At 34.5% G+C, this 144,179-nt stretch overlaps 4 protein-coding genes across 5 annotated transcripts in view; 3 read left to right on the top strand and 1 right to left on the bottom strand.

Moving 5' to 3' along the window:
* The window catches only part of LOC123544621 (basal body-orientation factor 1-like), a 15,678-nt gene extending 15,366 nt beyond the window's left edge, over nt 1–312 (top strand). Inside the window, exon 11 of the mRNA XM_045330693.2 lies at nt 1–312. This exon is cut by the window's left edge and continues 891 nt beyond it. The gene's annotated coding sequence lies outside the window, so the exon portion shown is untranslated.
* A 5,835-nt stretch (nt 313–6,147) lies between these two features.
* LOC123544630 (uncharacterized) lies at nt 6,148–10,602 on the top strand. Its single transcript, XM_045330699.2, has 4 exons — nt 6,148–6,420; nt 8,354–8,463; nt 8,880–8,936; nt 9,638–10,602. The coding sequence occupies exons 1-4, from the start codon at nt 6,333–6,335 to the stop codon at nt 9,725–9,727; spliced, it is 345 nt and encodes a 114-aa protein (XP_045186634.2). The 5' UTR covers nt 6,148–6,332; the 3' UTR covers nt 9,728–10,602.
* Nucleotides 10,603–63,274: 52,672 nt separating this feature from the next.
* LOC123545751 (cytoglobin-1-like) lies at nt 63,275–118,809 on the bottom strand. Of its 2 annotated transcripts, none has more exons than XM_045332058.2 (3): nt 117,964–118,809; nt 69,160–69,385; nt 63,275–64,110 (listed from the first exon to the last, which is right to left on the bottom strand). In XM_045332058.2, the coding sequence occupies exons 1-3, from the start codon at nt 118,152–118,154 to the stop codon at nt 63,979–63,981; spliced, it is 549 nt and encodes a 182-aa protein (XP_045187993.1). In that variant the 5' UTR covers nt 118,155–118,809; the 3' UTR covers nt 63,275–63,978. The 2 variants fall into 2 exon arrangements, with proteins under 2 accessions (XP_045187993.1, XP_045187995.1); XM_045332060.2 differs by lacking the exon at nt 117,964–118,809 and adding an exon at nt 95,007–95,446.
* Nucleotides 118,810–127,409: 8,600 nt separating this feature from the next.
* On the top strand, nt 127,410–128,162 carry LOC128547856 (antho-RFamide neuropeptides type 2-like). Its single transcript, XM_053521581.1, has one exon. It carries the CDS (start codon nt 127,410–127,412, stop codon nt 128,160–128,162), a length of 753 nt encoding a protein of 250 aa, XP_053377556.1.
* Nucleotides 128,163–144,179: the final 16,017 nt, after the last annotated feature.

The following is a 144,179-nucleotide window of genomic DNA, read 5'->3' as shown; positions in this document are numbered from 1 at the left end:
TGCACACATTAAAACGTAATTGTTCATTCTTACTTGATATCAATCAAGCTCTGAAAACCTAATACATGACTTGTATTCCCATTTTGGCAAAATGTTCAAACACCAATGAAATAGATCTATTACATACACACACACACTTACATCATACTTTTATGTTGGTGAAGTGTTACATGGTTTTATTACAAAATAAAATATTGACGTATCACATGCAGGTATCAGAAAATTTCTTGTATTGTGTGAAACACTGACATTGTTCATTTTTTACTACAACTTTAATATGTTTATCTGTTTTCAAATAAAATGTTAAATATTTTTTCTAGTTTGTTATGTTATTATAAAAGTTTTAGGTTTATTTTTTATTAGGTTTAACGTTGCACCAACACAAAAATAGACCATATGGCGACTTTCCAGCTTTGATGCTGGAAGACCCCAGGTTCCCCTCTGTGCATTATTTCATCACGGGCATGCACAAATTCGATAGAACCACTGACCTTCCATAATCCAGCAGGATGACTTCCTCTTGTAAAGAATTCAACACCCTGAGTAGGGTCGAACCAACATCGGTGAGGGGCAAGTGATTCGAAGTCAGCAATCATAACCACTTGGCATTGGAGGCCCATGCATGTTCGTTTTTTTTTTTAAAATACTGCACACCGATAATTGTATCAGTAAAAACAGTATGAATATGTTACTGGATTTTTTTTCACATGACTGTTATCAGATATGGTATTTAATAGTGATGGCAGCTCTTAAAACTTTATATATTTTACCAAGTTAAGTATGATTGATGATAATTTCCTAGATCTATCTCACTTATACCAAGTCGAACCAATTACAGCAATCCGTGGGAATGTCTGTAAAGGAAATTTCAGTGTATATATGTGCATAAAAATGCTGAATCCTGTGCAGAATTGTTGCTCTCAGTTGAATGTGGTAGGGTAAAATTTTGCTTTTATGCCGAGGAATATAGTGTTTGAATTTTCTGTCAGTGTGTCACAATATCTTGTGTGTTCAACTCCTCCAAAGGCTTCCATGTATTTGAAATTAATCTTGGTATGCATTGTCCATATAAAGTTGACATGTGCATATTGTTGGAACGTTCATTTCATATCTGATTATTTTTTGATTATTTTTTTTCTAGTTGTGGCGCATTTTTGACTAAATGTTACTACTACATCAGAAAACTGTTTTTTGCATGCCATACAGGATTTTCCCATGTTTTTGCTGCTGCTAGAAAACTCGTCTTACACCCCGCGGGTTGTTAGAAGACTCAGGTGCAGAAGTTTATGAATGAATGCGTAAATTCATATGCAGGCTATAAAAGATGGCTCAGATGAAAAGCATTTGGTTTACTTTATAAATTTCTTCTGGTATGCAAGAGAAAAAATCTACTACTAGATGCTGCTCTCGGGTAATTGTTTCGGGGTAACTCAGCAGAGCCCCGTTACCGCCTATACAGTTATCTTCAAGCCAGATATTTATATTCTCACCTTTAACCAGTAAAATATGCATTTAGTACTCAACTCCTGCAATTTCCATCCATCTGAGATGAAACTTGGTTTACAACATCAGCATGAAGTAGAAATACACATATTGTCAGAACTTTTAAGTAAACTGTTTTTTTTTTGTTTTTTTTTTTGTTTGGCTGTTTTTGGACTTGGAAATATCTAAACTACATCTATACATTGTATCGCAGGTTTTTTTCATGTTAGAACATCCGCCGAATCCCGAGGGATTGGCTGGAGGCCGGTCCCAGTACTTTTTTATGAAACTTGTTACGGCTTATTTTGACAAAACAACTCCAACTCCCAATTCGGTTTAAGTTCTCAGATAGACTTCAAATTTCACGAAATGTGTTCAGAATTTCATTCAAACTTAATGTAATTGTTCTACATTATCAACCAACACATTTCACTCATGAGCCATAACTCTGGAACAGATAGTTGAAAAATTAGCCCCTTTTACTTAAAATTTCAGGTCAAAGTTTTGGTACACGTTCACTCTTTCTCAATTATTACTTAATGGATTTGATTTAAACTGAAAATAGTTGTTATTCCATATCATCATTCATATCATATGACACAAGGTCCGTAACTGTGGCGCAAAATATTCATGAATAATGACCCCTTTTACGTAGAATTTCGGGTTAATTTTGGCGCGCTTTCACTGTATCTTTGTCTTTACCTAATTAATTTGATTCAAACTTAGAAAAGTTCTTCGACGTCACCAGCCTTATCATATGACACAAGGCCCATAACTCTGACATACAGATTTCATGAATTATATCTCCCATTTATGTAAAATTTTAGTTTAATTTTGATGCTTTTTAACCATATCTCTGTTGGATTTGATTCAAACTTAAAATGTTTCTTTCCACATCATATCCCTCATCAAAAACATAACGCTGGCAGCAATATGTTATGTTATGCCCCCTTTCTACCTAGAATTTCAGGTTGAAGTTTTGATGCACTTTTGCTCTATCTCAGTTATTACTAAACAGATTTGATTCAATCTTAAATTAATTGCACCATATTATTAGCCACATGACATGACACATGGTGAATTTCTTTGGGGGAAATTTTGCATAAATGATGTCCCTTTTATACTTATTTAATGTTTTGATACACTTTTTTTTCTATCTCTATTACTACCAAATACATTTGACTCTGACTTAAGCTACTGTCAAATATTTTCATCCATATTGGAGTCATTATACATTCCAGGTCCAGCTTCCTCAGATTACTCAATTTTGCTATTTCAGCATCGACATAGTCGAGCGCGCTGTCTCCTGCGACAGCTCTTGTTTCAAGTCTCTGGAAGACGTAAAATTCTTTAGGGAAGAGTGGTTGAGGACATGTATCATTTTTCGGCCATGAAATAGGACTTTCGGTCCCGAGTTTACGGATAATTTCAGTGGAAGTTTTAAGGCACTTTGTTGTTCAAACATCACCGTTCTATCCATGTATACTCAGTTAATGTTTACGTATTTTGTGTTTGTATAGTTTGTCTGTTTTCCAGACATTTCGTGAGTGTTTTCGCGAAGTTGACAACTTTTCGTAAATATTCGCGGTTATATGACCTAAAAAACTCGATGGGAAGTAACTATTTCACTAATTTCAGTTATTACCACTTAGTGTCACTGATGACACTTCGTTACGTACATACTTTATACAAATGTCGAGTGAAATTGACGCGATTGCTAATCTACTGTTACACCATTTGCGGATCCAATCCAGCGTCGGCCTTGATCGGAAACTATGTAACATATTATTACCCAACCTCTTTAAATCATAACATCATAACATTTGATTTTTATCTTATTTATGCCATAATGCAGTGACATTTTTGCAAGTTTTGATATTACTAAAGTTCCGACAGTTTAGTCTCTCTAGGCCTATTTTCAAACCTGGACGTTTTTATAGTTAGGTCTTCGGTATACTGTGGTGTGCTGTATAATATTATATATTTGCGTGACTTTATGTTTTCTGTATTAGTTTCGTATATATGTATGTATGTATGTATGTATGGATGGATGGATGGATGTATGTATGTATGTATACACTTGGTTATTTGGAAGGTAGATGATGTTTTTCTTGCTTTCTACTTTAATCTTTCTATAGGGTGATGGGGACCCAATTGCAAGGTAGTTTATGTTTGCACCACCTCTCTGCAAGCAATAGCAAGATTTAAAATATTAATTGTAAGTGTATTTTTAATCATACTCAGTGAATATATTTACAAAATATATTCAAAAATGCAAAATGTTCTGTCAACGTTTGATTGTTGGCTAAAGTACGGTTATAAATGTATCAATTAAATCAAAATACTTGTACAATTCAAGTAGTACTATACCAAATGAATAATGTATTTATTACATAACAAAGCAACACGTGTTTTAATGTATCACCTTAATTCATCATTGCGAACAGTCCTTAAAAGTGTTCCAATAGGCAAAGTGGAAAATAAATGGTAAATGAATCATTTATACTTGTAATTTGATAATTTTATGTTAAAATTGAATCTTCAGCGATCAGTTAAAGGGTTAGATTTGAAAAAAAAAAGCTTAACCAATCCTTGCTAATGTCTGCCAGATATCACGAATATATAACATTGCTGTCATATTCAGTTTCTTATAGAATGTTACAGGTTTCACCCAGTATCAATGTAGCAGTGGAGGCCTCCGTGACCGAGTGGTTAAAGTAACTGACTTCAAATCACTTGACACTCGCCGATGTGGGTTCGAGTCTCACTCGGGCGTTGAATTCTTCATGTGATGAAGCCATCCAGCTGGTTTACGGAAGGTCGGTGGTTCTACCCAGTGCCCGTCCGAAATGAAATAATGCACGGAGGGGCACCTGGGTCTTCCTCCACCATCAAAGCTGGAATGTCGCCATAAGAGCTATAAATGTGTCGGTGCGACGTTAAACATGTTAAACCCAACAAATAAAAACAACATTGTAGCAACGTTACCATCAGTAACGCTTGTTACATTGATTAAGTATGCTGGCTTATTATTGGAGTTATCTTAACAAAGTATTCTCAATTCACTGTAGAAAATCATTTAAATGAAACTTTTTTTTTAATCACGTATGTTACATATAGGTGCTTGATGTCAAATCGTGTATTTGACACTACATATGTGCACTCCGATCACATGACTTTCTTTGAGAAAAAGTACAGATTAAAATGGGATACCGGTCGTACATTGTGAATACAACATTCGATAACAGATATAATAAGCTGTCATTCCATTTTTTGTTTTAAGAAAACAGTTTAAAATTCAAGAGACTTTTCATTGTGGTCAAACATTTACGAGTTACGTTTATTTATGCATGTGAGTAAACGATTTTACGTGAAAACAAGTGGTTTAAACCTACGCTGCAAGAGAAGTACCCTTGTGTCATTAAAGCGGTGACATTTTTCAATGATATAATAGCACATAAGTAAATACTATTATAATAATAAACTGTAATCCTAAATCATTCATTTGAAATATGTATTTCCTTAAAGCATAACTCGGAGCTGCCTGACCATATCGGGAAGCATTATTATGAGTGTTCAATTGTTTTATGATAAACTATGATGAGTTAAAGGCAAACTATTGAATAGTTACATACGTATCCAAGTTTTGAGGACATTCAGTATATTTATTATTATTTCATACCTTTGAGATTTCAGACAGAATTAAAATTTACACCATGGTGTGTCGAGATATTAAAGGTACATAAAACAAAGTTCTTATTTTGTTTATTGCAGACAACTATGACAATACATCATATAGTAACTACAGTTTGCGACCTGTTATGAGAGTGATCGGATACCATTCGGTGATATGTTGTGTTGTTGTAGGGATAACGCATGTTTTTTCGTGTTATAACATCTGCAGAATCCCGAGGGATTGGTTGGTGCCCGAGCCAGGTAGGGCGAGGGTACCAACGATTCCCGAGGGATTCTGAATATGTTATAACACGAAAAGAACATGCGCTAACGCTATTCTAGCATAAAACGGGTGAAAATCAGGTAAATGAATAGATTGTCCCTCAACGTCATTCAATTTCCATGTAATGCGCGGAAACGTCTACGTTGTTTTTTCACGTTGACGTCATTTCGTTTTGAATTATCCGTTTTGGGGCCGTAATACGTTAAAGCTTTGCCACGGAACGCGCATATATAAAAAGGTGTTTTAACAGCACGTGAGCGCGAGAATTTCTCTGTTAACACACGTTTTCTCTCCTGTTAAAACACCCTCAAAAAGTGACAAGAACAGCAGTTTTATGCTAGAATGGCTTGAATTATTACTTGATTAACTTTCGCCCAACTACCATTTTTAAACATTTAAATTACATGTTCGAAACACTTCCGAGACAGAGACTTTGTGTTTCCGGGTTTACTATATCATCAAACACTTACTAATAGAAGATTGCGCTTTCCGGATATTTTAGATGGTTGCTGATTGACGGATTTGGCATCTTCGTTTCATACACTCAGCCACCGAAACAATGACGGTCGCTAAGTGATATGTATTTATCAATAGATTTGATCAATTTTAAACAATTAAGTTATATCCTATACCGTCAATACACAAACAAAACACTTTAAAATCACATAAATTCGATGAAGATCGTGGGATGTAGCTCAATGACGTGGGAGTTTTATCCGTTTAGTTGCGAACAAATCATAAGGAAATAAGTTACTCATCGTTATCCAACACTAACAGAACAACATTTTATATCGTTAAAATTTGAATGCTCTTAGGAGCTCTATAATTATATAGACAAAAGGGAAAAAGAATTCGCACAAAACAGCTGCTATATTTAAATTTATAGACGGATATGTCTAAATCACTTTTAATTTTGGCTCTCTCCCTTTTCTTTGGATTAATCTATTATGCTGAGGCACGGCGGCGAAGAATGGGTGGAGGTAAGACTTACTCTCTTTATACTCACGAGAAATAATGATCAACATAATTATATTTCAAGGCTTACAATTTTTTACGACGAATGTTACATGTGTTACATCAACGTTACATCTGTGACATCAGTGTAACACATATTTCATCAATGTATAACATTGGCGATACAGTTGTAACATTGATGCAATAGGTGTAACATGGACGTAACAGGTGTAACATTGGTGAAATATGTGTTACACTGATTTCACAGACGTAAAGCCAATGTTTCATCTGTTATGTAAGCGTCAATGTTTTATGTGTTACGTCCTTGTTACATCAATTATCAATGTTACATCTAGTAAATACACGTTACATCTGTCTGTTATATCAACGTTACAGCCAGCTGTAAAATCAATGTCACGCGTTTCTCATCAATATTACATTTGTTGCATCAAAGTTATTCTGTTACATTAATGTTACGCCTGTTTCATAAATGTTAGGCATGTTCCATCAATGTTACTTCTGTCACATCAGTGTTACAGCTGTCAAAAATGTTACATCTGTTATAACAGTTTTACATCTGTGCCATCAATGTTAAATCTATTAATTCAATGTTACATTTGTTACATCAATGTTATATCTGTGTCATCAATGTTACACCTGTTACATGTTACATCTATTGCATCAATGTTACAACTGTATCGCCAATGTTATATCTGTATCATCAATGTTACATCTACTACGACTATGTTACATCTATTACATCAAAGTTACATTTGTTGCATCAATGTTACAACGGTTGTATTAATGTTACATCTATTGCGTCAATATAACAGGTGTTATGTCAATTTAACAACTGTTTTATCAATACCTGCAACATTAGTGTTGCGCCAGTTTCATCAACGTTACATCAATGTTACACCTGTTTTATCAATGTTACAACTGTTAAAAACGTTCCATTTTTTCATCAGTGTTAATCTGTTTCATTAACGTCAAACCTTTTAGATCAACGATTCATCTCTTGCAACAATGTTACATCTGTTACCTCAGAGTAACCCCTGTTTCATCATTAATACACATGTTCCGTCAATGTCACTTTTGTCACATTAATGTTATATCTGTTACATCAATGTTACAGCTACATCTCTGTCATCAATACAAAATGTATGATGTCAAGTTTACATCTGTTGCGTCAATGTTACAACTGTTATGTCAATGTTACAATTTTGTCATTAGTGTTGTACCTGTTGAATCAATATTACATCTGTAACGCCAATATTATATCTGTTCCATAAATGTTGCATACTAGTATGTTACGTCAATATTACACCTGTTGCATTAATTATACACCTGTTGCGTTCGTGATATATCTGTTGATTAAACTATTAAAATCACATAGTCCAGTATTACTAGTATATAATTAAATATAATGCAGTGGAAAAAGGGATGTGCACAAAAAGTACCTTAAAGTCTACAATGCTGTTTCAGTAAAAATGTATTTAACCGTCGCAACAACTGTCTTTAGGTGCTTCTGTATGAGATAGGTCTGCTTATTAACTAAGTCGGTTCTAATGTAACACTTCCATAACGGTCAGCTTATGCTAAAATTATCTTATGTTTTCAGATGATATTTCCATACATTTATTGAATGAGAATATCCTCGTAGAGCTACATTTTATCGAATCATCGCACATTTTTATAATAGATAATGTTCAATAAATGCTTTATCTCGTGTTTTGAAATAATTGATATGTTTTACCCCTGCCACAACACGCAACCTCAAAGCACCAGCATCCTCAAGGCAAACAAATCAGCTATTGATGTTATTTCAATATTTTAAACAATTTGCCAATCTTCAATGAGTTGCTTCCTAAGACCTGTTTCTAATGTAATAAAATGCTAATAAATACTAAATCAAATTCGAAAATAGCATTAAGATACTAGTAATTACATGTTTTATAGGGTATCTAGAACCAGTGGATACTGATGACCCGGAAATGATCGGATATGCGACTTGGGCTGCAAAAAAGTTAAAAGGGACGTTCATCACAGTCACATCTGCTCAAAAACAGGTTTTGCAGTTATTTTGTCTAGATCTTGTTACACAGAAATAATTGTTAAATTTAGCGAACAAACAATTACTTGTTCTTCACGAGTTCATAAATAAGGCCTCCAGAAACTCTTTGTGTTTGTGCCACAGTACCAACAGTTATTCGTAATCTTCTTTCCCAGTTGTATCGTTTCCGGATTCACGTTACATAAGCTCTTTTGGCGGATTTCGAACCACTTCATTACAAGATGGTATCCTACATCTTTTACACCCATGAAAAACTTGTAGAGAATTAAAGACAGCGTTGCCATAGCATTAACTGCCAAGAAATCTTACTGATTATACATGTTGTTGTTTTTTCTTTTCATGTAAATGTACAAGCAATTATGATTGAACGGAAGTTTGAACAACAATGCATATTTAGCTGCTTGTTTTCAGGTGGTTGCTGGTTGGATGTATCATATTACAATGCGTATGAAGTCAAAAGAACAAATGGTAAAATTTCAACATATTTTAGCTATTTTTAACTGTGAATTTTAAAGATGTGCTATTCCCATCGTTCGCTAAAATATTTCATCCGTGAAAATTTATTTCAGATGTAGAAAAACCTCATTAAATGTTATTATTTAACCCAATATATAGATTATGCGTGCACGTAGAGCTATATTCATAATTAAATATCATACAGTAAGGCTTTTGTTAGTACATACTAAAGATACGTGTTTAACTAGACATATGTTAAGTACATGTGTTTAGCTGTACAAGTATTGAGTGAATTATACGTAAACCTAACATACAGTATTGTTTATACACATAAAATTATTAATTTGAGCCTCGCAATGAGAAAACCAACATAGTAGCTTTGCGACCAGCATGGATCCGGACCTGCCTGCACATCCGCGCAGTCTGGTCAGGATCTATGCTGTTCGCTAACGGTTTCTTTAATTGCAATAGACTTTGAAAGCGAACAGCATAAATCCTGACCAGACTGCGCTGGATGCAAAGCCTGTCACTATGTTGGTTTTCTCATGGCGCGGTTCATGTTATGTTTACATAAGCTATACTAATTAACTGTTCATATTCTAAAATATGAAATCTTGGGTAAGTTCTTTAATATTTTCATATATTTCTTCGTATTAGGAAGTCCCTTTTATTATTTGACAAAAATAGTTAATTATTTCTTTTGGAACTTTCAGATGATGCGATGCAGTGTGAAAGTGTGGATCCGTCACTGGTTAAACAGTATTAAACTGGTGAGCGCAAGGTGCACACCGGTGCGCACCTAAGCGCTAGACACAGCAAACAAGAGGATGGCTAATTTGCCAGAACTTTTAATTCTTATAGATTTTATGCAACTATATACATATATACTGTTCTTATATTTTTACCAAACTAGTTGCAAACGTGCGTAGTTTAGGCTCAACTTTGAGTTAAACTATACAGTAATGATGTAGCCGTGTCGAATAAAGATTGTTAAATCTGCTAAATAGTTCTTTCCAGCGGAACCGGTCGTTTCCTCATGCAACACTGATGTATATGCAAAAGACATTCCCTCTTTGAAGCACTTGTAAGTGTATAAGATGCATTAATACCAGTGGAAGAACCGTGACAAAAGTGTATCTGTTAGAAAGGAAGTGAAGATACATGTACCTGTCCTATCATAGCTATTTGAATGTTATTTTTGTTCATAATGTGATCCACAAAATTTAATAATAACAATATGTTCCGCCCTACCCGTGCATATAAAATAATCATGTAATGTTTAGGTCATCCTACAAATTGGAGACATTCAAGCCAACGACTTAGTCAAGGTTTAGTTAGGACCGTTTAGCAAATAAAGAGTGACCTACTTTTTGCTCCCACATGAACTTCGTGAAAGTCAATCTGATGTGTTTTAATACAGCTATTCAAACATATACAGTCAATCTCTTTTCGGTATAATTTTAAAAAAGTAGACAAATAAACTTACTCTGTAGAAACAACGTGTGGTCTAAGCTTAAATTATTCACATAAAGTACTGTGCATAATCATGATAATGCTACATTCATTCCATGAATTATTTGGGAAATAGATTTTAGTTTTGCGCGATTTGTTGGCGAATAAAATACGGTTTTCAATTCAGATGAGTAGGAATCTAACCACGAAGGCCGACAAAGCACGAGGAAGGGATACTAATCTGGAATTATTTTTAGGCGTAAATGGACGCATTACTTCTCTTGGCGCTAAAAGATGTCATTTTGCGAAACGTGTTTTAATCGACAAGACAATACATCACGTTGTTTATATAAAAGAAAATCCTAAAAGTTAGAATTAAACATTAAACACATTATCTTAACATAATATATGACTCTGTCAATTTTTAATTAGATACTAGTATTTCTTTCATGATGCAAATCATGTATAATTACCAAAGAATGCAGTTATTCTGTGGCGCGTCTTCAAGGGGCACCTGCACGATAACAAAAGTAATAAGACCTGCTCTACTGTCAGCGAGTATGCAGCTAAAAGAAGACCTGCTTTGAGATATGAGCACAGAACAACACTATCAGGACAATGTCAATGACAACATTATCACAAAAGATTTAACCTTTAGCCCGCTGAATTTCTCAAATGAACTGGTCCATCATTCAATTTGGGCAATACTATTTATTATTTGAAGGGATATTCACTGAAAATTTACTGTCTGAATAGCGAACAGTGCAGAACATGATCACCTGCACGGATGTGCAGGCTGATCTTAGTCTGCACTGGTCGCAAAGTCAGAATCACTTGCCGCCAGCAGGATCATGGTTAAAACATATATCAGATATTTTGTGGATTATTTACTGTGCCTCTACAATTGTGGAAAAGAAATGTGCTACGTTTTAACAAAATGTCCTTCAAAATCCAATGGGGTTTAATACGGATAAGCCATGTCTTAACATGAATGCCGTAAAATATTTATTTGAATATACGTTACATATATGCTTTAAATGAAACACTGCAGCAATAAATCTGATCATAATGTCATATCTTAACTCACTTAATAAGATCCCCATTAAAAAGTTGCCAACTCGTAGCGCACCCTTGCATTGTTTTGAAAACTACTTAAAACCGTCTTTACATGTTTTAGGCTTATTTCGTTCTTCTTGTTCTGGCGGACGAAGATATGACAACACGACAAAACAACAACGTAAAGGACCCAAAACGGCATTTTTATACCCAACACTAAAACTCGTTTCTGTCGAGTTAGCGACCTTTATTTGTCATTATTTTGTAAAACAAAAAACTATACCGAGTTGTGCTATCAAGTCCTCACACAGCTTCTACGGCAGCATGAAGAAGGAAACTTCCTGAGTTGTCGACTGTTCATGTTAGCGTCTTTCAGTAGACGTGCGCAGAACATTTATTCCCTCTTTGGCAATGATCTTTTGTCTATGATCCCGAATACACATATGTGTTGTAAGCATTTCTACCGGAAGAAGCCAACACGACAGCTCAACAAATTTATAATTTGTCGTTATGTAATGCTGTCGATCTGGCGAGGTGAAGACACGACAAGACGACAAGGATATAGGGTGCCAGAACGACATTTTCCTACCGACCACTACGAATATTTACCAGATAAATCGAATATGCCGGCGACTTTTATTTGTCGCTATTTTATGTGAAGTTTGTCGTAGAGTTGTCGTGATAGGGATGTGTGTGCGTGCGTGGGGGAGTGAGGGGATGAAGACACGACATCACAAATATCTATCAGTTCTGTCGAGTTATAGTGCTGTCTTATCTTTGTCCCGCCTACTTGGCAGAAATATATTTTGACCTACAGTCTGGTTTTTACGCAGTTACAGAGCCCTCATATAATTCAAATTTCCTTATGATCCAAAGCTAATAAAGATGTTTTGATTTGTTTGTTTTTGTTGGGTTTGGAATCACATCGACACAATTATAAGTCATATGACGACTTTCTCACAATGTTCTACAGACATTGATTTTCCTTTCAAGAATAACAATTTTTCAGATTGGTGTACAGGATGGCCATGAGACGGTGTTTATAAATAATGTAGTAATAACGTATTATTGCGTTGATGTTTTCCCCCGGTTTAGCATTTGTCTATTAAAGTATGATGCAGACACACCTGCCTTATTGCTTCTGTTTCCTTCACGGACTCGTTTATTACAAGCAATGCTCCTTAAACCGCTTAAATATGTGTTCATTTGACATTTAACGTTCTCAACATATCAGCAGACAACGGCAGCAAAACTAAGAATAATGAGAATTATTATATCAATTATATTGAATAATACAAATGTGGAACATAATCACAAGGTGCACACGTTTCTATTTGGAAAATATGGAAACGTTTAATGGACACCTAAATGTAACAAATGTGATGTGTTGTATATTGAAATATCACTGAATAAAACGTTGTACGAACAAAGTATTACCAATTCCCTACTTGACAACACACTGTCGCTAATTTAATCCTTACAATGTGTAGATGTGCTGATTTCCTCAGAATTGTTTTTCTCTGTCACAAGCCTAAACAAAATGTTGGTATTGCCTCATCAGAGGGGTTCAATTTATCAAAGTATAAGATCCCCATTGACGGTAGAACTCCTGTTAAGGTGATGACAACCTAAGTGTGAAACGGAGATGTTCCAGCAACACTTCACGTAATGTCTAAATGCTTAGTCCCGTGTCAATGACTGTCAATGTAACATTTATCAGTTAAAGACCCACCGCGACCATACATTGTCTTGGCCTGATATATGTCACTGTCAATTTGAAACTAAATTCTTGTATATCCTTTCCGCAGCCTTAACGTACTAAAACGTATTAGCGTCTGATGGCCCTTTCACGCTTCCGTAGAAACAACATTTATTACACGAAACTTATTTTGAAAATATTTCTGAAATGTCTAGGTCTGCAGCTCTCAAATACGGTTATATCTTACATCTGAGGCATATACTGACACTCTCAGACAACATCAAAAATGACATTTTGAGCGATTTGATGAAGTTCCAAAATTATTGAACCCTTGGTTCGTTACGGACCCCTGTGGGATTTCTGTTTATCCAGAGCTCAAATATTTTTTCATAGATTAAAAGCTGACATGCTGTACTGAAGCCCAGGTAATTTCAATTCTTAATAAAGTGCTGAAAATTGGCTCCCGAATAGCAGAAAAAAAAGTCCACGCGCATACATTTAGACGGGGTGACCCCTGCGCATGACCCGTGACTATCTACGAATCAAAATGCGGCTTTCGTTTTCAAGTTTAGCATTTCTACTTTCATTTTATATATTCCGGGAATAGCTGAAGGACGAGTGACGTCATTTTCTGTGTTGTCAAAAACATATATATGCCTTGCGAGATTGCATAAATATGTGCTGGCCGTCCTAAGGATATCTAATATTTTCCATGCAAATCATGTATAATTACCATCATGGAAATAAAAAAGAATACAGTTATTTTGTGGTGCCTCTTCAAGGATGGACTTCTGCTATAGTAAAATACATGTGTTTTAAATCAGTTTTCCCATTAATTTAAAATTGAAATTATGTTTAAGTTAGATGATTGGTATTGATAGATATATATGGTGGCTGATTTCTGCCATCTCGTTCTGGCGTGTTGGCGCGTTTGCAGGGCGCCAGAACGCCAAGACGCCAGGACGACAATTATACGCGCCAAGACGACAAACAAGGCATTTGTCGTTCTGGCGGGGGCGCCAACACGCTAAATTGGGAAGTTGTCGTCCTGGCGTTCTGGCGTCTTAGCGCGTTTGCAGGCGACAAGACGCCAACACGCCAGGACGACAATTATACGCGCCAAGACGACAAAATCCATATTTGTCGTTTTGGCGCGTTCATTTGTCGTCTTGCGTTTTGGCGCGTCGGCGTTTGCAGGCGCCAAGACGCCAACACGCCAGGACGACAATAATATGCGCCAAGAACGACAAAATCCATATTTGTCGTTTTGGCGCGTTCATTGTCGTCTTGGCGTGTGGCCGTTGGCGGGACGCCAACACGCCAAGACGACAAATGAACGCGCCAAGACGACAAAATCCATATTTGTCGTTTGGCGCGTTCATTTGTCGTCTTGGCGTGTTGGCGCGTTGGCGGGGCGGGCGCCAACACGCCACACGCCAAGACGACAATGAACGCGCCAAAACGACAATATGAATTTTGTCGTCTTGGCGCGTATAATTGTCGTCCTGGCGTGTTGGCGTCTTGCGCCCTGCAAACGCCAACGCGCCAACACGCCAAGACGACAAATGACGCGCCAAAACGACAATATGGATTTTGTCGTCTTGGCGCGTATATTGTCGTCCTGGTGTTGCGTCTTGGGCTCTGCAAACGCGCCAACACCCAGAACGAGATGGCAGAAATCAGCCACCATAGATATATAAAAAGCTGCTAACAATTGTAGACTTGTAGAATGCAAACCCAGACACAACTTTATAACTTAATGGTTTATATAGGTAAATGCAGTATTACTATGTTTGCAACATATTAAGCTGGTATATAGTGCAGCTCTGTATTGACCAACAGTACAAACAAGTTTTTAGTACCATATTAGTGTCATGCATTTCATTTGTTTATTAATTACCCCCCTTAAATATGTTAAAATATTTCATTATATTTTTATTTATTTTTTCTTACCAATTTAAAAGTAAAATATTAGTTCACCAATTATATGTTTCCAGACATTTTTACACTTCATAATGTCTTAATGATTTATATGATATGTAGTTATACTTTATATACGTTTAGTTAGTATGCTGCCCTATTACCTAGATGTTGTATTAGTATACAGTATGTTTAAACATTTTGTGAAAAATGTGCCTAGGCGGGCAGTTATGGTACGGTTATGAACAAACCTGTGTCTTTGCCGCCAGTAGTTAGATGTGGGAAAATCAGATGCGCCCACTATTATCAGTACAAACTGTTCTTAAAGCAGAACCGTGGTTACGAGATTGCATAATATCTCATATGTACGATCAATCAGTTCCGAAATCACATGAAAGTTTAAAATTGCCGCGGCAGATTGATAATACAAAACGCTAGGAACTTCACTCTAGATCCAACAGTTCCTTTGCATCCAAACATGTTTTAAAAAATTTTACCGCTGTAAATTACCATAGGTTTTATTAGGACATATTGCAGCTTTTACAATAAAAGTTTATAAAACCTAAACAATATATGAGCCGTGCCATGGGAAAACAAACATAGTGGCTTTGCGACCAGCATGGATGCAGACCAGCTAGCGCATCCGCGCAGTCTGGTCAGGATCCATGCTGTTCGCTTCCAAAGCCCATTGCAATTAGAGAAACCGTTAGCGAACAGCATGGATCCTGACCAGACTGCGCGGAGAAGATCAGAGAAGATTTTGATACAAGAAGATTTATTTAACGTCGGAAAAGTATAAACATATAACACTAGCTTAAAGCTATTTTCCGACAAACACATGTAAATAAGCTCAACATAAGTAAAATAGCTGTAATAAAATGCAAATATGTTAAAACACTGTGCCACATTAAAGCAAATAAAGCATCTGGCTCTAAGTAGATAAGAAACAAATCACAAATTATCACATACATGTTACAGCGCATTAAAACAAAATAGCACATAATGTACTAGCAAATAAAACGAAAAAGTAATTTACCACATACAGATTTAGCCCATTTAAAGCAACATAAAAAATTAGCTGACACTACACAAAAATGAGAAGAGTCACATTTTACAACATGCATTAAAAAAAAACATAAAAGAAGAAACCATATACATGCTAAAGGGAACATAAGAACTACTTAAAGTAGCTGAAGAAAAATATTTGCATCATTGATCAGCATATAGCATTCTGTAACCAAAACTAAAAAAGGAAAACAAGGGTTACACACAGAGAACTAAAAGGACATTTAAAGACATCAGAAACGTAAACAACTTATGAAAAGTATTATGACAAATTTGTAAGTAGAGTCCCAACTGCTGAGACAATAAGTCACTGTCAAAGGAAATATTTGACCCAGTAGTCAGCTAAATTAAAATCAAAAGCACACAGAAATCTCAAGTATGACTAAAACAAGTCGGAACGTTTTACGGCGTGGGCAGTGTTGCTTTTTCCATTACTGCCCATAAACAGACTCAATCAAACCGAGTCTGCAATTTTCACTATTTGCCTTGTTCTCGGTTCTTCTGAGGGATCTACTTTCCAGATTTTATTAAGAGTCTTTCTCTGAATTCATCTGACTTTGCACCATTGCGTGGGCAGTGTTTCAGGCATGACCTCAAAGATCCCGAACACTGCTTACGCGATTTCAGACTTTAAAAGGCCAATATTTCAACAGCTTATATTAGTCCACAGTTACTGTGAAATGCTTTTCTTTTCATTGTCCTAAATAAAGAACTCGATCTCCAGTCTATTTGCGCTTTCATGAAGGTTTAATATTACAAATCAGAGCAAGTGAAATTTGACTATGGACAAGTGGATTTTAAGTGTCCGTGGACAAGTGAAAAATGTAAGGATACCCACACCCCTGTCCCGTCAGTCCATGCATCACGCCCCCACCCCACCACATACACACACACACGCACACGCACACGCACAGGCACACACACACACACTTTTCTTCCCTATTTACCGTCTGAAAAATATCATATTTAATAATTAATCATAAATCTAATCCCATTTAAACAATATCAAAAATATTCCATTAGCACCTATATGAAAATCTCTTACACTATACGATATACAAGATTTGAAACAAACACAATTTTTCTGAAACAGTGTGTGTGTGTGCGTGCGCGTGTGTGTGTGTGTGTGTATGTGTGTGTGTGTGTGTGAGAGAGAGAGACAGAGAGAGAGAGAGAGAGAGAGAGAGAGAGAGAGAGAGAGAGAGGGTTGGGGACTACAGAACTTCGAACATCGGTGGTATCAAATAATTTCTTATGCAAATATAATAATTTTGACTATTATACTGAGTTATTTTTTAGGGTTTATCCAGATTTTTCCAAACATTGCTATTTGCATAATATTAAAATTATGAAAAAATATTTGACTGTAGTGGGCATACATATAACATCTTAAAATTAATGACAAAGTTTAAAGACAATACCACTTATAAAGTAATGTTTACAATAATCATACCATATACATGTCAACTCATTCATTTCTATAGAATACTAGTCAGTTAGGTGTTTATCCGTCACACAATTTCGTGTAAGTTAGGTTTTTATCCATTCCTCATGTAAACTGAGTTCGGTTTTTATCAAATCAAAGTCAGGTTTTTATCCCTTTTCTCGCTGTCAGTACATTTGAACATGTATTGTGTCAACATGTAGTGGGTTAACAATATAGTGTAAATGGGCCTATAAAGCAGTATATCTTTCCTTTCAAACAACAAAATAGTCGAGGCATCAAAAGCACAGAAGTATTTTTAAAGATTTTTTGTAAAAGTTTTCATTGAAAAAGTTTTCCTTGTTTGTCGTTTTTCCACCTGAATACACAAAGGTTGATATATTTAACATGATAGATTTTGAAATAAATATACACTTGATCAATGGAGATAGATATAACGACAGAAACATTCCTTTATACATCGTAATTACACAGAAAACAAAGTTGTATCGGCTTTACATCCGCCATGTTGGCACTGAGTTAGGATCGCTGAACAGAGTTAAGATTATCCGGGTACATGGCGTGATACTGGTCAAAATATTGAACTTCTCAGAAATCTTTTTCATTACTTTTTACCACACATGTCCTATAGGATGCTACAAACTACATCATTTCAAAGTTTCATTTAAATATTGTATGGATTTAACGTTTGGTTTTAATTCAAATTTTGAGAGGGAGTCCAAATAAAATGTACTCATTACCAACGCGAAATTGTTGTCATTTCACATTGTTTCTTAACAACAACAACCAAATACAATTTGCACTGTCACATAACCTAATTAATATCACATCAATTCTTGGACAAATACCCCTTAAAATAGATACTGCCTTTAAGTATCCATTTATACAATTTCCATTTAGGCAATCAATTAGTGACATAATATATACATGCATACTTATATTATAATGGCATAGTAATAATTCTGCTGATACATGTATAAATAAAGAGATTTCTTTAAACAGTCAACTGTAAGATATACGTTTTATACTTATTTTTAAAAGATGTTAGAGAACATGTGGAGCGAATTTCATTTGGTATTGAATTTCAAACATTAGCACCATTGTAACAAAAGTTTTTTTCCCATAATCTGTCCGATGTTTAGGTATAACTATGTCATTATGAGCAGCAGATCGTAGATTGTATGTTTCATTGCTGGAAAAGGTTAAACTTTCAAATATATATGGAGGTGCTAAATTGTTGCAAGCTTTGTAAATAAGACAACCCGTGTGGAAATGACATCCACTCAAGTTCGTTTAGCATATCATTTGTTCTTGTTTGGAACGTTTTACTCAAAACTATTCATGCAGCTGTACCTTGAATTTACATTATTTTTCTTTAAATAACTCATATTTCCTTGACACCATACAGTACAACAACAATCAAATATTGACATTATATAAGCATTATAGAATAACTTTTTCATTTCATCTGTCAAAGAGTAAGATATACGTCTCACTAAAGCGATATCATTGATATATATAATAAAATAAAAGAGGGTCAAGAATAGAACCTTGAGGAACTCCAGAAAATGAGTTATGCAAATAATGGCATTAATTATTTACAATATTTTTGATGCTAATCAGTTTAAATGAAATAGTTATAAGATCGTATTGTGTTTTCATTACAAAGATATTTTTTATAAACAAGACATGAAGCTCTTTAATTTTACAGCTGCTATACTGTATATCTACATTCATTATTCCCATCAACCCAGACTGTTATTGGTTTGCTACTTCTTATAAATTTGAGATTTTATATTTCTTGCATACCAGACGGGGATTTCCGGTATATTTACCGGTGCTGGAAAAATCCATCTTACACCCCCGGATCGTAAGATGACTCTCGTGCTTCAAATGACGTATTACGAACTACATGTATGTAGAAGATTTATGTAGTAATTTACATTTTATTTCAAAGAACGGAATAAAAATTCAATACCTTGACAGTTCCTCTTTGTTCCTGATAGTATATTTCTCGATTCAAAACACGTTATTCTATCAAAAATTCATAACGTTACGCTGTAACTGATAAACCAAAACCAGAACTAAACATTGTTATTAGTCTTTGAAACGTCTTGACGTCTTTCCTGTTTGCGCTTTGTTTAAATACGCTGCTATAAGAAATAGTTCTAAAAAAAACCCGTTCGATTGATTTTATTTTTATCGTCTTTTTTTGAAATCGGTATGCATGAAAAAGATTCTGTCACTGGTTATAGGTGCAGATGGGAATTTCCGGCTCTCGGGTAACTGTTTAGGTGATAACTCGGCTGGAGCCTCGTTATCGCCTAAACAGTTACCCTCGAGACCGGAAATTCCCATCTGCACCTACAACCAGTGAAAGAATCTTATATTATAGCATGACATTCAAAGAGCTTATTCGGCAATTATAATGTTTTTTTTTATTACATTCTAGTTCCATTTTTACATCTTTTGCAGAGATCTGTACGCTTTGTATTTACGACAAATAATCGAAACCTCTGCTTTTTAAATATTTAGGAAGATATGCTGTAGTATAAAATACTGTGTTGGAATAACCTGTTTGTTGGCTTCCTAGTCGGAGACGTAACCGATTAAATAGGCGAAACAGCGAGTGTGACTACCGGATTTGAAAAGTATCAAACTGAAGTCTGCAACAAATAGGCGAAACAGCGAGTGTGACTACCGGATTTGAAAAGTATCAAACTGAAGTCTGCAACAAATAGGCGAAACAGCGAGTGTGACTACCGGATTTGAAAAGTATCAAACTGAAGTCTGCAACAAAACATTGACATTTGATCTTTATATGACCATTTTGTCTAATTCCATGTGATCTAGAATTTCGTTTACGAATATTTAAAGTAATGCTTCACTTTCTGCATTCCCCAGCCTTAATAAATCTCAACGTGTATTTCATAATAATAAGAAATGAACGATATCAAAAAATAAAAGTGATATCCATATCCAGTTTTATTTTGTAAAAGAAGGGATATATCGTTCAGACACTTTAGGACAAACTGGACAGAAATAGCGTTTTAGACAGAATAGGAAGACTATAAATCCATTAACTTAAAACAGCGGGCCTCTATGTATTATCAATTTAAAATTATAATTGTGAAGTATGGGGCTTTATTAAAGCAGACAATATTGAACGAGTTCACAGAAAATTTTGTAAATGGTTATTGAATGTTAAAATGTAAACTAATACATTATCATTATACTCAGAATTAGGTAGATTCCCTTTATATATTGAAAGGTACGTCAGAATAGCTAAATACTGGTTAAAATAACACGACAACAAACGCCATAATTGTATTCTCTCTTCAATTGTACAAAATCAAGTGAATGATGTCATAAGAAATTCATCTACAGTAAACTGGTCATCGAAAGTAAGAGATATATTACAGAATGCAGGTTTTCATGACGTATGGTTATTTCCAGAGTCAGTAAATATAAATATTTTTATACCATTGTTTAGAGCTAGACTTCGTGATATGTATATTACACAATGGCGGTCAGATATGGATTTATGTTCATCTTTATATATTTACAAGGAACTTAAACCAACTTATGAAATATCAAAATATATACGTGTGTTAGAAAATAAAAATCAGAGAAATGTTTTAGCCAAAATAAGACTTAGTTCACATAAATTAATGATTGAAACTGGAAGACATCAAGGTATCGAACGAAATCAAAGAAAATGCACACTTTGTAATTCTGGTGATCTAGAAAACGAATTTCATTTCATATTGGTATGTCCTTTATACAGTGATCTGCGTAATACATATATATCCAGGTACTTTACGGTTAATCCAAGTCTTTATAAATTCATACAATTGTTAAATTCCGAACGAAAAACAGTACTCCGTAGGTTAGCAACTTTTTTGTTTAAAAGCTTTTCAGAGACGCGATAACGCATAGGGTAACATCATTATGTTTACTTTTTTTATATAATAATAAAGAAAAAATGTACTTTTTACACTGGTTATCTTTGTAGCGACACTCTCTATATATTTTTGAATTATTATGCTGTGTTGAATGTTAAAAATCCTACATACCCTTGACTCAAACTACTTTATCCATTTGTTAATATCTCATTGCATGTATTGTTATATTATAATATGTTTGCTATGACGATGAGTCTTGTACTTAAGTCAAATAAATTTTACGTTCTGTTCTGTTCTGTATGAACAAGTTTGATTGCCCTCCGTAAAAGTCTAAACGATTAAATATCAAACAACTTGATGTGACATGTCTTCAATGGTGACGGACAAATTTAACAAAATTTCTACTTTAAGTCTTGCATTCCGTATGCTTAATTTCATTTCATCTAAGCATACATATTTACTGTATATTACATGACAGAAACATTTATATCATATACGTATCAACAAACTTCTAACAAACCAAAAACGTTACTACTTTACAAGTTTGTATATGAATGTATCAACAGTATAACAATATTAGTTATATGAACAATCTTTCTGTTTTCAGGTCTAGCTTAGTCTTATTAAGTACTGTTTGATGCCCAATGTTGTTACATCGTCTGTCAAACCGAGTATATTATAATTTTGCTTTGTTTCTTTCTACACTTCCAAAGGAATGTATTATTAGAATCCGACAGTGTCAGTGGAAGAGTGTAATTGTTTGTCTTAGTTTTGAAACATTAGACATATGCACAATTTGAAATACCGGAAGAAAATGTTCAGTACAGTTGAAAGAAATCGTGCACAGACCGCACCAGATGTGCTTTGCAAAGGAGCGTGCATTGATATATTTTCTGATAAAATCCCAGTCTTACCTTTTTAATATTGAACTAAAGTCTTACAATATACTTTTTTATCAAACTTAAATGCCTGAACTTAGAAATATGGTGTAACTGAACTCAACCATCTCCTTTCATTCAATACTCATTTATTTTTAGATGTGACCAGAATATGAATAGTACAGAAACGCAAGTTGGCTATTTCACTTGCCATGTTTTATTATGTTTACCCTAGGGAAAATCGATGACCTGTCATTACCAGAAGGAACATCTCTAGAATTGGCCGTGTCAAACGTCGGGGCCACATATACATGAATATTTACAAATGTACAGGGCACCTAGTAACAAAGTTACTGCAAAGTCATATAGAGTATTTGTGTAAAAGTCAGCCATAAGATGCTATAAGAACATATTCATTTCGTGTTAAATTATAGTTATTTTCGCCTCTTACGGAAACTTTTGTAAGGTCCAAGTTGTTCATATCAGTCTGGCAAAATATCAAGCTCAAGACTATAATTTTTGCCGAATTTTTAAGTTTTGAACAATCAGGTTTAATGCAATTCTACATTGCACGAAAAAAATACTAGACTAAAGTTTCCTTCTACAAGTTTCCGGCATTTCGTTTGATCGTGAGACGTAACGTACCTATTCGACATAACCCATATCGGGCTATTATTTGTTTTCAACATGGCGTATTGAATTCGAGTCAGTCTATTACAGCTTCAGGTATAGAAATTTCCTTCGAGACATAATGTGCTCATTAATTGCTTTGCATATTTTCACAAAACCTCTAACGTGCTTGAAAATAGGAAAGAAGGAGGAAATAGAAAAAAAATCTCACTATGGAAGATAATGTAAATACTATTAATCTAGAATCTTAATCATCGTAAAGCAAAGGATAAAAGCTAATTTAACCTCGTGAAATCTGATGACTTTCATAAAGGATAGAACCTCAAAGTTTTAGTGTCTCTGAATAGAGCCGTTCATTATCTGTATAAAAATGTCTCAGTCACAAGTTGTTAGTATTTAGCCTGTATCATTTTGTGGCCATTTACAGGTCGGTTGTCCGGTTACAGTTTATTCACCAAAACCTGGAGGCAAGGTATTGATTTGTTTTAAAATTCTTATTTAATATGTCCTAATTCAGGAAATAAGTGAGGAATTGAGTAAATAAAGGGTAGCTTTAGTCAGCATGATAAAGTCGTAAGACCACTGTCTACGAATATCAGGCAAATATACAGCGAAGTTGTTTTAAGACGCGGTATCCTTATTACAAAATATTGGACAAGAAAATTGCGTAAAAGTTTACTAAAATTCTCATTATATCCTATAATAAGTAACACTGTCACATGTTATCGTCAAACAGTGTCAATTAATGTCAAATATAGTGTAACTGTGCCAGGAAAATATCGTAGCTAATGTCTTATTACAGAATAACATCTAAAATAATTGTCAGAATTTCAAGGTTAATCAAAAAGACTTACAAATGTCAATTATTACTCTCTGTTTGTAATGATTGTAATCAGAAGTTATTTATTTTGAAGGAAAAACTGCTCATGAAAACATTATAAATGGCAAAATGCCATATCTATGAGGTTAAAATATTTTTTTTAAATTGATTTAGAAATATACAATCATATCATTAGTGACTTCTACAGGATTTAAACTTTTAAGTTTACCTAAGTAATTTCTTAAGTAGCTGAGTAATAGATCTCTTTCAATTGTTTAGTTTAAAAATTAAGGAGATTGATTAAAATATATTCCGTAAGTCATGTCCAAATTCTTTGAGTTGTGTATAGCTAAAACTCTGTATAGCGGAAGTTTTTGTTTGTTAAAAGGAGGCCAACATTTGAATTTGTCAAGCACAACACAATTGTGCAAGCTTGACCAGTCGCTCATATAGTCTTCATGTAGTGTAGAAGTTTCAGCGCATTCTTCTGCGCAACAGAACAGCCTGTCCGTTACCTATAGATTCTACTTTTCGTTAAATAGAAAATTCAAATCATTCTCAGACGGTATCGAACACTTTCCGTTGATAAAAACAAACGGCTTGTGAATATGTTTTAGTCAGTAAAAGGCGAATTGGCCGGTTCCTATTTATTTAAGAAAAGCAAATGCAATGAAAAGAGATGTCAATTTACAAGTAAAACGACGGAAATTAGAGAAAATGTAGCCTTGGGCAGTGTAGCAATGAATGGATATAATCAAAATTGAAGTGTGCATAAGAAACGTGTGTAAAGGACATTTTTTTCTGAATCAAACACCTAAGAAATAGACTTGTGTTAAAATTTAAAACAATTTGTTCATAACAAGTTCTAGAAAATGTCATTAAGTACATATATTTTCTGATACTCAAATGCGACATCATTTGCCTTTATATTTCAGGAACTAGTGTTCAGATACTACACTGAACCACTTTAAAATGCAACACTTACATATTAGCTCTAAATGAATCATTCTTATGGTTAGGTTCTACTTCAAATTTCTTAGAACGTTGCATTATATGTAACTCATGTAAGGCAAAAAAAGTTCATTATGAAGAAATTCTTATTCGCAGAAACGCACTGCAAAACTGAAAGTGACTAAATTTGTTAAAACAAAGTCTGTAGCATAGTCTTCTGATCAATTCAGCGAATCTTTCTCAAAGGTAAATTATCTATATTGCCAAATGTCTAGTAAAGCATTTTAATATCTTTGAAATGATACTACATACACGTAATGACTAAGTTGGATTATACAGACTTCAAAAACATACATATAAAATTGTCAGGAGTATTTCATTTGCTCTTTAGGGATATATGCATAATGTTTTGATAAAGCATTATTATATCTGAAATACAAAGAAGATATGGAAAGATAGGAAGATGTATTATTTTCACTGATATCAGGTAAATGTGAATCTGGAATAATTACTCCATGGCAGTTCTACTGGCTGAATATCTATCTATAAATAACAGACTGTTGGACTGTTAATTTAGTTTGGTTTCCTGGTTATTTTTTTTACCAATCTTTAATTATCTGTTATAATACAATGCGTTTGTGCTCTTTGGAATATAAACAAAATTTGGTTCTTTAAAAATATACGTGATGAGTTTGAAAAATGATTATCGTGTTTGATCGAAAAGCAAAAATATCAGTCGCTGCCTCCATGGCGCTCAACATAAAACTGCTTTTCTAGCTCTAATACCCTCGAGGCTATGGATACTGTTAGGAACTATGTGATGTTTACATCGATAAAAACAAAATGTAGAGCTCGTGTTAGATTCGACCTGAAATAAATGAGTACGCTCATTTTATAAATGCAATGAAATATAGTAAAATTCGAAAATGTTTTTTGCGAGTAACGGTAATTTATCATTTGAAATCCCAAGGAGACACTAACCGAAATTACAATCTACGTAGGAAAGAAAACTGTACAGTATGTGAAATGATGATATTGATACAGAGAAGTTTGTGCGTGGATGGACAGAATAATAATGTATGTTGGCTGATGCAATTTTATTGCAACTTTTGCAATTTGTATTTTGAAAACATTTATTAACTGCAATCGCGTAAACAAATGTTTCTTTCGTGGGGGGATACAGCGTTCTTGCTTTCCATACGTCCTGAAATCTAGTCTGTCAACTTCCTCCCACACTATTAGCCTGATTTGCTTCAAACTTCCACAAATGAATAAGTGAATTGGCTTGATTTTCAGATGACCATAAAGGAAGGAACTTCTACCATGACTATTTTTACCGCAGTTATGGCCCTTTGATCATTTTTTTATATAGAATATAGAGAAAACTCTTGTGTATAAAACTCGTTAAACACTTTTGAAAGGATATGCTTGAACGTTTTACAGACAAAGGGCCTTGATGTAAAGATGATCATGACTAATGTTTTTCTTTCTGTGGCTATTTTTTTCTAGAATAAAGTCCCTTTCTTAGTTTCACAACATCGGCCATGTGAAGAAATTTGGTGTGTTCAGCTTCTCACACTTTTTGAAGGAATGGATTCAAATTTGCTCGGATACTTAACCCTATCTGAAAATGGTCAAAAAATATTGGCTGTGGCCGTTTAAACTAGTATTATAGTCCATTGTTAATTACACTATACAGGGTATAGTGAAGGTGTAATTTTCAATTAACAATTTTTATTAACATCAATTTTGTGTGTTCAACTTCTCATACTCATTGGAGGAATGGATTCAAATTTCACAGGTGAGGAACCTTGATATGAAATTGCGCAGTAAATGGGGGCATCCGTGTTCTATGGACTCCTTCTATTCATTCAGAGAAATTGTTGAGCAAACACCGTTTGTCAATCATACACCCGCCCATGTTATATAAATGCAATGGAAAAGAGCTATCTATGATAACTGCTATACAGGATAACAGTCATTAGTTTTCTTTTCTAGATATTTGACCTTTACTTTGACAAATATATATGGTAGTAGAGATTGTTCTCTTTTCGGCAATGGCTTTCTCAACATAATTTTGTAAACAAAAAGATGATACTTTACATCTAATTACACAAAAGGGTCACGGCAAAAGTTTAAACACTGCTTCTTGAAAAACCTTAAGGCTTACGGGGTGTACAATTGTTAGGATTTATGAATGGAAGTTCAAAGCGAAAGTAAGATGGAAGCAGTCATCAAAGTGGAAAATATTGTGCACCAGTTAGTGGTATTACGCAATAAAAGTGAAAATGGATATTGTTCGTGTTTAATTCATGTTCGGTTATTCTGTAGAAGAAAAATAATTGCTCAATCAGTGTAATAAGGATAGTTGTATTGTATAGTTGTTATGCAAAAAAAAATGTTTTTGATGCATCAAATTGTGTTGACCGGTTGTATAATTCCATGTAATCTTGTTATAAATTATTAATATTATTATTATTATACCAGATTTCTATAGCGGCCTTTTCATGATAAACACGTTCAAAGGCGCTTTACATATAGCAAACGCAGCCACACAGGACGCAAAATTCATCCTGTACTAGTACAGACACAGAGCGATCTGACGAGAGCGACAGAGTGAGATAAAGCCCCCAGAACAAATAGAGAGAAGTCCTTTTTGATGACTGTCCAGCTAACTTAGCCTAGCTCTTTGCGAATAGACAGTCTGGTTCATTAACGTGCTCGGTGTATAGCACCGATACACGCAAAGTCGTCTTTTCTTGAAAGAACCGGTACAGGCCTCTTGGTAAGGTGGGAGACACTCAAGAGCATCTCAGAAATTTCCAGTGTCTGGACCTCGATTCGAACCCCGGGCGTGTTACCACTAGACCATCGACCCACCTTATAAACATGATTACAGGTCAAATGATCAGTGAAAATTTATATATATTGGTTAATCATTAGGAAATTATTGCTATACTGCAGTACATGATTATTTTTTTTCAACTGTGAAAGGTCAGTTATGTTTTTAATAAAAAGCTGTTAATGATATACCAGATAGACATAATATCATGCTACATGAAGTATCATTAAACGTATACACATCCGTCTATTGCATATCAGTGAAGTGCATCTCACACAAAAAGCTTTCGGTAAAATATCAAAGACTGGTGTGCTGTAAATGAGTTACTTGGTCTGGGATGCTGTATTCGGCTCGATTGGATTTTGCCAGGTTGGATCACAAGAGGCGCGCAAACGCCGAGTGTGATCCGATTTGGCAAAATCCACGAAAGCTGAATACAAAATCACAGATCTAGCTACTGTTATATTTACCTTTTTATTATGTACTTCCACCTTTTTGTTTTTTGATTTGTTATCGAACAATGTTTATCGAAAATAGAACTGAATGTAGTTTTATGTGCGTCAGATCATGCATATTAAATGAAAGTAGTCCGGCAACATGCAATACAAAAGGTACAATATGGATTTTTTCTGCCAGTTCGTATTTACTTGTGAACTACGAGCCGTACTTTTGACAGAATTTATATAGGGTATATAATAAATGTGAACCTTGTCTTGCTTATTCCGCGCAGGTCAATCTGTTTGCCATATAACATCATACGGACCTCTTAAAGATATTTATGAATACGTCTACATAATCACTCACGACAAATTTGTTCACAACTCTGTCAGTTGGCAAATATAATTAGCGTTAACCTAAAATCGCGCAATATTTCAGAAGTCGTGCATATTTCTCGATAGTATATTATATAATTAAATTGCATCAAAAGATCTTTTCCCGTCAAAAGATCTTTTCCCGTCTTTTGGCTTAAACACTCTGACTGGATACGCTACAGAAATGGTGCATATTTCTCGATATTATGTATTTACGTGGCATGAGGTTTTATTTATCCATAACAAAAGCAAGATTTAGGGGAAACAGAGTTTTCAGTTGTTAAAATGGCATGTGATATTTATATCATTTTAGAAAGTATTGCTAAAAAATCTACATGACAAAAAATAAATAAATGTCTGTGTCTCAATTTGAAGTCTTCGTTTAGAATGTTGTGCATTATCTGTTTTTCTTTCTTTCTCCACAATGTGCCTACAGTAGGACATAAAACATTAGAATAATCTGTCTGGGACAAAGAATAAAAGGATATTATCTTACATTGCTCTCCAGAGAAAAAAAACAATTAATCGTTCAGCTTATTACATTCTGCCCCCATAGGTAACTGTATTTCAAACATGTAGTTACCATTCCCATTATCACCCATACATAACAATTTGCGAATATCTGCACCTATATAAGAACAAATATAATAGGGATATGAGGACGCAAATATGACCTAAATTGCCTAGTACCTAGTTTTATCTATCTCAGACTAGATACAAATCATTAACCTGAATATGTATAATCTACAGCATGAGCCTAAACCTCGTATTATTTTTTAAACAGGGTCATTGCAAAAGCAGGGTGAAAATTCGATTAAAAAAATCATTTTACACAACGCTTGCTCCTTGTATCCTTAGTTCTAGAACGACCAAAAGTAACCGGTTCACAATAAAAAAAACTGCCCCTTACCATAGTTGCACATAGTGGTCATGGCCATTTAATATCAATCTTGATCACAAGTTGAATAGTTATAGAAGACTTATTTCCGTCCACTAGTTTAATAAATACAGAAAGAATATTTTATATGATAAATAATTATGATGTTTTTACCAGAATCGAAATTGGTATTCCATAAACCGGTATAGCAATGTTAAACACATCTGACCATCAGATGTAAATAAGGTTTTACGTATAAACTACCTTCGTAAGTACACATGTACAAATGATGCAACATATTATACTTTTGGCAAGTTCCTTCACGTTTATATTTAAGAGAGCAATCTTAATCTTTGGTTTCATTATAATAAGGTCCGTAATGCTAAAAAAGACATTCAAGATCCTTACGGATTACATGAGATCAATCATACTGATAGAGGAGGCTCACTACTAATTTATTTCTAAAACTGTTTTCCAAACTATTTCATCCATACAACATTGGTCTTCTTGTCAGTCATCTTTATCTTTAAGACATTTCCAAAAAAGCCGCCTTCTTAATTTTTAAGTAGACCATCTATTATTTTGAAATTCAGTCTAATATTATAAAAACAGTTACATGCAAACTCCTATTGTCGTTCAGGGTAATTAAAGAACAATCTAATGCGTTTTTAATATTCATCATTCATAATCATCCGATGGTGTAATAACTATGTACTTACTACCCATTAAGAAGACGTTTCCCGTTTGCCAGTTTGCAGTCGTTTACTTGTGAATCACTCAAACACCTGTTTGCCCTTCGTGACCTCGGTACATGTCTTTGAAGCTTACCCGACATGTCATCGGGAGTTGCGCGTGTACATTTTAGTATGGATGGAGTTTATCGATAGGCACGTTGCAAACACTCGGTTAGGCCCAAATCAAAATTTTGTTTGTTTTCCGCTTTATTTGTTTTTATTTCTGTTCATTAAAATATTTCTGTATCAGCCTGTCAAATTTGTAATCTTGCTATTGCTTTAAAATTCATAGAGTGCCCTTATTCGGTAAAAGTTTTACGTGGCTTCTGTTTTCTCAATACAATTTCTGGAATAAAAGATGTAATAGATTAGTATCGTGCTATCGGTTTGTTTTACTGTGTCATGCACTTTAAATGTAATAGTCGACTAAGTCCGTTTATTTGAATTGGACATGCGCACTCGTGTACAATAAATGTAAGTATGCCATGTATAGGAGAGCATAATGCCGTGAAATAACATCTACTTTATTATTATTGTAATTTTATTTCATTATATCCAGTAACAGAAACAAAAACTTAAATTCGAATTAATGTAAATCAAGTATGTCATTTTGCGCTGTGTTGAAAAGACAACGTGAGTGGTCATGGCAGCGAAATGGAGAAAAAAACACTGTCGGAGATATCGCCAATTTTAATCTGTGAAAATTTTATAACAGACCGTCGAAAAATGAGGGTGGCGCATTCTATAATAACGAGAAAAAACATATTATGCTTTTAAACATATATTTGTTATCGGTAATATGTCATTTGTTACGACATTGACAGAAAGGTATCAGTGTCTGATTCATGGAAGTGTCACATACATAGCGAAACATGTTTTATGAGGACTGTGTTCACAAATATGTGATTCAACGTTAAAAATCTCTTAATTGCAATTTTTACACGTCACATGTTTTCTCTGCAAAGACGTTACGAACAAATTGGATGTAACTGTTGTGCAATGGGAATGGTACCTATTTTTCAGTCGAATCTTCCATCGCCAAAGCCAGTTTGCATCTCAAACAGCTTTTTTTTGGTCATAATGGTGAGCTGATTTAAAGCTAATGGTGGGTAAATGATTGCAGAGATATCCCTTTTTCTGCATTCGAAATACTTTTGACAAGATCAGTGTGCGACTTTTGTCAAAAATTCGATTTATACTTTAATCAAAACACAAGTAAGACTTTTTTAAACGTGGAAAATTAATATTTCATATGCTTTTTCTGAACAGTTTCTGTCTTATTATTCATAACAATCGTCAACATATATCACAAAGTGGTAATTTTCGCGTTATACCCATATTTGATAAAAGTGTTTTTAAAACCTATTTGGCCGAGACATGCACCATACGACATCTTTATCCTTAGTGTTATGGAGCTGCTTGAAATTTAAGAATGAATCGGGACTATTGTTCGAGGAATCGCCAGTCTTTTCGGCGTCATGACATACATGTACTTTTTAAAGTCAAGATGCCCTTGACGGAAAATAATTCTTTCAAAATTGTATTTTGTTGAAACAGTGTCTTATACATTATCTATAACGCCATTCTGCTTTTTATTATTAAGAACGACACACTTTCTGAATGTCTCGTAAAACAAGAGCTACTTTATACGTGTTTTGGCGGGAAAGTTGAACGTGCCTTCCATGATGTGCAAATGTTGACGTTACATTTTCGTGTAAATAGAAATGTTGAACTTTCATACTGCATTTGAACAGTTATCTTTAATTAGAAAAACCAATAGATAAAACAAACAACTAATTTTTAATTGGCCTACACGCTTGTCATTGTAAGAGTAAACGACAGCTGGCGACTGTGGCGTATATACTGCGGCGATATCAAACTATCGGTTTTTTGTTTGAAGTTGTTCAAAGTGAAACGCGGGAAAATTGTCAAACGGGAAAGATCTTCTTAACGTGTAGTAGTGTATTTCTGTTTTGTGTATTATATCAGTTGTCATGTTTAAAAAAAGCCATTTGGCTCAAATGTGAGACTTGTCAATATCGGTAAAATCGCTGGTTTTCCCTGTTATCTATTCTTTCGAATGGAGTCTTTTAGGTGCAAATGGAATTTGATTATGTATTATGTTACAGTATGGCATCGTTTTAGGAATGCTACAAGTTTGTCTTATGTAATTAGGTTGTATAAATTGTTATTGGTACGTGAGTTTCATATGAATACACACGAACTCTACGATTCCAGTATTTGTGGCGTCTTAAATTCAATTTTGTTTTTGGTTTTGCCTGTTTGACACATTTGCAGGAATTGAAACAAGTTTCACCAACGGTCGAGAATTTACAGAAAAACGAATCCCACAGTGCACATACACACACACACACACGCACAAACGCGCGCACGCGCACACACACACACACACACACGCATACAAAGCAAACGCGAGGACAAAAACGAACAAATGAAGGAAAACATTTGGGCACCGCCTTGCAACTGTCAGTGGCAAAAACACCACACGGAAGCTTAACCCGGTTTATGGTGCGCACCCAACCTCACTTTTACCCCCATCATGTTCCAAAAACACGGGACGGTGTAAAAAAAAGGGTAATCTCCGCCAGGTGAATCTCTAACACACGTAATAGAAACAAAAAGGCATGGCATAAAGACATCAAAAACCAGAGGACTCTTCGACATTGAAGAAAAACCTAAGGGCCTTTACTCAGGGTGATCCAAGAAAAAGCAAGGATATGCATTAGAATCTGGGAAAAGTTCACAGACAGGATTTATGAATTGAAGTGTCAAACGAAGTAGAGTGGTCCGTCTGAAGTAAGATGGAAGCAGACACCGAAGTGGAAATCATTTAACGAACAGTGTTAGTGGTGTTGCAAAACCACAGTGAAAATAGAAATATCTTTGTTTAAATTCATGTTTGGTAATCCTGTGGAAGGAATATTGAAGGAATATTAATCGATCAATCCACGTTATAAGGAATAGTAGGGTTGTTAATGGAAATTAAAGAAAAATAGTTTTGGGGTGCATGGAATTAACCAACTGTATAATTCCGTGTAATGCTGCCATTTAATATGATTACAGGTGATGTGATCAGTGACATAGTTCGTTTTGAATAATCATCAGGACATTATTGCTATATTGCAGCATACGGAATATTTTCAACTGTGAAATTTGGGAAAGGTTAGTTATATCATTAATCAATATCTGTTAATGAAATAAAGGACTCGTACTATTTGACATTATTTTCAGACAGACATAATTTCACTACATGAAATATCATTAAACGTATACTCACCCGCAAATCAGAGAGGTATATCTCGTACAAAAAGCTTTTGATAAAATATCAAATACTGATGCTAGATGCTTTAAGTGAGCTTTGACTTGAACTTATTTTAACGCAGATACATTTGTTTACCATATAACATGATACAGGCCTCTTACAAATAATGTATGAATGTGTCTACATAATTACCCACGACAAATTCGTTCACACCTCTGTAAGTTGGTTAATGTTCTTAGCGTTTACCTAAAGTCGCGCACTATTTCCGCTTCAGAAGTCGTGCATATTGCTCGATATCATATCATGGTAACTAAATTTCATCGAAAGATCTTTTCCCGTCTTGAATTTGAATACTGTGATTGGATACGCTGCAGATTTCGTGCATATTTCTTAATATTATATTCTATAATTAAATTTCACTCGTCTTTGGCTTAAATACTCTGTTGTGAATTACATATCTCGAAATTTCGAGTTACTAATAAAATCTGGAAAGTAGATCCCTCGGAAGATCCGAGAACAAGGCAAACAGTGAAAATAGCAGACTCGGTTTGATTGAGTCTGTTCATGTTGACTAAGTTGAAATTTGAGTTGCTATTTCCAAATTCCGAGTTATTAAGTCGAAATTTCCAGGTACGCATCTCGAAATTTCAAGTTGCTAACTACAATAGTTTATGTTGACGTATAGGTCCTGGCAGCAATGAGTCTGACCAAGATTGGGTACCTGGATAGATCTAGATTTTGAGAAGAGGTCATAGAAGGTGACCGGAAAGTATTCAAACTTATAATGTTTCACTATTTTGACCATATGTGGAAGATGTTCGACCTAGTTCGAGCCCCTACCACCTGAACACACTACACATGTAAAAGAAGGTATATATCCTGGCTACGGTTTGAAATCTGGAGAAGCTCTGGAGGCTACGGGGTGGTCATACGTTCATGTATTATAGTATATGTTCAAGTCGCTACATGTTGGGTACAATATATGGATGTGTAGATAGATGATTCCACTTAGAAGAGTCAACAGGCGTCCATTACATTTTTGGTCTTTGATAGACGTTCAAATTTTGCGGATAAAGGGCAAGATACTTAACTTAACTCGAAATGTCGACTTATTAACTCGAAATTTTGAGTTACTAAGTCGTAATTTTGAGTAAGTATCTCGATATGTCGGTTAAAGTATCTCGAAAATTTCGAGTTAGTACAAAGTGTCTCGAAATTTCGAATTGAGTATCTGAAAATTTCGAGTTAGTAACTCGAAATTTCGAGTTAGAAAATAAAACGCACCTGCTCTTCCGTAGATTCTCGATATCGATAACAAATATTTAGAATTTAGGAAAAACAGTGTTTGAGATACCCAATCGTTTCAATTGTTAAAATGTTATCTAAAATTACACTATTCATAAAAGAGTTGACTTATATCCTTCTAGCAAGTATTGTTAAAAATCGAAATGACAAGAAATCAATGTCTTGTCTCAATTTGAAGTCTTCTTTTGGGTATAATTATCGAAATGTTTCACTTTAATGGACTTTCTCCACAAAAGGACAGGATAACAGATTGATCTGTCTGGGACAAAGAATAAAAGGAAAAACATACATTAACTAACATTGCTCTCCAAGGAACACTAAATTATTCAGCTACTTACATTCTGTCCCCAATAGGTAAGTGTATTTCAAACATGCGGTTACCAGTTCCATTATCATTCATACACAATACTGAGCGAATATTTTGCAACTGAAACATGAAACAATGTCATTTGCTCAACAAGGGCTGCACCAAACAATGCAACGTTTGAAAAAAAGGCATTTAAAATTAAATACCAATTCGAAAAACATTTAGAATCATGAATAAAACCCGTGCGCAACGTTCACTAAAATGTCTTTATTCATACCAAAAATACACGTAATAATATTTCAATGCGTTTAGCTGCCATTTGTTTAGTTTCATAACCAGTACAGATGCTTAATTGCTTAATTATGGGGACAAGGTTAGTTACTTTGAAAATTCCACAAACACGCGTTTATACCAGTGCCAGATATCTATTAAAATCAGTTTTGATAAATGTCAGGCCAGAGTAGACCGAATGTATTAAATATACATAGTGCTGAGTACAATACTGAATTGAGTTTGACTCGTCCAAATATGGTTAATTTATGCTATGTACTCGTCCGATAGAACTCCGTGTTGTACTCAATTTCATATTATCACACGACTGAATAGGTACAGTGGTATATAGTTATAGAAGACTTATTTCCTTAAAGAAAACTAATGTATTTAAATATTGAAAGAATATGCTTAGTCGAAGAATTAAATCATGGTTTGTTTTTATGTGAATCGGAATTCATATTCCATACATCAGTATAACAAAGTCAAACGTATCTTATCAACAATCAGGTGTTCGTCAGTTATTTATGTATAATATACCTTCATATACATGTTCAAATGATGCAAAATGCTCCTGCACGTTTATACTTAAGAGAGCACATTATTAAATCTTTGGTAGTTAAACTGCAAATTTCATGACTTTTGTGCAATTTCAGCTTAATATAATCATGCATGAATTTCACGCATGCACAACGCTACTAGAAAGCTTCTGTAACTTTCATTTCAATGAGGTCTGAAATGCTATAAAAGACATTCAAAATCCCTATGGATTTTATCTCAGATTAATCATATTGTTCTTGGTGAAATATTAAGATATTAACTTTGCAATCAATTTCATCGATCTAGCTATAAGATGCAGGTCGATGCTCGTTTAAACTGTTCATCGCTAGGAGTTTCCACAAGCTGGCCTCTTAATTAGCAAGTAGAGCATGTATTATCATCAATTTCATCATGTAATATCAACATAACTGCTGCAAACTGCTATCGTTGTTCCGGGTAATTAAGGACCAATCTAATGCGTTATTAATGTTCATCATTCAAAATCCTCGGATGGTGTAGTGATTCTGTACTTCTGTTCTGTGTTTTACACTAAAGATATCATCTTTAAAGAAGCCATTTGTCACAAATGTTAGACTTCTCTTTTCTCAATATCGATAGAATCATTGGTTTTTCCCTGTTGTTAATTCTTTTTTAATGGAGTCTGTTACTTGCAAATGTAGTCTGATTATTCGTTTTGTGACAGTATGACATCGTTCTAGGAGTAATACAATAATACCAGTATTATTGAATAATACAGGTTTGTCTCGTGTAAATAGTCCGTATACATTGTTATCAATATGTGATTTTCATGTAAATACACGCGAATTCAACAGATCCAGTGATTGGGGTGTTTTAAACACAATTTCGTTTTTGTTCTTTCCTGTTAGACACAACATTTGCAGAGATTGAATCTAGAGTATTGTGTTGGGAGTCTTTAATTATAGCTATTGTTATATGTTTAAATAGGCAAGTGCACTACGTTTTGAACCATTATTTTAACTGGGCCGTATGCCGCTTTTCATGGAATTACATACTAGTGTATCATTTAAGGTTCCATGTGCACCGCCGTAAAAACACATCTGCGGATGTCTCTAAAATGTTTTTTTTTGTACTGCACTATTGCGCCAAGTGTAGGCTGCATTTCATTTCGCTGACATATATTTGATTATTTCTCGAGAATTACTACACATATATATGTGGAAGTTGTCTTCAGTGTGTATTAGTTGATTGTGAGAAGACTGATGTAAATAGTTTTGTGAAATACTTGCATTTTGTTGGTATTTTTTCAATTTATTCGTGCCTTTGTTTTCAGAATAACGTTGAAATTTTTTTCAATCGATTTCTCTTCACACAAAATGATTGACCAACTAGAGATGCTTTTGAGAAAAGCGCATGTCTCCCACAACTGCCCCTACGAAAAATGTTAGTTTCTCTAGATGTTTTAGACGAGTGGATCCAATTAGATGGTCTGGATGAGTGGATCCAATCAGTAATTCAAGGGCCATTAATCAAAAGTGCCTGGGCGGATTTGGATAGTTATCGAACTTGGATAAGGTCTTATGGCCAAACACACTTTGTTCAAGTTTGGTGAAGATCGGATGAGAAATGTTCGACTTAGAAAGCGGACAAGAGTAAACAGACGGATTTTTTTGGTAATTCAAGGGCCGTAACTCTAAAATGCCTAAACCGATTTGGCTAGTTATCGAACTTGGCCGAGGTTTCATGGTCAAACACATTTTGTTTAAGTTTGGTGAAGATCGGATGAGAAATGTTCGACTTAGAGTGTGGACAAGAGTAAAATGGCCGATATTTCGATAATTCAAGGGCCGTAACTCCAAAATGCCTGGACCGATTTGGCTAATTATCGAACTTGGCCGAGATCTCATGGTCAAACACATTTTATTCAAGTTTGGTGAAGATCGGATGAGAAGTGTTTAATTAAGAGTGCGGACATGAGCCAATTTTTTGATAATTCAAGGGCCGTAACTCCAAAATGCCTGGACCGATTTGGCTAGTTATCGAACTTGACCGAGGTCTCATGGTCAAACACATTTTATTCAAGTTTGGTGAAGATCGGATGAGAAGTGTTTGAATTAGAGTGCGGACAAGAGTAAAAAGGCCGATTTTTGGTAATTCAAGGGCCATAACTCCAAGACGCCTGGACCGATTTGGCTAGTTATCGAACTTGGCCGAGGTCTTATGGTCAAGTTTTTTTATGGTTAAGTTTGGTGAAAATCGGATGAGAAATGTTCGACAATGCGGACAAACTTTGTGATAGACACACACACAGACATACACACAGACTGGAGTAAATCAATATGTCTCCCACACCACTGTGTGGTGGGAGACATAATTATTACTTGTAGCTTTTCGTGTCAAACACCAATACAATAGACGTGAACTACTTGATATTGGAAAGTTTGCCCGGAGGAAATCTCGGCCAGATGTTACTCTTCTAACAACAATAAAACTGTTAGGTATTTTAAAATACAGAGGTACAAGAGAGGGTAAACATCAAGTTAGGTCAGTATGGGATGTTAATGTAGGGGTTCATTTGTATAATTTACAAGTACTGCCTGAAGCAATCATAATTATAGTTCGACCACGAAAGAAATTTATATAAACAGTTCAAATTGTATGGATAGCCAAAATCTTGAAATTCAACAGCAAAATACCAAAAATGTTACCAAAATTAGATGTGAATCCATTACAACAGAAAGAAGTGAGAGGAAAATTCGTGTATGCAGTTTCAACGCAAAATCTGTCAAAATAAGACAATTTCCCTGTGTGATTATATAATTTCAAATGATTTTGATTTGGTAGCACTCTCTGAGACTTGACTCGGAACTACCCTGGATAAAACGTGTATCGGCGAACTTGTACCGAATGGATATTCAATTAAAAATGTTGCACGGTGCAGCGGCAGCCGTGGAGGGGGTGTCGCTGTCATACATAAATCTGCATTTACTCTGCGTGTTGTTACACCTAGTCGTGACAAAGATTTTAAACAATTTGAATACATGGATTGTAATTTGAGTATCAATGGATTTTCTGCACGAGTGGCAGTGATATATAGACCATCACCAACCAAACAAACGGTTTAAAGACTAATATGTTTCTAGAGGGGGAATGGCCTACTTTCCTGGACAGGTATGCTACAATTGACAAAGATATCATCATTGTGGGAGACATTAATTTCCATCTTGATATTCCATCAGATCGAGATGCTGTCAGATTTAAAAGTGTACTTCAGTCATGTGGTATGCATCAACATGTGAACGGACCAACCCGTGCCCGCGGTCATACATTAGATGTTGTAATAACCAGGAACGACAGCAAAATATTATCATGTGTCGAGGTCATCGATCAAGGTCTTTGTGATAATACTGGTAATATGTCACAGGATCACTATGCAATTCACCTCAACGCCTGTGCCACAAAACCAGCTCCTATACGGAAACCTGTTTCTTTTCGGAAATTACGCTCTATTGACGTAAGCTCTTTCAAACAAGACATCTCAGCGTCCCTTGCACTAAATACGTTTCCAGAGGGCACAGACGTGGATCAGCTAGTAAATGCATATTCAAAAGGATTATCCTTACTGATAGATAAACATGCTCCCTTACGCACAAAAACTATTGTTCTTCAACCTAGCTGTCCGTGGTTTACAGACGAACTTCATGAGGCTAAACACTTAAAACGCAAGCTTGAGCACAAATGGCGTAAATCTAAACTAACAATCGACCATCAACTTTATATAGACCAATGTGCTACCGTGAATAAACTCCTAATTCAGGCCCGAACCGACTACTTCTCAGATAAAGTGAAATCGTGTGGTACTGACCACAAAAGTTTGGCCAAGATAACCAAACATCTGCTAGGAGACAGCCATGATGCTTCCAGTCCCTCTAACTCATCATCAAAGGAACTTGCGCAGAAGTTTAGTGACGTTTTCATTGAGAAAATTGAAAACATTAGGAATGACATTATATCGCATAGCCAAACTGATTGTGATTCTGAATTAGTAGACTTGCATTGTTCAGAACACCAGGAAGTAGAAAACTATTAAGTTGGCTTCTGCAACGATAGAAGAGGTAAAACAAATCATACAAAAATCTCCAAACAAATCCTGTGAACTTGACCCTTTACCAACATGGCTTTTGAAGAAATGTCTCGATGAGCTCTTGCCGTTGATAACAAACATCATAAATACATCAATGGAATTAGGTTATGTACCAAAAGAGTTTAAAAGTGCTCGGATAAGACCCCTGCTTTAGAAACCAGGTCTTGAACCAAACATTCTCAAAAACTACAGGCCTGTGTCTAACCTCTCTTTTATTTCATAAAATTTAGAAAAGTAGTATAGTAGATGCGCGTCTTTAGCAGCACTTGAGTGAAAATAAGCTGCATGAGGAACTGCAGTCTGCTTACAGAAAGTTTCATTCAACTGAGTCGGCTTTGATAAAGGTACAGAATGACATCCTCACATCTCTCCACCAAAATTCTGTAACAGCCCTCGTGCTACTCGATCTGTCTGCAGCTTTCGACACGATTGACCACCAAACATTGTTACACCGACTCGAACATCATTTTGGAGTCACAGACAAAGCACTTGCATGGATGTTATCATAATGGTGAGTTGTCGACGCCTATGTTGATGAAATACAGTTTGCCCCAGAGATCAGTGCTTGGTCCAAAGAACTATATCATGTACACTAAACCCGTGGGTGCCATATGCAGACGTCATGGACTTCTTCATCATTTCTATGCCGATGACTCTAAATTATACCTATCCTTTAAGCCGATAGAGGCTGTGGCTAGAAGTGAGGCTTTGCGCCGCATTGAGAGCTGTCTGGCTGAAATTTTCTCGTGGATGCACTGCAACGTGCTGAAGCTCAATGCTGATAAAACGGAGGTAATGCTATTTACATCAAAGCTTAACTCCAAGTACATTGATGACGTCTCTGTGAAGGTCGGTGACTCTGTGATAAAGTCCACAAAATGTGTTAGGAATCTTGGCGCAATATTTGACAACAGTATGGATATGGAACAACAAGTCAACTCTGTGTGCCGGGCTGGATATGCACAACTACGCAGAATAGTCACATCAGACGGTATCTTACCAGTAATGTCACAAAGACCCTTATCAACAGCCTGGTAACTTCACGGTTAGACTACTGTAATGCCTTGTTATGTGGTTTCCCAAACAGCATACTTAACATGTCCAGAACACAGCAGCCCGCGTCATCACTAAGACGCCCCGTCGCATTCATATAACACCGGTTCCGAAGGAGCTCCATTGGTTGCCAGTGAAATACAGGGTGCAGTACAAGGCTCTGACCCACACCTATAAGGCTTTACATAATCAGTCCCCTGTCTATATTAGAGATATGATAGAAGTGTATAAACCGGTCAGAAACCTAAGATCACAAGACACGCTGTCACTGTTTATGCCAAAACTAAAACCATGATGTATGGCAATCGCAGCTTTTCGTGCACTGCTCCAAAGCTTTGGAACTCCCTTCCCGTAAAGGTAAGGGAAGCTGAGACGCTAGCTGCTTTCAAAAGCCTGCTAAAAACCCACTTCTTTGTACAATATTTTATTAACTGACCGATACATTGATGTTTTTTTTTCTTCATCATAAAAAAGCGTAGAACAGTATTTTATCCTAGGGTCACTTAAATACTTTTAAATATGTATGTATGTTTATCTTGTTTAATCTATACGTTTTACATTCATGATTTTTGTTAATGTGGAATGCATTATTTTTTGTATGCGTATTTGTTTGTATTTTTGCAATTTATTCTGTAAAGCACTTTTGAACGTGTACATGTGCATGAACAGAGTGCTATATAAATGTGGTATAATAATAATAACAATAATAATAATATGAGTTCTGCTCAACCCGGGGCTAAAGGGCGTGGGCAGTAGCATTCGTTTCACTACTGTCCATGAACAGGCTCAATCAAACCGAGCCTGCAACAGTTTCTTTTTTGTCGTGTTGAGCGACCTGTGGAGTTTCCATTTTTAGCTCACCTGAGCACTTCGTGAGCTTTTGTGATCGCCCTGTGTCCGTCGTCCGTCGTCGGCGTCGTCAACAATTTGACTATTAACATTCTAGAGGTCACAATTTTGGCCCAATCTTAATGAAACTTGGTCAGAATGTTACTCTCAATAAAATCTTGGATGAGTTTGATATTGGATTATGTGGGGTCAAAAATTAGGTCACCAAGTTAAATCAAAGGAAAAGCTTGTTAACACTCTAGAGGCCACATTTATGACTGTATCTCTATGAAACTTAGTCAGAATGTTAATCTGGATGATCTTTAGGTCAAGTTCGAATCTGGGGCAGGTGGGGTCAAAAACTAGGTCAGCAGTGTGATATAATGGTTTAAAGAATCCATTATACCAAATACTTTTGAGGCATTCTTTTTAGATAGCTTTTCGGTCAATAATAAGTCATGTACTTGAAGAATATATTTCGCATTCCTTTTTACACTTAGCTTTCCGGTCTAGAAATTAGTCATGTGCAATAAATGAGAGGTTACATTATATCATCCAGTTAATGCATTGTCCAGGAATGCATATTTCAAAATTACTAATCGTTTTGGCAACTGACTAACTGGATAAATGACAGAGTAATTATAAACACCCGGTCTTTTGATCACGCCGCATGACTCAAGTCACGAATCATTTCTTTCATAAGCAGAAGTTTTGAGACAAAACTTTAGTATCATTCTGGTACTCAGTTAGGTTAGATGCGTATGTCCGATTCATGCAAAATGAATAAGTTAGGTTAGGACCGAGGCTATTAACGTTGGAGTATTTATGTCAAAGAATAGAAGTTTTGTTAATAACTGAGAATGTGTTAGTGAACTATGTTAGAGAATTATGAAAAAAAGACATTGATGTATATATTATCTTAGAACTTAGTAGAATATTAAACAGTAGTTATTATAGAGAAAAGTTGTTGTTGTTGTAGTTAGTAGAATCAACCCTTAGACCCTGTTACAACACACCAGGTCAAATCAAAGGAAAAGCTTGTTATCATTCTAGAGGCCACATTTATGACTATACCTTAATGAAACCTAGTCAGTATGTTAGTCTTGATGATCTTTAGGTCAAGTTCAAATCTGGGTCAGATGGGGTCAAAAACTAGGTCACCCGGTCAAATCAAAGGAAAAGCTCTAGAGGCCACATTTATGATTGTATCTTCATGAAACTTGGTCAGAATGTTAACCTTGATAATCCTTAGGTCAAGTTCGAACCTGGGTCATGTGGAATGTGACCTACTGACCTACTTTTTTGTTTTTTAAGATACAGCCTTGAAATTTGGATGACATGTACAGTTTTGTACACCGACTTCAGTGACTATGAATGTGACCTACTGGCCTACTTTTTTCAGGTGAGCGATACAGGGCCTTCAGGGCCCTCTTGTTTTATTTTGTTAACATCGTGCATATTAAAATGTTGTTAACCATCTTGAAAATGTCATATCCATTTCTATGGAAACATTTCTAACTCCTATAGCGTTTATTCTTCGAAATGAGTGTTTCAAATAGCTATTGACTTGGTCTTCACGTTGAAACACATAAACAGGAAGTACGCTCGCGTAAATGACTTCGTCTATTTTTCGTTTTGCCGTTTTGGACTGTATGAGAGACGTTTCCCAGCCATTGAGTTAAGTTTGATATTCGAGACGATGCTATTAAAAAGGTATTTCAGTTTGAAACATAAAAAAATGAAACGAAACGTATTTCATGATATCAAATCATAAGCAGTTACTACTTAATGAAATAAGTAGTACTAGTAAAACGTTTAAACAAAACTTGCTCATTGTTCCTTCTCTTGACAGAGCAACTGACCTCAAAGACTGTTGTCATTACAAGCGGGCCAATCAAACTCCGTGACCTTAGAAATAACCCTTGACGTTAAAATTGTTCTTTCTTAATTAAGGCGACTCTCTGACTGAACGCGCTAGGCGGATTACATATTACTACCCCTGAAGATGGAAAAGTGGCTTTGTTGAAACATGCCAAACATCTTATTTGTCACAAAGGTTTACATACGTCGTTACCTTCAAATGCATGTTCGCTATTTGAAAACAAACCCTCTAATTGTGTGCAACAAATTCACGCATCGAATGGTACACTACATGTCGACATCGACTGACCGGGTTAATGTGTATAGCCAGTGTTTTTTAATTGCCGTATTTACTCAACTGAAAGTGGTAACGGATTTACTTTGTTGTTGGATTGAACAACTTATAAATTATTTGGAAATAGCAGACTTGACAGGCAGTAGAAAACAACATTTTAATTTTTTGGATTTTGGTGCAAAAATAAACACGCCCCATCCCCTCCCTTGGGGGCTTAAACGGGGGGATACGGAATGTGAATAAGGTAGAATGGTCTTGTCATTGTATCCGATCCTTGGATTCCACACAGTTATGACCAATATTTAAAACAGGCATTGCAACCAAAATTTTACAAGATGATCATTATGTATTTATATAGATGTGCCATTGAAGGAACTTATGCTATGCTTTAACTTGTTCATATGACATCTTATGTTTTTCCACGTAGATGTCTAAACAAACTTTTGACATACTTAAAGAACCAATAAAAGTTGTAAATTTATAACCATTCAACCAATAAAACGGCGGGACTAAACAGAAATGAATGCATGCATACTTTTAATTAGCTGAAATTAATACATGTTTTCATACATATCAACAGAGTATTACAAAGAGTATTATATATATACAGTAGATACTCTCTCTGATGGCATTTATCGGAGACACACAAACGTGTACTGGAGATAGGAGGTATTTATACACGTTATGCTAGAGCTTAACCTGAATAATGATTGTTTTTTTAATACACTTAACTTGGAACTCCAAATTTGTGTAGCTATTTCTGTACAGTATAATTGGCGGTCGTTGCGAGCTCGGCTGTCTCCGTTAACTCTGTAATGTACTTGCGGATAGATTTCCAACGCTTGATTAAACAAATAGTAACAAATGCAAGAGTTTGATATGACTTTGAATCACAAAATGCCGTAATACTTCGATGTATAAAGAACGTATATGTTTGGATAGATTGCCTAACAACTGAAAAATAAGCCATTCAAATTTGCAGAACATGAACAGAACAGATTAAGCTATGAAAATATTGAAAAAATGCACGACTGTCTAATGACGGGAAGCTTAACATCACGATCTCTTTATTAGCAGATACCATGTTGACATTACTCTTCAGTAACTTGTATACATAAAATCACTTTATTATCTCAGTCAAATATCATTGAGAAGACCGCTTGTATCAGTCAAAATGTCTTGGAGAGAACGCGCGAGTGGGTATACTTTTAAGAACTGTCTTAAATAAATCCACCATTTTTAACGCATTGAAGAGTTACTGGAAACTTGAAATCTAAATACGTTCTTGATCATTTTAATTGTACGACCAAAACTATATCTTATATACGTATTTACAGAAGAAAATCACGTAGTGTTATACAAATATTTTGTCAGGCATATTTTACCATGTTTTTCCCCACTTACATATGCGAACAGTTTTAAAGAATCCAACAGCTTTGATATATTTACTATGGTAAATATCCAGTCAAAATGGATTTGGGAAAAGAAGTTAAAAACCTGCATATTGTGTTGAATTAAAACGTTCATATTACAGTACCACGAATCTTCAAAATGATTCTTAAAATCAAGTTGATTTAAACGTCATTTACTTATAACTGTTACGGAATTTTATTTTTCAAATACTTGTAAATGTTCCAATTAAGGAATTGAAATAGATTGCATTAAGTAAATAATGCATTAAACTGTATGATATCTACGTTATTATATTTTTCTTTATGACGCGCATTAAGACAGCATCGGTGATGTTTTGAAAAGATTGCAACCTAGTTTTAAAATGTATGAAAACAAATGCAATAAAAAGTATATGCGTAAAATTTTACACGATGTCTACAAAGGCAACATGGTAAGCTATTGTTGCCCCATGGTTTCTTGCAAGGAGTTCTTGGATTCATTTACATTTTCTTATATCACTTTTATTTATTTATCTATAAGTCACCAAAATGCACTCAACACTGATGCCTTTTGCGGGTGATACTTGGACTTAACTAGTCAGCTGGTCAGCTTTTCCCACATATTTCATTCAAAAATACTGCCAAGGTATAGTTTCATAACAAAGAAAAGCCACACGGCACAACTCGCTTTTTGTAGAAAGTTAGTCATTTTACAGAAATGTGAGATGTATATTGTCAGTCAGTGTCAATGAGAGTATATTTCATTCGCGTAATAGCAATAGAAAAAAGATAATTAACAGTAGTTTGTTTACTAGTATTTACATGTTGGCAATTGAGAGATAACCTCATTATGTATCTTCTATGTCTTAGAGCTACGACAAAACGAATGACATTTGATAATTAATAGAATTACAATTAAGAAAAAAATCAATTTCATAATTATGATGTAACTTTGAGAAACTAATTATAAAAGCAAAGATATAAAGCAACACTTTTTTAAACTTCTTATTACTAATTTTATTACGTAGTCTGTCTTTGCTTTAATATCATGAAACCCTTATCGCCTCTTCTGTCATACCTTTTTTTATAGCGTCTCGGTTTTAGATATTAACTCAATGGCTTGGAATCGTTTCTCATATAAATCAGTTATTGCTTGCGCTTAGAGACCAAGTAAACATAATGGACATACAGATGTTTGATACTTACGTATTTGAAAAAAAACAAGTTATATCGCTTCTAACTAAGAGAAATTTATAATATGTACAAAATCGCACATATTGGTTTAAAAGGAGACACAGATAGGAATCATAAGCATTTATGTAGCCACTTTTAGTAAATGCCTTTGTGCTTTTCCTTAGACACTGAAAACATTTTTTCAACCCATCTTGCCGTAAAGTGGTCAGTGTAACTTTCCTTAAAAAGTCATCCACATCTACGTGAGCGTACACGTTAATGTATGTGCGTTTCCTTGTGAATACTATTTGAAACTCTCATTTCATAGCATAAAACCTATAAATCATGTTGGAATAGTCTCTATAGAATTGGATCTGAATCTACTTTATGAGGGCTAACAACATTTGAAAATGCACGATGTTTACAAAATGATAGTGCACTTCCCTATTCAAAGATATAACAATTAAGCTACTAAACAGTCTTAACAAATTTCTACACACTAATGTAGTTTCCATCTCTGCAAATGTTGTTTCTAACAGGCAAGAACTAGTGATGGGCAAATCGGTTAGATTTGCCAACCGATTAATCGGCATAATCGGAGAAGCCAACCGATTCGATTAATCGGATATAATCGGATAATCGGTTACTCTAGTTGCATATCTATAAGTACACCTCACAGTGTATATTTTATGTCATTACTTAAGAAATGAAACACACAGACATCATATATCCTATTTCTATTGTATTCCTTCATAAACATAGTAAGTTAACAGCATAAAAGTAAAATATTTGTGAAGATAGTGAACTTCAAATCAGGTACTCGTCTTAATTTCACCAGAGACTTATCCAGTGATATTGTGTTATCAAATTAAAAATATTTGGAGCAAAAAAAAAGTATTAACGATTTATTAATTCTTACTTAACGACTGGAATGATTTCAATCACACAAAATCAAAAATTGAAAATAGATCTACTTTTGCTTATATGCTTGCGTGAGTCTTACGGCATGCTATGCATACTGCCATACTAATGTCAAGAGTTTAGGTTGATGGTTTTCCCGGCTTAATTTTGTAAAAGCCATATATCTTTCAAAATCTTGGTGATCACAGATGACCTCAATTTCTTTCGAGGCTTTGGAGGAAGCCATTTTTACGTAGGGTAGTTTCCCTTTGCGTAATTGCCCCAAAGAACCGTAATTACCAGAAAGAAAAAGGTCAGAAACAACTAAATTATCCGTTTTAGGGTGCCAAGTAATTAATCGGCCAGGGAAAAGTGATGTCGGCGATCGCGCTCATGAATGCAACGCCGACGATTATTCGATTGTCGCCGATTGTCGGCCCATCACTAGCAAGAACAAAAACGAAAATGAATTTAAGACACCACCAGTACTGGATCTATAGAATTTGCAGGCATTCAAATGAAAACCACGTACATGTACTAGTAACAATGTATACAAGCTAATTACACAAGACAAACTTGTATCATTCCTAGAACGATGCCATACCGTAGCAAAACAATAAATCAAATTTCACCTAAAACACCCCATTCGAAAGAATAAACAACAGGAAAATAACGGCGATTCTATCGATATTGAGATAAGACAAGTCTCGCATGTGGGTCAAATGGCTTCTTACAAAAGGAAACATTGAGTATAGAATCATTACACCATCGAGGGGGTGGGGGGGGGGGGGGGGTTGAATAATGAACATTAAAAACGCATTAGATTGTTCCTTGATCACCCGTAACGACAACAGGGTTTGCAAGTAACTGTTTTTACATAATATTACATGCTCTGCTTACTTACAAATTAAGAAAACAACATTTTGTTTGGAAATTCCGTGTCGATAAAAAGTATCGACAAGGACATTAATGCTGTATCGATAAAATAGTTTGGAAAACAGTCTTAGAAATAAATTAGTAGTGGGCCTCCTCTGACAGTATGACTGATTTGAGATTGAAAGTTAAAGATACTTTCTAGTAGCATTTTACATGTGTAAAATCTAGGAACATATTGCAAGATATATATAGCAGAAAGGGCACAAAAGGCATGAAATTTGAAGCTTAAACATAGATATAAGAAGTTAAAGGACTTTGCAACATCATTTGTACATGTATTATCATGGAGATTGTTTATACGTTAAACCTGACGTACATGTGATTGTCAGATGTGTTTGACATTGTTATACCGATCTATTGAATACCAATTCCGATTCTGATAAAAACTAATCATATTTTAATTCATCCAGTAAAATAATTTTGCATATTTAAAGACATATTAAGTTTCTTTATGTAACTAGTGGACCGAAAAAAGTCTTCTTTAATTAGTCAACGTGTGATCATGATTGATATTAAATGGTCATGTGCATATGTGGTAAGGGACAGTTTCCTATTTTAAACCGGGTACATTTTCTGAATAAACTGAGTAGATATAATTTATAGGCATTGATATATATTTGTTTACGTTTGGTCATTATAGAACTTAGGATTCCAGGGAATGAGTAAGCGTTGTGTAAAATGAAAGAAAATTTGGATCGAGTTTTCAAGCTGCTTTGCAATGACCCTGTCAAAAATAATCGGAGGTTCATTTCCGTTTAGGATCAAGCTGTAGATTAAACATATGCTTAGCGTTACTGATTTGCATCTAATCTGGGACAAATAAAACTAGGTACTAGGACATATTTGTATATTCATATCTCTATTATATTTTTTTATTATTAAATGGTCAAAAACGCCAAACAATGAAGTACTATGTATAGTTAATATATTCTGTCTACTCTGCCCAAACTGAACTTAGTCAGGTATCTCGCCCTGCTCTAAACACGTGTTTGTAAAATGTTCAAATTTACTGACCCCTATCCCCATAAGCAGTTGATCTGGTTATGCAAGAAAACAAATAGCAGCTAAACGCGATGGAAAAAAATATTACGTGTATTTTTGGTAGAAATAGAGGCATATAAGCAGAAAACAATTTGCTGAACGCTGAGTTCAGGTTTCATTCATGCTTCTGAATATTTGTCGAGTTGGAACCTACGATTGTCACAAATTGACATACGGGCCTTATTTTATCTGTAGTGTAAATGCAGGTATTGCATCATCTTTTTGTAAATTTTTGAGTTATTGAGGTAAATGTCAGATTTCACGCATGAAATACCTCTCATATTTTTCTGTATTTCATAACTTAAATTTCCATGTAAATTTCATTAAATTCTGTTCAGTAATAAGAAAGTTGATATTTTATAAACTTCAGTAATTTATGTTTTTATCCCCAAAACCACTATAATGGGCCTCAAATTGTCAATTTAAATTCGCGCCAAAGTAGTTAGATTCCCCGGCTATATCGTGAATCCCGTGAAAATGACAAGAGTCGGAGTCCACGGCTTAGCCGTGAATCCTATGAAATTTAGTATTTGGCGGGACATTATCCTTTAAATAGACTGGACTAGATATGCCTTGCGCACACCACCTTACGACTTTATAGACGAATCTATGTCTGAATTATTTTCTTGCTAGAAATTTATGCTCGATCGACGTAAGAAATTTATTTGTTAGATTTTTGTATGATTTTTGCATTACGATTTTTTTTGGGTAAATTTTTGGTCATTCTACAGAATTCTGTAACATTTACTTTTCGGCATATGATTTTAGCTAGTTTCGGTATGTCAGGATGATTTATTAAATTTTTCAGACTTTTGTAAATTATTTCGAAAGAGGAATCTAAAATGTTTCATTTATATAAGATGTAAAATTTGTACTGAAATTTGTAACATGATATTTATAAAGTACTTTGTTTCAAAAACTTATGTCAAACATTTCGTTATTATGGAACGTCTAGTGCCATGTTTGTAATATATTATTGTAATTTGTAATTGTGTGCCAGTCTATAGCACATCTAATTAATGTCCGTTGTAGTGTATGGCATTAGATATTATATGGATGCCAACTCTCATATAACGTTTGATTTACATTGAATTTTGTTAATTTGTAGTTGTAAATAATAGCTGCAGTTTATCATGTCCGTATCTATAATGTTTCATCATATACTTTTCATATCTTTTTCATACTTTAACTTTAGTCTTTTAAGTAAGGAATCTTTGTAATAATGGAAGTAATTAGTGACGTATTTTTAATCATGTGACGTCTGAACTTAGTAGCACATATGTTTTGTATAAGTAGCACGTATTATTTATGGGAGCCTACGGAGGTATGGTGTACCCAAAGGAGCAGTTTTATGCCCTGACTTATTTGTTTTGCTATGGTGCTTACCATATGTTATATATTTTAGCTTCTTCCGCCAGACGATTTTTCCTGGTGATGTCATAACCCGGAAGTACAATGCCCGAGGTTCACTTGTCTTCACTCGCCTGGATGTGATATTCCCAGCGCAGAGCTTTCGTCCCATGGTTGTGCCGTAAACCGCAAAGACGATGATTTTTGTTATCCTCTGAAGTCAGCTCAGGGATGCAATCACCTACCACCATAGGGAGCCAACACGGAATCAACGTATTCACGGTTTAAAGGGACTGGATTTTGAGATATGTTTTGTTTGTGCTACTTAAAGTTCACAATTACATTAAAGACCTGTGTCACGTCAGATTAGAATGGACTATAAGAACTTTTGTATCTAGAGATACTGAATTTTCTTTTTTTTCTTTCTTATAATCAGTTTTTTTTCTTTTCATATCTATTCATTGTTAATAATCATCTTATGTAAATAAATTTGTAAATATTGTAAAGGGTGTTGATTTGTTTTGATGGTTACTGTCGCCGGTACGGCCTTTCCTGTCACAACGATCAGTTTCCCTTTTCAAACGTAGCATTGTTTGGAATGGCCCTTGTTGAGCAAATAGCATCATTTTATATTTTAGGTGCAAAATATTTGCACAGTGTTGTGTATGAATGTTAATGGGACTGGTTACTGTATGTCTGAAATACAGTTACATATGGGTTGATCGAAGTAGACGAACGAATTAGTGTTCCTTTGAGAGTAATGTTAGTTAATGTACGTATTTTTTCCTTATATTCTTTGTCCCAGGCAGATCAGTCTAATGTTTTTATGTCCTAATGTAGGCATATTGTGGAGAAAGAAATGAAAAGATTATATTCAACAGTCCATTAATTAGAAAAATGTCGACAGTTATTTCCATAAGAAGACTTCAAATTGAGACAAAGACATTGATTTCATGCCATTCAGATTTTGTAACAATACTTTCTAAAAGGATATCTGTCAACTCCGCTATGGATAGTGTAACTTGACATAACCTTTTAATTGAAAATATGAGGTCTTTCAAGCACTGTTTTCCTTTAATCTAACTGTTGTTATCGATATCGAGAATCTCATGCCGTTCAGAATATTTAAGCCAAAAACAAGTGAAATGTAATTACAGAATATCATATCGAGAAATATGCATGAAATCTGCAGCGTATCCAATCACAGTATTTAAAATCAAGACGGGAAAAGATCTTTTGATGAAATTTAATTACATAATTTAATATCCAGAAATCTACACGACTTCTGAAGCGGAAATATTGCGCGACTTTAGGAGCGCATCATTATTCTACGAAGGAAAGAGTGCATCTTTCTCGATGCAAATCTAATTATCGTTTAATCACATACACTTATAACTATTATATAAATGATCAATTATTATATAAATGATATAAATATATTCTTTAATTTTAGTAAAATCGAAAATATCGCCGTGCATGCATTAACATGGTTTTACAAATGACGAACACGCACCGACATGGAATTTGAACGTGAACATGGAAAAATAATGACATATCAGGTTCCATTGTAACGTAAAGGAGTTTATATTTGAGTAAGTAATAAGTCTCGTGCTATCCAGATGTGTTATATTACTTTACCAAGCCTATTTTGAAAGCTTTTGTTTTACCCTAGACCAAAATCACACATTGAACTTCTAATTAATACTTCTAATTCAAAATGTTTTTAAGATAAAGTCCTAATCTAACTTCGTCTTTTGTATCATATTTGAGATTTTGATATTTACGTTTTTGTGAATGTCATGGTTGTTGCAAAGAACAATTTATGTTGTTGCTATCTGTTTATGTGTTTGTGATTACTTTGTAATACGCTTCTTAAATAGCGTATCTGTTAAAAGCCAAACACAAATCCTATCATTTTACAATACAAGTTAGCCATTTATGATCCTAAAAGCACATCTTAATTGCAAAGCTAAAACTTAAATAATGTATGTAATTTACATAATATCCCGACAATTATTTTGTGTGTTTATTCTAAAGCAATTTCATATTAATATTAGTCAGAGGTTCGTTTAAAAGTATGTTGTTTCACTGACGCCAATGATAAACTAAGTTTAGGTCTGTAATGGAAAATAATCAAACAAGTTTAAAGCCCGTCAGTGCAAAAAGCATACAATTCTATTTAATTTTTAGCTTATAGCACTATGTTTAACGTATTTTCAGTATATGAAGTTTAAAAAAATACAGCATTAAAGTGCTCTGAGAAAGATAGGTTTGTGAAAGTTAGAAATGCCTATCAGCCTATCAAGTAAGAGGCAAAATACTTTCTGAACTTTAATTTGGCACTTTTGAGAAATATAATTTACGATAACCGAAAATTGACTCGGTAATCATAAATTATATTTCTCAATAGTTGAACACTTTACTTTGTACTCAGTATCTATTATCTAACTAGCGGGGAAATACAACGATATCGTTGGCAGTAGATTATAATTATAACTTAAACCATTTTTATTTTTGACCAGATTTACAAAATGTATAAATTTATGTCGCCCTTTTCATGACAAACATGTTTAAAGGCAGTTTTTATACAGGGAAAATACAAGTTACACGCACGCAATTTAACGTCAGATTTATTACATCATAATTTTCATGGGCATTTTATAACTCATGGCCAATTAATTAACCCAGCTGTTTGTATACAAACAATTTATACGTTTTTCGTATCAGCAGTGAAAACATAGAGGTAAAAACATGCTAGTGTTTATTTTTAAGTTTCGTTGACATCTGCTTTATGGAAAAAATGAGGTAAATTACATACCTTAAAGGTTCGCTGGCATCTGCTTTAGGAAAAATGTCATTTCAAAAACAAAAATAAATTATTGTTATTTTACTTCAAACATATTTTGTTATATTTTATTTACACCTGTATCCATAAAATATATGAAACGTAATACAATATTCACTTGTACAGGTGGTGACAATTCTTTGATATTTATAATGATCCATAAATTATTTCATATGTATACTATTTCAGTATCTGAAAATGGTCTTCTTGAAGCAGCAATATCGCGCTCAGGTGATCATCTTTATTATTAGTGTTATAAGGCTTTTAACTGTTAGAAGGAGCCTTGACATTCACCTGGTCCACGGATTGAATGTGTCTTATAAGAACAGCTTTTCTTTTCAACTTAATGATCGGCCATACGATTATTAATTGTCTGTCTAAAGTTGCATTATATAATGTGAACGTGAAGGTCCATGCATATTGTTGGCATTATAAGTGGATCGCTTTGGTAATAACCTCTAAAACATGGGTCTGTTGAAACTGACATAATCGTCCCCCTGTTTAATCAAAAATCTAGTGGTTGGTTCTGTCAAATGTTGCGTCGATGGTTTTAAACCTGTTATAACCCCTTCTCTGGGATACGTGCCCGTGCTCGTGTTGTAATGCAAAAATGATAAAAAAAATCCAAAAAAATCTTCATACAAATATCAACAAAAACTCAGGTGATTTTCCTAGCTTGCTTCGGACTTTGCTTTGTGTTTGTCGTTTTACAAGAATTCGTACTGAAAATTCGTATTCGTATTCGTATTCGACTACGTATATACACTCATATAAAGTTTAATCATATGATTTCCTGGGGATCACTGACAGCATCTTCACCTCGCTTCCTCTATAATCCACAATCCAGATCCTTCAAATTCCGAAAAGGTCTAGTATATTCTGCGTCTATTATCATAGTTTTCTGCATTTTAACGTTGCTATGATGATTCAATACATTTTTGCTGGACCATTGGCTTTTATATCTGCTCATTATTTTTTCAATATACAATGTTATATAATTTAACATATGCCATAAATTTTCATTGAAAAAATCATATTGATAAAGTCACGGGCTTTTCCAATATAGCCCTGTTCGGTGATTTTTATAATGTATTATTTGGTAATTCAGTGCGTGAAACAGAGCAACACTAATTTAAAACTGAACAGCCATAATTATCTAGCAGTTCTGCTCTAAAAAATACCAGTCCTCGAAATTTGAAATAGAAGGACCACATTTTAAACGTTTGTTCTAATAATATGTCTCCTCGCAATATGAGCGATTGAATTACATTTTTATACATGTTGAATTCTGTTCAGTTATACCCTATGTGTATATTGCATTGGGCGTTCGGATAAGAGTATTACAGCATGTTCCTTTTGGTGGAAACGTACATCATTGTGTAGCGGCCAGAAAAAAAAACGCTTTCGCCAATTTCAATGCATCACATTCACCTCAAGGTTATCTTTATCAACATCTAATAATATTGCATTGGTATGGCATATCGTCATAGCACTAACGCAGTAATGTTTGATTTACATTAGCTCTAACAGGTCTTATAAACGCTATCGAATGTATCTTCGTCCAAAACCTGCAAAGAATGATTGATGTTCTTCTTTAACATTACAATATAATCATCTAACAAATGTTTAGGCATTTCAAATAATTATAAGAATTTTGCTACAACTAAACTAAACGATACTGTTGGTGTCGTTCTAAGACATTTACCATTCATTACAAAGACTACAAGATAAATTGTATAAAAGAGCAAACATTAGGAGGTAAAATATAAAAATGTATCATGAAAATTAAAATGAATATTTAAGATTTAGTTAGTCTTTCAAAGGTAAAATAGCGAGTTGTAGGCTGAATGATGTTATTTGTTTGTTTATTTGATTCAAGTTTAAACAATTTTTCAACAGTATTTTAGTTTTGTACTAGAACTGACCTATTTTCCGTCAGTAACTTACAACTACTCTTAAAAATCTGAAGTGGTGAACAAACGAGTACAGGAAAACTGACATCTATGAAAGCGTCATGACTCATGGAGGTCATAGCCTCAATCGGGGAGCTACCTGTACTGTTAAAATTTCCTTGTTTGTCTGTGGTGCATTGTGCGACAATGATAAGTAGGTAGCTAGTCTTTGCTCTGTGAGCTTTCTATCCAGTCTAATTAAGCAACAGGCAAAGAAACATTACATTTTGAAACCAGTTTTGGCAATACAATCTATTTATCAGCTATAATCAACAGAAAATGTATATGATTGCTTCTTATTATCGTTAATATACACAAAACGCAAAATATGTGTATTTCCCAACAGGAGATATTTCGACTCACATTCAATATCAAACAAATTATTACCTGCTAATCATTGTATGTGATGGTAATAGGGTCGCAACATATACATGTCTGGTGATCCCTGTCACAGAAACAACTCAACATTCGTGTCTAGATTTGTACTTTTTTTAAGTGACTACCTGTAAAACGTAAAGAAAAAAAATACATTGAAAAAGGAAAGTGTAACATGTGGCCGCTTAATATTTTGAAGTTTAGTGATATCGAAGTTCAAGAATGGAAATATCCACAAATCAATTTATCTATAATTTTATTACAAAATGTTTCCTGTGAAACAAGTAATTCTCATTTTGCTCTTAATGTGTTAAAAAAAAGTCTGATTGCGAACCATCTTAGCTGTTTAATGGGTTCTGTCTGGGTTTCTGTTACTTCAAAGCACTAAACGGTACTTTCCAGCTTGTGTAATCCTGGAATGAAATACAAAAGGATATTTTCTGAATGACAATTTAAAAGATTTAATGCTATGTTTACAGCTTGAATAACCGCTATCCATACAACTGTGTTTTGTATTAAACCCGTCAGTGATGAAGCAAACTACGCTTCTAAACATGGGATTATGTACCAGCAGTTAATGTCAGCTTTATAAAAAATAGCGAAAAGAAATAATTCTAAACTGAAAAGTATTCATTGAAATATTTTGAATATAAATATACAACGCCGGATTAAGCATACTTATGTTAATTGCCGAATCTAATCGGCTAGCACATCCGGAATACTTACATCTCTGAAGTAACCAGGCGATCAAATCGTCTAAATCAATAAGAATGAAAAGTTTACCTTTACGAGATATGCGTCTTTTGATTTTCCTTTTGCCGCCGTTGCTCATTTCTGAGTCGTCACCGGGTTAATTACCTTTCATTTGAGGACGGTATCTATTCATTTTGCCACCTCTTTCTGTGTCCTGCTTTTAAAAAGTTCTCAAGTGGCGCCTTTTGCGAAGCCATACTGATATACGTTTCAGACCTTCATTGTCGAGTTCCGTATGAAGCGCAGTCCAACACCTGTACGTATCGATAAATGTAACGCTTATGAATTGTACGGTAGAAATAATTTTATAACATTGTCTGGCAGATAACAACTACTTAGGGTTTTTAGTTACAATAAATATTCTTAAGTGGTATGAATCCCGTCGGGAGCATTAGAAAAGCTATCTAGTTTGCACCTATGCTTTATCTGTCTTACGTTGTATGGAATGTATGCGATATTTGTAAAACAATTTCTAGAATAATACTGTTTCTCGTCAACAGTAAAAGTGTTTAACTTCACCAAACGTCTGAATCAGCAGACTGAGTGAATTATTTCCAAACAATTGTTTGTTTTATTTCCATATCTCCTTAAAGCGGAAAAATTAATAATCATTTCCTAGTTTCCAGTCACAATGTGGGTTGCTGATGAAACTATCTATCAAACAATGTTGGAGTGACATTGTCCTCCTCGGAACATTGAATCATGTAATAAGGCTCAATTCTGTGTACAAAGCTGTCGTACTTAAAAATTTTGAATGGTCAGTTTTTTGTCATAGGAATTTGTATTCATTTAAAATGATATCTGTCGATCACTATGTTGTAATTTTGGTATGCCTGATGTTTTATGTCATGATGTCAATATGGCTGTCAAATACACTAGATGGATAATTGTATTGATGCATTATTTTACTACTCTTTATACATTTGCTTGAATCAAAATTGTTGTTACCATTTCTTTCCTGTCAAAGAGTTAATTGTTTTATAGCCACTGATATAATTTCAAAGAAAGGTTTTTGAGTAAATTTTGAACTCAAGTTTTGATATTTTTGAGAATCGATTTGCTTCACAACGAATAACCCTAATTGCAGGAGTACGAGTAATCACATTTTGCTAAAAAGAGAAGTATTTCGAGTGTTCCATATATGTGTTTGACCATCAAAACTTACACATGTATGTAGAATTAACGGAACAATTTTTCTGTGATTTCTTTCCGAAATATCATGCTTGCGATCTGTGAAATGGAACTACTTTATTTGCTGATGTCAAAAAGGTTTTAAAAAAAACGGTTATAAAATGTTGGTGCATTTAGATTCGCTTGGCTATACAAATTGGGTTACATATGTTAAGCTGAATTTGTACAGAAATGGTTTTGGATATGTATAGGAGAGTCAAATGTTGAAAATCCGAAGTTTTTTATTTACATTTATGTTCAACGGCTAAAAGATCAATATATACAAATGTGGAATACAAAAATGTGCAGAAAATAGCAAACTAAATTTATATTGTATTACAATAAAATCTATAAGAAGGTCCTTTGGAAGCATAGAATGCAAACAAGCAAAATAATAGCAGATTCGGTTTGATTGAGTCTGTTCATGAAAGGTAATGAAAAGTGCAACACTTCTCACGCCCCCTAGCACCGGCTTAAGCGGAACTCTATTATACATGTATTGAATGAACTCCATGATCCCAGAGGACCAGAAAATATAACAACACTGAATCCTGGTATGGGGAGACTTTTTACAGCCGCCACACGGCACTTAAAGATTGCATTTTGGGCCTTAATCATATGTTGACTTTATATTGTTAACTTCAGATCTAGTTTAATTGCCTTAAGATCATCCTCCCACCAGCCACTGACCGTTCAAAGGCGGAGACCGGCTGTGTTCTTTTATTTCGTGCGCTTGCTTTGTCGCTGTGCATTTGTATATGTGTGCTAGTCTTAAACACTTCCGCATGCTGTACGTGGGCTATGCTTCAGGGAGGCTGCAATTTTGGAACCTAGCTTTACCTGTTCGATGTTCATCCTTGTCTTTCTTTTTTCGAAATGAAGGGCATGTGGTTTTATTTTTTATATCGAATAAGTTGGTATCCTAACGTAACAACTGTAATGTCGTTGTCCTACAAAGAGTAAAACGAGATCTCAGTTTTGCTTTCTGCGCTCTATTGATAATCACGTGTTGTTCGCTGACGGGAAACCGGGAAACCCTTATCAGAAACTGTAAACGAATGTTATTATCTTAATTGCATTAGGAAAACAACGATTTTTAACAGAATTTGATGAAAAATACGTTGTTAGAACATCGAATATGCAGCAAATAGGTGAATATAGCAAAAGTTTGATTTTTTTTTTAATCTGACACCACGATGTGTGGGTTAGTCGCTTTAAAGTTAGATTCGTCAGTCCTGTAAATATTGTTAAAACTGATGTAATAGCCAAACAGGCCTATCGCTTGAAGATGATTAATTGTTATGATATTTAAGGTGTATAATGCCTAGTACATTTCCTCCTACTTTTTGTTAAAGAAGTGAGCTACAAATATATTTTTTTTAAAAAACAAACAATTAACCGGAAAGTATAGGATTCTATTCTGTATACTGATATTGATACTTATCTATGTATGCTTCCTTCAATGAAATAGACAGGACTACTATATTGACCGCAATAAATATCGTATATCATGTGTAATATTTTATGACTATCTGTTGCCACAATACAGGAGGTACTATTATTTATGAATGATGATTGTTATCGCAGCAAAATTAATCCGACTCTGGAGTACGAGCGGGGTATATCTCGTCCGAAGTACTTGTATTCAGAGGAATGTTCGATGGTAAAGTTCAATAAAATATTTTCTCGACATGATATGTCATAAAAAACTGTGTTAGCATTAATGCAGTAGATATTATCTGGTTACAGCTGACATGTGTACTTCTTCATAACCTCCCTATCTAAACTGTTCGCCTTTGTTTATTTTATGCCAGATTCTCTCTATTACAATTAGCAGGGACCCCCATGGCCGTGTGTTAATAGTCATTGACATCACTTGCTCATCACTGCCATGGTTTTGAAACCTTGCTAGCGGTGTAGAATTCTTTCATGTTAGGAAGCCATCGAGCTGGCTCACCTAAAGGCGGTACTTCTACCCAAATGCACGCCAGTTTTTAGTATAATGCCCGGAATAGTTCCTTGGATCCTCCTCCACCGCATAAGGTATTACCTATAATTATTATGTGATGTTTAACCCAGCAAACTATCTTACGCTGTTTTATTATAGGATATCTAAGAAAAAACGAGTAAAGGTAAACAGATACAGTTGTGAAATTAGTGTCCTTCCCTTTCATTTTATTAGTTTAACAGTATTTCTTAAGCATAGATTAATTACAAAAGGTATATATCATACATAAATGGCAGACAAGAGTATCACAAAAAAGGTCATACAGCAAATTCAACACACTTTCTTAGTCTGATATACTTTCATAAAACCTGGGGCTGTAGTATGTCTTTATTTCATTGATTTAAAAGTCAGCATTTTACTGATTATTTTGATAAATCATGAGCCGCGCCATGTGGAAATCAACATAGTGCGTTTGCGACCAGCATGGATCAAGACCAGCCTGCGCATTCTGGTCAGGATCCATGCTGTTCACTTTCAAAGCCTATTGCAATTAGAGAAGCCGTTAGCGAACAGTATGGATCCTGACCAGACTGCGTTGGCTGGCCTGGATCCATGCTGGGCGCAAACGCACTATGTAGGTTTTCGCATGGTGCGGCTCATTTATGGTATATGTTTTCGTTATAACAAAATAACGCATTCTTGAGAGGGTGACCCCACTTAAAATAAAAATATAGACTTCGGTTGACGCTTAATTCTATATTCAATGTAACACTCATATGAATATAGTATTTGTATAATATTACATACACCAAACATATGTTTTATTATTCTCTATTCTTCTTCTTCTTGTTGCTGTTGTTGTTGTTGTTGTTTTTAGTGACAGGAAAAATTATACAGTTACAGAACAAATTTAAATAATAATAAGTTCACACTACCAAACCTAATCACTTTCAAGACACGATTGACATTAAAGAGCCAATACATGATAATATATAACACTGGGGAATTTAAAAGTACAAAAGCATAAATTGTCACATCAATGGCAGTAAAACTGAAATGCCTAACAGCGGCCAAAGTAAAATTCATCTGACAGAGTATCATATCTTATAAGTTGAACCTTCCCTAGCGGTCACTTCTATTTAGCAGTCACTTGCATTGAGCAGCCAGACAGCTAACCTCCTTAAATAGAAATATTCTAATTTCAATTTTTCTTCAGCATCCACCCACCTAGAGCATCCAGACAAATTTATCTCAACTTACAGTTTTGCTTCAAGGATAAATGTCGAAATGTTTTGCTTTAATTAAATTTTGAATATATCCTTTTCAATTTTCACTAACGTACATTGTGCTCTAATTTATTTTTAACCATCAGGGTAGTTTTCTTATGTTTTTATTTAAAAAACTAACTTAAAAGTATTATGGCTATGGTTTTATATTTCAGCGGTATCAATATTCTGAAATCCTTCTGAATTTTATTTAAGTTACATTTTCTCTTCCTAGAAAACTTCTAAATTGCTCGTTTTTAATTATTTCTTTAGAAGTATAAATGACTTTCACAATTTCTACGGAAACCATTTCAAATAAATTAGATCGTTTGTGAATGTTTATTTCGAGATTTTTGTTCAAGGATTTATTGAGATTTTATTTTCCAAACAATTACGTCGACAGACATTAAACTGTCGATCGATGCTCTTGTAACATTTTTTTTGTGATGAGTTTTCTATGTATGTGTGTCCTCTTGATCTGTAATAGGAGCTGTATTTTACGACCTTTATTGGTATTACGTTTATTCACTTGCTGACGACACTTTTCGAAAATACTTATAGACGCGAAAAAAAAACGTGTTATTTAAAATCTAATTTAATTTGTTTCAATATAGTGCAAATCCCGCATTAGATCACCAAAAATACTGCTTGATAAAATTAATTATTAGACATGAGGAAAGCCACATTCAAAGAATGCAGTACTTTTGAAACATAATTCCGTAACAATAGTACGCTGCCGCAGTACATCACAGTCTAAATTAGGAAAGTTTACAATACATACTTTGCGCTCAACTGCAGCATTGTCAATTATATAAGATTCTTAAAGTCCTCTACAATATTAGTTTGCGAAGGCAACATCATTTTATTTGCAGATTACAGATTTTGAAACATTTGACAATATTTGATAGCTTTCAACGAGAAACTCGACTTATTAGTTTATTCAAGATGCCAAAACTTTGCTTATAGGATAAGTACGAATCTATGCAGTTGTAATAAGTTAAAGCATAGCAAAAGTTCCTTCTAGGGCACATCTATATAAATATATAATGATCATCTTGTAAAATTTTGGTAGCAATGTCTGTTTTATACTGCCAAAAATGTCAAGTAGGTATTTACGCTAGTTATTATTTAACATAAATTGTTAAATCCAACAATAGATTAAATCTGTTACCACTTTCAGTTGAGTAAATACGGCAATATGACATTGACCCGGTCAATCCGTTATGATTCGATGGGGGAATTTGTTGCACACAAATAGAGGGTCGCAGTGGGGTTTGTTTTCACATATTAACCATGCATTTGAAGATAACGGTAGTATTTAGTTGTTTACATGTAAATTTGCTGATATATGTCTATCTGTTTGTACATATGTTATGTTCTTCAAGAATGGAGGAAAATAAAAGAATCAGTCAACCAATGCCCATCCTCGGGTTTAGTAATATGTAATCCATGGACACGTTCAGTCAGAGAGTCGCTTCAATTAGGAAAGAATAAACAACAGCTTTCGATATCAGCAGCTCAGTCAAGTGTGACTTACCAAACTATAATGTTCCTTCTCAAGAGAAGGAAAAATAAAGCTGTTTGTACCAGCCAATATTTTAAGCGCCAATAAAGAACAGATTGTTTTCACCCTTTTTAAAAAAGACAATAAGAAGTATTTGCGAAAATGATTAAATTTTAAGTAAGTAAACAAAGGTGCTAGAAAATTTAAAGTCATTCATGCAATTGATGTAACCCTGAAATGACTTATGATCACAGTGTCTTATTTTCTCGCACACCCGTGTAAAAGTATATGACACTACTTTAAAGTGATCTCTCAGTCAGTTTGTTTATTAACTTCGCAACATTTGTATACATGTACATGGAATATTCTGTAAACTAATGACCTTGTAAAGCATGTCCTAATGCCATAATGTTCTTCTTAGAACTTATCAAATAAGGCATGTGATAGAATAAGAATGTTATCATTTTAATAAAATATCAAGACAGTCTTATTGACATTAACATGAGCTGCGCCATGAGAAAACCAACATAGTGGCTTTGCGACCAGCATGGATCCAGACCAGCCTGCGCATCCGCGCAGTCTGATCAAGATCCATGCTGTTCGCTAACGGCTTCTCTAATTGCATTAGGCTTTGAAAGCGAAGAGCATGGATACTGACCAGACTGCGCGGATGCGCAGGCTGCTCTGGATCCATGCTGGTCGCTAAGCCACTATGTTGGTTTCCCCATGACGCGGCTCACATATTCAATGTTGTAAATTAAGGCGGACCTTCTATTTTATTACATACCAGACCACATATCAAATCATTTTTCACAGAACACCGCTATTTTATTATATAGCTTTTCAATAGTATCAAACTATCAAGGTCATAAAAGAGAATGACACTGTTAATAGTAATCATAACTTACGAACTAAATATTCTGCGTATAAACAGTGCATTATTAAATAATAGGGCTACCTCTGAGAATACATGCAGTTTACGGCAGCCGCTTTCATTGCGAATCTCTTTGGTACGTTACTCACATTGCTTTCAGAAAATGAAAATTGTATAACTCAGGAAGCGAAAGTGTTTCAGAATATGAAAGCATAAATATTTATTTCTTAGAAAACATGAGGCAATACTAGTAAGTGTTGTTACTTAATCAGTTAAACAAATATCACTTCTTTATCAAATCAAGAGTGAACGCATTGTTTCTTGAGTGCCACTTATTTTTCCAGAATTCATTGAAAGCATGGTGTATTCCATTTGCATTATTGTACTAGGATATGGGACACTGTTCTGAAAATCAGCGATGTACAATGCAGTTAGCGCACACCTTGTCGAAGAAGCAACGGTCAACAGTTTCATTTAACAATTTCTAATGTTACATATAATGTTGTTCATTGCTAAAGCTTATTAGAAATTATACATTTTCAGTAAACAGATATTGAATGCAGCAATATATGTAACTGTTCTCTGTCATTAAGCCGATTTTTAAAAAGATGTATGTTGTTCTGAGTTGCTATGAAACCATACCCTCCGCCATAATATGAATGATATATCTGAGAAAAGCTGACCACGCGCTTTCCACCAGATAAGTCCATGAATCTCCTAGAACAGGCATCAGTGCTTGCTGCAGTTGGGGCACAAGTAACTGAAAAAGATACAAATTGTATAGTTATGTAGTCAGAAATAACACATGGTGATGTACAAATATTCATATGGGGAACTGGTAACTGATGAAACAGAAACAAAGAAGCATATATGAATATGTTTCATAAATCAGTGAACCATTTTTAACATTTTAAGAGGAGTTATCGAAAGTACACTTATTGCTGTGAATAGGATAAAACAAAGCTGCTTCATCTTATCGATATAGTTTATAACACCAACAATATCTCAGTGCCTATGCATCATGTATTTTCTTTGTAATATACGAGAACTGAAATAAAACATAATACATTGCTATTAAACTTCTTTTCCTAACAATGTGAGGTAAGCATTGGCATTATTTGAAAATATTTTGAGTAGACAAACCGCTTACAACAAAACAAAAACAAATTGAATATTTTCAGCATTCAAAGTTTTGCCAAGCGTTTCGCCATTTTACGATCTAATGGCTTTAAAACCGTCATGTTATTTGCCCGATGACAGGAATATTCGTGCCCAAAGGTTATGGCTAAATGATAAAATTTAATTTACAAAATATATTAAGCCGTCGGTCTTGTTAGAATTGAGCATAATACAACTTTGAGATTTGTGTAAAAACTGGCAAACATCGGGATTTTTGTAATGAGCATTGATTCAGTTGCATGGCAGATAAGTTCACTTTCTTTTATAGTTACTCCTCATATAATCGACAGCCCTTTGCTTGTGATATTGGTCGGTTTATAATTAAAAGCTGAACTTGCCTGGGATGGAATTAAAACATGAACATTTATTTCTGATATCATGTAATAAATCACTTAATGTTAAAGTTTTCCGGTCAATAGTCATACCTATTTACCGGAAAGCCATTAAATTAGTGTATATTGTTTACTATTCTATGATGTTTTAATCAAATTCATTCTTTAGAGTGCACATAGTGTTACAAACGAACGTGATCAGATAATGTTTAAATGTACTTTTCCTTTATTTGATTTAAAAAAAAAACCAAAAAACAGACACTCCATTTAATCAAACGATTAAAAAAACAGACGCGGATCCGTTTGGGATGGCAGCGTTGATATTAGATTATTTGCGTGATATATAAGAAGCCGTTTAATGCGACTGCTGTCGCTCTGTTCACTCCCTGTGGTATAAGTTATAATAAATGAAGATATGAGAGCGTAGCAAGCTGGAAATAGTTTCTTGATCTATATTGTTTTTCTTTTAGATAAGCAATAATCATCAATTAAGTTAAAAAGCCTGAAGCATCTTAAATAAACGAACTGAGAAGCGACTGTGAAATGGTTAAGGTGGCGGTCGCTCAACCCACTGAGCCCGACTGGGGTTAAAACAATATCTTATATTATGACATCAGTACTGGTTTTTCAATGACATGAACCTTCAGTCCATTTCAACACAATATAGTTGGACTGATGTCAAGAGCTGTGTGAGCCCCTTCTTTCTTTTTTTCTTTTCTATCGATTTTATTGTTCATTTCTCACATTAAAATTTTATTTGATATTAGTAACGTGATATATACACATATTTAAAAGTGTCCGTATACTTAGGTTACTTCTCACGACGGGTTACCTCAATCAAGTTTCCAACTCTTGAAACATTATTCAACGTATTAATTGAATTATCTCGCCACAATGTTTATTAATGTCATACTGATCATAACCTTGTACATGTATTGCTGTAAATTTATTTACTGGAAAGGAATTTATATATTAATCTATCAGCTTGTTTTCTTATCCATGTAAAAATTTGTTGTAACACAATATAGCTAAAATAAATCAGTATAACGTAAACAAATCGCATGAATGGATCGATCGCTTGCGGGACAAATTTCATTAGCTTAATGGATGCAATGCACGTGCACTGAGGTGCTATTACCATATTCAATTTCTAGTTTATAGCTAAAAGTTTGTACATTTGTCATTATTACAAAACAAATTTGACGCCCTTCAATTGAAGGGTGCTAAGGATACAGTAAGAACATGAAACTTAAATTTGGAGGTTGAACTCCACGTTGTTTAACAATGTTTTAAAACGCTGAATCACATGTTAAACGTGCAGAATAAAATGAAATATGAGTGTTCGCGTGACAAATTGGAAGATGTTGAGACTTTATGACGGCATTTACGGCAAAGTAAGTATGTTTTATGTTTCTGGGCAATTAACCTGTCTCCGATTTGCTGTTAAATCGTTGAAAAATGCTGAAATAATATAAATTATTTTCTCCTGCAAATAATTTACTTTATTCTGCAAGGAAAAACTGTAAACACCCTACGGAATTGATGACCTTCGGGTATTATCGTCCGTTATGCATGGTTTCAACTAACGGTATATAAGCAGTACAGATCCGTGCCAATTTCTCTTTCTCGATTCAACACCAGAGATAAAACTGCTCTGCTGAAAACTAAATTTCCCATTCCACCATGCTCTATGTTGTTAAACCTTATAAACCTTGACTAACTTGAGACGGTTGTATTTATTTAGTTACTATGTTGAAACATATATGAAGTACCTTTTCTTGCTCTGCTCTGCTCTGCTGTGTTTTAATATATTTTTCAGGACATTCTCGGTAATATGTTGATTGGCAACATTATTCAACAGACAAGGGGTACCAAGTGAACGATCTGACACACAGCAGTTTAAGACGTAAGACATTCTCGTAACATCAAATCGTCTACAAACTGACTGGAAACTACGTGATAACCGGCATGATAAAAGTTTACAATTTATGTAGTGTTTGAACTTTTTACTGGAAAGGATGTAAACTTTAATGGTTGCTTGATTTTACTTGCACTTAATGTCATTATGAATTCTTCGTGAGATGCATTCTGCATAAAGATTCTAAAACTGATAATAACCTTCTCATATGATTTAACTGTTGATGACAATCTTTAAGAAATTGTATAGAAAGGAGAATTATTCTGTTAACAAAATTGTTCTTTATTAATATGTAACACTTCATCTTTTAAATGTCACTTCGTCGGCCGCGGGTTGAACACGCGAGGCATAAAACTTAACTGTATTTCATTATTTGGTCTTGTATTGTATCTGCCTGTCGTATTTTCTCCTATATCGATGTTGAGGCCCTGGCCTCATTCCCGTCGATTTAGAGACATTTATGGCTGGTGTATTTATAGTAATTATACACAGCGTAATTTTAATCGTGATTAGATATATTTTTATCTGTAAGCCTACAATTCTGTTTGCGTTTCTAGGTTTTGCCAAAGTGATCAAGTGATCTGGCAATCCTTAGTTTACTGTTGCGCTTGCCATATTTGCCTAGTTTGCGTAGTTTATGGTTGCACTTGCCAAGGTTTCTTTGTTACTTCACTGGTTTCAAGTCAGGTTGCGTGGTTGCCCGTGGATTAAATAATAGCTTGCCTTATTCGCAACAGGTTTTTTTTCCATTTGTTTATTTTGACTACTGCAGGTTCGGACCGTCGCTTCGGCATTCCCTGTCATACTATTGCATTTCCGCTCGTTTTTTATGGACAGTTGCTTCGATTGACACTCCCTCTACTTGGCTCGCTGGTTCTTCTCTCGGCCAGTTCTCTTGGACAGTTGCTTCGGCACTCCCTGTCCAAACCTGGTGGCCATAAATCTCCAAATTTGTATTAACGTTATAAGTTAGCGTTACTTGTTACCCCTTACAATATTATCGTATGATGTTATGTTTACTATATAATTAATACTGAATGATAAATCACTTAGTATTTTGATTCATTATTTTTCCGAATGCTAAAGTAATGTATAACCTACCGAATGCTTCAATGAACGTTTAATGACGTCATAAAGATTATGACGTTATTTGTCGGTATGCTTGCAAAATCGGTAGCTTTTATCTTGATGTGGTTCTGAGCATTTTTTTATTTAGGCTTTAAACTTAAATCAGCTATTGCTTGACGATATTTTCATAAACCTTCAGTTTTGAACAATGAACAATATTTTGCAACTTTTATATCCCGTTTAAATCTCATGTGCAATGTAAGAAAATGGCTGTTGGCGGATGCAAGGTTAATTCTTCTGTTAAAATCATTTTTCAGTGTAAAATAACGATATCATGAACTAATTAAATGTTGCAATGGAAATGTTCCACGCGAGCCAGCAACATTCCCATTGATGTCGTTTTGGGCGACCAGTGGTTTCAACTTTTTCTATATATCTAACTTAAAATTCCAGGCCTATATAAGGAACACAGTTTCAGCTTTGTAAATGCACTTCTCAATAGTCCATTAGAGTAATAATGGGAAGAATACATGATTTATCCATCTATAGATTAGATGAAGAGTACTGTTGTAAGTATTTTATAAGTTTTGTTATATTTTTTTAAATAAATGAAAATTATGAAGAAGAAAGCATTTTAAAAATGAGACGTTTTGAAGCTATATGAGATATTATCATATGATTATTTAATACTGTTTAAGAAATTATAAAAGAAAGCAAGATATAAGATATTTTAAACTTCACTGTTCCCATGGTTACTACATTCTTTGACATGGTACCACGTTAAGTGTTTATATTCTGCTCATAAATATGTCTTAAGTATAGGTTCGTATAAAGTTTAAGTATGTTATGATAAGGTTGTTAGATAAAAAGATTATCGAGAAAGGCTAATAACCTATACTTTACGAAAATGTTAAGAGTAAGATTTAATATGTATTTAAATTTAAATGCGACCTATCATTTTCGCGAAAGACAAAATTAATCGTCAACGTAAGGCGACCACCGTAACCATGCTTTTATGTACATGTTGAGAGGTAAGCTACATTTATTGTATATTTTCTGAAACTAATGCAAATACCAAGGTACTTCAGCAGAAACGTTTCCGATCGTTATACACGTTTTTATTGCTTTGGTTAGATTACGTCTGGACCATTCATTGTTTCATGAGATTGGGACTACATCGATAATGAACATCTACGATAAATCAACAAAATGTTTGTAAAAAGACTTAACAAATAGTCGGTCTAGTTTAATCTTGGATGTGTCAAGAGAATATCTGGCGCGTATTGTCTTATGACAAGTATATTATACTTACATATAAATATTCTACTTTAATCTTATATATAACATGTTTCTGGCCAAGTTCAAGCAGCAGTTTCTCAAGTCTTTCTGTTTCATCAATCCGTGTAATACACTTGTCCAATGTGTTCAACACGCGCAACCCATGATCTCTTAATTTCATATTGTTCTGTAGCTCATCAGGTGACAATCCACGGAAGTGTACGAACAGTTGCTGGACATCCGGGTACTTCTCAAACAACCTGAAAGTGCAACAAAACTACATCATATTTCCATTATTTTTGAATTTCATTAACGCTTAACGGGTATTCACTTCCAAGCATACTCTGTAGGCAAAGCCTATAAACTTGTTCGTTTCTATTGAACACATATGACAATAAAGTAAGTGAGCAAGGTATGTAAAAGAAAAGTACAGTCACGTTTGATCATCTATATATGAGAGTTAAAATAAAATTCAAATTGGACTAGGCCCTGCTTTTGCTTAGTTGTGCATTAATGCTACATTATAATCCTTGACTGAGTTGACAGCGATGTATTTCATCACATAGAAAACAAGTTTTTTTTGTCCTTGAAAGTAACCCTGATTGTAACTCAAGTCAAAAATGAAAATGAAATGTATTTCTGTTCACGTGACAATGCATAATAATGAGACGATAAAGTTTATTTATTTTGCTATAAAAAATATTGTATTTTTTATTAACAAAATAATATAATAATATAAATTAGGTGATTTAATACTGCTTGGTCTTTAATAGCCGTACTGACCCAGCTCGTTACGGCAGTCCTTGGCCGAATAACAAAGCCAGTATGGAATTATTTGGTTAATAATAACAATATAATTTACTTGTAACATATTAGCCTACCGCTAAACTTCTGTTTTCATCATTCAGTTCAACTCAATATAAATGATGCCAGCGTGATATAAAAGTACACCTTTTAGGAACAAAAGAAATAAAACAAATTGAACCTGTTCACGCCTGTTCACTAATTTTTTCCAAAAACGTTCGCGACAAAATGCCTTAATTTTACAGATTCTTCTGTAGATACAAACGCTCTAATCAGTTCTATTTTAGGAGTGATAACATTGCAATTTCATGCGTACAAGCACAAATACTGGTCAGATACTGAAGAGCAGTGTCAACAGTAATTATCTGTAATGAAAAAGCAGCCTTCAGACGGAAGCTTCCCTGTATGACACAAGCATACATTTCTATTCAATTACAGTCATAGCTTACTTCGTTAAGTGAGAAATGTTTTGTCAATGTAGACGGTTTACATTGCACAAATTTAATAATTACGATTCCGACATCAAAGCTCTACGCTTGTCAATGAAACTAAATACTTAGTAAATTTAAACTAAGGCTGGCTTTCTGTATTCTTTTTCGTATTTAGATAAACACCGTGTACAGTTTTTAGAAAAGATAAAGTAGTAACACTGAAATATGCATTATAGGACAAATATTCTCAAATCAAATGAATAGAGCAAGCGTATCCACTTTATATTAATGATTCAATTTTAAAACTGATAAATATGCAAGCAGCATTATATTCATAATAATTTCGGGTTAATGACCAATCTAAAATTATACGGAAATAAAGTATTGTAAATCATGTGACTAACATCTAGGGGAACCGAATATATCACTGTATAACAGTAGTAGTGATTATTTAATTTTACCATTTTCATAAGAGTTTTGTCATAAATTACTGTAAGTAAATGTGTGGGTATGTAACGGGAGGTAAAATATTTAATTTTAATCAATTGAATCACGTGAAAACCACCGTGTTCAAAAACAATCTGGGTATAATATTCATTCCATTTCAGTGTACATGTAGATTTGAAATACTCTTTCGCTTGAACATTTCAAACAGGTAAACATTGATTTCTTGATAAATCTTGAAAGAATGTATTGTCTTTTTGAAGACGAGGTCAAGACTGAGACTGTCATTTATAGGTAAACAGCTAGGTCGCTGGAGAAGATCATGAAAAAAATCATTTTGACATTCTAGATACCGTATTTGTTACATTACATGTTTAATGATCTGAAACTGGGTCATCTGTGGTCAGACACCAGACACTAGCTCAAGTAATAGGAAAACATTGTGATCACTTTAAGGCCATATTTTACGAAATCTGGTCAGAATATTTGCCTTTTTGAAATCTAGGCTAGTTCAGTATTTCAATAAGGTCAGATGGGATCAAAATGTAGGTCATCAGCATACGAAAGCATTTGAAACACTTACAGTGTACCTTAATTTTTACCCGACAGTAAATGTGCAATTATAGAAGGAAATTTAAGGGAAGATTTGACACTGAAAGTGGCAACTATATTGCTATCTTGTATTGTAATTATGTGGTACGTTATTCTCCACTTTCATTATACAAAAATAGCTTAATCTCGGTCCATCCTTGTGACATTTCTGGTATGATAAAATATCTATTGATGCATTGTCTGTTTCAATTTGAATGAATGAAGGCATTATCTCATATGCTCTGTCCACAGTTTGTTTATGACCGGTTTAATGTAAACATCATCAAAGCCTCACGGGTCCAAATATTATTTACAGGTTTGCAAATTTCAAAAGATGAATATATGGTCTGTACAATGTGTGTCTCAAACATGCATGACAAAACAAAGCAACGAGCAACACTTTTAAGTGTCATCACTGCAACTATGCCCCAAGTGCATTAAATAATGAGCAGTTTTGTTTACTTTAAACAGGTTTCTGTTTGCAGAAGCGATTTCCATTTAGTTAAATGGCATGTAGTATGAACGTCAATTTGTCACTGTAACATAAATGCGTATTTCATAATTCTGCATCTGTTTTTAATAGACTCTCATAAAAAGCAAAAGTCCTAAAATTATACTAAGAGGTATTGTCTTGAGCATTAAAATATTATTATAACATATGTTATTACATCCTTCATATACAACACAACCAATCAGTACTAATTATTATTTAAAAGTCTTTATGTATATCTACATCTATCCCTGTGTTCCTAACACCGTCGGTACATCTATATTACGTCGCGATTTTTAACGTTATTTCTTATTATAAACAAACCTGGTCCAGTTTTATATCAAGAACACAAAATCATCGCAAAATATCGTATGTTTTTTTCAGACAAACACAATAATATTAAGCACAATTCCCATAGTATTTGAGCACATTTGTAGTATGTCCAGCCTAGAGAAAGAGCATGTCAGCGGAATGTGGAAAGGCAGACTGTAATTCTAAGTATATTGACCTATACAGAAGGGTTGTACGCGGTTTCTTGGCCAAAAAACCCTCACTAATTACCATAAAACATCCTACAAATGTTTATCGGATTGAGATCAGGCGATTAAGTGAGCCAGTGTAAAACATTCACTAAAGGTTTGTCTAGCTTTAGGGAGAGGTATATACCTCTATGCACCAGCTGCATTCTTCTCTTTGTCTACGAACAAGCTTTTGTTGATAGAAATAACGTGGCATGTAATTGTTTGTTACTTACGCTGCAGTGTGATTAAAATTTGACATTAAGACTCGTCGGCGAGGTGGAAATATATGTATTATTTTAATGAAAAATGCTTTACTTTTCATTACACGGAATGCTCACTAATTAATATTTATTAAATACCCTTTCTTGCTAATACTTTTCAAGAAACATATAAATCTCTTATGAGGCAAGAAAGTATCTATTTAAACAGCGTGTAACCCTTGACAAGACTTATAGACTAGAGCATAATTTGCTCTTGCACAATACACGTTTTCCATACATGTATAGGTTCACGCAATCGTGTAATATGAGGAAATACAGGTATGCTTGTAAGTTAGTAAGAAACACTTTAGAGATTATAACCTTAAATAAAATTACTGCTTACGTTAAGCTATCTAAATCAAAACCCATGGTACAAAAGAGGCATTGTTAATGCCAGAGTTCCAAGAGAATAAATTTAAGGGCATCATGAAGCAGGACAATCCATTTCTTTAGGTAAATTTAAGAGATCGAGGTACCCGCCTGTCGCGTCATCAAACAACCAAAGACGACAGAGTGGGACTCAACTGCAAAAGCTCTTTACACTAAACCAGCAGTAAGTCCTAGAACCTCTGCCAATAAAACGTACATAACAACTTCATTCTTTTCCATAAAACGTTCTACAGATTCATCAATGAAAATACCATCTCCAATCTTCCATTATGTACAGCCAAGATTCAGTAATTATCAACATTAGCTCAATTCGAATTGGAAAGTTGAACAACATTGAGCTTTGGATTTATTTTATCTTTATAGGATGCAATAGACTTAGTCTAATTTGAATATTTCGCATTGCGTTTGAAATTCAGTAACAGTTAGTGTGCATGAGCTAATTGTGAAACTGGAGTAACTGGATTATTTATAAAGTAGTCTAGTTACACTAGATTTTGCCTTATTTGTACAGATTGTTACTAGTTGACGAGTGTAAGACATTATGAGATAGATTGTAGTTATTGTGCCTGAAACTGATCAGCGGAAGTCGGTCAGACTTATACACAAGAAGCTGCTGCTAGTTTTATGTAGTTGGTGTTTGCAATGTTTTCCCATTTATTGTATTGTTTTAGAATACTGTCAATTTATTTGTTTTCATTACACTGCAGTCATAACTAATTCTAATTGTATACTATTCAGCTGTTAAAGATAGTCGTAGTTCAGAACTGCAGATGATAAAAGATAAAACTCAATTCATGCGGACATATAATTTAGGATTATAAGCATACCGGTAAATTGATAATTTTCCTTTAGTTAAATGGATTAATATCAAATATATTTGATAAGAATATTGTTCAGGAAACACAGCTTCCATTCTTTTGTACAAAACAGAAGCAAATTGATTTTTTTTAAATACTTTTAGAGAGATGATTGCTTATAAACGTAATGTGACCAATTCATTGGGAAATTAAATGAATCGGGTAGATTTTAAGCACTCACCAAAATGACATAGATATGAGCAGTATTATGAATACAATCAGAGCTATACCAGGAAATTTAATTTCTTTAAGACAATGCTATGAATGCATTAGTCTTTTCATGATAACAACATTTTTGTGAAAATACATACACAAAATAGTTCAGCCTAGGAGGAAACATTTATAGACATTCTTCTAACAACTTTGTAAACGTCATCAGACTGTAACAGAAAGAGATATCAAAACTAAGCTTGCAATAGCTTCTACCGTTATACAGAATGCACTTTTCGGTGAAGAGCCGGAGATATTATATAGGAGAAAAAAAAAACAAGGAAGAATATCCAACAAGGAAAGACACGTTCTAAAAACGCAGCCTCCCCAAACGCGCACACGATCAACACACGTACACATGCAAACCCCACGCATACAAGGTCAAAACAAACAAATAAAGGAACACAGTGAGAGACCGCCTTGGAACGGTCAGTGGCAAAATCACCACTGGGGAGCTTAAACCGGTTTATGGTGCACTAATACAATAATAGAAAACAATATTCTATTAGATTTAACTTATACAGTTTTGCCTATGACAAACGAAATATTATTTCATTTGCAATGCCTTCCAGTTGATAGGCAGGTGTTTAGGTGATAATCATCGATAATATTGACTTTAATAATAATATGACTGGGATAATGATAGACATTATGACCAGTCTATTAGTGGTCATTTGCAAACTCCTTACAAAAGCCTACCATTTGATTAACTGTTAGTGTATCTGAACAATATGGGCAATAGTTGCAAACAGAAGAAATGGCGTTGTTTGGTTTATGTATGGAAATGAACCTATTACATTGAATTTATCACATGCCTTAAAACAATTACAAACTGGGTTTTTGTCGTGAAAAAATAATGTGTCGATCCTCTTGGCTTTGTGTTTCTAAAGTAGCAAAAGTCACAGACTAGAATATCAATTTGGAATTAGATCATCGAAATGCAGATCTGAGATAACTCGCTTTCATTAACTATCAATATTAAATTTTGCCATAGGCTAAAAATTGTATCAGCATGTTGTTATTGTTGAGAAATGAATTCGTCCGCAAAGCTACATTTCTTTATAAATTAGTACCATTTATGTCCTTCGTTGCACTTTTGCTGCCTCACGTTTGTCTAAACAAAACTTTCTTAGGAATATTTTACAACTTCTTTGCACGACGTTTACTTCATCCAATTAAATGTGTTATTATTTATAGTTCGTATCTGCACTGATAAAGGGAATACTAATCTGTTAACCGATGTAAGAATGTAATCTCTTCCCCATATTTACAGATTATTAATTTCATTAATATAAATTGTGCATATCATGTGTTTATTGAACATTTAGAACAATCTTGATTGTTTATAAGCAATATACTGTACCTTGATGTGTTTTGTGTGGTAGCCTCGTAATAGATCATATTGTTTATTGTAAATTCCTCATATTTGCATGTGTGTACATGTATTGAGAGAATAAAAGACATGTTCTGCTCTGTTCTGTTCTGATCAAAAACTTTATCATTACCTAATCATCCCTGATTTGTGAATATGCAAAGCATTACTTAGTGTCTGTTTTGCGAAGTCCAGAGTTCTGCGCTAACATCATTTCAACGTGTATGTTCTTTTGTATTTGGTTTGACGGTGAAAATATACCCTACATATGCAATTCAAATAATAGTTCCTTATGTAAGTTACCGGTTATTATATATCACCACTGTGAAAATGATCATCCTCATCTACAGCTATAGCTAAAGCAGCAATTCAAATAATACAGCAAATAACACTGGCTGATGTGGGTATGTGTCAGATGGTACATTCCATCATTACCTTTTTTAATATAAATCTGAGTAAACCTTGGGGGAAAAACGCTCATAGCAATTAGGTGGTCAGCTCTCCTTAAATACCTAGATCCGCGGATAGGCAAGTGTACCTTAAAATCCAATATAATGAAGCCCATTTTTATCTACAGCCTATCACTGATTAATATGTAAATGCTATTATTTTCCTTGGCGGAATTCTATGCTTCTAAAAGATCTTAAAACAGATGTTTAGAGTAAATGTAGCAAATTTTTAAACTAATTTTGTTGACACCATTCTCATTTATATTATGATAAACATTTGGTTTCATAAGTATTGCTGTAATGGCAATGAAGATTTCTTATTTCTTATGCGTCGATCATATAGTTACCACCATGCAAATACACTAGAACATGTATTTGTCTTTTGTCTGTTTTTCGTTTCTATGTAATTATATCTTTTATCATTCTGTTATTTTATATGATAACCTCGTTATTCCCTTATAATTGTAAAATGTTCTTAAAAAAGTTCTTTTTAGGAGAATAATATGGGTCTAAAGCACAGTCGAGTTTTGTTTTGTGTATTCTCTTAGCTCCACTGCAATAGGCTAACACTTTTTTCTAGAACTAACTTGGGTGTCCTATTTGATTTTTTCGGCGGCATTTGCTTGAATCGTTATAGTAAGTCAGACAGTTAGACCATAATAATTGTATTACCACTTAATTTTGATCTTTTTACGATCTCCACCTATTTTTGAAAAGTACTAAAAGTAGGTGCTCGTTTATTTCGTTTCATCATAGCAAGAACACAAAATCATTACAAACCATCGTTTTTTTCTGACAAACGTATGAATATATATTACAACTTTTCTTAGTATTTGGGCATATTTAAAGCGAAAAGGCTGTATCTAGTATGTCCATCCGTAGCCTTTGACTGTAATTTAAAGTGACACTTTTAAGAATATTGGCCCCTACAGAAAACGCGGTTTCTTGGCCAAATAACCTCACTTACTATCACAAAACATTCTGCAAAAATTAATCGGATTAAGATCAAGCGATTAGGTGGGCCGATATAAGACGCTCACCAAATATACTAGTTGGTCCAGTTTTGGGAAAGGTACATCTCCATGCAGCAATTTCATACTTCTGTTTGCCTGCGAACAAGCTTTTGTTAACACGTAACTGTTACATTAAGCTGTAGGTGTGATTAAAATTTGATACTTAGGCTCGTCAGCGAGATGGAAATATGTTTTAACGAAAAATGCTTTACTTGCAAAACCTGGAATACTCACTAATTGATGGTTATTTAGTAACTTTCAAGGTTCTAACCAATCTTAAATATCTTATGAGAGCAAGAAAGTACACATGTCGGTTTGAAACAAGGCGATCCGTCATCTCCGTTACTTTTTATGTTTTTTTTGTGAATGATCTAATCTAATGAATAACATAAATTCGGATTTAAATGATATATTTACTATAGAGGAAATGAAGTTATTCCTTTTACTCTATACTGAAGATCAGGCAGTATTTGCTAGGTCTCCAGACAGTCTGCAAAAGTTGTTGAATGATATTGAAAATTATTGCAATGCCTGTGGCCTTAGAATTAATACAGCAAAAACTATAATCATGATATTTGAGAAGTGGAGATTAACACATCATGACTTTTATTTGTACGGTTCTAGACTGGTGGTAGTGAATTCAAGTATTTGGGTATTAACCTGTACAGAAATGGTAACTGGTATAGGAGTCAGAAAGACATAGCTAAACATGCATCAACATGCATTAAATGGTTTATTCCAAATATTCAAATCAATTGAATTACCAAATTCACAAAAATGTAAGCTTTTTGATGCGTTAGTGTCTTCTATTCTGCATTTTGGAGGTGAACTGATTGGTTCATACCCATGCACAGACTTGGAACTTGTTCACACCAAATTTCTAAGAAGAAACGTATTAGTGAAGCGTTCAACAAATACCGCGGCTTTGTATGGTGAATTAGGTAGGGTACCGCTTGTTATTATCCGTAGGGTTAGAATGATCAAGCACTGGCTCAAAATTCTGAAGTCACCACAATATAGTTTAATATATAAAACTTATGAGATGTTAAGGTTAGATGCAAATGCGTCAAGATCTTTTAATGGTAAAAACTGGGCCTTTCAGATAAAACAACTGTTGCAGGAACATGGGTTGAGTAATGTTTGGGACAGCAATGTACATGAGGGGATAAATTTTCTCATGATAAGACAGAGAATATTTGATATGTATCATCAGCAATGGTATGCTAGTAAAAACAACTCCAGTAAACTGAAAACATACAGTGTATTAAAACATGACTTTAATTTTGAAAGTTATTTAGATAATATAGCTATACCCAAATTTAGAATAGCACTTTCAAAGTTTAGAGTTTCTTCTTCACATGAATTATCAATAGAAACTGGAAGATATTATAATATACCACAGTCTGAGCGCAAATGCCGTTGTTGCTCGATGAATGTAGTTGAAACAGAGTATCATTTTCTGCTGGTGTGTCCTGTTTTTAGAGACCTTCGGAGAAAATTTCTTCAGTCATAGTTCTGTCACTGGCCAACCATGAATAAATTTGATATTTTGATGTCTTCAGAACAAAAGTTGGTTCAGTTACATTTAGCAAAATACATATACTTTGCTGGAGAAAAAAGAAAAACATTGTAACTTGAATGTTGGTGAAAATACAATTCATATTAGGGATGTGTATCACTGTGAATGTTAAAATGATCTATCAATGCCTCTGTATTAACTCTCACCAATATATATATATATATATATATATATATTATATTGTGGCTATAAACACTATAACTAAAATAGCGATAAATCACGAACAATAATTTCAATTTGGATTAGATCATCGGGATGCAGATCTGAGATAACTCGTTTTCATTAACTATCATGGTTTGTCACAGGTTCGTGTTTTATCAGCATGTCGTTTTTGCCGAATAACGAATAATTTGTCCACAAAGCTACATCACTTTACAATTAAATTGGAAGTATCATTTACTATCTTTGTTGCCCTTTCCGCTGCCTCATATTTTTCTAAACAAAAAGTTATTACAAATAATTTACAAATGTTATGCGTGACAGTAATTGTTATTTAATCCAATCAAATCTATTATAGTTTAAATTACTTATCTGCACTGATTACGAGCATATCAATCTGTGACCCCCTGTTCAAAAAAATCATCCCTGATATCCTTAGGACACCTGGCACATTTTTATGCAATCTCGCCAGGCATATGTATGTTTTTGACAACACAGGCAATGACGTCACACGACCTTCAGCTATTTCCAGAAGTAAAAGAAAGTGAAAACAGACAGGCTAAACGAAAGTCGCATTTGCATTGGTCGATAGTCAGGGGTCACGCGCAGGGGTCACCCCGTCTAAATGTATGCGCGTGGATTGTTTTTGGGGTTAATGGAGAGTCAATTTTCAACACTTTCAAGCGATTTGAAAATACCTTGGCTTTAGCACGACATGTCAGCTCTTTATCTACGAAAAACTATTTGAACTCGGAATAAAACCACAGGGTCCGTACGAGAAGGTATATGGAGATTTTGAACTTCGTCAAATTGCTCGAAAGGTTCTTTTGATGTTGTCGAAGTGTCAGTATATGCCTCGATGTAAATAATAAGTCCTATTTGAAAGCTGCAGACCTATCTGCAAAATATTTCAAATGAATTTGATTACGAATCGTGAAAGCCATCAGAAGCAAGTGCGTTTTATTACGTTACAGTGCGGAAAGGATTATAATAATATATATATATATATATATATATTATATAATTATTAACACACAGTTATTATATATATATATATTAAATAATATATAATAAGTATTTTATATATATGTGAACAAGAATTATTTAGTGACAGTTTCCTTTCCCTTTATTTCCCTTTATTACAACGGCTTACGCAGTATCCAAACTTATACAATAATTTCAACGTATATGGTTTGATGGAAACTGCAGCTAACTTGGAAGAAAACATAAGGTTTGATGGAAGTCTTAGTGCTCATTATATGTGTACTTTTTGTATAAAATGTCATTTGTTTTGATAGTGAAAATCTTTTGAATTTTGCCATATTGATATCTAAGACGAAATAATTTTTGGGTCGATTGGCGGTGGTTTTGGTGATGGCTGTGTTTTTTAACGAAAACGTGTGATATTTGTACATAAGCCACACAATATTTAAGAGCGTGTGTGACAATTTTCACCAGAACATTAGTGTCAACGTTTATGTAGATTTCTTATATCTCTAGATATTGGCAAATCATTGTAAAACACTGAGCAACTTAAAAATAAAATATCACTTTTTATATCTAATAAATGGAAACATATAGCCTTCTTGATGAGTATGGTATCTAAGCGAATTCAAATTAAATTGAAGAGTCACACTTAATTGTTCTGACAATTGGTGTAATTCGTTATATCTAACATTTATAACTAAAATAAGGCAGAGGATTTTGGAGACACAAGAATTACTTTCTTCGAAATTGTTTTTGTTTATATTTATTCAACTCTGATTTCATTGTAATCTGGAGGGTTACATTGAGCGAAACAAATAACAACAGATCATACAATCTATAACAGAGGAAACCGGTCAATACCAAAGTCTCATTTCACTATCCAATAACAATATAATGTAATAAAGCTAATAATTAAATGCGATGATTGAAATTCAGTTTCATTTTCCTGTTTACATGCACTCATAATGCTATCTCTTTTTTCAGCTTTAGTTTAGAACCACATTCTGCAAATATTGGATATTCCTTTTCCTAACCGCTTGTTAATTGTTAATTTCAGCCTCAAAGATTTAAGGCGTAAACAGACATTAAGCAATGTTTTTACAGTTTAATTTTGTTATATTTAACCAATTAACAAACTGATTGCGAATGTTTGCGAACATTACCAAAGTGGTGAGAGTATTTCATTAACATGTTAAGGTGAGTGAGTGAGTTGGGTTTTACGACGAATGGACACAAAATGGCCATATATCGCCGAGAAGAAGTTATATTGAAAACGCCAATTGTAAAGCATACCTAAATTCATTTATGTACAAATGTAAAGCATATCTAAAACCATTTAAGTAAAAATGTAAAGCTTATCTAAAATCATTTATGTAAAACTCTATTTACGTATGTGTTAAAATATCAGCTGCAAACATAGTAATATTGCAAAAGATGTGAATAAAAATATGAAATGTTCAGATTTGTTGATAAATTCCTATCTGCTTTAAAAACGATCAAATATTTCCGACTGAAACCTTTTCAAGTAAGTCTTTCAATGATTGAACGTCATAGTATGTACTGCGTTGTGGAGTCCACACAGTCGAAAACATGTTTAATAGTTAGCGGTGTTTGACATGGAACACATTCGGGTTGATCATATTTATTCAAAAGATAAGAATGAGTAAAACGGGTATGACCTATTCGACATGTTAAGGTAGTGCAGCAAAAAAATGCGTTTGATTAAGTATTTCCCTATCTGATTTAGGAATTGCTCGGCTGATTTGTATGAGCTAAATTTACGACCAAAGAGTACCAAAGTTAGAGAAGGAGATTGCGTAATCACATGCGCCATTACGGGTCCAATGCCTCAACAATTGCCTGGCAATTATTATGTATTATAAAACCTTTCAGTGTTATTTCATGCCATTCACAAACTTCTTACATATATTTCAAATTCAACAACAAGTAAAGGCAAATCAAAATAGTAAATTAGACTACTTCTAGGGAAAGGTATATATTTCGAAAACAAGGGGCTGTAAAAGTCGCCATATGACCTACAGTGTATCGGAGTGACATTTAACCAAAATAAAAAGCAAACATACTTTTAAAGCATATATCAGACACTGTCTTATTCGTGGTTCGAGTCTTATTTTTCAATTTATAAGAAAGCATGTACGGAATTAAGATTACTGCAGTGCTAAATAGTTCTTCTTCATTTATTCTGCATGGTGTCTCATTAGTAACCGTGGAGCTTGCGAATTATACGCTTATCAACAAACAGTCAAATGAAACAGACACACTCACCCCATAAACACTACAACGCCTATTCTAGAGATATCTAGCTTGATTATATTCCATGTTTCTCGAACAATTTGTTTATGTTCTTCCATAAGTTCAGGTCTATTTTCAGTCACATATTTCGACTCATTAATAACTGAAAGCTGTTTCCGGTTGTCTGAATACAGCTGACGTTTACCTGCCAGTGACTGAATGCACCCCATGCTTAACCTTTTTATTTTGCTTTATAATTTTAAGGGGGGTTTTGCAGTTTAAATCCGCCCATCACATTGCTTGAAAATTATTATGTGAACGTTGTCCATATATATTTTTACAAGACAAAATGCTAAACGTTATCTCCATTTGCTTGTTTCCTTTTGCATTTATTTTTATTTGATAAACATTCCTTTAGAAATCAAGGTTGTTACTCCATCTGCACAGTTTATTCGATACTGTCTCATGACTAGCACATAATGGAAAAGCCGTCGCGCTCTAGCACGACGAATTAGAAATGAGATACAATTATTTTACTCTCCATGTTACCCGTTGTCTTTACATTTTCTTGTTATTGTTGTTTTTTTTTTTTTTCGATATCATTTTTCGTTCATTTTGTCAGTGAAGAGTCTACTGCAGAGTGAATCAATGATATAAATGACACACCTTTAAATATCAAGTATACTGTTCTCCGTGTGCACGCTATCTTCCTCTTCCTTAAACGTATGCTAGCGTTCAATAAAATGGCGAAATCATTATATTATAATTAAAATAATTACATTATCACATGAAACGACAACGTTTTTTTTTCATAATACATGAATTTCCATTCCAACACTCCGATGGTTATTCATACCACTACCTTCGCTTGTAAGAGAACTAGCGTGGTGCATCAGAAGAAAATGTTTTCATCGAATATATCGGCACAACTTTATCACCTGGGGTAGTTTTATACCTTAAGATCATGCTTTATATTTCAACAGTACTAGATTTCTCGGAATTTGTAAAAGGCATTAAGGCCTAAATGGCCGAAAGAATATTAATTGTCTCCAGATGACGCGATATAAAAGGTATCGTCTTTATTAGAACGTCGGAGAAAGGACACCTTTTGTCTTGTATCTACATATTTCAGATATTTCTAATTCAAGAGGCGTATCACCATTAAAATGTTCTCACCGATTACAGTCATTTTGTCTTAAAAGTGGTAGAAAATGACTCACGATTGTGAACCAATATTTCGTCCAACTTCTAGAGTCTGAAAAGTGCGAATTTTGTTTGACAGTTCTTCAATAAATGTGTTTCACTATGCGATTTGCAACTAAAATTTATAGCAAATCTGAAGCAATAGTAAAAGTATTTTACGTCAATATCTTTTTCAGTTTCAATAATAGCTCCATATAATTATTTAGTTCATCTACACAACTCCGTATTGGCAAAACAAATGACATCTGAACTTACCGTTTATATGATTATTATTGAAACTGGCCTCCTTAGGACATTGAATCGTATAAGAAAACTCAATATTATCACTGCATGCTGTTATATATTTAATGTTTAATGGTTAGATTACTTAGCATCGCGATTCTTCTTCCATTTCACACACATAATGTCAATTTTGCTGTCATATCACAACATAAACAATTTATTTCGTATCGTTCTTTCCTGAGCGATCAACATAAATATTGATAGATGTTAATCAGTGTAAAATTTGCATAATTATGTTACCCTTTAAACACGTGCGTAAATCATTATTGAAATTTCCCTTTCCTGTCAGGGAACCTTGAGAAGTTGAAGAATATATACTTACTTTGTGAATCGGATGCGACTACATTTCTATACAAGAAGAGCTCATACACTTGCGCCATCACAGTTCATTGTGCAAACATGGCCTTATCAGTATATAGGTAGTATGTGGTCTAGGAATATGCTCAATAAGGATTGTATAATTATCAAAATGCTTGTTATTATGTGAATTTGGTCTTAACTCGTCATATATTTAATATTCAGAACAAAAACACTGACTTAACTGATGACGACTGAATGATTTTGTTTGTTTGTTTTTTTTTTTGTTTGTTTTGTTTTTTTTTTTTTTGGTTTAACGCCGTTTTTCAACAGTATTTCAGTCATGTAACGGCGGGCAGTTAACCTAACCAGTGTTCCTGGATTCTGTACCAGTACAAACCTGTTCTCCGCAAGTAACTGCCAACTTCCCAACATGAATTATCAGAGGTGGAGGACGAATGATTTCAGACACAATGTCTTTCATCAAATCGTCACGGAGAACATACGCCTCGCCAGAGTATCGAACTCGCGACCCCGCGATCCGTAGACCAACGCTCTCCCTACTGAGCTAAGCGGGCGGGTTGACGACTTAATGAAAACCACAGTAAATGTGAACAGAGGCATGAAGCGATGACATTGTCCCGGCTTATGATAAAATTATCTCCCTCAATTCGTCACATTTTTTAACTTAAAAGAAAATAACATTGACTTCACTGATGAGAATCAAAAGTAAATTGATAAAAAAGTAATTGCAAAGGACGATGCGAACCGCACAATATCCTTCACCCTTCCTGAATAATTACACATCTGTCTTCCATTTTTTTTTTCAGACATCATGTTTAGCTACTGGGTGGAAGTTAATGAGTGAGGGGAGATTTTACGGTGAATCGACATAAAATGTCATATATCTCCGAGATTTAAAGGGCTTGAAACAGTGATATTTAACTAAGAAAGTGAAGGATAAGCTTTTGAAAAAAGCTTTTAATGGGATTTGAAACATTGTTAGTATTAGCCCATAGATTTTGAGCTATTGAGTAATTACTTGTAATACCATATCAGTCTCATTGAAAGAAAAAGGCATCAGTGAACTGTGCTTCCTAAATGTAAATGTCATTTGAAAGTGTAATAACATGGCGGATATGCAAAGCATGTATAATTACCATCATGGAAAACAATAAAACACAATTATTTTGTCCTGGATCTTCAAATAATCTATAATGAGTTACCAAATTGGTCTTTGTTTCTCTATGATTAGGTATTATATCATTCTGTTCTAAAAATAGCATACTGAACTAGTCTAGTATTTTGTTTAAGATGTGTCTAAAACTTGAGATGGACTCTTGGTGGGGGTATTGTGTTTGCCTATTTCTATTAATTTAATGATAAGGTCCACAAATGAGTTTTATTTTCTAGAAATAGTTTAACATTAATATACTTATCAAACATCGTTCATACAGTACCACTAGCCATTGTAACAAAGCAATTTGCTTTTTACATTTATTGGCACTTTGCATTTGAATAAAGGTAAGTATGTAAGTATGGAAAATTTAAATAACAATTTCATTCGATTTAAGACAATTGTATAGAGTTATGTGGAGGAAAATGTGTTTTTCATCTCAATTTCTATCAGGAAATGCATTCATTTCACTGTTTACCATTATGTTCTGCCAGCGTTCCACTGTATACATGAAACACAGTAATTTGAATTTACCCCGGCATGTTATTTCACTTCACAATCAAAACATTTGTATTATATCAAAACTATTTAGTTTTATAAAGCTGGACCACATTTGTACAGTTTGCTACCAGATATGGAACACTAAAATGATAATGCGTGTATTTCCAGTTAAAGTTATATACTTTTTGAATAACATGTCATTCTATACGTTTTTTATGTTTGTATTTTTCTCAAGTACCGAACTGCTGCACTCTACCTAAATACCGCTAATATAATTCAAATGGAAAATCTAGCGGCCTTCAAGGTATAAAACTAAGAACATTATCTTTATATCCATACTGATAGATGCCTACAATCTACGGTTTTATACAGGCTGATATAGAACTGTGATTGGTAAATGCTGTCCCATGTTGATAGATGCCTACAATCTACGGTTTTATACAGGTTGATATAGAACTGTGATCGGTAAATGCTGTCCCATGTTGATAGATGCCTACAATCTACGGTTTTATACAGGTTGATATAGAACTGTGATTGGTAAATGCTGTCCCATGTTGATAGATGCCTACAATCTACGGTTTTATACAGGTTGATATAGAACTGTGATTGGTAAATGCTGTCCCATGTTGATAGATGCCTACAATCTACGGTTTTATACAGGCTGATATAGAACTGTGATTGGTAAATGCTGTCCCATGTTGATAGATGCCTACAATCTACGGTTTTATACAGGTTGATATAGAACTGTGATCGGTAAATGCTGTCCCATGTTGATAGATGCCTACAATCTACGGTTTTATACAGGCTGATATAGAACTGTGATCGGTAAATGCTGTCCCATGTTGATAGATGCCTACAATCTACGGTTTTATACAGGCTGATATAGAACTGTGATTGGTAAATGCTGTCCCATGTTGATAGATGCCTACAATCTACGGTTTTATACAGGCTGATATAGAACTGTGATTGGTAAATGCTGTCCCATGTTGATAGATGCCTACAATCTACGGTTTTATACAGGCTGATATAGAACTGTGATTGGTAAATGCTGTCCCATGTTGATAGATGCCTACAATCTACGGTTTTATACAGGTTGATATAGAACTGTGATTGGTAAATGCTGTCCCATGTTGATAGATGCCTACAATCTACGGTTTTATACAGGTTGATATAGAACTGTGATCGGTAAATGCTGTCCCATGTTGATAGATGCCTACAATCTACGGTTTTATACAGGCTGATATAGAACTGTGATTGGTAAATGCTGTCCCATGTTGATAGATGCCTACAATCTACGGTTTTATACAGGTTGATATAGAACTGTGATTGGTAAATGCTGTCCCATGTTGATAGATGCCTACAATCTACGGTTTTATACAGGTTGATATAGAACTGTGATTGGTAAATGCTGTCCCATGTTGATAGATGCCTACAATCTACGGTTTTATACAGGCTGATATAGAACTGTGATTGGTAAATGCTGTCCCATGTTGATAGATGCCTACAATCTACGGTTTTATACAGGTTGATATAGAACTGTGATTGGTGTTGTCCTATGTTGATGGATGCCTACAATCTACGGTTTTATACAGGTTGATATAGAACTGTGATTGGTAAATGCTGTCCCATGTTGATAGATGCCTACAATCTACGGTTTTATACAGGTTGATATAGAACTGTGATTGGTAAATGCTGTCCCATGTTGATAGATGCCTACAATCTACGGTTTTATACAGGTTGATATAGAACTGTGATTGGTAAATGCTGTCCCATGTTGATACATGTAGATGCCTACAATCTACGGTTTTATACAGGTTGATATAGAACTGTGATTGGTAAATGCTGTCCCATGTTGATAGATGCCTACAATCTACGGTTTTATACAGGCTGATATAGAACTGTGATCGGTAAATGCTGTCCCATGTTGATAGATGCCTACAATCTACGGTTTTATACAGGCTGATATAGAACTGTGATTGGTAAATGCTGTCCCATGTTGATAGATGCCTACAATCTACGGTTTTATACAGGTTGATATAGAACTGTGATTGGTGTTGTCCTATGTTGATGGATGCCTACAATCTACGGTTTTATACAGGTTGATATAGAACTGTGATTGGTAAATGCTGTCCCATGTTGATAGATGCCTACAATCTACGGTTTTATACAGGTTGATATAGAACTGTGATTGGTAAATGCTGTCCCATGTTGATAGATGCCTACAATCTACGGTTTTATACAGGTTGATATAGAACTGTGATCGGTAAATGCTGTCCCATGTTGATAGATGCCTACAATCTACGGTTTTATACAGGTTGATATAGAACTGTGATTGGTAAATGCTGTCCCATGTTGATACATGTAGATGCCTACAATCTACGGTTTTATACAGGTTGATATAGAACTGTGATTGGTAAATGCTGTCCCATGTTGATAGATGCCTACAATCTACGGTTTTATACAGGCTGATATAGAACTGTGATCGGTAAATGCTGTCCCATGTTGATAGATGCCTACAATCTACGGTTTTATACAGGCTGATATAGAACTGTGATTGGTAAATGCTGTCCCATGTTGATAGATGCCTACAATCTACGGTTTTATACAGGTTGATATAGAACTGTGATTGGTGTTGTCCTATGTTGATGGATGCCTACAATCTACGGTTTTATACAGGTTGATATAGAACTGTGATTGGTAAATGCTGTCCCATGTTGATAGATGCCTACAATCTACGGTTTTATACAGGTTGATATAGAACTGTGATTGGTGTTGTCCTATGTTGATGGATGCCTACAATCTACGGTTTTATACACTGCGATTGGTAAATGTAACCCTATATTGATGGTTGCCTACAATGTACGGTTTTATATAAATAACTGTGATTGGTGATTGCACATCTATGCTGATGGATGTCTACAGTCCACAGTTTTGTGCATGTTATTAAAAACTGTGATTGGTAACTGGACGTTCCCCCTACAGTCTACGGTTTTATAACTGCAACTGGTAACAGTATATCCATAGTGATAGATGTCGACAATATACGGTTTTATACATGTTGTCATGCTGTTACAGAACTGTGATATATTACACTCAATGTATGGCGATATAAATGTTCACAATTAAAGGTTTGATGCGTATAATTGCAAAGCAATTATTGGCTAAAGTAAAACCATGCGGAGTGAATATTTTCTTTTGAAGCTTAAAAGTATTTTCAGACAAACCCAACAATAATAATTGTAATTTTATTCTGAATATAACCAACTGGTCTGTTTTGAAATTATATTATAGTTATAATCTTTAAGGGATATGAACAGTACATAATAGAATTCCATTAAGACGATAATCAAAATAATCATGCATGTTTTGAACACACGCAAAATGTGACGTAAATAATTGCAGTAATGTCGGAAAAGTTGCGTGCATGGAGTTACGGAAGGATATTGCATTTAAGACGAATGCATAAAACTTGAAGATAATCACAGTTACAGTTACAATAATGATGTGGAGAAGCAAAGTAATTCTTTTTAATGACTATGCACATTCAGCGCCTTAAATGGTGATACAAACTGATCTGTTAAAAAGTCGTTTGTCTTAACCATTGATCGTTTTGCTTTTCATTTGGAACCACTTCGCTGGCCCTTTATGTTCTACAACATTCTTTTATCTCCATATCTAAAAACAGTACACAAAGGAGTTTTTTTTTATCATGTAAACAGATAGAAATTCAAATATGTTTGCCTTTCAAAACAAAATATTGTTGCTAGTTTAGAACAAAAAGTGGATAAAAACACCATAGGTTGAAAGAAATTATGCATTCGGTACAAGACGTTATGTATTCCAAACAATCGTTACGAAATGATTTACAACTAAGATATATGCAGCGTTGTTCTCATGTTTAAGCATAAGCCCTACGAGATTGGCGACTCCAGCTTCTGATTTGATATCAGTACTGTTTGTTTTGCAGAAAAAAATATTTCAAAACATATCAGTATATGACTAGAATCTACATAAACTGTACAGCTGCGTAATAACTCTAAAATGACTCGATTATACTGCCAGTTAAACAATGACTTGATTATACTGCAGTTAAACAATGACTCGATTATACTGCCAGTTAAACAATGACTCGATTACACTGCCAGTTAAACAAAGACTCGATTACACTGCCAGTTAAACAATGACTCGATTATACTGCCAGTTAAACAATGACTCGATTACACTGCCAGTTAAACAATGACTCGATTACACTGCCAGTTAAACAATGACTCGATTACACTGCCAGTTAAACAATGACTCGATTATACTGCCAGTTAAACAATGACTCGATTATACTGCCAGTTAAACGATTACACTGCCAGTTAAACAATGACTCGATTACACTGCCAGTTAAACAATGACTCAATTATACTGCCAGTTAAACAATGACTCGATTATACTGCCAGTTAAACAATGACTCGATTATACTGCCAGTTAAACAATGACTCGTTTACACTGCCAGTTAAACAATGACTCGATTATACTGCCAGTTAAACAATGACTCGATTATACTGCCAGTTAAACAATGACTCGATTACACTGCCAGTTAAACAATGACTCGATTACACTGCCAGTTAAACAATGACTCGATTATACTGCCACTTAAACAATGACTCGATTATACTGCCACTTAAATAACAACATCAGTCAAGCTATGTAAATTATGTGACAAACTACAGTTGACGTGCGGATAAGTAAGAGAGCGCTATGACGTCAATTATTACGTCCAATTGCCACATGACGTCCGGTTCATTACTACTTAGATAAATAAATTTCATCATAATTTTAATTAAAATTTTCAATGGGCATGTAAGCACGAAAATAATCAAGACCTTATTACCGTTTATTGTTCAAATACTTTAAACTGATCGAACTAACATCCTCGTGGTTCAGTTCCTGCGCACCTAAACATTGAACCATGATAAATCAGGCGACAAGTCACTCGAAGGCCTTGATATGTATACACTTACCCCAGGTCTAATCGCACACCATTTCTATTTTTAAAGGACAAGAAGGGTACAACAAAAAAGGGTAAAGGTTAAAATTGGTAATTTCAACAAATGTGAAACATACTAAAATATAGAAAAAATACAAAGTATTAATCACCTTTTTAAATTATTATAATATAATGACTTTTAATATGGCATTGATGCCACTCAAACAAAATGCTTTTGATAAACTTTAGGACTTAACACAATGTATGGTAAAAGACTAAAGGTGTGGTGATTGTCATGCGAATTGTATACTTTGAAATCTGACTACCTTTATTTTATTAGACTTTGTTGTTTGTTTATACCCTCGTGTAGCAGTGTAGAGATGTCTTCTTCTTCTTCTTGTCGTTCGCGACTACACTGTCAGACCAGTAGCCTCGATGAAACATGTGGTTTGCCGCAGATCCTCAATGCCTCCATACAGTTTCTGGTGGATTGAGGTATCTATCGCCAAGTCGCAGCTCGCTCCTGGTCATGCCTTTTACATCTCTGAAGTATATGCTTCGCAGTCTGATCTTCTTCACCACATGGACAAGTTGGCAATGATGCCAGTCTAGCCTTCTGGTGAAAAAGGAGCCGAATGCGTAAGTCTTCCCTGCCAGTACATAGCCTGTCTGCAGACAAGCCCTTTTGCAGTGCCTCCGAGTTGGCGCCACACGGTAACTGAGCACCTTGCGGCCACAGGCAGAACTGCAGGGGACTCGGAGGTCTGCCCCCAGACATGTGGCATGCCAGGCCCACCGGTGTGTGGACATGCCCTGATGCCTATGAACAGACCCCCAGCTATGGGACAAATAGCTCATGTGTTCCCAGGATAGGGTTTTAACTCGGAACTAAGGGTGAGGTAACCCCGAAAGAAACCTAGAGAGTTGAAGACAGAGGTGCTGGGCCATTGACACTCTCTTAACGAACCACAGCACCATGCAATATCGCTATGACTACACAGTGTATAGATATATTAATCTATTTTCTTTGTTAAATATCTATTTACTGCACACCAGTTCACATTGAGAGATGTAATTCAAATGGACGGAAGTAAAAATACAACTACTGCTTCCGAGAAGCAGTATAGTATTAAAATTCACAATAATGAAGCTTTAGGTGATTCCCCATACCGGTAAACCAATTTTTACGTCAGCTAGGACGTAACGTATTTCCATGCCATATTGAAATAAGTTATAATTTTACAAAGCGATTATAAACCCCCTGTTATTGTTTCACTGTCATAAAAACTGTTTACTTTGTCTTGTTGTGATGTTATCTCTCTTCGGAAATGGTCCTCGTATGCTAATTTTTGATATACTGCATGGCATTAACTGTAATCGTATAACGGCATACCGATATTAAAAAACTGAAAGTCTCGGAAAAAAAGCTGTTGACGGAGTTCAGTATTTCATAAAAAGCTTGTGATATTATTCAGATCGTACAAACGCCATATCAGTCATAAAGTCAAATTACCATTATCATTTATCATTATATTATATTTGCATTCTACCATTTAAATGCACATATACACGTTCACAAGTTTTTACAGAACATATTCGAAAAGTAAAACAATTGTTAATTTAACATTTTTTAGTTTAACTAAACATGAATATAAGAATAATTAATACATTTCCAAACAAAACAGGTTCTAAATAATCAATGGCATACAGGTTGAAATGCTGATCTGAGCTTTCATGAAGTACTGGCGAGAAGGAACGTAATATTATCTAAAATGGCAGACTATCCATTGGATCCATTGGATATACCATAAAGATATTTAATGTTAGACATTATAATCAGTCTATTCTATAATGGTATATTGCAGAGCCACTCCAAAAACCTATCGCTCAAAATAATTGTTATTCTGTTTGGACAACGCAGAGAATAATTATAGGTATATAGCGTATTATTGCATGTTTGATTTATAATAGCGTAAAAAATATTCAATTATTTCTAAAACGTGGTTTGCGAGGATATTCCGTAAATCTTTTTGTCGTGTTTAAGCCATTCATTCAATTTTTATTTATCTAAGTCTTCAGTTTTCGCGTATCAGATATGGCATTCAAATATGTAGGCGATATTTTGATACAACAAAAAACGATCCACAAAATATACAATATTCCTTAACATCTTTCTAGGCGATTCTATTAAAACTTGCTAGTAAAGAGACTAGAGGAATGTAATTTAAAAATGCAAATACACGTATTTATTTGTACTTATCACACACCTAAATATCACGAAGAAATTTACTTTAGTCTTGATCGTCTGATTTCTTTTCAAGAGAAATGTTATCAGTGCACAACTAAGACTAGAATCTCTTGAAGCACTGATCACAGCAAGTGACACCAGAAACATACACCGCTGAGTAGGTTACTAAAAACAGACATTGTTGTGAAGAGAAAAAAAAAGCAACAGACAATAGGAAAAACATATCAACAAGGTACGAACCTATATAAAATAGGAAAAGAGCGGGGGAACGGACGGATGAAAGTAACACCACCAACATACAAAACATAATTATAAAATTGAAATTCTACAGACAACTAACATGCTGAAAACAGAGACGTCCATCACTAATAGAAAGTTTGCATGTCCACCAAAAATGGTAGCAAATTAGTCAACTGTAGAGGATCAATCACCAGAATATGCGCTGAGCCTAGGATTTCAATTTCGAATTACACTATCAAAGTGATGATCCAGGATTAGCTGCTTCAATCTCCTAGGTTGATTTTCTTGACGTTAATTAGAGCAAAGACCAATGAAGAAGGAAGGCTGTAAATGTGCCATTCTTGAAGTGTGCTGTTGTTTTCAGTTTTTAAATTTATCAGTCAAGATTACAAAGCTTACATCATTTTATTTATTTCTGAAAACGTGTATGTTCTAGCAGACATCTTTTTCTCTCTCTCTCTCTCTCACCTGTTCGAAGCAAATGCATGTTAAACTTTTCTTAAAGCTGTAATTACATATCAAAATGTTAATGCTTGTACAAAATGTTATGTGTTGCAATTAAAGTACATGCATAATTATGTGTACACCGTTCTCTTGTTTACAACACATGCTTTGACAAGAGTACACATTCGAACTTGTTTGTTGTTCTCACTAAAAATATGAGCCGTGCCATGAGAAAACCAACATAGTGGGTATGCGACCAGCATGGATCCAGACCAGCCTGCGCATCCGCGCAGTCTGGTCAGGATCCATGCTGTTCGCTAGTAGTTTCTCCAATTCCAATAGGCTTTAAAAGCGAACAGCATGGATCCTGACCAGACTGCGCGAATGCGCAGGCTGGTCTGGATCCATGCTGGTCGCATACCCACTATGTTGGTTTTCCCATGGCACGGCTCATATATAGTTCAAGAAATTTCTACAAAAAGTAACATCGTGGACAAGTGTTTATGACCAATAAGCATCACGTTTTATCCCATAAGGTTAAGTATGTTACCTCTATGATACCTTGTCTATATGAAATAACATGTAAATATTAACATAGCAAAGTAAGATGTGCAGCAGCCTATACTGCTTTTAATAACCATTTCACAGCAATATCCCCATAATGAGTGTATGTTAAAAATAACAGAATAAAGTTCCAAGACTTTCCGTTCAGTTGCAATGAAGGTAATGACTTATTAAATGAAATATCTTGCAATTCTTGGTTCAACTAATGTGTTTATTAAGATTTTTTTTCACAGATATACACAAAATGTTTGAAAATTGAGATACATATAGGCTCTTCTGATTAACTGCTTTTCTTTATATTAAATCAACCCTTATCTGATGGTTACCTAAAGTGTCATGCATCAAAATCTCATCACTAAAAATACGTAAATACCAAAATCTCATTTCAGTAGCAAACACTTGTATGATAAAGTAATGTTGGTACGTTAGCGTATTGTTCAAATTATATTTTCTTTATCCAAACTACTATTACCTGTTCACATGTAATCATACTTCTGTGGATTTTGTTATAACATTAGGTGTCCTTTACACACAGTTACCTAATCATTACTGTAACATTGGGTTTGAACCTAAATTCGACCCTTTCATACCCGCTTGATATTTTCCTCCTGAAGGGCAACAATAAGGCATTTGAGAATGAATTAGCCTGTTTTATTATAACAAATTGCGATTTACGACCGTTATCTTAATATTATTATGTGAGCCATTCGCGGCAATAATTTTGTTATAAAAGGTTTGAGTGTCCGCATCTGGATTTACTTTTCACCGAAACCAGTATTGTGCAAATTGACACTGATGGACATATCAACTGGTGAACTGAATTAAAATTCATATAGCACCAATTTTCACATCTCACGGTACTCTGCGTTTTTGTAACATGACAACAGTCAGTGAAACGTTAAAGTATTAGAAATTATTCCAATCTCAAATGCTTTGTAAAAAATATTAATTATTAATCTATCCTCATTCTTTTCAACATTTAGAAGTAACAATGCCGGTACGGCGGTTTAATTTCAACGCAGCCTGCCTGTTTTCCAACTATATGACATATGCTTCCTCGTCTCAAAAATAACTGAAAATCCTATGAATAAAAAAAGGAATTGTTTATCAACAAACAAAAACTAATATACTCACACTCACCTCATAAACATAACAACGCCTACTCTAGAGATATCCAGCTTGATTATATTTCATGTTTCTCGTACAATTTGTTTATGTTCATCCGTAAGTTGCGGTCTGTTTTCAGCAACGTGTTTCAATTCACATTTTATTGAATGCTGTTTCATGTTGCCCGAACACAATTGGCGTTTCCCTGGCTGAATGCATCCCATGATTAATCTCTTAAAGTTTTTACTGTATTTGTTGCAGTCCGTCCACTGCACAGTAACATGTAAATAACATTGTTTTATGAATATATACTACTTTGGGAACATTTTCCTCCGTTGACTTTCACTAAAACATAAGCTGAAGTTCTTGCTCAGTTAATTTGTGTCCGACTATATTATATCTTAAAACTGTATTGTATTAGTTCCTTATTACTTCTGGTGCATATAACGTACCAAAGTCTCATGTTATGTCTGATGTCGGGCACCGAAAGCGAAAGCTATGCTGTTCTTTCACATCTAAAATGAAAATAACTTTGAACTAAATGTATTATCTATATTGCCCATTATCTTAAAAAAAGTTCCTTAGTTTTCAAATTATGTAACAGTCAGAACCTTCAAATATATTATTAAGACAACTTCAATAATTACCTAAATAAAAACAAATGTTCTTCTAAAATGGTTTTCACAATATTCGAATTTCCATTCATATATTTCGAACACCTATTCACAGATTATATCGGAAAACAATTTGCTACATTAAAATCTTTGCTCGATAGTTCCACAGATTCGAAGGAAACACTTTTACTAAATACTCTCGTCGGTCGGAATTTACGATTTGTCAATGTTTCACCTCTCAGCTGGGTGTCTGTATGACAATGTTTCTAGGAAAGATATCTAGCTTACTGTTGGAGCATAAACAGATAATTTTTAAACCCAGATAGGTCAAATAGACAAAGAATATTGTTCCTAGATAATCCGACATTAAAAATTTGTTATTGTACTGCAGCACAGCACAGACTGTCAAATAGCTGAAACAACATTTTGTTTAAGATTTCCTATCTCCGATGGTGTGAATCAGAAGCAGAGTTTACTGTGCGCCTTTGGTCGTTCACTTGAGCAATTCTTCAATAAAAACTGTTTCACCTTACACTAGAAATCTAGTAAAAGTGTTTGCTTCATTAGTTTTTTTCAGTGGTGCTTCTAAAGTATTACCATGTATTTGTTTAACTTACACATCTCTGTATAGCAGTAATCATCTACACATCTCCGTATAGCGGAAATCGTCTACACATCTCCGTATAGTGGAAAATCACTTTTGCTTATTCGCTGATTTGCAGTCACGGGCTGAGTATCAGTAACAAATAACTATCACACTATGCTGCATGCTGTTATGTAATCACTATCTTACTACCTGTATCAATTACATCTCCTATTAACTGATCACTATCGTGTACATATTTCGTTGTGCACTACATTTGTTTCATGCATTAATATCGGCAGTTTAATATCGATGCAAATTTGCATAATTATATTACCCTACACGGGTTTCAAGCATTATTGCAATTTCCGTTTATCTGTTATTGAATTGAATAATCACATATTTCCTTTCTTAGGATAATTACGTTATGAAGCTGCAGAATATGTCGTTAGTACGTTTAGTTTGCGAACCCGATTTAAACCCGATTGAAACACAATTTCAACAAAGGACAGCTCTGTTGTTTTTACTTATTTCATTCAAAATTGAAAAGTGTTTGTAACGGGGTACCGGAGGTAATTTGCCTGAATTATAATGATCGTAAAGTACGTATACCTCCGCAGTGTGTTGGTCAAGAACGCAGGAAAATTTTAAATACCGCGGCGGCATGGGTTCTATTCCCGACTCGGGCATATTTTTTCCTTGTTTTTGGCATTTTTAAGATAATTTAGAAACAAACATTCATGTTCTAATGCTCATAATATGAAAATCAAAGGCCTGAATGGCCTGAGTCGGCTAATGATTGATGTACTGACAGTATAGTCTACCAGTTTCAGTTTGTTTTTAGTTTTTTTTCTTAAAATTTCATAACACAGCTCGATATTTACCCAAAATATTATATCCGGATACGATTACACTTTTCTCCAGTTTCAACAATATATTTTACAAATTGTGATGCTACGAAGACATTTAGCAGCAATTAGCAGTATCTGACATTGAAGTTCACGGTTAAATTAACTCTTATTTAAATATTTTCATAAAAAAGTTGTTTCGTTTCGTGAAAGCTGCCAAACATAGACGATCTACTTTCGATTTCAAAAACTACAAGAAAATACAATTTAATGTTTCGCCGATTTGTTTATTTCTCGAAAAATAAGAATTAAAATCATTTTTAATATCAGTAGTAACTAAACAAACCAGTAAGAGCTTCTTCTTCCGATAATTTATCCGTTTACTGACTGCAAAATTCAACCCACGCAAAGTTTATAGAAATCATACGATGCGTGTTTACGTTCAATGTGGGAGAATTAAGGCTGATCGGCTATGTTACCTAACGCATCCAGACGATTCAGATTTTGTTTTTAAAAAAAGCATTGTGTGCGTTTCTGTAATTTTATATACGTTTTTATACGCTTAGAAATTATTAGACATGCGTATTTGCATTATTTCTATACGTAATTTACGCTAATACGCATCTTAACTGGAGCCCTGTGGAACTATTTTTTGTCTTTCGCTGGATGTTACCCAAGCTTTGTAAGCCTGCGCAATTCTTAAAGTGCACATTTATGCTTAATGAGTTAAATTCGAGTATTGCACAATTACAAGTCATAAATATGACAGATTACATCGTATATTGGTCATAGCAAAGGGAATTGACACAACTTAACTTCATTCATGCAGTGAACTGTTTGAAGTTTGAGAAATCTAATGGAACTACATCCCTTCACTGTGTTATTTGGTCCATTTCGAGAATCGTTGGATAGCAAGGACTCATCAAAAGGCTTTCAGCCTTTAGCCGACTCAAAAACTGCAATTTTAAAGGAAGATTATTTTAGCTGTAATCTGGAGGTCAGTGCCTATAACATAATACATGTAACCAAATCACGTAACAGTGATACAATAGTATCTTTGTTGTATAAACAATGTTATTTCCAGTTCAAGGAGTATTTAGTTGCAAATTTAAGTTAATAAAGTATTCTAATCATACGCGCACATTCATAAGCGCACGCACATTCGCGCTAAAAGTGCTTTATAACAGCACTTGCTTTAATACAGCGGTTATAGAGGGGACGTAGTTATGCTTGACTTGAAAACTTGCGGTCGTGAGTTCGAGAGTTCCCTGTTCTCTAATTAGAAATTACCAACATTGGGATAAGAATGATTATTCCGTGTATGTGTACTTTACAACTTGTACACTAAAGAACCAGGGACATTTCTGTAATTGATGCGTCTTCTTTATCTTGCACCATCCTCCCAATAAAATTATTGACAATCTTCTGGAGGGGTTACCTTTGGCGACTACAAATACGCTTTAACACACAAACAATAAATCGCATAAAACACTTCGGCTACAATGTAAGCTAATGTCGAAACGCTTAGTATCATTGGCAGATTATACACTTTTTAGAAATTACAACCTTAAGAAATACATTATTTTCGGCCATGCTCTATTTAATGCTTCATAGAGTATATGATCTTATTTTGTGATGACCTATACATTGACAACAATGAAGTTTGCAAAGTTGATAGAAGTTTTCTAATAAATTGTCAGCATCGATTTCATATTTCAGTGCCTATAATGAATAACTTAAATTACAAATATTTAAAGGGGCCAGAAATCTCATGGTCTCTGACAATGGTTGCAACTACACATAAAATATGATCTTAGCAAATGTTAAGAAACATAAAAAAGAATAATATAAAAATTAAAAACACATACAAATGTTTAAACTATGTGTTTTGGTTTACAAAAAAAAAATGAAAATGTATAATACAATAAAATTCGCTTATTCAAACTAATACATCGGAGGCCAGTAAGGCCTACCATGCCCACAACCCACCGCCGGCCGACAATTTCTCATAGTTACTACATTGTTTGGTATGACCAAATGTATGGTAATAAAAAATGTTGTTTCCATATAAAAACTCTTTTGAACTATATATGTTTTAATGTTTAGCGGCCACCGTCCATTTTTGGAAATGACAACTCCATAGACGATAAGTCAATCATATATTTTGGTGATAAAACGGTAAAACTTGGTACCAAAATGGACACTGGCCTTTATTTAGCAATATTTTTATATTAATAAAGTAAATTGCATATTTATTACCATTAATGAGAATGTTACAGAATGACAAAATTTTGTTTAAAAGCATGCTCTAAATTTCAAATCAATTTAAATGTATTAGTTATTATTATTATTATACCAGATTTGTTGAGCGCCCTTTTCATATGAAATATACGTTCAAGGGCGTTTTGCAATTAAACATGTGACATATCGCAGATATGCAGGAAACTCACAAAACATGACATATGCAATCTTAAGAACAACTTCAAGTAAAACTCATGTCTTGCAAAACATACACATAGAATGTCAGAACCCTTAAAATGTGACATGGTGAAATAAAGGATGAATTGCCACTTTAGTTAATAACATGATGAATTGTACAGTAAAGAGATCTGCGTCAGCGACGAATGACTTGCTGTAGTTCTGTATCACAAAAATAACAATAGCATATTTATTATGGGTAGAAACACAATTGGTTTCTATGTGTTGTAGAAAATTTTTAAAAGGTGTGTTTTGAGAGCTCTTTTGAATGGATTTAGTGATGAATCTTTTCTGAGATTGCCAGGGAGAGAATTCCATAGTTTTGCGGCGGCAACTCTGAAACTTCTATCACGGTGACCGTAGGAAACCAGTCGACTTGTTTGTGGCACAAGGGTTGTGTTTTTGCCACTGACCGTTCCAAGGCGGTGCCCCACTGTGTTCCTTTGTTTGTTTGTTTTGTCCTAATGTGTTGGCTTTGTGCGTGTGCGCGTGTATGTGTATGTGTGTGTGTTTGTGGTGTGCACGTCTGCGTGCTGTAGGTTTCGTTTTGGGGAGGCCGCGTTTTTGGTGCGTGGCATTCCCTGTTTGATATTTGTCTTTGTTTTTTGTTGCTGCACGTATGTATTAATCATTTTATATAAGGTATAATATATAAAGTTTGAATATCATTTAAAATTAAGTACGAAAGGCTACGCAGAAGGCAATGGCCTTTCTTTATCTAAAGTCCATACTGTAGCAAGAGACTACAATAAATTCTCCACGATCAAATTGTAATCAAATGCCATTCATGAAAATTAAAGTAAAGAAACTGAATTATCAACCGACACAAAGTAGAAGGTTGCTAATGTTATGATACTTGGTAAAGTCTTTTGCTACAATTTATAATTATGTATGACAGATCGAAATAAAAACAAAGACAAATATCAAACAGGGAATGCCACGTACCAATATCGCAGCCTCCCCAAAACGAAACCTACAGCACGCAGACGTGCACACCACAAACACACACACACATACACGTGCACACACAAAGCCAACACACGAGGACAAAACGAACAAACAAAGGAACACGCACACATACACACGCACACACACAAAGCCTACACAAGAGGACAAAACGAACAAACAAAGGAACACAGTGGGGCACCGCCTTGGAACGGTCAGTGGCAAAAACACCACTGGTGGAGCTTAAACCGGTTTATGGTGCGCACCCAACCTCACTCTTACCCCCACCATGTTCCAAAGACACGGGACAGTGTAAATAAAAGTAATCCCCTCCAGGTGAATCTCTAACACACGTAATGGAAACAAAAAGGCATGTACTCAATGCCTTTGCAGAAGACAGAGCACAAGGGAAACACCCTTAAGGGCTGAACACCAAACATGCGGTGTGTCTTTTTATAAAACGTTTAATGACTTTACTAAATACAATTGGAAAGCCATTTTTATAGTCTATTGTCAATTGCTTTCCATTCTTATAAAAAACAGTTTATGAAGCAGCACATTATTCATAACAGCTAACCACCACGATACTATCAGGTCACATTAAAGTGAAAATATCGTCCGCCATGTTTAAAAATTTCGTAGTTTTCTTCATTTCATACCCATCAAGATGTATGCATTATTTCGTAAATATGTTGGTTTGCTGTCATTGAAAGATCACGTTGTAATATTTCAAATTTAAAAAAAAAAACTCACTTTAAATACCTGTGTACTTTCTGTTGTTTTTTTTCAGTTTGAAAACTTATCAACAGTAATTCAGTTATGTAACGATGGACAGTTGTTCCTGGGTTATGTACCAATATGGTCTCTTATATGTATTCTACAAGTAACTGTCAATGTATTCATATCTTTCAAGCTTATTGATTAGATCCATTAGGCTAATAAACCCATGAGAAAACAGTACAGTAGATGCATGACATATGGATCGGATGTGGAGGTCAAATTACTTCAGACACATCGACATGGAGAACACAAACCTCACCAGGATATCTGACGCAAGGGCCCAAGATTCGAAGATCTGTGATCTCGCTATTGAGCTAACGGTGTTTTTTTGTATATTTCCTTTTTCACGCAACTACTTCTGAAATTCAAAAAACACCTTACAATTTTGCTTCTTCATAGGTGACTGCATATTTAGGCTTTATGACTGTGGGACTGAACAGATTGCTAATATTTTGCATTTTATTGATATTTAATCTGCAATAATAGGTAAATCATCTTAAAATGGAACAAATGTATTTATTTCAGATAATTTACTCCTTACATTTTAGATAAATCAGTATTTTGATAATTAAAGCTTCAATTTCTTGTTACATATCTTTTAAATGGAATCAAAGGTAACAGGAACGTATGTTAAAGCGTGTTACGGAAACATATCATTGTTTGATGAGCAAGGAAACATTCTGTATTCTCAGAGTACAAAATTGTGATATTAATCATTTTTCTAGAATATTTGTTATAAAACAAGATTGTTAATATGATGACATGTATGTGTAAAGCTTGTAACATACTGATTTCACCATCGTGTTAACTCTATATTTTCAAACAATGTACTTCACGTAATCATCGATAATAATTAATAAAATCATTTTATGTAGTTTTATTTATTGTGCGTGAAAGGTGCTGCACTTTCAATAACCTTGCATGAACAGACTAAATCAAACCAATCTGTTGTCATTTTGCTTGGTTGCATGCGATTTTCCCAAGGGATTTTCTTAGAGATCTTGTTTTTTGAGACGTTGGTTGTTGCACTAGTTAATGTTATGCAAATAAGCTAATTTTTCCGTGGGAACATTTTTTCTCTCTGCTAAACAATTTGATACTTCTGAAAAAATGTCTAGATGGGGGTTGCATGCTAGGCCTTAATGGCCTCAAACCAATCAGGTATTTACGATAAACAACAGACATAAAAAAGTAAAATAATACAAAAAATGCCAAAGCTTGCTGTCACTGGAAATGATACTCTTCCTGTAATATTAAATCTCTTATAGTGCAACAGTGATTATCTTACTAATTAGGTTATAACAGTAGTACCCTCTGAATAGATTAACTTCTTGTTTGTGTACATTGCTATCTGTGGACACATTCTGTTCAACAAAGACTTCTTCCGTTTTCTGATTAACATAAATGCAGCTATTTCACATCATTACACTTTCCAAATTGAGGAAGTTGGTGACTGCAAGATCTTTTCTTATATTTCGGGGCCCCCGTGGCCGAGTGGTTAAGGTCACTTGCCCCTCATCGATATGGGTACGTGTGAGGAGACCATCCAGCTGGTTTACGGAAGGTCGGTGGTTCTACCCAGGTGCCTGCTCGTGATGAAATAATGCATAGAAGGGCACCTGGGGTCTTCATCCACCATTAAAGCTGGAAAGTCGCCATATGACCTCTAATTGTGTTGGTACGACCTTAAACCCAAACAAATAGATAATTTTTCTTATATTGCACAATTATATTTTTCAGGGAACAGCTGTTTTACCTAATAATAACACGGTAGACCACCTTATCCAGAAGTATTTCTAGTTAATTTAAATGTCACGCGAACCGTTTTCCCTCAACTTAATGTAACATTGAATATTTTTTAATGTTTACTCTTAATCATTATATAATGGCGGTAAAATGTTTTCAAAAGTTCCGGGAAAATGATAAAAAATATATACAATTTAAATGTAAACAAGTATATAAATCTATGAGATGACAATGCTTGCTTCTATGCGCAGATAGTAAGACTTGATTTATGATCCAGGTAAAGGATGTTTTGTGAGGTTGTTTGTGACAAAATGCCATAAAGCATGAACTTCCGCTATTGTCTGTCAGTGTTTTACATATTTGCCACATTTTATGTCTAAATGTTTTGTTATTTATCTAATTCTTCTGAAGGTGAAGATCTTGTTCCAGCATAATGACAACGTTTAGCTTAAAAACTGTCAAATTTGTTCATAATTATGTGACTGGAAGAGATTGTCTAACATAAAAGATATTCTTAAGGAAACATCAACAACAAATTGGTGTCTGGAACCGCCACTATAGCGTAAGGGTCAGACCTATAAACTATTACAGTTCGGCGGTGCTAAATGTCTTCGCTATTGTATCTATGTAAAAAAGACAATGTATAACATCTTTTTATTGCCATTCCCAGCCTTCTAGTTCTTGCAAGACTGCCATTGTCTTGGCTATCACAAAATACCACAAGATATTGCAATCAAACAGTTTATAGCTGGCATGAAGATAGCATTGACTCAACGGCACCATATACTGATATGGACTGCATTAAAAAACAATAATAAACATCCAACAGGGAAACCGCAGCCTCCCCAAACACCAACTCAACACGCGGACGCGCCCACGACCAACACACACACTCGCACAAAGCTAATACGCTGGACAAAACGAACAGATAACATAACACATCGGAGCACCGGCTTAGAACGGTCAGTGGCAAAACCACCACTCACTGTGGAGCTTAAAACGGTTTACGGTGCACTTAACCTCACTCTTACCCCCACATGTTCCAAAATCACAGGACAGCGTAAATAAAAGTTATCCCAGCCAGGTGAAACCCTAATATACGAAATGGCAACAGAAGGCATGATATGTAAAACACTAAAATGCTCTTGTATATTTATATAAAAGCACCCATTAAGAACATAAAACGCGCTTTTGCAGAAGACATAGCAACAAGGGAATCATCCTAAAGGGCACGACGAAACCGGTCGGATTTAAGAACTACCTATCATAGAGTCCTCCATCTGTTAACACCGTCAGACACAAAGGAGAAATCGAAGCGTCCAACTGTAAAAGGGCTGAACACCAAGCATACGGTGTGTCTCAAAACAGGTCATAACCTCTTTTAATAAAACGTTTAATAACTTTAACACAATTGGAAAATTACAATGACCAAAAATTTTGTAAACCACATCGCCGTAAAAACGTCTTGATATACCTTCTCGCAGAAGAGTCTTTAAATAGCTATTATAGTTTAAAACCAAATCTGAATTGCGACAGCAAAATTTAGCAAAGTATTTACTTAATTTATGATAACGGCAGCCTTGATGAAGAAGCTTATTTATAATATATTGATTAATACGTTCATCGGAATCCTTAACATGACTACACGCTATTGCAAAATGAATTTATTGAAAATTTATATATCCTGTGAGTTGTTGCCTGGGGTAATCCCATCCAAATAAGAGACATTAAAATCATTGGTATGTATAAAATTGTCGTAAATCTAGAAATGAAGCAATAGTATCTGAAAGGTTAGTTTTATTTAACTTGAGCTCCCAGGTATAAACAGTATCCACCAACTGAGCAAAAACGGATTATCCATACGAAGAACATCATCTAGATAGCGTGATGTATTATTAAATGCAGTAATAATGTCTGTCTGTATATCTTGAGAAAAAATTAACATAAAATATCTTTCATAATAATATACAAGAGGGCCATGATGGCCCTATATCGCTCACCTGTTATCTTGCACTTGAGGACAAGAAGGTCCTCAGAAAAAATATCTTAAGTCCAAAAGACAGGAACAACAAAGGGAAGAAATTTAACCAAAAAGAAAAACAAAATTCTTACAAGGTAAAGATATGTCAAAATACACCTGAAAATTGGAGATACCATCAATGTTGTACCACAGAAAAGTGGTCTCGGTTTTTCCCTACGGCCAATAATAAAAATGTTACTAAAATAAGCTATTTATAGTAACGTAAAAGGGAAGTAATTAAAAAAATTGTAAGTGAACAAAAGAAGGATCTGCCAAATAAATCTGTTGACATAAATGAAATTTCAGATCAGTATCTTCATTAGTTACGGAGATATACCCATTTTAATTTGAAATAAAGGGAGGTAATTTGACATAAAATCAGTCCATAGTTATCTACCCTGATATTAGTCCAACTAATAACAATAATGAAATTTCAAATTAGTCCTATAAGTACTTACTGATATAAATCCATTTTGATGACAATCAGGGGAGGTAACCTCAGATATAAAATAACTCAGGAACCTACGATTGGATCTGATTTGTCATGGAATCCAAGATTTATTGTTGCTGAAGATAATTTGGAAGTTTGTACCAAATTAAACCATAAATGAAGTCTCTATATGGCTGCAAAAGCCAAAATAGCCAATTTTGGACCTTTAAGGGGCCATAACTCTGGAACCCATGAAGGAATCTGGCCAATTCAAGAAAGGAAGCAAGATCTTGTGGTGATACAAGTTGTGTGCAAGTTTGGTTAAAATCAAATCATAAATGAAGCTACTATTGTGCAGACAAGGTCAAAATAGCTAATTTTGGCCCTTTCAGGGGCCATAACTCTGGAACCAATAATGGGATCTGGCCGGTTCAAGAAAGGAACCAAGATCTTATAGTGACACAAGTTTTGTGCAAGTTTGATTAAATTCAAATCATAAATGAAGCTGCTATTGTGCAGACAAGGTCAAAATAGCTAATTCTGGCCCTTTCAGGGGCCATAACTCTGGAATCCATAATGGAATCTGGCCAGTTCAAGAAAGGAACCAAGATCTTATGGTGATACAAATTGTCTGCCAGTTTGGTAAAAATCAGATCATAAATAAAGCTGCTATTGTGCAGACAAGGTCAAAATAGCTAATTTTGGCCCTTTCAGGGGCCATAACTCTGGAGCCCATCATGGGATCTGGCCAGTTCAAGAAAGGAACCGTGATCTTATGGTGATACAAGTTGTGTGCAAGTTTGGTTAAAATAAAATCATAAATGAAACCGATATCGTACAGACAAGAAATTGTTGACGCACGCACGGACGGACGGACGCACGGACTGACGACGGACGACGGACGAAGGGTGATCACAAAAGCTCAACTTGTCACTATGTGACAGGTGAGCTAAAAAACAAATCTGCGACAATGGGTACACAATTTGTTCCCATGGAGGCATATCTGTCGCATTACAACACTCGTACCTATAAGAAATTAATGTCAAGGTTTCCGAACTCAAACTGTTGTAAATATTTATTGTACTTTAGTCAACTGTCAACAACTTTGTCAACATTCAGAAAAAGTGGAAATCCACAGGTCGCTCAACACGACACGTACGAATCATGTCGCAGGCTCGGTTTAATTGAGCCTGTTCATGGACGGTACTAAAAGCCAATGTACTCTACTATAAAGAATTAATGCCAAGTTAATTTGAATGGTCCTTAGTTATTGTGTACAGTTTGAATGCATCAAGCGTTATGCTGTCTGCTTCAAGGTTCGACACGAACAGACAGAGAGTCGGGCGAACATCTCCATAACGTAACACGTTCCATTATTTCAAAACGGGTGTACAAAACGATACAACTCCCTAATTTTCGAAGAAATGATGGATTTATGGTGGACTGTCTTTTGTTTTGTATTGCTTCGATAAATATTGAACACTTTTGACTATGTAAAGAAAGAAAACCTGATAACACTAGAATCTCTTGTAGTTACTCTCATGACGGAATTGTGAAAATTGAAAGATCCTGTCGTCTATGAAAATTCCTGGAAAAATAAATCACCACACAACCCAAATTTAGAAGAGAAAACATATTCTCTTTCTGTTTATGTAGGCGAACAATATCTTCACCAAATACAGGATCGTCGAAATTGTCTAATCCCTGACATCCTAAAGGCCAGAACAGCAGGCAGGCATGCAAACCTTAGTAGATTTTTTTTTGTCAGTTCTAACTTTCTCAAGAAAGTTATACCTTAAGAACGCTGCCTTATATGTAGGTATTTTTCAGTTGATTCAGCTCATCGTTTAAGGTGGTTTATCAGTGAAATAAACATTAAGGAAAGACAATATTTAGTTTCATTCTTTAGTTTATAGGGAATTGATCTTGCCGATTTTCGTCCCGAATCGATAAAAGTCGGGATCGATCCCTCTACGGTTACATACGATATACCGAAAGAGATATACATACTATCGAATTAAAAACTGTGTCCTTCCGGCACGTGCACAGAGCGTCTGACTTCTGAATTTTTGGACGAATACGCTTTTGCTTGTGCCTTATAAGCGTCCACATAACTTGTCCGAACCGCAACGTTTTTTCACATCAGTACAAATATGGGTAGTGTTGTTTTTATTCCAAAATCTACCTTTAAAATGATACGGAATCGGTGGTGTTATTAGACAGTTTTTCGTTTCAAATCTTATGTCCACGGTGTATATCCATAGTGAGAAAACGGATCCCCTTCTGTTCGCGCACAGGACACTCTCTGTGCTAAAAAATGAACTCCAACGTCAGTCAGCTCGGAAAATCAAATTTTTCGTCCTAAACACATATTTGTGCATAAAAACACATAGCCCACGGAATGGCGTAGCTATATACCAATGCTTTTTTATCGTTACATTTGTTTTATCAGTTCACACAAGTCCAAACGAAGATGTAATGTAGATGGAGGGTACTGGCTTGGATGGACATTGTTCGATGTTTATGAAACTTAAATACGACATTCTTAAATATAGCAAATATCTGGTACCTTAGATGTGAAGTAGTTGATCCCATTTTACTTGTAAACACACTTTATGTGGATATTTTCATCATGTTTCCTTAAAAAACGCCCTACTTTCGAATTCGTTGATGCACGGGATCTCTCAGGCGGTGCAATTTTGCCTAACAGGATCCCTCTTGACTCTGCATCCGACACGGGAACCCTCTTCGACAAAATTTTCTATCGGCACCGGCACCCTCAACTTCAGTGTTAGAATTTTGAGATGGTATTCTTATTTAAAACAACATCTGTTTCTAAGGGTATGGATCATGGTGTTTTTACTTCCCTTAATATGCTTTTAAATTGAAAATAAATCAGCAATTTCACATAACATTCAAGTTGAAATTTCGAGTTACTAAGTCGAAATTTCAAGTTACTTATCTCGAAATTTCGAGTTATTAAGTCGAAATTTCGAGTTACTATGTTAAGATTTCGAGTTACTATCTCGAAACTTCGAGTTACTGTCTTGAAATTTCAAGTCACTAACTACAATTGTTTACGTTGATGTATAGGTCCTGGCCAAGATTAGGTACCTAGTGTAGTCATTGGGTAGCCCTGCAGGGTCATATGGCAGCGTTTGCTAATAGAAATTATCTCTATTTAAACAATGTTTCTTTATTTATTGATTTTGTTGGGTGTAACGTCGCACCGACGTAGGCGACTTCTCAGCTTTTATGTTGGAGGAAGACCTCAGGTGCCTAAACCATGCTTAAGTCTGGAAGGTTTCCGACCTAGTTTGAGCCCATATGTCAATGAAATGTAGACATACCTAAATGAAAGTATAATTATGAGTCTAACCAAGATTGGGTACCTTGACAGACCTTGATTTTAGAGAGAGGTCATAGAAGGTGACCGGGAAGTATTCAAAACTTAGAAAATTTCACTATTTTGACCATGTCTGGAAGGTTTTCGACCTAGTTCGAGCCCCTAACACATGAATATATTATACATGTAAATGAGGGTATATATCCTGGATACAGTTTGAAATCTGGAGTAGCTTTAGATGCTATAGTAGGTCATACATTGATGTATGTAGTATATGTTCAAGTCCCTACATGTTCGGTACAATATATGGATGTGTATATAGATGATTCCACTTTGAAGTCAAAAGTCGTCCATTACATTTTTGGCCTTTGACTTACGGACGGACGTTCAAATTTTGCTGATAAAACTGCAAAAAAATAACTCGAAATTCGAAATTTCGAGTTACTAACAAAATTTAGATTTAATGAAAAAAACGCACCTGGCACTTATGCTCTTCCGTAGATATCTTAGTGATACACAAATAACTTTTAAATGCGAATTTGTATAATTTGATTTGATACAAAGAGGGGCCATTCATGCATAGCTAGTCTGAAAAGGTTCAGCGACACATCTGTACTTATCATAACAAACCCCAGTCCGCCCGGGCACACAAGCCTGTACCGAAAACATCGGTTCATACACTGACGCCTGACTTTCATATAGGATGTGTGGCTTAATTGAATGTGTGTCGTGGCATTAACGTTTTTTATTTTATTTAGTTCAGTATCGTCAATCTTATTCAGATTACTGAAAAAATATAGTGCAGTTACGTTACATTGTATGCGTATGTAATAAAAAGGTTATCATCTTTGCATCGGTAAATATGCACTCGATCGTTCTTTAGCGGAAGAATATTGCGCTCCTAAAGTCGTACTCGGTCTATTTCCGCTGCAAAACTTGTGCATAGGTAATAACCTATAATTATTGTTTTGCTTTTAAATACGAACACCATTTCATAACGCTAACATTGAATTTAAATTGAGAGGGCACCTGTGCCGATAGAAAAAAATAATTGTGTCCGAGAGGGTTCCCGTGCCATGTGTAGAGTCAAGAGGGATCCTGTGTGGCAAAAGTGAGCCGACTGAGAGGGATCCCGTGCATTAACGAAATCAAAAGTAGAGCGTTTTTAAGGAAATATGATGAAAATATCCTAATATTGAGTATTTTCAAATAAGATAGGATCAACGTCTTCACATCTAAGGTACTAGATATTTGCTATATTCAAGGAAAGTCGTATATAAGTTTCATAAACATCGCACGATTTTCATCCAAGCCAGTACCTCCGGCTACATTCCATCTTCGTTTGGACTTGTGTCAACTGATAAAACAAATGTAACAATGAAAAAGCAATGGTATATAGCTACACCATTCCGTTGGCCATATGTTTTTATGCACAAAAATGTGTTTAGGACGAAAAATTTGATTTTCTGCGCTGACTGGTGTTGGAGTTCATTGTTTAGCACAGAGAGTGTCCTGTGCGCGAACAAAGAGGGGTCCGCTTTCTCATATTCTACAAAGCGGGATCCGATATGGGTATACACCGTGATGTCATGACTTGAAGTCGGATCGATTCCCGATTGAGGCAGTGCCTTATTTCATATTATCTACAGGAAAAATATGTATTTTTATTACAGTCTTTGAAAGAAAAAAAAAAGAAAAAAAATCCTAGCAATTGAGAGGACACTTTCTTTTATTACATCCTGCGGAATCATATATGTTTACAACTGTGGGCATGATATTTGGACTATTTTGTTATGTATACATCAGTCAAAAACTAAAGACCTTTGAAAACCTACATTTCCCATCGTGAATTTTATTAGTAGAGATGTTGTGGTGCCACTTTAATATCTGCTATGAAGAAAGACTATGATCTAATTTGTAGACACGGGTTTTTATTTAACGAGTACTTTGACTCATTTTCTCATGAACTGTCTCTGTATTGGTATTCATGGTATTCACTATTCTTGTTTTGATAATTGAATGCTATTTGTAAACCATTTTACAGCACTAATATGAACTTATAAACTGGAGCAGAATATTGCCATTTTATTGCCTTTCGCTAATAAGCAATATAACGTTAAACCTTTTAGACTTTGCCTTCTATTTATAGAGGAAAAATACTCTTCTTTCGGGAAATCACGACTGTTGAATAATCCAGCGTTAACTATGAAATACTTCGATATTAAGACAGTGTATACGCAACGACGAACTGATCAGTGAAATATTTAAATCCACTTATGATATTATATCACCAATTTTACTACAAGTATGCCCATGAGCAGAATGTCGAGCCCACCAGCTGTCAAGTGTGACCTTGACCTTGGGATCTGGTTCTTGCGCATGACACTCCGTCTCATAATGGTGAACATTCAAGCCAAGTTACATCAAAATCCCACCATGCATGAAGAAGAAATGCTGTGGACAAACTTCAATTTGACCTTTGACCTCCAACTGTGACCTTGACCTTTAAGATAGGAACATGGGGTTTGCGCACGACACGCCTTCTCATTGAGGTAAACATTCATGCCAAATATAAACAAGATTGGTCCATGCAAGTCAAAGTTATGGTCCGGACAAAATCGGACGCACGCACGCACATACACCGAAAGTGGCTACTATATCGAGCTCACCGCAAGCGGGCTCATCAAAAATTATATAACAGATTGTTTAATAACGATGAATACCCGCTAACTTGGGGGAGGGTACAATAACGCCATTTTTTAAAAAAGGAGATGTTAATGACGCTCAAAACTATCGCGGTATAACTCTTATCAATATTCTTGCAAACATTTATTCGCAAATTTTGTTAAATAGACTTACCAAAAGGTCAGTAAAGAATGAAAAACCTTGTAAAAATCAGTTTGGTTTCCAGAAAGGCAAATCTGTAATTTATTGTATATTCATTTTTCACACAGTTGTATCAAAAGTTCTTGACTCTGGGAAGAAACTGTATAGCATCTTCATAGATTATGAAAAATGCTTTGACCGAAAATATAGGTCGTTTAATGTGGCAAAAGCTTAATTTATAAAATGTTAGTTCAAAATTATCAAAGCAGTAAAGTCGATGTGTACGAAGTTAAGTCTTGTGTAAAATATAATTCTTCATTTTCAGAGTTTTGTTAATCAAATATCGGCCTAAAACAGGGTGACCCAAGTTCACCTCTGCTATTTATGTTATTCGTCAATGACCTTAATACTAATATAAATACAGAACTAAGCGATATTTTCACCATAATTGAGTTTAAACTTTTCTTGATCCTATTTGCAGACGATCAGGAAATTTTTGCAAAATCTCCCAAATCTTTAGTCAATGCTAATTGATATCGAGCATTATTGTCAACAATGGGGATTGAAAATAAATACGTCTAAAACAAAAGCCATGTTCTTTAAAAAGAGTAGACATTCCCATCACGACTTTTTCATATATGATACTCAAATCGAAATTGTAGATTCCTTTAAATATCTTGGAATTACCCTATTTAAAAATGGTAATTGGTATAGAACGCAAAAACGAATTGCACAAAACGCGTCATTTGCACTGCATAAGCTTTTTACGGTTTTTCAACATATAGATTTACCAATTAATCAGAAAGGTAAATTGTTCGATTCTTTGGTATGGTCCATTTTAAATTTTAGCTCGGAAATATGGGGGTTACACGAGGCCACATATGTAGAATTAATACACACCAAGTTTTTAAGAAGAGTTTTAGGTGTAAAAAAGTCTACAAACCTAGCAGCACTATGTGGCGGATTAGGTCGTGTTCCCGTACATATATCCCGCAAAGTCAATATGCTTAGATATTGGACAAATTTACTTAACAAAATGATAACTCTCTTGTTAAACAGTCTTACTTACTTCTCAAGTCTGACGCAGATGCTGGTCGCACTTACGGCAACAAAAACTGGGCTTTTTCTATAAAGGATAATTTGTCAAGTCACGGCTTTATGTACATCTGGGATAATCAGTTTAACATTGAAATACCTCTTAACGTCATCAAACAAAGAATAATAGACACATTTTTGCAAAAATGATATACTGAGATAAATAACTCGGCTCGATTACAGACATATTGTATATTCAAACATAATTTTGAATTAGAAAACTAGTTAGATTTAGTACAAGAAAATAAATATAGAATAGCTTTAGCTAGATTTAGAACATCTTCGCATAATCTTTATATTGAAACAGGGAGGTACGACAATATACCGCGTGAACAGAGGTTATGCAAATCATGTAATATGAAACAAATCGAAACAGAATACCACTTTCTGCTTGTTTGTCCACATTATAGAGATCTGAGAATGAAATATTTTAAACCGTATTATTGTCATTGGACGTCTGTGTCTAAACTGGATAATCTTTTGTCGTCAAAAACCAAGAAAAGTATTTGCAATCTTTCTAAAGTTTTATACTTTGCAAATAAGAAACGTGTCACTTGAGAAAAGTTATCTGTTAGAATTGTCCTTGAAAACTATTTTGTAATGTTCCATTTGACTAATGTACTCTTCAGAAAATGTTTATTCTGTCATTTTTTAACGGTATTGTATATACTCAGTTCCAAAAGAAAGCGTGCACTTTTTAAGTTTAAATATTTCAAAAAATGTTTCATTTTTTCATACGCTAACTCTCAGGTATAACTCAAAATCTAAAATGCACACCAATTTGTTTACGAACTGATTTAAATTTTGGTACCAAACATTATAAGTTTTCATGAAAATACCCGAGAAAAAATAACAGAAAACTAAGTGCACACTTTCTTTTGGAACTGAGTGTAGTTATATTGGCTATAAACATTGTAATATGCTTAATAAAATTGTATTCGTATTCGTATACGGGATCACATAGTATTTTGGGGCTATCATAAATCAAACGGATATGCTTGCATAAAACATTTGTTTTTCTTGCCGATTTTGGGCATGCACAAACAAGGACAGCAACGTGTGGAAACAAGATTATCGGTAGCACGCGCTGTTGAATGTTTTAGATTCGCTGTTCCGGATATAACCCAAACACAAATAATGGACCTCGAATCAGCTTTGGGTAACATCTGCAGTGATGACAATTTTGTGTTGCCCATCGTAGTATTTGTCGTAAGTTTTAGCTTGCCCAAATTAGAAATTGTAGTGCTCTTCATGGAATTTTAACTGTAAATATGCCCATTTTGCTCCAGAATTTGTATTAAAAGACCCAACCACCCTGTCCTATTATATTCTTTATTAGTATGTTATCAGTTTTCTTGCTCTCTAGTTTTATAATTTCAAAAGCCAGTGCTGCACTTTTTATAGACTTTGACATGTAACCGATGCCTTAGTGATAGCCTAGATTCCTGCAGACGGTTGATGAATAATTGTAAAACAATATGGTGGTGACAAACAGTTGTGAACTTGTGATATATATTTGATAAAACACTGTGAACGATTTTGTTGCTGTTAATTCTAGTATGCTTATTTGCTACACAACTATGCAAAGGACTATAGTCTAATGATTTGTTTTGCAGTGATTTTTCGTTTTTTACGTGTGAGCACAATTATATTTGATCCACAATTTTGGCTTCAAGATACAACTGTTGTATCAAAATATACGTAAATACCTCACCGATTTCTAGTTTTGTCACGGTTATCTATCGATTGACTATATGTCTTTTATTGGAGTTACTGGGCATTATGCTTTTATAACCCATTAGAGGGCACTTTGTACCTAAAGGGTGGGTCATCTAATCTTTTGAATTGGCGGTTACTTATTTTAGCAGGGTTTCAACTCGGGAGTTGAGATATATAAAACAGTCGTGTAAGGTCATATATGTCCTTTATTTATTTGTGAATCGTCTTTGCTTCCCTTTGAAACCTCTAACGACTTGAGGTTTGTTGATAACGACACGAACCCCTGCTAGCTGGATCCCATTCCATCTCTTATTAGTCCGCTGATCCGATTTTTGTCTGTTACTTAGCGCGGCGTCTTATTCACATTGGTATTATTTATTTGCTCGTCACACTGCTTGTCGTGATCCATCCCAACATCGTATATAGGCTATACTCAATGGCAGTAAGATACCGTTTCAAGAGAGGGAGAGTTTTGTGCTGTTTTGCAAGCTTTTTTCTCTTTACAGATGAATTTCTACTCTACTAGTTGCCAGGTCAACATTATGAGCGTATTAATTCGTACGGGTATTATATTTCTGGAGCTATTTCCTTCTCAGACATGTTATAATTTTTGTTTTCTGTTCAATAAAACATTTAGCAAATTGAAACCGGAACTTGCTTGAAAAACTAATTATACTTTTAAAAATAAAGTCATGGTCTTATCCTTCTGTATATTACTTGATTCCATTTGTAATTTTCTTGATTTAAATAAGTTCTGGTTTAAATGTATACTCTCATAAAAAAAGCGCGTCGTCTGAAATCGATTTGAACTCACTGCCTTTTAATTTCTCGACACTGGTAAAATAGGAAGAATGTACACCTAATAAGGTTAAAGGCGTAAGGGGCTGAATGAACCAGGGAGAAACGTCTGTGCTTATCAGACAGTCAGTCCCTTTTAACTTACATATAGAAAACATTTTACTTTTTTATATTGGAAGATCGCTGTTAGATCAATGGATAGTTTCGATGCTGTTGAGTTTGATTTGCCCGTCGATGCTTTGGTTACGTCACTGCTTTTGTGGTGGTGGCATGGGCGCCTTGGGGTAAATGACGGTCAGTAGTATTGATACTTCCAAACTAAATATCTTGATGTACAAATTCATGTTTTATACTGTTTTAGTGTCTCATAAGTCAGTAATGGCTGGATGTGAACTGTTTTAACGTGACTGTTTTATACATTATGTAAAATGACATGAATGTTTTACATGTGACACTTTAATAAAATATAAAGTTGAAGTTGAAGTTGAAATGTTGTTTGCCAGCACGACAATTGTACATTGCTGTAAATACAACATCAGCTTGCATTGTATACATTAATAGGCTTTATTTGAAATTACTGTTTCCTTTGTCCAGACGAATGAACCATTATCTTGACAAACATTTTTTGTGCTTCTGCAAAATACTATTTATTGAATGATCAAGTCCTATTGTATAACATTGTAGTGCAACTATGTACTTATGATTATTGCTAATATTTCTGTAGAGGGCAAACAAAGCTTCTGCCATTGTATCAGCAAATGTTAAACAAGAGGGTCATTGACCATAAAGCGCTCACCTGTGTACAAGACTTCAAGTGCATTTGAATTAGTACAGAGTTAGGTTTCTTCTATGTTAGCTTATATTATATACATTTCACACACATTTTTGAACCTAGGGCAATAATTTGAATAAGTACGTTAAAAATTACAAATTTGACATCTCATGCCAAAAATCAAGGCCCTAGCCATTATTGATTCAGAGAAGATTTTCAAACTTTATATAAAAGCATATATTAAGTACATGTCAGACACAGGGACGTGGCCATTTTTTTACTTTAGGATAATAAACAAGTATGGTAGACAGTCAAACCCTTATATCAAATGCTTAATTTCAATGCTCTAGTGAAAAGGATTTTTAAAGTCTAATGACTAAAAACCTATTTTTAACAAAAAAGACCCATATGTTCAATGACCCGGAACCATCTGAACAACATTGAAAGAGGACTACCAAGAGAGCATTTGTGTAAAGTTTCATCAAAATCTGTTCGGTGATTTTGGAGAAGATATTGTTTAAATTGTCAATGAAAAGTGACCACGCCCTCTGGCGGCCATGTTTTTTGACGAATCAGAAAAATTTGAACAATATTTGTAGAAGGTCACACAAGAACCATTTGTGTAAAATTATTTTAAAATCGTACAAGCAGTTTCACAAAAGAAGATTTTTAAAATTTCCACTATATACATGTAGGGAAAAGTAACCACGCCCTCTGGCGAATTTTTTTTTTTCATGAATCAGAATAATTTGAACAATCTTGGTAGAGGGTCACACAAGGAACATTTGTGTAAATTTATTTTAAAATCGGGCTAGCAGTTTCACACAAGATTTTTAGTTTCCACTATATACATATGGAAAAAGTGACCACACCCTCTGGCGGCCATGTTTTTTGACGAATCGGTATAGTTTGTGCAATCTTGGTAGAGGGTCACACAGGGACTATTTGTGTAAAATTATTTTAAAATCTGGCTAGCAGTTTCACACAAGAAAAAGAATACACAATATCTAATTGTGTTACTTAAGGTATTGGACCCGTAATTGACTACCTCCTTTTTGAAGAGTATTCAATTCCTACCATAAACCTACTTTTACTGCCATTTCGGGGGGGGGGGGGGGGGGGGGGGGGGGGCGGATGAGCATAGGTTCAAGCCCCACTGGGACCAAAACTTTTTTTTCCATATTTTCTTTTTTTTCTAATAAGTTTTTACTTCTTCCAAGGCTTATTATGGATGTATTGTACAGAAGTGAAAATTTTTCATTTTATAAGCGATTTCTTGCTGTTCAAAGTGAATTTACCTCTGAATCAGGAGCGGTAGAGTTAGACATCTTTAAAGATACTGATCGATCAGTTACATGCGGTAAAAGTTCTCTATTTTGCTTTCATTCTTTAGATTACATACTGTGGAAGAAATGCAGGTAGGTTTTACTTCTGCCCCAAGGTTATTTTTGAATGAAGTGAGCAAAATTCAAATCAGACCCACAGGATTCGACCTTAATTTTTCAATGTTCGAGTTAGAATTCTGTCACATTAAATCTGTTTTCTTGAGGCATCCTAGAAAAAATGATATTTTCAGTTTTATTTTGTGTTTTATTATTGTTTAACAATGGTTTGATGTTTCTTTTATCAAAATTAATGCTGTAATGAATTATCTGCAAACGTTTTAGATAGTGGCCAGCCATCACCTTGAAATTTGTCTCTACTTCAGCTTGAGGAAATATCATAAATTATACAAAATTTACAAAAAACGGCACGGTAAAAGTTGTTTAAAATTTGCAACTAAGTGCGAAACATGGTCAACTTTAAGAATATACCAAACAAATGCCATTTTTTAAACATTACTATTAGGGGTCCAATACCTTAATAATACCTTTACTCGAGCATTTATATAGAATGCAGATTCTTCAAATTATGAGACTTTGTACTTCATGTGTATTCTGTTTATAATACAAAACAATTGTTTATCAACAATTAAGCTGATGAAACTCACCTCATAAACATAACAACACCGATTCGAGATATATCCAGCTTGATTATATCCCATGTTTCTCGGACAATTTGTTTATGTTCTTCCGTTAGGTCGGGTCTATTTTCAGCCACGTATTTTGATTCACTCCTTACTGAAAGCTGTTTCATGTTGTCCGAATACAAACGACGTTTGCCTGATTGAATGCACCCCATTATTTACTTAAATAACTTTGATATTTTTCTTGCAGTTTCGCTGTTAAACGTTACCCATTGCATGGTTTAATTTATATCAGTCTATTTCAAATTATCGTAATTAAAAGTCTTCCTTTCTTCATCTTTTTACATTCTAACGTAACAAATGTAAAACATTTAAATCATGAAAAATACAATCATCTGTCTTGCTGACAAAGCAAACTTCTCGTGATAAGCATACTACATTAATCCTTTTTGGTTTTGAAAAATTATAATAATTGTATCACTGGTCTGTATGTATCCCATTGACTTAAAAATATTCAATTAAAAATTATTTAACATTTTCTTTTTACTATTATGATTCTATTCTTCAAAATGTATTCAGAAACTTAGATAACACTTCAATAAAGCAAGTCCATTTTGTCGTGTTCTGATCCATTCATACATACAATATGATAATTTTCATTGACACGGAGACTTTCACTTTTTTTAACTCCAATAATGACCTTATGATAAATGAGACATCTCCTACGGTAGTTTTCGAAATATATGGTTTTCCATTATATATACACTCCTGTTCGTATCAATACCAAATAACTCTACTGCGTTCAATCTGAACAAAACGGCTTATCGGAAAACAGTGTTAGCTCAATTCAAGATTTCAGTGGCAATAAACTGCTTCGACGGTCAGAACTGCGGAATTGCAAGCTAGTTGCCCGTATTACACTTTTCTTGGAAAAATATCCGGGAATATTTTCGTAAGGTTTATTACAGGCATTAAAGCCTTAATGGTCACAATGATCAGAGACTATTGTCTCTCGATGATCCGACATTAAATGTGTCTACGCTTTTTATTGTATGAAGTAATGCCCGCGCTGATCCTAGCTTCATTTCTCTCACAAATTAAACGTAAGCAATACGTCTATGCAGAACTTGAATTAACATATCTCATACATATTTATCTTATTAATAGAACAGCACCATTATGTAAACTATTACATGTTGTCGTCTGGAAAGTGTACCATTTTTGAAAAGCAATTCTTTTGTTCATTTTTTTCTTATCAGAAGTGGAATTCTTAAGTTGCATTATTCTTTTTAATACAATTCCCGCGTCAGTAGAATATTATTTTCCTTATTCAATTTATTATAATTAATTCACTTTTACAACTCCATGATGTGAAAAGTCATATAACAACAAGACGCAATTTGCTGGTCTGCATTCATGCAGAATATGAAATCTTGTAATATAGCTTTTTAAATGTTATAAGTATTTCGTTACGGTTTTTTAGCACATTCATTCATTTTATTATTTTCTTGTAGATCTATCTTCTTGTTTTTTTTTTCTTATTGCATTTATACAATGACAGGTAGTCATATATAACATTTCAGGTTTAACAGACATTAGTATTTATACGTTGATATTACATTGTAAGATAACTATCAAAGCAAACAATAGTGAACGAATTCAGTTAAGCCCAATGTATCGTGCCAGATCTCTTGGGATATATAAACCAAAGCAGTTAGTCAGCAATTGCAACCCCCTGTGTGTTCCATTAATAAATCATTAAGTTTATATCACTTTCATCTATTTCAGTTACTAGTTCCTCAACTGCAGCAAGCGCTGATACCTGTTCTAGGAGATATTATCTATTGGAGAGTGCGTGGTCAGCTTTTCACAGATATATCATTCATATTATGGTCTTTTAGCAAATCAAAACAACATGCTTCTTCAAAACCTACTACGATTTACGTGCTGATTAATTTTATTGAGATGCGATATTTGATGTTTCGTTAGAGATATGAACAAAATAGACAAAATATCAGTAAATGTAATTTGTTTACGATTGAGAAAATGTTGCCAGTTACTCCATATTCTATCACGACCCGTTCCATTTTCCTTCACTGTGTGATTTTAATTAAACATCACTGTGTGTTATTAATCAAACAACAGTTCATTTTTCTGACGTCACAATTATCATGTCAGACATCGAATGGAATATTGGCGCGCTGGAAAAGAAACAAACAGAAAACAGGCAAATATTAATGGATGTCGTCAAGGATGTACTTTAAAATCCTTGGTAACGTGTTAGAATCGAAATAATATATCTCATTTAGTGATTTGCTCTTGAATAAAATAATAGTTTGTCGTTCAGATGCGTATTATTATATCATTCGGGCTGCGCCCACGTGATATAATTCCTTCGCATCTGAACTCCAAACAATGATTTAATTCACCGACAAATCACTGAATGAGATATATTATTTCTTAAACAACATACAGTGTTTGAGGAAGCCATCAAGCTGGTTTACGGAAGGTATTTAGTTCTACCCAGGCGCCCGCTCATGATGAAACAAGTGAATGAAATATTGCTATGCAATACAAAGTCCCCTACTAGAAGAAACCTAGTTTTCTCTACTGCAGTTAGCCTGGGAAGCCGTTGATAATATTTGTGCTTTGTCAGAAGAAATAATACATAATATCTATGCATTGATCCGACTTAATTTGTGCTAATTAGTGTTAATTGGCATTCATCGAGTTTCTCATATTACCAACCTAAAGGAGTTTCCATGTCAGTGCTGATTATCGATTTTCTATAATTAGCCTAATTAACATATGATCATATCTGCGCTCGTTTGAAGCGAAAACGAGGCAATTCTGCTGAAAACACGGCAATTTACGTAGATCACCAGGTCTGCATTTATATAACATCTTGATGGCTATGACGCAAACTTAAGTTTACTGACATATTTAAAAGTTATTACAACTTGCTTGAAAAGCTATTGGGGGTCAAAAGTAGTATTTGTCTATGGCCCGGAAATGTTCGGAACCCTTCGGAAGTATACGATTCCGATCTTTTTTTTTTCCGTGAGAATTCCGTTTCTATTTTTAGCAATGGATTATTGCTTTTCGAAGTTATCGTTCTTTATCAGACACCCACATATTTCGGGTGTAATATAGGTGGCGCTGCGGTTGAAAAACAGGTTTCCCCAGGCTGTCAATTTGCAGGTAGAAAAAAAAAGTTAGAAATTGTCAGACTGGATTCCCAGGCTATACTGCAGTGTAAGTTGTAACATAATGAACTGATATCTGTCAATGATGTATAAACAATATGTACTATATATACAATATGTTATTAACAAAACACTTGGATAAAAAATTTGCATATATAAAAATCTACAGTTGTTTTCATATGAATTTTTTTGACCGATTATAAAAAAGTTATCATGTAAGTTATTTATAGTAACAACAAAGGGAAATTAATCCAAAAAAATCTATATCATATAAGTCCACATGAAACTCTTTATCGGGTAGAGATATTTCAAAATACACCTAACAATCGGATGTAACATGCATGTTGTACCACAGAAAAGTGGTCTTGATTTTTCTCTACTACCAGTAATAAAGAAATTACAATATAACCTATTTATAGTGATAACATAACAAAGGGACATAATTCTAAAAACATGGGTGCCTCATGGTGGTGAACATTTGTGCCAAGTTACATCAAACTTCCTCCATGCATGAAGACGAAATGCTCTTGACAACTTCATTCTTGAATTTGACCTTTGACCTCTAAGTGTGACCTTGACCTTAGACCTAGGGACCAGGCCCAATGTCAAAAAACAATTTTCGGTCTCAACTGAGTTTGAAATTGAAATTTTAATGCAACTTTTACTAGACCTTCAAGATTAAATTCTAGTTGAGGCTCATTATTAGTACTGAATAGTCACTAGAAAATACATATTAACTTAACATTTGATTTTAAACATGCAATTTAGACGTCAAATCAATTAAAGTTTCATTATCAAACTCAGCTGAGACTGGAATTGTTTTGTGAACATGGGGCCTGGTTCTTGCGAATGATAATCCGTCTCATGATGGTGAACATTTGTGCCAAATTACATCAAAATCCCTCCATGTATGAAGAAGAAATGCTCCGGACAAAGTCATACTTGTATCTGACCTTTGGCTTCTACGTGTGATCTTGACCTTAGACCAAGGGACCTGGTTCTTGCGCATGACACTCCGTCTCATAGTGGTGAACATTTGTGCCAAGTAATATTAAAACCCCTTTAAAGATTGTTGAGTTATAGACCAGACAGGAAAAAATCCTATTGACCTTTGACCTCCAAGTGTGACCTTGACCTTTCAGCTAGGTTTCTGGGTGTTGCGCATGACACGTTGTCTCATCAAGGGAAACGTTTATTTCAAGTAATATTAAAATCCCTTGATGGATGACAGAGTTCTGGACTGGACAGGAAAAAAACCTAGTGACCTTTGACCTCCAATTGTGACCTTGACCTTTGAGCTAGGGGTCCGGCTTTTGCGCGAGACACTTTGTCTCATCATTGGAAACATTTGTGCCAAGTAATACTAAAATCCTTTCATGGATGGCAGAGTTATGGACCGGACAGGAAAAAAAGCAGTAATATTAAAATCCCTTAAAGAATGATAGAGTTATGGACCGGACACGGAACAGACCCTGTTCAAGTCATGTTAACATTTGACTGCTAAGTGTGAACTTGACCTTTAAGCTAAGTGTCCGGTTTTGCGCCTGGCATGTAGTCTCATCATGGGAAGCATTTGTGCCAAGTAATATTTAAATCCCTTCATGAATTGCAGAGTTATGGACCGGACAGGAAAAAAGCACAGTTGACCTTTGACCTCCAATTGTAACCTTGACCTTTAAGTTAGGGGTCCGAGTTTTGTGCATGACACGTTAACTCATCATGGGAAGCATTTGTGCCACGTAATATTAAAATCTCTTCATGGATGGCAGAGTTATGGACCGGACACGAAACATACCCTGTTCAAGTCATGTTAACATTTGACTGCTAAGTGTGACCTTGACCTTTGAGCTACGGGTCCGGGCTTTGCGCATGGCACGTCATCTCATCATGGGGAACATTTGTGTCAAGTAATATTAAAATCCCTTTATGGACCGGACACGAAATTGTGGACGTACAGAATGACGGAAAAGCACATTCCTATAGTCCCTGAAACTGGTTTTCAACCAGCAGGGGAATAATAATGTACGGAGGGGCACCTAGGGTCTTTCTCCGCCATCAAAGCCATTATTATGTCGTAGCGACGTTAAACCCAACAAAGTAAACAAATAAATAAGTGTATCGCTGCTTTGCTTAAAACATGCTCATGTGTGTTGCATTACTTTGTAGTGACAGCAAAGCACACTTAAAAATAAATTGCACAGTAAGTACCTAAATTAGTCTGCTATCACAGACTAAATAAAAAGCGAACTGTTAAACATAGAACAACCGCAGATCGTTATATAAAGTAAATTCATTATGGCCAAACTCATGTTATCATATGTTTGACGTCATGGGAACATATATTTGGTAAAACACCAGTGAAACACTTTTTGACTTTGTTTGGTGTATAAAAACGTTGGTAATTGACTTGAAAGCAAGACATTTCGATGTTTCATCAACAGAGCTACCATGTGATGGATCGTCAACAACATTATTTGATCTAAAACATTTTTTTGAATAACGTTCAGTTGTCCACCATATTTGACGCATCTCGTACTTGATAAGACAAAATTTGGAAATTAAAACAAAAGTTTCCCAAACAATACCACTGCTCTCTTGCTTTAAGGTCGGTCTTTCCTCTCCCACTATCACTTTATGTGAACATTGCAATATATACAGTCATTCAATGTGATTAGATAAACTAGTCGCATGTTAGCTTTTGTATGGCAAACAATATATTCAAGCTATCACGTAACGTACTTGCGGCGGACAATTAATCCCCGTTAAACAAATGATACCACGAGATGTTTCTTGGCTAAATGCAACAGCAAACATTACATGTGAGGTAGCACCATAAATGTCAGCAGTACCATCAAAATGTGTTACAAATATTGTCTGCGGACGTATATCAATTAGCTATTAAAGTGACATTCTAGTTTTGATATAAACCAAAAAACATAGTTGTCGAAAGGGCTGTTATATTTCGATCTTCTCAGATCGTTCAGCACGACTTTTATGACGTGTTATTTTTTTATTTACTCAACCCGGGGCTAGAGGGCGTGGACGATAGCATGCATTTCCACTACCGTCAATGAACAGGCTCAATCAAACTGAGCCTGCAACATTTTCGTTTTTGTCGTGTTGAGCTACCTATGGAGTTTCCTCTTTTTCTATTTTTGTAACAGACTGCTAAATTGACAGTAAAAGGCACTTACGAATCGCGGGATCGTGAGTTTGATCCCCAGGAAAGGCGAATGTTCTCCTTGACGACTGACAAAATAGTGTGTCTGTAATCATTCGACTTCCGCCGCTGATTCATTTGGGGAAGTCGGCAGTTACTTGCAAAGAAGAGGTTAGCACTGGCATTGTATACAAGAAAAAGATATTTTAAATGCCTGCCTTTACATAAATGAAACACTGCTAAAACATGGCGTTGAATCGAACTCAAATCGCTGATTCATTATAATACTTGAAGAAGAGTAAATTTAATTTCCCAGACCATACACCCATGTATCTGATAACGATGATACACAAGAATTTATATTGTATTAATGCCTGTGTATTAATCTAATTGAAATTTGAATGCTTTGTATTGATTTTAAATGCATCTGCTGACAATATGATGAATGCGTAGAACCCTGCTAGGTTTTTAAAATGGGATGATCCATTATTCAAATTGGACGGTACCATTTATTATTCGAAGGGGTGTTCAATAAAATATTACTAATTGCATAGCGAACATGTGCAGGCTGATTTTGGTCTGCACTGGGCGCAAAGGCAAAATCACTTGCCGCCAGTAGACGAAAGGTTAACGAAAGTAATATGAACTTTCTAGGAGTATACATTTCTACTTTCCTGTCACTCAGAATGATTTAGATAGACAGATGTAGTTAGATTTGCTGAAAAGCCATACTTTTTCAGGTAATTCTGAACATTTGATAAAGCGGACGTCATTTCGTAACATTACTTATCCGGAGAAAATACTGGATCTGGCATACGGAAATGTAAATAATCCGAGGTACAACTGTCATCTTGTGTGTACTTGTTTTTGAAACTACAATAATACTTTCTTTCTGAGATAAAAATAACTATAGTACGTTGACCCGAGATATAATTCCAAGCTACACCTTCAAATTCGTTTCAAGATATTCGGATCTCTTTAATCAATGGCAAATGTTCCAAAAGTCAGCACGCGGATTTACACATTTTATTTTATCTTATCCATGCAGGTAATAGTCAATATGTTGACATACAAATTTGAAAAGATTTAATAAAATCAACTTAGTAAAAATAATTCTATTCTCGAAAATATCATCAAAGTTGTGAGGGAATGAGTTAGATTTTACAGCGAACCGACACAAAAAGGCTATATAATATATCGCCAAGAAAAGGTTGTATTGAAACAAAACTTGTAAAAAGTCTCTAAAATGATATATTTAAGAAACGTATATACATATAAAGGGTTAAAAATATCAATGGCAAATAATAATATTGCAAAATAAAACATGAAACTCCCAATATTTTTCCATTAAATAGTATGAATATATTTTTAGATAATGTATATAATAAAAAAGATTAAAAAAAAAAATTTCATAGGGAAATATATACACATTTTAGTGGAATAATATTTTACCCGTGATATATTTCTGCTAAAAACTTGTGCATTTTCATTACAGTATTTTGGGTACATAGTTTAAAGCAGTATTAATTTACTAAAATTTAATGCATTCTTTATTAAATAACCAACAGGAAAATTAGATTAAAATGTAAATAAATTAGATTAGATTTTTTGTAATCCCCTGAATTTGTACAAACAAATTAATATATCATATCAATTGAGAGTAGACCGATACTGTAAAGTCATATGTTTTGTGAGGATAAAAATTTGCACTATTTAAAATTTGAATTGACTTACCGCTTACATTTGGAATATACGACTTTGTTTTATATGACAAGAGTTGTAGCGTATGTAAGGTTATAAGGCATGTATTCATTAAAATAATATTTCAAGCACAATTGATTTAAAGACAGCTTGTACCTGCGGTAAATACAGTGAATGAATATCCCTCACTTCAGGATGCTGTCCGCTTGGGCCACTCTACATCAAGGAAATTCCAAATTTATTGGAGCTGGAAAGCAGTGCACAGCCAACAGTGTAATTGCTATGGTTACTGCTATGGAAAAGTCACCAAAGAGCTGGTCAGCCACAGATCTTGATAATATCCTAGATGAAGGAGATATAGTCTATAGTTTGCTTGGATCATCCAAATATTTGATGATATGTGAACTTCCAAAACCTGTAATGCATTTTGATGTTGTAAGTAAACAGTAATACTGTGGAACTGTCAATAGAGAGCATAAAGTATTCCCTTTTACAACTTATATGATTCTCTAAAAGATATGTCACAGTTTTGTTTTTGGCTATTGACTGTTATACTGTTGCCATTATAAAGGATGATAATTGGTTTTACCTTTTTGATTCGCACAGTCGAAATGAATGCGGAATGCCCATTGTTGATGACAAAGCTGTTGTTACTGGGCATTCTTCTTTAGAAAACCTCATCATATTTATTCAACATTTGAGTGCTCTTTTATCAGACAAGTGTGGCCAGTGCTTTGAGGCTACACACATATTACTTTTACAAATGAGACAGAGTTCTGATCAATACAATGAGTATGAGTATTTGAATCTTAGCACATGTAGTGAATTTGCAGGATTTTCCTCAATTAGTTATGGTGAATATTAACAAAGTAGTGTTTTAGAAATTAAAAGTTGTGATGAAACTGATTCAGTTGTAGGAAGCAGTTGTATTGATATAAGTGATGAAATTGACATGAAGCAGTTAAAGTGACATGAGACTAAGTGATACTGAACTAGGTACAGGTGCTAATGTGAGATTAAGTGATTTTTATATTGGCAGTGACAGAGATATTACAATATATGATATTAAAATTGACAAAGATAAAAAGAAGGAATTACTTGGTAAGCCAGAAGACAAAAGTAGTGAAATTAAATGAGATATGATTAATACAGGCAAAGATGTGAGATTATGTTGTGCTGAAAAAGGTCTAGAGAGTGGTGGGATATTAGAAGTGGTTGGGGAATGCAAAGAAAGGGTAAATGTCAGTACAGTACAGAATGATAATTTGAAATCAGGCAATGTTGAAGTGGACAGTAAAAGTAATTTCAAATTTGGGAACTTGTGTAAAAATACAGGGGGAATGTTAAGTGATATAATTTTAAATAATTATATCGGTGTGAAATGAGTTAATGGTGATGAAGGCATGTATACAGCAGTGCCATTAGATGATGTCTTTAGTGCAGTCCGATTAGAAGATGCTGAAACAGGTAGGGAAAGTGAAGTTAGATTAGATGATGTTGAAATAGGTAGAGAAAGTGAGGTTAGATCAGATGATGGTAAAACAGGTAGAGAAGGTGATTTTAAATTAGATGATGGTAAAACAGGTAGAAAACGTGATATTAGATTTGATGGTGGTAAAATAGGTAGAGAAAGTGAAGTTAGTGAGAAATTAGGTAATGCTGATGAAGGCATGTATACAGCAGTGCGATTAGATAATGTCTCTAGTGCAGTAAGATTAGATGATGTTGAAATAGGTAGAGAAAGTGAGGTTAGATTAGATGATGGTAAAATAGGTAGAGAAGGTGAGATTAAATTAGATGATAGTAAAACAGGTAGAGAAGGTGATGTTAAATTAGATGATGGTAAAACAGATAGAGAAAGTGATGTTAGATTTGATGATGGTAAAATAGGTAGAGAAAGTGAGATTAGATCAGATGATGGTAAAACAGGTAGAGAAGGTGATGTTAAATTTGATGACGTAAAACAGGTAGAGAAAGTGATGTTAGGTTTAATGATGTTTAAAATAGATAGAGAAAGTGAAGTTAGATTGAATGATGATGAAATAGGTAGAGCAAGTGAAGTTATATCAGATGGTACTGAAGTAGGCAGAAAAAGTAATAATAGACTAGATGATGTTGAAATAGGTGGAGAAAGTGGAAAAAAGAATGAAGTTTGAAAAAGACAGAAAAAGTGAAATAAGATATGATGATATAGGCAGGGAAAGAGATGTAAGATTAGACGGTGATGAAATAGTTAGAGAAAGTGAAGTTACATGTAGATTAAATGACGTTGAAATAGAGAAAGTGAAGTTAGATTAAACGACGCTGAAGTAGGTAGAGAAAGAGAAGTAAGATTACCTGACATTGATGCAGGCAAACTTAGAGAAATGGAATTTTGATATTGTGTTGATAAAGATGGGGAGGTTGGATTGAGTAGTGGGGAACAAAGCAAAGCCGGTAATGATAGAGAAATACTGAATTTGATGAAAGCAGTAGTAGTTTAATAGATGAAACAATTACTGATCTTGACAATTCAGCAGTTTTTCTATTGATTTAAATACTTTCACTGATTCAGACAGGGACACAGTGGCTTATGTAGTACCAAGTGTGGGGGAACACGTGACCTAAAATGATGCGCAACACCGATAAAATGGCCGCCACGAAGCCAAATTTGATGGAAAATGCGAAGTAAGTGACATTTATACTCAGTCGTTTTTATAAGACATAGCACAGGCTAAGCAGTACAAAAATCTCTTTCCAACGGTATATCACCCTAAATTGTAGTTTTGCTAGTTTCTTAGATTACCTGTAGGTTTTGAGCGAGTCGAGAACTTTTTCCAAATAAAATCGTCCGATGCCTTGCACGTAAAATTGATAATTAATCAAAAAGAAAGATTTCTGGGTGATACTGATCAAGTAGTTGCTTATTTTATGCGAAAATGCACATTGTGAGTCAATATTTTGATACTGCGTCACAAAATAAGAGAAATATTAATGAAAGTGAGAAAATGATGCATTGCACGTAAATATTTTCTTGTGACAGATGGTGATGCTGGACACGAACTTTTTTTTTATTAGTTTGATATGATATTTTGTTGCTTTACAATTATTACTTCGAAAATCGAAAAAGGTTTAATTTGAAATTCCCAGTCTTCAATGAAATGTCTACACAAACGCGAAACTAGTGCGGAGTATTTGGAAACATCATTTCTTTGTCAGAAGTGACAATTTGATCTTTAATAAAGGAAAGTTTGGTGACATGTGAATGAAACAGTTCTCAAGTCTGATCAGTGTCTAAATTTTATTCCTTTGTTATAAAGTATTGAATGTGTTTAAGCCATAATTGCATTCTTTTATTATGAATTTACTTTTGAAAACGATAGTTGTTTTGCAATTTATATTTTTGCATAAAACGACCTTTGACTGAAATGTGGGAGGCTAAATTTACAGCGAGTCAGGAAAGAAAACACAGTAGAAAGGCAAAGCACCACACAAAGGATGTCGATATACCTTTTGCAGTAAGGCTATTACAAAACGACATAGGTAGGTTTTCTTGCATCTTGCAAAGAATTGTAATTGAGCCCCATTGTTTACTTTTTTGAGGTAAAAATAAACAACAAACAAACAAAAAAAAAACACACAAATGAAATTTGATAGAACAAGTAGGTCACATTGTATAAATCTATATGATAAAGCATAAATAATAACATTGTGTTAATTTATTTATTAAATAATTTTGTAGTATTTATAGCATATCGGTAAGCGGTTTATTCATTTGCCGATGTTTCTCCATGCCTTGAAATCAGACGTACAAGTTCTTAGCTTTTAAGAAAAATTATGATGCAAACAAATTGTTTGAATATTTTAGGTACAGCGCCAATGACGAAGAAAGAAAGATTTATGGCGGCGAATACCAAAAGAACTTTGCATTTCATACGGATTTACGCTGACGTGAACTTAGGCGTAGTTGCGATTATAAAATTGGCATACTGATCATTCAGAGCACAATGACAAGCATATTTAACTGAAAATTTGTGTGTCTACAGGTACTATTAAGGACTTTGGACAATACAGAGAAAAACATATGAAATTTAGTACATGACGTCAATTAACCGAGTAAAACGGTAAAAAATCCATACTTTTGTATCATAATCCCGAGCCCTTTTTCAGGCTTGAAACCCATATCATATGTCCAGCAAAATTAAAAATAAAGTAAAATAAAACTGTCTGAAGATCCTCCTCTGGAAGCATAGAATGCAACAAAGCAAAATAATAGCTGACTCGGTTTGTTTGAATTTGTTCATTAGAAGTAATGGGAAGTGGCTACTGCGCAAAACCCATTACGGCCCCTAGCACCGACTTACATGTAAGTGGAATTCTACTACAAAGACATTGAATGGACTCCATGACCAACACAATTCAAATAATAGGAGACTTTTTTACGCCCACCATATGGCACTTCAAGATTGCTGTTAAGACAATTGATAAAATATGTAAGAAGATCATCTGGAAGCATTGAATGCAACCAAGCAAAATAGTCGCAGACTCGGTTGGACTGAATTTGTTCATGAGAGGTAATGTGCAACACACATCGCGCCCCCTCCCCTTCCCAGCACCAGCTTAAGCTTAATTCTGTTACAGAGATATTGAAAGGACTAGAAAATAGAGCAACACTGAATCCATATATACTGTTGTATAAAGTCATAATTATACTGTTTCTTGCGTTTCAAACATTATGACAAATTATAAATGCTAACACTTTAAACTCAATTCTGTATGCATTGAAAATATAAAAGAAAAAAGAAGAAAGCCATTCTAATGTGTTTTCTCTTTTTCAAAATGATTTTTAAGTTAGTGTTACAGAGTGTCAATCAAACTGTTATTAGTAGCATATTTGGGAAAAATTGTGATTGGTAAAATAACATAGAAAATACGATGTTATAATGAAAATTAAGATATCACCAGTATGACATTCATACAGATATCTGTACCCTCTTTATAAACACATTTATTCTCATGATTTTTGCCTGTTACCATTATTTTTGTGTTGTAAATGTTTGTTGTCTGCAAATAAAACTGTTTGAGACAGTACAGTTTTATTTTTACATTTTAGGATATCACGTTTTATTCAAGTCATTGCTTTTCATACAGATACGATTTTATTCATGCTCTTTTGAAATAAAACTTACACTATAATTTACCCTCGATTTTATTTTTATTCATAGTACTTTACAAAAAGAGTAACTCACATCCTCGCGTATTTAATTAAGTATTGTAAGTGACATGTCTTATGTTCTATTTCGTCATATAAACATAACTCTAATTCGATTGAGAAGGAGACAAATGATGTCTTTACTGTTAGGTAAAGTGGATACGCACTAAAAGTTAGATATTGCAAGTGTGTTGAATCAAATTGTCGTTTCCAAAACACAAGACTAAAAATTATTACAGTCCCTTGCTTCAGGGTTAGTAGCATTTTGTTTTCCTTTTGCATGCCTCCTAAAGTCTTTTTTTGGGACAGACTGCCTGTTGAAGCCTGGATCTTCTTTACTTTTTTGACCATGTAGTATCTAACACCCTTCAGAATTAAATGTGGTGTGTCCTAATGTAAAAAAGGGTTTTACAGAAATGAAAACGAGAAATAACTTTTTTAGGACTGTTTTTTTTTTTCAAGTAAAGGTTTTTAATAGATTATTATCTTTATTATTATGATGATTATGTAAAAGAACAAGTGAGTGGAAGATGATGATAGTAACGGTATAGATTATAAGAATTTTACATGAGCCCCTGTGAAAGACTGGTTTTTCGCATCCCGAGGGACAGCGCGGGATAGGAGGAACCGAGCTTGCGAGGTTCCGATTTCCCCCCGCTGTCCCGAGGGATGCAAAAAAACCAGTCTTTCACGGGGGCTCATGTAAGTTTCTTTTTCTTGCATACCCTTCACTAATTCTAATGTTAAATGAGAAATTTTTAAAATTTAAATACCTCTTCTATCCCTGTCGGAGGCCTCTGAAGGTGTATGAAGAACTTTTTCACATATCTTTGAGCGTGCCAACAGGCAAACAAAGAAATCTAACGACAAGAAATATTTCCATCTTTTACTTTCATTCTAAATAACAACAAATTACCTTTCATTTTCGCTAAATTTTCATTTTTCGACTCAGCTAAATAATTAAATATATTAAATAGTATTGAAAAAGAAAGTAAAAACAAGTTTACACATAACTGTCAATATACCCGCCTTATTACGATATCTGTCCGCGAAGAAAATACTTTTTTCATTACAAAATTTATCAATAATGGCCATAAAAATCTGTTCAAATTTGTTAAATACACAACTTTATTTAAATTTTTGTGTTTGGTTCAAATGCAATAACGTAATATGTCTATGTCTTTTAATCTTTTTGGGACCTACATATGTCAAATAATTATGTCATCGAAAACTGGCGGCCGCCATGTTTACTGTCTGTGAACAGAAGACGGAGTGTTTGAGACCATATTTATGTTAATGTTAAAAGTTCCGCCGTATATTGCTGATCCTTTGAAACACTGAGCGAAACAGTGATGCCGGGGAAGTTTTTTAAATTAAATGACATGTCTGAATTGTGGACAAAATTTGATTATTTGTGTTGATCATCCGTGATTGGTCACCAGCAGTTGACACATTGGAGTAACGTGATCATTTTGGCCCACGGGCAGAGCAGGTGTTTTGTCAGAAAGTTCTTGTTGAGCAGGCATGGGATCCAGCAGTCAGCATTGTAGAGATTTGATGTGCTGTTTATTTGTCAGACAGCGGTTAATTGTTGAGGCTCTGAGGATTCTTGTGACCTGGGAACAGAATTTTTTTTTTTTTTTTTCAAATTTAATGCTTTAGATTTTGTCAAAATTGGGATGCAATCCAGACTTGGCAAATAATAGAAGTGTCTGTCAGTCACCTTGCTGTACAGCTGCACCCATGCACTATTAATAAGGAAAAGGGGCCCCAGAATCTGGGGAAATCAGGCTGGGAACCAGAAAAGTATGAAAAATTACACAGCCAGTACATGTTTAATATTCTAGCTATAAGCATATCCAGATTTAGCTTGTAAATATTGAAAACTCATACTGGTATAGCACTTTACCGGCATGTTTTCAGAAAAAAATTCGATACAAATTAACTTTTCTGGTGTTTCTAATAAATACACAAAAATTATTCTCTACCTTTGACTAAATTTTTGAGACTTGGGCCGTGTTAGTATATTAATTAATGAAATGATTTTTTTGGTGTTCATGTGAAATTAACGACAGAATAGGATCAGCGTGATTCATGGATTAACTTGCTGATCCTAGGCTATTCTGTCATTTATTTCGCATGAAAAACCGATGAAAAAGTTTCATTTCTTTTATTTACATTATATTTCCTTTCCTTTTGGGTAAACAAGATAATATTATATATCGCAGATATTTTGTGATTTTTTAACATTAAATTAGTATCCCGGGCGTTCTGGTCAACAATGCAATAACAGCGCTTCATCTAAGGAACATTCTCCTTGACTATACGGGGACGTCATCAAAACAGGTCGGTATCACCCAGCAGTGATGACGTAAATTTCGTGTCTTTCCTGTTGCTGTTCATACGAAAATGAACATAATTTTTAATGGAAAACAATAGGGAAAATGTAAATATTTAAGAAAGGAAATATATGTTTTCAGTGCTCATCGAAATGAACAACATAAAAGGATTGACAAAATGCTAGCCTGATTCCTGTTTAATTTGCTGATGCTATTCAGTCGTTCTTTTTGCATGAACACGGAAAAATGTATTTCATAAATTTCACACTGTTGCAATTAATATTAAAAACACTGCGACATCATCTAAATGAATGAATGAATGAGTTGGGTTTTACGGCGAATCGACACAAAAAGGTCATATATCGCCGAGAAAAAAAGTTAAATGAATTACGTTAATTTTAAAGCATCTATAAAACTATTAAAGTAAAAGGTATATACATATATAGCGTAAAAAGAAATTGCAAACATAAAAAGTAAAACATGTAAATAAAATCAAATAAAGTTCAGATTTTATGATATATGCCTTTTTGTTTCAAAATTGCAAAATTTTGTCGGAGGAACTTGATCAAAAAAACTCTTTAACGATTCTACATTATAGTATGAATTGCGCGTGGGATCGAAGTCAAAACAGTTGATTAATGTTTAATAGAAAGCGGTGTTTGACATTGTACACACTCAGGTTGATCTCATTGTTCAAAAGATACGAATGAGTTAACCGAGTATGACCTTTCGACAACGAGGAAAGAACAACTTCCTCCCTGCGAACAGATCTATTTCCTGGTGCCATTCACCTAAAGTAGGTTTAATTTCACGAAGTTTATTGAACGAAGCATTGTTCCATGAAGACTGCCATTTAGTTTAAAAATATATTTTTGATATTTGACCTAAAATCAGTATACGGAAATTTTCAATTTGATTGATTTAATGAAAGTGATTCTTTGCTGCGGTTCAGCATCCTCATTTCCATGAATACCAACATGACTAGGAATCCAACAGAATATGAGGGACTTCTTAAAAGATAGTTCATGAACCTTGCAAGAATATTTTGAATGAGAGGATTTTTCTGTTTTGACGGTTGTGTATTGATTGAAATTTACAGAAAGTGAGTCAGAAAAGATGATAACTTTTCTTCATTATATTCTGAAAAAAAATTTTAAGGGCCAAATCAATAGCTTTTGCCTCGGCTGAAAAAATTGTAGCGTTTTTTGGCAAGGTAATTTGATTGATGCAGATTGCTAACGGCGGCACACCCAACCTTTGAATCATCTTTAGAACCATCTTTTATAAATTGGAAAATGATCTTTGTAAGTCGACTTGATTTCATTATATTTTGGACTTGAATATTTCAGGGTTTGTTTCCAGACTTTTTCAAGGCGGTTTTCATATCAAAAAGAAACTGTTGGAGAACTAAGAGTCCATGGTGGTGTATTCAGAACTAAGTTTTTTTGATATCATCAAATTCAAAATCAGTTTCCTTCATCGAATTGCTGATGCGAAATCCAAAAGGTTTTATTTGTTTTGGTTTTCTGTCATACGAATCCTGGTATTTGGGTTTAATATGATTTTATGAGCAGGATTGGATTTTTTGGGGCAGCTCCCCTCAGAGCATATTGTAATGACATTTTTTTCACGTCTCGTGTAAAGGGAGGGTTCGTTTGCTTCAACATACAAGCTTTCAACGGGCGATGTTTTTAAATGCGCCAAGAGCAATACGAAGACCTTGATTATGAATAGTATCCAGCATCTGAAAATTTACGTTTTTCTGGCTGAACCATAAACAACACAACCGTAATCTAGTTTGGGAAATCGAATCAAAGCTCTATACGTCTTAACAAAACCTTGCGATCTGCTCCCCAATCAGTATTTGAAATTACCTTAAAAGATTCAACGTTTTCAAACATTTGGCTTTCAGGTATTTTATGTGTGGTATAAAAGAAAGTTTTTTATCAAAATAACACACCAAGAAATTTTGCTTCGTCAAAAACGGGTATTTTTGTACATTTAGAAAAAGCTCAGGGTCACAATGTTGTTTCCGTAATTGACAAAAGTGGACACACTGAGTTTTGATTGGGAAAATTTAAAACCATTTTCCATCGCCCAAGTTTGAACTTTTTTCAAACACTGCTGAAATTTGGCGTTCAATCGTACGCATTTTTTTTGAACGATAACATATTAGAAAGTCATCAACATATAATGAACAATCTATCCCTGGTGAAAAAACATTTCACAATATTATTAATTTGATGCTAAAAGTGTGACAGATAAAAATAAAAACCTTGTGGAAACTCCCGTTTCTTGCTCAAAAGAGTCAGAAAGGGTTTAGAACCAACACGTATTTTAAAAATTTGCGATCTGATAAAAATTGCGATATAAATGTTGGAAGACGCCCTTTTTAAAAACCTAAGTCGTTAAGATCATTCATAATACCATATTTCCATGTAGTGTCATAGGCTTTTTCTAAATCGAAAAAGACAGACACTATATGCTCTTTTTTAACAAATGTATCACGATAAAAATGTTCCAGTCGAACAAGATGATCAGTTGTGCGGGCGCTGTTTGCGAAAACCGCTTTGAAAGTTTGTAATTGGGCCCTTGAGATTCAAGATACCAAACTAGTCTAGAATTGATCATACGTTCTAGCGTTTTAACATAAAACAACTGGTAAGTGCAATCGGTCTATAATTACTTGGGTTAGTGCTATCTTTCCCGGGTTTTGGTATTGGGAATAACAAATAGCTTCTCCCCAGGAATCTGGAAAAATGCCAGTTTTCCACGTAATGTTATAAATTTCAAGTAGGGGGGTCTATGATTCTTGTGGTAAATGTTTCAAGGAGTTGATAATAAATTTTGGGTCCGGACCAGCTGCGGTATCGTGACTTTTATTTTAAAGCGTCAAGCAATTCTGTGAGTGAAAAAGGTTTATTATATTCTTCATCATTATTTGAATCAAAATTTAAAGGTTTACTTTCTTTAGTCGATTTTATGTTTGAAACCTTTTATCTTTAATTGTTTGATGAAGGTTTTGAAAAAGTTTTACCAAGTGTATTGGCAATGTCCTCCTTGCTAGATGCAATAGACTGGTTGACTTTGTAGATGGGAAACATTTTGAAGATTTTCCTTTTCCACTTTTTTTGCGAATCATTTCCCAGACTTTTTTTAAAACCGATGCCCTAGAATTAAGTTTTAAAACGTATGAATGCCATGATTTTTTCTTTGCTTGTTTTATAGTTCTGGGGAGCTTTTGCTCTCAGAATCTTAACTGATTGTAGGTTTTCTTTCGTCGGCCGTATATTGAATTTTTTTAATGACCGCTCTACGTTTTCGAACAGCAGTCTTACAATCATCATTATACCAAGGCTTATTTTTATGTTTACCATTTCTTGAAAATTTAGGAATGGACTTGTCAGCAATATCGGACAGAAGAACTGAAAACCGATCAATAGGATCATAAAAATTAGTAAAATTCTCCAAAGTCAAATCATTTTTTACATAGCGTTTCAAATTGCTTCCGTCAGCTTTTTTTAAATTTTTGAAATATGAAGGGTGGTCTGATGGCAGATTAGAAGTATTTGAAATAATAATTGGGAATGGCATCCCATGCAAATCATCCGTACTTTCCATTCAAAATCAAAAAGATGTTCGGTTGACAAATTGTCAAAAACAAGCGAGGAAGGTTACCTGTTGCAGGATGAAGATAAGTTTTGGATTTATCATTAACAAACAAAGGGCAAATTTTTTTCAATAAAGTTTCAATAATTTGACCCTTAGTGTTGCTGTCAGAACAGCCCCAAAATTCATGATGACCATTGAAATCTCCCATAAGCAAAAAAAGGTTTGTGGTAAATTGTTTATAAGATCATCAAGATCTTTCAAGATTTAGTTTAAATTTGGGAGGGTATTGTAAATCGAACAGATAGTAATTGGTCGATGTAATGTTACGTTTATTGCAATGATTTTGAATCTTGTATTTAGAACAATTTGTGTGAGGACATGCATTATTAATAAATAAGATGTACCACCCGAAGCTCTATTAGTGTTGTATTTATGAAGTTAAACACTGAGTAATTTTTGGGAAAAATATTTTGTCCGTTTCCTTTAAAAATGTTTTACAAGGCACAAAAAGTGAAGGATTATATTTTGATAAGAGTAGGAGAATTTCATTATAATTTTCTTTAAGTCCCCGGCAATTCCACTGGATAATTGTACTTTCCATTTACAATGGCAAACAAAAAATTGAACGACTGGAAATTTAGGTATTAGTGTTGCATGATCAGGAAAATAGGGAACCCTTTTTATCTTCCCCTCCTTGTGCTGTTAAACTCGGCGGAGCAGATAATGGCGGATCGTCATCATCCTCCCCTGTCCCAAACCGGTTCAAATCAAGAGGGAACCGGTTATGGGTTTGTATGGGATCATCCCATCCCTTTCCAAACCCATCAGTTTCAAGTCAATTTTTTGTTTGGGTGTTTGAATCACCCCACGTTGATTAGTAGTTGATGTAGCATTTTGCTTTGATGATTGTGAATTGCGTTTGTTTGGAACATTTTGTTACAGCTGGGGCAGCCTTGGTTTAGTAGCTGCATTTGAATGTGGGTCTGAACAGGTTTTGCTGGAACTTTTGGCTTTTTTTCGTTTTGAGCATTTGGAACGGGGGACAGAATCAGTTTGCGTAGACGCATCAATACATTGAGTTGATTTGTTTGATGTAGATTTTTAGGAAGAATAAGTCGATGTCAGTGATGGAGATACGAATTTGGCATTTGCAAAATTTTTCTTGCTTCAGGGAAAATCCCAAAACCCTGTGTGAATTTGACATGGAGAACTTCCTTCTTTAATCCTCCATGTCTTGCAATCTCGAGACCTAGCTGAATGCGGCTCGCCGCAATTCACACAACGCATTGGATACTTGCAGGTCTCATGTTCGTGAGAATATCCATTTTGGCAGCATTTTGGTGCTCTGTCAACTTCAACGAGCAGATCACCAGTACGCAACTTTTTAACTGATTTAGGAACACCAGCTATACTTTCTATTGTTTTCTCAATTGCAAACGGTGAGATACTTGTCATTTTGAAATCTTCGATATTTGATTGAATGAGTAGGAATCTTGGAAAAGCCATATTTGATGTGAGAGGTTGATGAGAATTTTCACCTTCCATGCCGTCAGAATCCGTTTCGGTATGCGGTCGTTTTTATTTTGATTTTCCATACTGAAAAATTAAAATTCGTCACTCGCAGCCCCCCCCCGCCGCGGAGTCCAACTGGGAACATGAAAACAGAGCGGATATCCAGGGTCATCCATGTTAGGGATACTGTAGTGATATACTCGGCCAGGTATTTTACAATCTTGTTTATATCACCAACTGTATTGCAGAAATGCAATCACGGGGTTCAAGGGATTGTTACTCTTACCCACCCGATTGGCCCTAAGCCACCGCCTTCTAGGAAACATAGATTGAAGTACATATGAAATATTTGTTAAATACATTTGTGTGAACGTTAATATGATGTTTTTTGAGTGCAGTAAAATGTGACAATAGAGCAGAGTAAAGAAAGGTTTTGTGTAACGTATTTTGGTTCCAAAATTGTGTTTGTGAAAATATAAAAATTTCACATATAGATGCAGTTTGAAATAAACGATAGAAAATGTAAACGTTAGGTGAGATTTCCTAGGGCTTGGCATGACTAGCCGATTGATCGTACCGGGCCTATACGACCGCCTGAACGTCTACACCGAATTAGAGGCCCAAAAATGTGTATTGGCACCCACATCCCCGGGGAAGGGAAGATGCGCACATGCAAACAAGTACGCAATCATCTCCCCGGGATGCCATGGGGCACCTCAACATCCAGGACCCTCTCTCCGGCTTACGGGCCGCCACCCACGGCAAACAGGTGGCTCCATTTTCGGGGGAGTCGTACCCCTCTGCATGGAGATACAGCCAGCATTTTCTATCCCCCCGCCGGCAAGGGGCGGCGACATCATCTAAGGCATATTCTCTTTGACTGATATAGGTCAAGGTCAGGTTTACAGTGAGATTATGGATTTTTTAGCTCCGTAAAAATATCAAAATTATGTGTTCAAACTGGATATTTTCGATAAGAAATGGAGTTAAAACTGTTTTAAAGTGTTCTACTAATGTCGGATATTAATAACACACCGAAATCTAATTCTGGATTGAAGAAAAATAGGAAAAATAAACGACCGGCTACCTCGCCTTGTTAGCGGACAACACGGACAATACGTGCAATGATAGTGAAACATTATGGCGGGGTGGATGCGGTCAAGCAACAAGAAACATAAACAAAAAACCGGGACAGTGTGTAAGTGAAATTGTAGACTTATCAAACTTATCGAACTTCTATCAAACGATGGCATTTCCCAACCACCCTTCGCTATGTCACCATATATGACTAGCCCCACCCACTCTCAGTTCAATGGCGGTTCATTCAATATGTCTGCACCCCCACCCTGGGCTTCAGAACTCCTGGAAGAAATGAAACTGATTAAACAAAATTACAAACAGTAGGGTAAAATAGAAAAAAATGTTAACATGATAAATTCGAAAATATCAGACATTGAATCAAAAATTTAAAATTTAGACATAGGGCGGCCCAAACAGAAAAATCATGTGAATTTATCGCAACGTTAACGAAAGCCAGAGGAAGAACTAAAAAGAGCAAGGGAAGAAATTAAGCAAGTTAAAAATCATGCGAACATGGTTAAAGTGAGTCGAGAGAAAAAAATCTCAGAAAGCTGAACTAGATGCAAAAGTTATTGAGTTAGAAACAAAGTCAATGCGTGGAAAATTTGATTTTTTTATGGTGTTAACGAAGGTGGAGAAGGGCAGAACTGTGTCGAACTAATAAATACAGTATTCGTAAAATCACTTAAAAATAGAGGAGGATGAGGCTTTTAAAAAAATTTGATAGACCGCGCCCCCAGACTGGGTAGGAAATCCAAGTCCAAGACACCTCGGCCTATAGTGGCAAAGTTCCATTATCCCAACGAGAGGGAAAAGGTCAGAGAGAAAACGTTTTTGTATGCAGATGACTTGAAAACTGCAAAAATGGGCATTGGTGCTCAGCTACCTAGAGAGCTTCGAGATGCCAGAAAACCGCTTTATCCTGCAATGAAAAAAGCTAAAGAGGCTGGAAAAACAGTTAAGTTTATAGGTGCCAAGTTGTTTATCAATGGGGAAGAGCATAATCCGGAAATAGCTACTAGCATTAGAAAGGGGTCAAAAAGAACATTCCTTGAACATTATATGTTGGACATAAACGGTTTAAAACGGAAATTAGTAGAGCATGATTTTCTAGAATATATAAAAGATATGATCTTATTTTTGTAAATGAAAACATGGCTATCTATACATGACACTTCAAATTTTGATATAAACGGGATTTTGTGCAGAACACATTTGTGGAAATAAGTCGAAAAACACGACGAAAGGGTGATTTAGTGGGGGAATTTCATTTTATTATAGATCTAATCTTAAACGTTTTATCAAAAGTTGTTGAAAGATATGATTATGGAATAATTTGGGTGAAAACTCCCGCCACATTGTTAATTTTGGAGAAGATGTTTATATATGTCATGCATATGTACCACCTACTGACTCAAAGGTTCTTAATTATGCAAACATTGATTTTTTGAAACAAATAGAATTAGATATTATAAAGTATAACGATCAAGGAAAGGTCTTTGTTACTGGCGACTCAATTCTAGAACTTCAAATTCCGCCAATTACATAGAATTCGATAAATACTTGGACCAAAAAATTTTAAAGTTTATAAACACATGTGACATCCCTATACGCGTAAACAAAGATCACGTGGTCGATCATTATGGGCGGGGGCCTATTAGAAACTTGTCAAAAAAACCGGACTATTAATAGCAAAACGGTTTGTTTATCAGGGACAGTCACAGGGGGCATTATACTTTCTGCTCACAAAGGGGAATTAGTACGGTTGATTATTTGCTTTAGATTTGGTGATTTTTGATACTTTAACCGATTTTGGAATAAATGACTTTAATGAATTTTCTGACCACGCACCCGTAACATTTACGTTTGTCGGAAAATTCGAAATCCACCGCGACTCAGCAAACTCAGATAACACTGACCCTAGAATATTTTTTCTTTTGGGATGAAAATAAAATACCCTTGTTCAGGACAAAGCTTATGAATAATAATGACTCTATACAACAGCTAATCCGCATTGCGACAGACGAACCTATTGATCACGTGGTACATACATTTACTCAACTTTTGTCTGACAGTGCGTATGAAGTATTCGGTATGAAGGGGAACAGAAATGTATCGAATAATCACAGAAAAACAAGTAATAAATGGTTCGATGCGAACTGTTTTGAATCAAGAAAAGAATTTAAACAGGCTAGAAATGCTTTTAATAGAAACAAAATAAACGAAACGCGTACTTCCTTTGTAAGGCGCGTATAGTTATAATAAAATAAAGAAAAAGGCGAAACAAAAATTTAAATTAGACGAAGGTAAGCGAAATAAACAATTTGGCAAAAAATTCAACCTCGCAAATTTTGGAAAAATATTAAGAATACATTCAAAAGAATAACGACAAACCTGATACTTTAAATATTGAACAACTTATGATCATTTTAAATCAATGGTTTGGGGAAAAATATTCGAATGATAATCAGAACTTTTCTATTCACGAAAATATAAACGATGAAGACCTTGACGAGAGTTACAGAAAAAGAGATACGCGACGCGGTATTTGGTCAAAAAAATAATAAATCTCCAGGCAACGACGAACTTATAAGTGAAATATTTAAATCGACTTATGATATTATTTCCGCAATTTTACTAAAATTTTATAAAAGACTGTTTAATAACACTGAATACCCCAATAACTTGGGGGGAGGGTATAATAACACCAATTTTTTTAAAAAAGGAGATGTTAATGACGCTCAAAACTATCGCGGTATAACTCTTATTCAATATTCTTGCAAAATTTATTCGCAAATTTTGTTTAAATAGACTTACCAAATGGACAGTCAAAAATGACAAAATTTGTAAAAATCAGTTGGTTTCGAAAGGCAAATCTGTAGTTGATTGTATATTCATTTTTCACACAGTTGTATCAAAAGTACTTGACTCTGGGAAGAAACTGTATTGCATCTTCATAGATTATGAAAAATGCTTCGACCGAATAGAATAGGTGCTTTTGTGGGAAAACTTATTCTAGAAAATGTTAGTTCAAAATTTGTCAAAACAGTGAAGTCGATGTATACTCAAATTCAGGCTTGTGTAAAATATAATTCTTCTTTTTCAGAGTTTTTTTAATCAAATATCGGCCTAAAACAGGGTGACCCAAGTTCGCCTTTTCTCTTTATGTTATTTGTCAATGACCTTAACACTAGTATAAATACAGATCTAAGGGATATTTTCACCATAAATGAGCTTAAACTCTTCTTGATCCTATTCGCAGACGATCAAGTACTGTTTGCACAATCTCCTGAATCTTTACAGTCAATGCTAACTGATATAGAGCATTATTGTAACAATGGGGATTGAAATAAATACGTTCTAAAACAAAAAGCCATGATCTTTGAAAAGGGTAGACATTCCATCATGACTTTTTTATATATGACACCCAATCGAAATTGTAGACTCATTTAAGTATCTTGGAATTTCTCTATTTAAAAATGGTAAACTGGTTTTGACGCAAAAACGAATTGCACAACACGCGTCATTTGCACTGCATAAGCTTTTACGGTTTTAACATATTGATTTACCAATTTAAACAGAATGTAAATTGGTTCGATTTTTTGGTGGGGTCCATTTTAAATTTTAGTTCGGAAATATGGGGGGCACACGAGGGGCCCCGATGTAGAATTTAATACACACCAAGTTTTAAAAGTAGGTTTTTAGGTGTAAAAAAGTCTACAAACCTAGCAGAACTTTATGGCGAATTAGGTCGTGTTCCCCTAAATATTTTCCGCAAATTCAAAAATGCTTAGGGTATTGGACAAACCCTACTTAAACAAAATGATAAAATCTTGTTAAAAGTCTTACTTACTTCTCAAGTCTGACGCAGATGCTGGTCGCACTTACGGTAACAATAATTGGGGTTTTTATATAAAGGATATTTTTTCAAAATCATGGTTTTATGTACATCTGGGAAAATTCAGTTTAATATTGAAATACCTTTTAACGCTATCAAAACAAAGAATAATAGACACATTTTTGCAAAAATGGTTTTACTGGATTAATAACTCGGCTCGTTACAGACATATTGCATATTTTAAAATAATTTTTTAATTAGAAAACTATTTAGATTAGTTCAAGAAAATAAATATAGAATAGCTTTAGCTAGATTTAGAACATCTTCGCATAATTTTTTATATTGAAACAGGGAGAATACGACAGTATACCGCGTGAACAGAGGTTATGCAAATCATGTAATATGAAAAAAAATCGAAACAGAATACCACTTCCCCCCTTGTTTGTCCGATTATAAAAGATCTGAGGGAAAGAAATATTTTAAACCGTATTATTGTATTGGCCGTCTGTGTCTAAACTGGATTATCTTTTGTCGTCAAAATCCAAGAAAACTGTTTGCAATCTTTCTAAATTTTTTTACTTTGCAAATAAGAAACGTTGTC

The sequence above is a fragment of the Mercenaria mercenaria genome, chromosome 1 (genome assembly GCF_021730395.1).
Source record: "Mercenaria mercenaria strain notata chromosome 1, MADL_Memer_1, whole genome shotgun sequence".
Taxonomy (NCBI): Eukaryota; Metazoa; Mollusca; class Bivalvia; order Venerida; family Veneridae; genus Mercenaria; species Mercenaria mercenaria.
Note: the sequence above shows the minus strand (reverse complement) of the source record. Positions and strands in the feature narration are given on the sequence as shown.

Coding starts and splice junctions, on each gene's coding strand:
- LOC123544630 (XM_045330699.2), top strand. CDS start 6,333: ATGTCTAAATCACTTTTAATTTTGGCTCTCTCCCTTTTCTTTGGATTA. Junction 6,421..8,353: donor GCGGCGAAGAATGGGTGGAG/GTAAGACTTACT, acceptor CATGTTTTATAG/GGTATCTAGAACCAGTGGAT. Junction 8,937..9,637: donor TGAAGTCAAAAGAACAAATG/GTAAAATTTCAA, acceptor TGGAACTTTCAG/ATGATGCGATGCAGTGTGAA.
- LOC123545751 (XM_045332058.2), bottom strand. CDS start 118,154: ATGGGGTGCATTCAATCAGGCAAACGTCGTTTGTATTCGGACAACATG. Junction 69,386..117,963: donor GGTGTTGTTATGTTTATGAG/GTGAGTTTCATC, acceptor TTGCACTTTCAG/GTTGTTTGAGAAGTACCCGG. Junction 64,111..69,159: donor TTAAAGTAGAATATTTATAT/GTAAGTATAATA, acceptor TATCTTTTTCAG/TTACTTGTGCCCCAACTGCA.
- LOC128547856 (XM_053521581.1), top strand. CDS start 127,410: ATGTATACAGCAGTGCCATTAGATGATGTCTTTAGTGCAGTCCGATTA.